Source organism: Pelodiscus sinensis, chromosome 7, assembly GCF_049634645.1.
Source record: "Pelodiscus sinensis isolate JC-2024 chromosome 7, ASM4963464v1, whole genome shotgun sequence".
Taxonomy (NCBI): domain Eukaryota; kingdom Metazoa; phylum Chordata; order Testudines; family Trionychidae; genus Pelodiscus; species Pelodiscus sinensis.
The window spans coordinates 34,120,845-34,242,740 of record NC_134717.1 but is presented as its reverse complement, the minus strand read 5'-3'; the positions used below and the strand labels follow the sequence as shown (position 1 = coordinate 34,242,740).

At 40.4% G+C, this 121,896-nt stretch overlaps 2 protein-coding genes across 5 annotated transcripts; both read right to left on the bottom strand.

The window, feature by feature from the left end:
* Window positions 1-4,618: 4,618 nt before the first annotated feature.
* On the bottom strand, window positions 4,619-13,511 carry TBR1 (T-box brain transcription factor 1). 2 transcript variants are annotated; one of them, XM_014569433.3, is made up of 7 exons: window positions 12,579-13,509; window positions 12,015-12,169; window positions 11,580-11,701; window positions 10,956-11,114; window positions 9,874-9,935; window positions 6,885-7,002; window positions 4,619-6,779 (listed from the first exon to the last, which is right to left on the bottom strand). In XM_014569433.3, exons 1-7 carry the CDS (start codon window positions 13,268-13,270, stop codon window positions 6,159-6,161), a joined length of 1,929 nt encoding a protein of 642 aa, XP_014424919.1. In that variant the 5' UTR covers window positions 13,271-13,509; the 3' UTR covers window positions 4,619-6,158. The 2 variants fall into 2 exon arrangements, with proteins under 2 accessions (XP_014424919.1, XP_006114900.1); XM_006114838.4 differs by having other exon boundaries at window positions 4,619-7,002; window positions 12,579-13,511.
* Window positions 13,512-19,110: 5,599 nt separating this feature from the next.
* Window positions 19,111-91,513, bottom strand: PSMD14 (proteasome 26S subunit, non-ATPase 14). 3 transcript variants are annotated; one of them, XM_006114835.4, is made up of 12 exons: window positions 91,374-91,508; window positions 80,084-80,196; window positions 77,521-77,572; window positions 56,831-56,902; window positions 56,352-56,471; window positions 54,603-54,673; window positions 53,444-53,594; window positions 37,102-37,209; window positions 32,918-32,992; window positions 28,680-28,805; window positions 24,824-24,886; window positions 19,111-19,530 (listed from the first exon to the last, which is right to left on the bottom strand). In XM_006114835.4, the coding sequence occupies exons 3-12, from the start codon at window positions 77,566-77,568 to the stop codon at window positions 19,432-19,434; spliced, it is 933 nt and encodes a 310-aa protein (XP_006114897.1). In that variant the 5' UTR covers window positions 77,569-77,572; window positions 80,084-80,196; window positions 91,374-91,508; the 3' UTR covers window positions 19,111-19,431. The 3 variants fall into 3 exon arrangements, with proteins under 3 accessions (XP_006114897.1, XP_006114898.1, XP_006114899.1); XM_006114836.4 differs by having other exon boundaries at window positions 80,140-80,196; XM_006114837.4 differs by lacking the exon at window positions 80,084-80,196 and having other exon boundaries at window positions 91,374-91,513.
* Between the last annotated feature and the right edge of the window lie 30,383 nt (window positions 91,514-121,896).

Below are 121,896 nucleotides of genomic sequence, written 5' to 3'. Positions count from 1 at the left end.
CCACATGTATAATGAGTTTCTTCTTTTAAAATGAAAGTTTCCCTCAACTGAACATAAAAAAAACTTAATGCAAAATAATTTCTCCATGCACATGCTCTCTGATTTTTCCCAGACCCTACTCATTCAAAACCAGTCAAACATTATTGGAGAAACGTGCCAAATAACTACCTTTGGGTCAGTAACAAACAAGATAAATTCCAGCTTGTAAAGGAAATTGTGGGATAAATGTAAAAGCATCTAACAGTTCGAAGGGAAAACAAAAGACTTTTTTAACCACAATTTTAGCAGCACTATAATCAAAGTTATGCAAGCTAGGTCTCTCATCCTCACACTTATTGAAACTCAGGTCTGCCAGTTTGGGGATGGAAGAATCATTGGTCAGGAGGGCTCCCCTTCAGGGTGTAGGGAATTTAGCCGTAAAACATGTCCAGGGTCCCTTCAGTTATTCCAACCTATTGTTCTTCTAATTACTTTTTGGGCAAGTAATAAAAGGTATGTGTCTTCTTAGGACCTTTCAGTCTAGTTTAGACATAACCCATCAAGTGGCGACTAAAGAAGGTGAGAGCAGGTTTTTTGACGAGCATTAGGACTGCAGTAGCAAACAATGAAGAGGCATGGACTTGGTTAAGAACATAACTCTTGCTTGATTCATTGGACGGAAATGGCCAGAGAAACTTTCCAAGGATGTCTTTTACCTCTGAGTAACCTCGTTATCCATCTACTTCTTTGTGCCAAGTAAAAATCCTCCTATCCGTATCACTATTCTATTACTCACATTATCCACAATCATCTCTCTCCTTCAGCATTCAAAAATGACATAAGCAAACATTTCAATCAGTAATTAAAGCCTTGTTTAAAATATGCAATATGTCATCAAATTTGCATAGCATAATTTTGCAGAATATGCTACATCGTAAATCATTGTCTTATATATGATATGGTATTAATGTGAAATGTTAGGGAATACAAGAAATATTACCAGTAAAAGAATTTTACATAGCCTTGTATATTTCATTCTACTTGTTCTCTATTTCTGAGAAAGTTTTGTTCTGTCATTTAGATAAAGGAGGGCAACTATATTTCGTATTACTGTATTATTCATTATTATACAGTACAATTAAAATAAAATTCCTCTTGTTATGCCTGGAATATTAACACAAATTAAATTTAATATTAAATTCATGCAATTAGATGCTGATCTAACAAATTCAGTCACGAGGTTTTGCTACAGGTAAACTGAAAAACACAGCAAATACATCGTTATATGCATACACTAGGTCAGAAACTGAATACTTGATTTTTTTATCTGAACACATACTTTATTGTCAATTAGTCTATGCTCGATATATATACACTTGTAATATTGCTAAAACATTGTTTTACCTACCTACTGAACGTAGTAAGCCTTTTCTACTTCAGTGGACCTTTTCAAACCTCCTGTAGAAATAATTATGGAATTGCAATATTAACTAGCTATGTACAGTAAAGCCTGTTTATGCAAACTCTCTAACCCAAGAACGATCCCCAGATGTTATTCATTTGCCCAATAACCCGCTAGATTATCGGAATATGTTAATACCCCTCAGATCATTTTAGCGATCTGGGGCTGTGTACAAAATTATTTCTCTATTTTTTTAGACAGAAGCTCCCTTTCATATTTCTGGTTAAGCAAAAAGGAGAGCAGTTTCAGGGATTTCCCTCCAAGTGTGATCTTCAATGTGTTTATGGCGTAATAAAAGCCGTTTGTATTTTAATTCGATTTTGTTTCGTGCAGCTGTAGGACAATTACGTTAAAATTAACCAAATATAATAAGTGGCTTGGCTGAGGGACAACGCCTAGAGTTACTTCCGACTGTACTGTTTAAAAACTAGCAGTGTTGTTGTCGGGTCAGTACATTGAGGGGGAGCATGAAATTGCACCATTTCCAAGAGTAACATAATCAGAGACCGGTTTCTGTCAAATGTTTTGGTGCTGGTTGCCCCCACAAATATTCAAAGGCTGGTGCTCATTGTAGTCTGAGCCATGACCGGGAATCTGGTATGGGCGCAGCAGGCAAGTGTCCCGGCAGGCACCTTACTGGTGACGGGCACAAGAAACACTGATGTCCTGAACAAATGTGGGTGCACAGGAATCAAGTGCTTCCAAGCGTGCGGGGCTGCGTGCACCTGCTTTAGCAACCCTGGCCATAGGAATGCAGTCGGGGTGGCTCTGAGACTCTGTCAATGCAGTTCAGAGAGGCACGAGTTACCCCTGGGGGGGTGGTGGGACCGAGGGCTTGTTTGAGCAAGCTGCCTGCTCCTAGGGAGCGTCCTCTGGGCTGCTGCTTTTGCCACATTTTTCATTTTTAAACGCATCCTCGCTAGTTTCAATAATGCTGAGATAGAGAGGGGGTTAAGACAAAATCCATACAAACAACCCTATTTAACGCCTATGCTGTTGTTCAGCAATTGTGTTCCAAGTCTGCTTCGCGTTTACAGTTTGTTCAACACTTGCCTTGAATCCTAGAGGCTGGATTAATATTTAGGAAATAAACGCCGTTCTCCAGGGGCTGTGCCTGCAATAGCTCGCCTTTGATAACCTGAGCGAGACTCTGCTCTCCTCTCAGAAGATCAGTGGCTGGGTTTCAGGTTACAGTCAGGAGAGCCGTTGCATTTGATATTCGGCTGCAGTTTGAGAGGAGCACAGGTAGCCAGAGCCTTCCTGGACATTTACCTCACAGCCAAACAAAGTGAGAGATTAAAAGAAATTAAGCATCCCATTGCCTCAGATCTGCATGGAGCTTGGCAACATTTCAGCAACAGCAGCGAAAACCAAACAATAATGCGACTCATCTGCACCCCACCTTCCCGCCTCTCTCTCCCACAATTTTTCCACCAGCACCAGAATGAGGTCCCCTGAAAACCCCAGCGCCCTGCGTGCGCGACGGAGCAGGCTGCTCGGGGGCATTTAGACGCCTTGGCTTGACGATAATTGAAGTCCGACTTTTTCACCCTGAAGCGGGATCCAGACCTGTTCGCAGCCTCCTCTGAGCCCGCAGCTCCCTCGGGGCTCGGGTGCTGCTGGCACTAACCGCTTCGGTAGCTTCCCCCCGCCCCTTCTCAGCCCCAGCCCGGCCGGCTCCTGCACACGCATTGCCAATGCGACTCCAGCCCTTTGACCCGCCGCTTTTTGCAAGGCTGCTGGGGTTGGGCGGTGGAAGCGCAGCGAGGGACAAGGGGGAGCCACCTCCCCAGCCCTGCACGGATCCCTTGAGCCTAGGGGAGAGAGAGGGACAAGGGCAGCCTAGTGCCTACGCTGCAGCCCTGGCTGCGCACGCTCGAGTTCCTCGGGGCAGCGGCCGCTTTGCCCCTGGCCGGGGAGGGCAGGCGCGGGGAGCGGCCCGGCGGGGGCTGGGCAGGGGCTGTGCCGCGGCTGTGCCGCAGGGCCAGCGCTGGAGACTTGAGCTGTGGGGCACACGGAGTTCCCGGGAAAGGCGCTCGGAGCGCGCGCTGCGCACACGGGCTACCAGCACCTGCCATTTGGAAGCGCGCACTTGTGTTGTTTAACGTCCCTTCTTCTTAATACAAAAACAGGACAAAATACTGTCGCTTGTGGTAGACACAATAAGGCTCCGCACAGAGCCGCCTAGCGGGGGCTGGCGGAAGGCGCCGCAGCCGCCGGGTGCTGCGCTAGCGGGGGCTCTAGCTATTCTTGCCCATTTCTCTCTGCAGTGCTCAAACTTTCCGTGTGGCCCTTCCACAGCGCTCCCGCGCTTCTCGGGTGGCTAAAGAGCGCGCCTCTTCGTCCGACGTGTCCTGGCAGCTCCCTGCAGCAGGCTAGCGCGATTTTCAGCGCCGTCCCGGGGCTAGAAAGATGCTGGTTCTCGCGGTGACGAAAGGGGGGGGACATGTTTACGTTTGTTCCTCGGGGTGCAGCCCCTCCGGCCTCGACGGAGAAAGCCACCCCGGCGTGGAGCTCACACAGCTCACGTGCCGCGCAAAAAGCCACCGAAGGATACAAAGCGACTTGCGTCCAACTCCCCTCGCTACCAGGAAAGGAGCCACCGGAGCGGATCGGAGCCTAACCCGGCACACAGCGCGTCTGGCATCCTGTTCAAAAGCTCAAGCAAATGCCAAAGAACTCAGCCTCTAAATCCTGGGCTCGCCTTTCCAATAACCTCACCTCAGGGGACACTGTGTCAAAACATCTCCCTAGCCTGAGCTCCTGTCCTGTAAGCACCCAGCACCGACTCTGCACAGAAACATAAGACAAAGCCGCGTTTCCCGACATGCTTTTTACATCGTTGGGTATAAACCGCTCAACTCCGATTAGACTTCAACCCTCTTTCCCTTTTCCTAGGGCAGACATCAATGCACTGGCCAGGCTATAGGAAAGGAGAGAGCCTCCCTCTCCCACGTCTCCTCTGTGTCCATGGGAAAGCCAAAATGCAAACCTGGAACTACACAACACACTAGGACAGGAAACCAAAATGCACGTTTTTAACTCAAAAAAACCATGAAACGGTTATAAAGAGAACTGCCCTTAGCATCCACGGGATTTCTTCTCCCTAGTTCACTTAAATATTTTCAATTTCCCCTTTGTAAAACGTAAACTGCTTTCAAACACCACGTTAACGTTTTGCCAGGTTTATTTTACTTGTTATACACAGACAATACAAACGGGCAAAAAACAAAACATCTCAATGGAGCTTGCACTTGTATAAATCATTCAGTTCCACAGACATAACAGAACAAATATAAAAATCACAACATTAGATTTACAGAAGAGCCAAAAATATACACACGTTTATGACCCTGAATTTCTATTAGGAGAATTTCCCCATCGGCTGGAATCTTGGCTGACTATTTTGCCTGATGCATATTTCACTTGGTATTTTTTCCATATAAAATGCTTATATTGTATAGATTTGCTACTCAGAATTTAAAGACTTACTATTCTACTTCCACGGGGGAGAGCCTGGGGGTTAATGCTCCTTCTCAAACGTAACAAGAGACGTAGAGGATGGATCACTCTGACTCGCAATGCTTAGTGCACCCCCTAGAAAGTTAGATTCAGTTATCTACTTTATGAAAAAGTCAGTTCCAAAACTAAATGCAGTAAAATATACAACTCACAATTCATCTTCACTGGACTACACTATGATTACCAACAATTCAGTCGTCTATATCGTTTGTAGGTTATTCATTACAACGATTTACAGCAATATAAATAAAGGGGGAGAAACTGTAAAGACATTTGGAAACTGTTTGTCAGCATTTTTGGCACCCGCACAAACCGGTAATGGATTTGGCACTTGGAGGGGTGAGATGAACAAAAAGGGAAAAAATAATGTTGCTGTAGAGCTACTCCTCTTTAAGATTAAAAAAAAATACAGATGCAGTTACTTGGCAGTTTGAAGGCGTCCCGCTACTTAATCGACTTTCAGACTAGATAGATTTCTATTCTTTTGAGGGTCAAGCACAGACACCCCTTAGCGGTGTCAACCCAGGGCACAGAGTAGTTTATTCCATGCCAGGAATTTCAAGAAAGTGAGAAACCCATTATTACGTGTTAGCTATTTCTATGGGATATCTTGCTTTTCCAGAGGCATTTAGAACAGAGATTGAACTTTGGGGGTCGAGAGAGGAGAAACTGAAAAAAATTAAACATGATCTAGTTTGAGACTTCACAATGGGAACAAAAGAAGTATAATCATTCGTTACAATAAATTAAACACTATGTACAGGCATTTCCACAGGCTTTGTTCCACTAACATCACTAACGTCCCCAACTATCCATCCATGGAAAAGGAAGGAAGCGCTACAGTATATGGTTTTAAGAGTCAAGCATCCTGCTCATCAATGGGATTTGGAGAATTAGTGGGAAGAGTTTACGGCGGAATTGCTGCTTTCTTATATATCAGCGCCAGCACCGGGTGCCAATGAATGTCAAGATCTCCTGAAGGGTTTGTAGGGTTTCTTTACACGCCAGAAAGGGAAACGGGGAGCGAGAATTACAGCTAAAACTCTTTCGGGGGGGGACATAAAAAGAAACAGCTAAAGTTGGGATCAGTGCGCTAACTGCTGAGAAGTTGCTGTGCAAAAGGACTGTTGTATTCACTCGAGAGCGTGGCGGTGGGCGACCGAATGCAAAGGGACGGGAAGGGACGGGGCAGAGTCTAGCTGTGGGAGTAGAAGCCATAGTAGCCGATGTCCTTGGCGCAGTTCTTTTCACAGTCCCTTTGGGTCAGCACTTCGCTCTTGAGGGGAGAGGAGCTCTCCGACACCGGGGTGTCCGAGGGCGAGATCCGCCTCCTCTTGGCCTGCTCGTAAATCCCAGAATCAGTGGAGTCGATGGATTTAATGGACGAGGGGGTCTCGATCCAGCTGGAGTCAGACAAGTCTTTGGGCTTGGAGTCCTCAGCGCCCGGCAAGGGGGATCTCTCGGTGACCAGGCTATCCGCCTCCTCCCCTAGGTACGGGTTGCTGGTGGCCATCCGGGCCGCCGCTGCGCTGTTGGGCCAGCAGGAGAGCATGGAGCTGGATTTGCTGCAGTACTGCGGGGGGCTACGCGCGCCCCATCCCGAGGGGTCGGTGTAGTAGCCCAGCGGCCGCCCCGTGCACCCAGCCGCCTGCAGGGGCAGCGCCTTGACCCCGGCCGCTGCGTAGGACAGCAGGGTGGCGGCATTGCCAGCAAAGTCAGTGGCCGTGTCGTAAGCGGAGGCGGCGAAATCTAAGCGGTTGTTGGCCGGGGTGACAAACCAGCGCTGCGGGGACGGGGCCCCGGGGTCCTCGGCTTGCTGGGGAGAGAGCAGCCCGTTGGTGTGGGGCACGCTGCGGTCGCTGCCCGGCCCCGGGCCAGCGCCAGCACCGGGGTGGAAGCGGGACTTAGCGTAGTTACTCACGAACTGGTCCTGCAGGAAGGAGCCGGCCATGGCGTAGCGGGCCCCGGGCACGATCTGCGAGCGGGGGGAGTCATTGGGGGAAGGCGTGAGCCGGTCCATGTCGCAGCCCGTGTAGATCCTGCCAAAGAGAAGGGCAGAGGTCTGGGTGTCCCTGGGTCCGCTGGAGCCAACGGGACTTTTGTCATTGACTTCAGCGGGACCAGGGCTCTCCCGGCGCTTGCTCCCTGGCTCAAGAAGCCAAGGCAGGGGAAGAACGGCTCGGGACGGAGCGGCGGCGACCCGGGTCACCCTTAGAGACACCCCTAAAATGCAATGCCCAGAAACACCGGGGCAGAAGCGGGGCCGGTCAGGGATGTAAAGAAACCAATTGACCAGGTGGACATCCCTCCACTTCTGGCTCCTCGTGATACTGAATACTGGGGAGGCTATTTGAGGACAGAAGAGTTACAAAATCAGGTGATTTTACACCTGCCATTCGCAAAGCGGATCTCACATTTTACATGTGTCTTAAAAAAATAGGCCAACACAAACTGAAAACGAGTTTGCTCTCACGTTTATATTTAGTAGGGTCGTGACTTCAAGACTGACGTTTCTTGTTTGTATTCATTTAATATCTACAGGTCAGCTAACATCCCACCTTCGTGGATGTTGCCACCTTTTCTGGGACCTTGGGAAATCCTACATTGTTGAAAATTGACCAGTCCCATAATATGCGCAACAGGTAACCTTGTCCATTTCTAGCAAAACAGCATGAATGGCAGACTGAAAATTTATCTCTGCGGTTTGACATTTCTGTTCAAGTCATAAACCAACTAACAGGATTTTACTGAATTTAAATTCAGCTAATCTTCAAACACCTACTTAAGGAATTTTAAAAGCAGATGCGCCCATTTTTTTCCCAATATAGCCTAATGGATGAACAGTTAGTGTGTGCATTTCATTCAGGCTAAAACTGTGCTTTAATTAACCCTCCACGCCTCCTGAAATTACTTACCCAGAACACAGTTGGCCCTTAAACAAATGCCATGTGCTAGACAGCATTTAAGCTCTTTTTAAAGTGACATACATGTGAAATTTATAATGTAAAAGAAAAGAAAGCAGAGACATTTTGTGGTTGGAGAAGTCCAGACGGGTTTTCATCTATGGCCTATCCTATATGTAGAAAAATCTTATTTAAATTACACAGACCACGTCCTCTCTTCTGCATTGCATCAATGACCTATTTTGTATGCTCAGATAGTGAGGTTACTTCTCCTTTGAGGCTCTTATCCAAATCACCAGAACCCCGGTGTTTTCCCTCCGGTCACTTGTTGCACATTGCCTTACATTTGGGGAAAAGGGTGTGAATGAGCTACAATTATATTTCCCAAATAAGAATAAATCTGAGCAACAATCAGCTACTTTACATTTAAGCAAAGCGATCGCTCTGGGGCTTGATCCCAGTTTTAGGCCCGGGTTAAGAAAAGCATTTAAGCACTTGCCTAGTTTTATGTATGTGTATACATCTCGTTATTTTAATGGGGTTTAACTGGTTTGCTGAATAGGGATGGACTTAAGCAACTGCTTAAAATTAAGCACATATTGTAGTGCATTTTTCAGTGTGGGCCTTACTAGACGGCAAATTTACAAACTCCATTGGGATCCGGAGATGGCTTTATCTGTGGGGGCTGTTTCCATCTCCTTAAAACACAAATACGCTTCTCTTACTCAGAAAGAAAAAAAGAAAAAAATCCCCTAAACAGAGAGCCCAACCCTGGCAGGTGGTCATCCCACTCTGTTCCCATTTAATAGGCGCTCAGGCAAAATCAGGGGCGCAAAACCCGTGCGCTTTCCCGAGATGTTTGAGTTCCCCATCTCCCACCAGGTCTTCGAGTAGCATTGGGTTACGGGCCCTTCCCACTCACTCTCTGGATGTTTCTCACTTATAGACGCAAGTGCTAGAGCAGTTTGTTGATTTTATTGCTCTATAGTCACAATAATGGGAGGGGAGTGTGGGATGGCATTAGCCTCATTTTTGCTTTTGCTTTCACTCCACTGTGTTGGGAGGTAGAGGGAAGTACTCAGAAGTAGCACTTCAGCGGGGGTACTCTTAAATAGTCTATCTATTCCAAACCTTCCTAACAGGGACCATTGAGCAGAGTACAATATTTTGGGATGTTCTATTAAATTCCCGAAAAGGAGCAGGAGGGGGCAAACCCCTAAAGTCAAGTGACAAGTTACAAAACATCCCATCATTCGCTCAAAGATTAGACCAATATGCATGTCCGATATGTTTAGGATGATTTTGGATACATTAATAACATATCCTATGGATTTTTTTTCTTTCTACGAAAACATTTCCCATTATATATAACTATCGATATATAGGAGTAGCAAAATAAAAACCAAAAGAAAAGCGAGATAGTGAGAAATAGAAGAATTTTTCTTTAAAACTTTCGGTATAGGATCCTGAATGATTTCAAGAGTCGGTTATATTCAGTAATTTAGCTCCCATAAGTGGTCCTTATTTCCTAGCCTACATACACAGCCTGAATAAACGGGAACTCGAGAACGGGCACAAAGTCATATGCCAGAAAGAACATCACAACTGCCAAAGTCACACGTAGCCTCAGATGCAGGCAGAGGGGGTGAGAAGAGCATCTGGCCCCAGAATGCACAAGGCTGTATTGAATGTGCTAGCCAGCCTCTTCCAGCTTTGCCTCTTAGTAACACATGCGTTCAAATTAATTCGAAAGTTTTTCAAGAAAAATTCTAGCGACAAAAATGAATTTCATTTTTAGTAAGTTACCGAAATCCAGTCCCGACTTTAGAAGCCTGCGTTTGCTTTCTCTTATCTGGGAGAACTTTTTAAAGCTTAATACCTAATATTTCAATGTTTAAATAATTAGGGAGATTTTTAATCCAACCCCAAATACTAAACCAAATAGAGTCTCTACCACTCTACGTGGGCGCATCCGATAAGATGGATAATAAAATACAATTTACTTACGTATCATAATTGTCTCGAAAGCCTTTTGCAAAAGGGTTGTGATCTATTTTCAATTGTGTAATCTGGGAAAGAAAACAGAGGATCAATTACTATTTTTTTCGCACCAATAAATGATGAAAGCATGACAATTGACAAAGTACTTCAGGCACATTTTTAAAGTGGGACTGGTCAATCTTTTTTCATTAGTTACTTCAATTGCCGCTCTTCAAAATATAAAAATTAAGCTTAGCCTATTCATAAAGGTTTTGGTTAATATGATCGATCTTCCAGTTACTGACAAAAAGGTGAAATAATTTTGATTCAGTCTGTTTTTAAATGTAATTGTTCTCAATTAAAGTTTAAATGTAGGATAAGAAATAATGAATATTTTAAGTTGTTTATATTATATTTAAGAGATTATTGTATCTACACTTGTCTTATTCAAAAACAGAACACAACGACTTTTAATGCATGCCATTTAAAGAGAGAGAGAAAAATATCTGACTACACATTAACAGGATTTTATTCAGATTAAAACGTTCCATCACCCCCAACACAGTCAGCAGCATCAGTGGCTCTTTACAAACTTGCTAAAAATCCCATCAAATTAAATGTGCGCTTTTCAATGAAAACAACTATTGGCAAATACACTCTAGTGTTAATATAATACATGCCGACCCGGTTTCCGCTCGGCTTCCTAAGATGTTCACAGTGGAAACTGATGGCTATTGCGCCCCTATGAAATATTCACTCTGTAGTCCTCACGCCAGACTTGTGCGTATTCGTGAGACTAGCCAGGTTCAGTGAAAAGATACAGCAATGTGAGCCACACGTTTGCTCGTGCTCCGATTGGGGCTCACAATTCTTGACAGTTTTAGCCAAAGGTACAGAATTACAACTTCAGGGGTACACATCTAGGTCCTGGCCACATGGATTCTGCCGGGGGACAAAAAGGAACCGGCCTGATTCAATCATATGCCGGCCAGCTCTCTGCACGGCGTCTAGCTGCCTCTCGTTTTGCGGGCACCTGCACAGAGCAAAGCGCTGCTGGCCGGTTGTGGGTGAGGATGGCCGCGAGTGAAATACAGCGCCAAGCTCTTTACATCGGTGTTCTGGTAGGCGGTGACAGCTATGAACTGAGTCTCCGGGAAGGTGAAAGTCTGCACTCGGCCCGGCTGGTTAGTATCCTCCGTCCCGTCTTCGTTCACCTCCACCACATGCAAACGGGGCTGGTACTTGTGTAAGGACTGCAAGACCACCATCTGTCAGGCATAGAAAGGGAGGGGGACAAAGGGGCTCAGAAGCTACACTGGAGCGAGGAGAGGGAGAAAAAGGCGGATATTTCCCGGTATTTTTCCTTGGGAAAGCGTTTGAATAACAAGCCGTGGCCGAGCTGTCAGAGAGGTTGCACTGACTCAACAACGAAGGCAAAATGCATCCCCTAAGACCTCACCTAGTCCCTTTTTAGCAGCATAGCTACAGATTCACCTCACTTCAGAACGCCTGTATTCATGCCCTCACCTCCCATATACATAAACCCCACTCCTGAGCCTGGTCTGGGTTTTGTTGCAGGATTTTGTTTTCTTCCTCGGAAATCATGTACAATTCTAAGGAACAGAAACTAGTATGTTTCACACCAGCAGTCTGATTTAACTTAAGGGTCTGATTTGAATTTTCAGGGTTTTATTGGAAGCAACAAATAAAGAGCGTGTGTGAGTTTCACTGACCTGCCCGTTGTTGTTTGAGGCTCCTTTATTGTTTGTAAGTTTTAATTTCCCAAAAGAGATTTCCTGACGCATCCAGTGGGCTCCAGTGTTGGGGGAATCGGGGTGCATGTACACTCGGTTTCCTAAAGAAACAAATAAATGCGCCACGATTATTACACACACCCGGCTTCCTGCAACTGTAGCAGCACGCACAAGGTTTCCATGATTCGCATTAAACTTAGCAGCGCTTTACCGGCGATGCTCCCTTCGTTTTAACCGGGGAGGATTAAAATAGCATTTTCTGAACACCCTTCACTCCCCCTCCCTCTTCTTATTTTTTTAAGCATCGTTGGCCCATTCTCGTTTAAGAAGTCGCCCGAGCCAGTCCACAAAGGCTTTAATTAACCATTCTCACCTAAATATGTGTCGGGAAAAGTGTTAATTGGAATAACTTGCCTTGTACATTGGTGTCCGCCTTGCCGCAAGGAACCCATTTGCCTCCTTGAAATCTCCAGTGGTTGGGATCGGCCAGAATTACATCCACAAAAATATTGTAATGAGCCGTGGGATCCAGACCAGAAATATTAAAACTTAGGAAAGGGAACATGCGCCTGTGAAAAGAAAACACACACAAACCCCACCAGCACCGCGTTAAGCCGAGAACCACAAGTCACATAAGAGAACATAAGGGCTGCCTGAAAAAGGGATGAGGACAAAAGGAGACGGGAGCCGCTTTGGGGGCTTTCCCTGCAGGGACTGCTGGCCAGGTGGGCACCTGCACCCCATCTCCAGACACCTTGTGCAAGCACATCACGAGCCATCCTAGCAGGCGCCCCCTGTGACCTACCCCGTCCAGCTCCCCATTTTCACGATGGGCTTGGGGGGCTCGATCGTCAGTCACCCCGAATATCTAGCGCAGGTCGCCCCCCTCAAAAGTCTCCGCAGGGTAGAGTTCGGAGTCCCAGCCCCACCACCCGAGTCCAAGCGCTCCGGGCAGCCGCAGCAGCGTGTGCCGCTTACCTCCCTTGTTTGGTGATGATCATCTCTGTCTGGTGCCGGTGAAATTTCAGCCAGAGTGGCCTGTTGCACAGGTAGACCTGAGCTTTGCCGGGCACCAGCCCCGGCTGGGTGGAGGAGAACTGGTAGAAAGGCGCCCCTTGGTAGGAATGGCCGTACTGCTGGGGGTAAGGGTAGCCTGCCGTAGGGTAACCTTGTGGAGAAGAGTTGGACAGGAGGCTGTTGTAAGCTCCATTGGTGATCACAGGATGGTGAGCCATGTAGCGGCTTGGACTGGCGATGGAAAAGGCTGGGTGAGCGGGTCCATGCTGGCTGGGGTAAGGGAACATGGTACTGGGAGCAGCGGCAGCGGACTGGGGCTGGCTGGACTGAGAGAGCAGATAGCGATCTGCAGCAGATCCATCGAAACTGTGACGAAGCTCCGAGACCCCGTCCAAGACGGGAGAGAGTTTATTTCTCTGGACGTCCCCTGGTGTGTCCTTGGAGTCAGGAAAATTGTCTGTATCTGACTGATTCGTCATCCCCCTGGTAATTTTTTTCAGAGGTGAACTTCTCTCCAGGTTGTCAGTGGTCGAGATAATGGGATGATCATGCAAGGCAAGCTCAGATCCGCCTGCATGTGGATAACTGCTGCTCACATTGAGAAATTTCTTGGAGAGCATGATAGAGGGAGAAAGACAATGCTCCAGCTGCATAGCTCTAGCACCAATACAATAACCCTTCAGTCTCTGGTTCTAAAGGGCTCCTCTTAACATAAACTAGACATCCTGGGACCCTCCCGAGGCAGAAAGCATTTCTCCCACCAAACGCTTCCCCAACGTTTGATTTACTTTTTTTTTTCCCTGGGAGAAGAGATTGGCCAATTGACACTATGCAGCAATAAGGAAAGACTCACTTTTGATCTTGCTGCTTGTGGAGCGGATGAAACGGCTCCTGCCATTGGTTAACCGCTGACAGTAATTTAATTAGATAGACATTAATTAGGATAATCACCTGGCTCCTGGTCGCGACGATCATGGCAAATTGAAGGAGATGATTTTATTGTGGGATAGAAGGGAATGGTGGGGGGAGACAGTGTGTTTGCTGTGAGTGCTCATTACCGTGTGACCTTTCGAGCTTTCTGACTAAGGATAGAAAAAAAAACCCAAGGACCTACGATTTCCTAATTTTTTTCCTTTTTGTGAAGAAGGGAAGAGAGGAGATGCTGGGGAGTTTAGGGGTCAGAATGAGCCCAGGTGTCAGCATTCGCTCTGAATGTAACGATTTCATCGTACAAACTGGAGGCCTGATTTCACCTTGGAAGTTCCAGAATGTGGCTTCCCCGTCTAATATGCAGTGCCCAATAACGGGCCGAAATCCTTCATAAAGATAGTCCCCCTCCCCCACCCTCTCCATGTAACTCCCTCCCTCCAAAGGGAACTGCTGCGCTGGAAAAACAAAACGCCCCTGAAACTCCATTCAGGCAGCATATGTACACAGCGGCAATGCATCGTCTCCTTTAAGTTGTGAAATAATGATAAGCCGCACAGCTGAAGAGCCCTAATGCATTTGCAGGCATGTGTACTGCTTCTCCGGTCACTGCATATTTGATCGGCGGGCTGGCGTGCGGGAGACGCTCGGCAAGGCAGGGCGCGGGGACTGGAGCGAGGGCTCCTTTGTGAGAGATTTGTCACAAGCGCTGCGCTCGATTCACAGAAGCACATTGCAGTGTCGCGAGGGCTCCTGTCGATTCAGGGCGGCGCGAGGGGCTGCGTCCCAGACCCCGCTGTTATTACACGAGGCTGACACCTACTGGGAGAGGCGCGCGGTGGCCCAGGCCCGGGCCACTCCACCTATCCGGCGGAGAGCGCTGCAGGGCCGCGGCTTCCGCAGCTGGAACAGCGCCGCTCGGCCCGGCGAATAGGGAGGCCCCATTGCCCCGAGCTCGCTTAAGCCGCTTCCCTCCTCTGGTGGCAGAGCGGGGCTCTCCTGCTAGCGCTCTGCAGATCCAGGGACACGCACCTTCTATCTGGGGAGTGGCTGCAACGCTCCAGGGCTCCTTTCTGTGGACAGGGATGTGGATGGAGACACAAGTTTTGGATCTAGAACCATGCAAATGTGCAGATGTCCATTGAGAGCCAGCCAGCACAGCCCCCTTTATGCAGAGGTGGACACAGATACCCGTTGTGTATCCCCACAGACTCCACAGTTGTGGGCTGGTGTGTGAAGACGCACAAGCAGAGGTGTGACCCACACACCTACTGGATGTGAGTCACTGTCCCATGTAATGGCACTTACACCACATACAGAGAGAAAGGGAGTTTGTCCCAGGGCTGTAGCTGAGAGCCAGCTGGCTTTTAGCTCAAGCTGTAGTGGTTCCTGCACTAAGCTCCAGGGCCCCCAGATTCAGTTCCACCTGTTGGTGTTATAGAGGCAGGGGGCAGAGAGGGAATGAGGGGGCCATCACTGGCATGTCACATGGCTCCTGGTAGGAACTATGGGCTTGGTTTCCCCACCAGATGTCTCTAGCAGGAACCCCTGGGGGAGGGGTGGAGAGGGATGCTGGGCCACAGCCCACCCCAGTTGGTGGGATTGAGCCAGCTGCTCTGTCCAGGCCATGCACTCAGGAGGCAATAACTACAGAGAAGCAAGGGGGTGTCTGTTGCTTGTATAGTTGGTCTCCGCTTTCCTGTTTAACTAGATGTGGTTTGTTGGCGGGGATAAGCTCAGCAAACCCAGGTGTTTGCAGCTCAGGTGTCAGCCACAGGCTGCACTGCAATGTTGGGCAGGGGCCTTGTTTGTCCCCTCCCCCCCATGAAGATAACAGGAGACCATGATCAAGCAATTTGTCTTCTGCCATCCATTTACGCTCTAAGAGGTACCTCTAAGATGGAATATTCCCACAGGGAGCAGGTAGGTGATCAGATAGCAGGTGTGAAATGTCAGGAAACTTTTTTTGGTGTGGGTGGAGGGAGAGATGGACAAGAGGTATATAGTTACATATAGAAGACAAAGCCTTTAATATAAGGAATGGTCCCAATAATTTTAGGACATCTTATCACCCTAGGAGAGAGACAAGCAGGGAGGGAGATTTCTTCTCCCAAGCACTAAGCCTTAGTCTTCTGGGTATGTGGTGCTAACCTGACTGCAGAACTTCTAGCTTAAGGTAATCACACCACTAAGCTTGACAGAGCTTCTTGTAGCCCAGGAGTGATTGAAGCTCAAGTTGGTGATGTTTACACCAAGATCTTTATTCTGAGTGTGGTTTTTCATGGATACACACTGCAGACTAGATCACAATGCAAGCCTGCATTGCTTTCCTCCATTTGAAACTGAGCTGAATCTTCATGAAAATGAATTAAATTTATATTGGGATTGGAACCAAGAGGCCCTTAGACAAAGTACTGGGGAATAGTTTTTGCACCTAGACCACAAAAGGTGTACTTTTAAACCAGAAAAAGGTGATCTCATAATTCCTCTCGGAGGAACTTATGGGTATTCAGCAAATCTGTTTTACTTTGTAAAGTGAAAAGTGAATCTTTAAATCTAGACCAAATGTTTTCCTGAAATATACTCTACAAATTATTTGGTGGAAATTCTATACCCATGAAGGAGGCCAGACTAGATGAGCACAGTGGTGTCTTCTGGCTTTGGACTATATGAATCTAATAAAGATTCTTTAAAGATCTATTTTAATATTTCCTTTTAAAAGGGCACCAACTTGAAAATCTTTTCATCTGAAAGCATACATAATATTGTTGCAAATAGGCTGGAGAAGCAACAAGTGTTTTTTCTGTGAACTTAATAGTTCTTTATATAATCAGCTTCAGCATCTTGCATTTTGTCTCAAGCCACATGATTGCTGTTTTCCAGGTCTACCACTATTGGTGAATCTCTTTCCCCACACTTCACAAGAGTATATTTAATAGTAACATCAGAGAGAGGGGAGGGAAGCTGAAATTAGAAGCACCAGGTAAGTTTAGGCAGAGGAAGACAGTAAAAGAGGAAGAGTGGGGTGGGGGAAGTATTTAGGTATTTCTCTCTCTCCCTCCCCCCCCCCCCCAGGAAAAAATATACGACAGTCATCATGTATCAAGAGTTTTTAACACTAGAGAAACCAAGCCAACAGCTACATTAGTTAGTAGACAGATAGAAATGAAGCATTCAGTAATGAGTTTCAATTTTTGGTTCCCTAACTTAAGTACAAAATTGTGAGCAGAGACAGTTGAGGTAGTCTATTGGGATCTAGTTTATTCAATAAAACCATGTTTTAGAATGGAAGCTGTCATATCATATCTTTAAGTAAATACTTCTAATGAAGTCATTCATGACTTACTCATGTATTACTAAACCAATAGAATTTAGGTATCTGCCATACAGACTCATTGTTAGCATAATATAGATCTAATTCTGTGAGAAGCAATATTTCATGCCAACCAGCTGTAGTTGCTAGGGATGTAAAGGTGTAGTCAATTAACTGATGAGCAAAAGCTTATAGGTTAATGCTATAGACTACATGCATTTCCTCCCACCCCTCCGCCCTGCCCACCCAGTAAATTTTTTAGCAGGCTGGCCAGCAGCCCAGCTCAGTCCTGGCTGGCAATGGGTCCAGGACCTATGCTCACTATGGCTCTGCATTTAAAGCATATTAGGAGCCAGCCCCACTCCCAGGGACTATACAATAGTCAACTAACCGATAAGAACTCATGAGGTTACTAGACTATTCAATTAACCAGTATTTAACACCCTAATAGTTTCTGGTGCTTACTTGTTTTACTAGTACCATGTGCTCCACTATGAAATTGTATTACTGGAAGATCAGGAGATGGGATAAAGACTAGATGAAACAGTGGGAAGGGTTGTACAATTTAGCACATTGAAGCTAATTTATTCAGTAGAGTACATCATTTTACATGGCAACTGCATTTCATTTTGTTGCAAATTGGGAATCATTCAGAAATGGTAACATTTCACTTTGTTAACCCACATAGTTCCTAAATTGGGATAATCAGTGCAGATATGCAGTGGCAGGTGCTGAGGAACTGTCTTTGGGAGGCAGTAGGGGACGTGAATGCATGTGAGAGAGAATCAAACTACCCATCTAGCTCAGCTCCTAATGAAGCTGTGCTCTGCTGGGGTTTAAGAGGCTACCTCAAAATCTTCCCTTACTCCCTCCAAGATAATACTTTGGTCCCTTATCACCATGCGCACCAGCTCCCCCAAACTGCCACACATTCCCTTTCCCATGAAGCTCCTAAATTGCAGGAAAAGTAAAAACTAGAAAATGACAGATGCCTTTTGGGAGTTTGTAAAAGAAAAATTGAGTCAAGCTGATTACAAGCTTGAGAGGTTCCTGCACTAAGCTCCAGAGTCCCCAGATTCAGTTCCACCTGTTGGGTGTTACAAAGCAGGATGCTAGGGACAAATACAGGCTACAGCGGACATGCGACACTCATCATGTCTGTTCCCTTTCAGCTATCCTCATTTTCCCACTGCAAGATAGATCTTCATTCCCACATACCCTCTCAACTTTATACACCAATCCATGGTTCTTTGTAGCAAGAATTATGGTAGAAAATTCTAGTTGCCTTGAATGGTAGTCCTCTATGCAAATAATTTTAAGTTAAAGACCTAAATATAAGAGTTGCCTAATCAAAAAAGTCTGGATGATAATGGAACAAGCTGATTACCACAAGTACTTCTTGCCCTGTATAGAATATTTACTGCATAAAGAAAGTGGCACAGTGAGGCAGAACCTTATGGGGTTATTTCTTTGATACAAGAAGTCACATGAATCACTTCTGAAGCTTTGTATTTAAGATCTGCATTTAACAGGACTTAAACGGCATCATCTGCCTGAACCTATGAATTTTCATTTACATTTCTTAAAACATGATTTCACTAGTTAAAAAGAATACCATGTGCGAACAAAGATGTAAGAGGGATACATTATTATGCTAAAGAACTGAGAAGCTTTTGCAGCTGTGTCTTACTGAAAGCCACCAGCTTGGCTTTATTAACTAGGAAACTCACACATCTTTGAGTGAGTGCTCCCATCTTTACTCAGATTGAAGTGGGAGGAGGAGAGACTCTGACCTCACTATTGTGACACTCAATAGAAATTGATCTCATATTTCATCACTATTTGCAAGGAGAGTTTTTCCTCTGTATTCTACTCTTCAAGCAATGCAATCCTTTCAGAAAATATTCTCAGGTTGTTTGCTATCAGCTATTTGGAGATGGACTTGCCTAAGTTAAGGAGGCTGGAGGTGTGATGAGCATCAGTGCATCAGCTTGTCATTTTCATAAGCATTTGCTTTGAATGGAGTTCTGACATCTATATGGCAATAGTGTTTGAACTTTGACATGAAAAATGTATGTTTTTCTAGAATACCTCAGTGATTAATGGAAGTCATATTTCATTTGTTGTTTTCTTAGCTCAATGTTTCACTTTAAATTTAAAAATGCAAAGCAAATCAGCTTTACCTGCATGAGTACTCTACAATGGTTGTCCATTCTGTGTACAATATTGACAAAAAAAATCGTAAACCAGATAGACTGTAAATGTATTTTTATTATGTAGCAACAATCAAAATATATATGTACTACTGATTTTCCCCCAAATATTAAATGAAAACGTAATACATTTTGCCCACTCTCTGTTCTTGAACTGCTTTGGAATCTGCAAAGACCCTGACAAAGAAACAGAAGTAATTGCACAACAGAGACTGAAAGGTGTTATAGTGCTGCTCTTAGACTGCAAATGATGCCAGATGTCTTCCATTTAACCAAATATACCTTCAGCAGTCTCTAGTTTCCACGTGTTAGAAACAATAGAAGAATATACACAGAAAGCACCACACTAACAGTAAATTTATTATTTAAATACAACTGTATCCAACATAGCTGCTAAACACTGAACAATATTTGAGGTCATCAGCACATCCACATGTTCTTCTAAATGACGTTTGGGGTCCTGAAAATAAATAAATATTAATGTAGGTTAGAGGAATCACTAAAACACGAACACTTCAGAGAAGATTTCAACTATTTGAGAAAACAGTGAGTTAATGGACACTGACAGCCTATTTAAGCCCCCAAGTTTTCCTTCCTTCAAGATACATGTAGTTTTGACTCTGAATTTCTAAAAACCCTGTAGCTCTCAATACTACTCAGAAATGTGTACACGTTAATAAATAAGTGTTCTTCATATTCTGGAAGGATATATAATAGCACGTGTTTTTATACAATTCCATACATAAACGCTACATCTACACTGGCGCGTTCTCACGCAAAAACTCTTTTGCGGAAGAGTTCTTCTGCAAAAACTCTTCCAGAAAAGAGCATCTACATTGGCATGTGCTTTTCCGCAAGATGTGCTTTTGCACAAGAGCATCCATGCCAGTGTAGATGCTCTCTTGCTCAAGAAAGCTCTGATGGCCATTTTAACCATAGGGCTTTCTTGTGCAAGAAATTCATGGTGCCTGTCTACACTGGCCTCTTGCGCAAGAACAGTTGCTCAAAAGGGCTTATTCCTGAGCAGGAACATCAGAGTTCTGGCATAAGAAGCCCTGATTTCATACATTAGAACGTCACTTTACTTGCTCAAGAACACGCGGCCAGTGTAGACAGGCAGCAGGTTTTTGCACAAGAGCAGCCGCTTTTGCGCAAGGGTGCACCAGTGTAGACACAGCCAAGTGAAATCCTGTCTTCAATGAAGTCAATGATAGAACTCTTCCTTGACTTCAGTGGGGCCAGAATATCACATTCAGTATTTTAGCTGCTTTACATTTTAGAAGCTAGGTCAATAAAAAAACTAAACTAATCAAACACTGCTGTAGATCTGACTGCAAAACCTGCAGATTGCTCTGTGTGTGTTAAATTTATCATCAGAGATTACACTTAACTGTTCATAGTAGGGGGACACATTTTAAAGTTTCTGGTGGCATGCACAATGGTTCAGGGGAGGGCATGTGTGTCACGCTAAAAATCCCTCTCCCCCACCGCGGCATTACCTCTGACTATTATTCCATAAACTCAACCAGAGCTAAACAGAACATGCTGCGGGGACCTACCCGGCAGCGCCCCAGCTGCTCCGTCCCAGGCATCCAGATTCAGCTGCTGTTGAAACTGATCAGCGGCTGATTCCAGGAAGCCCGGGGCAGAGAAACTCTGCCTCGGGCTTCCTGTAGTCAGCCGCTGGTCAGTTTCAGCAGCGACTGAATCTGGATGCCAGTTCCGACTTAAGTACAAATTCAACTTAAGAACAAACCTACAGTCCCTATCTTGTACGTAACCCAGGGACTGCCTGTACCCCACATCCGAGTATACCCTGCAGCAGGGGGGAGGCGGGGTTGTAAAAACGAATAAAACCTGTGGGTTATATTAGCTAAATTACGGTAATTGGATAAGAGGGAAGGTCTGCTCGTGGATTGATAACAGGTTAAAAAAGACAGGAAACAAAGGGTAGGAATAAATGGTTAGTTTTCAGAATGGAGAGAGGTAACTAGTGGTGTTCCCAAAGGGTCCATACTGGGACCAATCTTATTTAACTATTTATAAGTGAACTGGAGAAAGGGATAAACAGTGAGGTGGCAAAAGTTGCAGATGATACTAAACTGCTCAATATAGTTAAGACCAAAGCAGACTGGAGAGCTTAAAGCATCTTACAAAACTAGGTGATTGGGCATCAAAATGGCAAATGAAATGTAATGTTGATAAATGTAAGGTAATGCACATTGGAAAAAAAAATCCCAACTATATATCCCAGTGTTTCTTAAACTGTGTTACGTGGCACACCAGTGTGCCGCAGAGAACAAAAGAATTCAAAATGGCTGCCTTTACAGGGGTAGGCGACTTTTTTTCCCCCCCTCAACTTCCCCTTGACCCTTTTCCCCAGATTTTTTTTGTGTTGTTTTGCTCAACCAAAAATCCTTGGTGTTCCTCATATAAAAATTTATTTGGGGTTCCTCGGTCTTAAAAAGTTTAAGAAACACTGATATAAACAGAATGATAGGGACTAATTTAGTTATAACCACTCAAGAGAGATCTTGGAGTCATTGTGGATAGTTCTCTGAAAACATCCACTCAGTGTGCAGCAGCAGTCAAAAAAAGGAAACAATGTTAGGACTCTTTAAAAAAGGGATAGATAATACGCAGAAAATATCATATTGCCTATATATAAATCCATCTTGAATACAGGCAGTCCCCGGGTTATGTGGATCCGACTTATGTCGGATCCCCCCCCAGCAGACCAGGGAGACACGGAGCGGCTTTTCTCGCCGCGGAGGACGCAGGCGGCGGGACCACCGTGGTGCATATTGGCAGTCTGCTGGGGGGAGGGGGCCACAGCTAGTTGGGGTTCCCTTACCCCGTTCTTAAGACCAGGGAGACGCGGAGCAGCTTTTCTCACCGTGGAGGACGCGGGCAGTGGAACCGCCGAGATGTGCCGCGGTCCCGCCGCCCCCGTCCTCTGCGGTGAGAAAAGCCTGGTCTGCTGGGGGGGGGGGGGGGGGGGGAGGGCGAGGCTAGTGCCCCCCCCCCCCCCCAGCAGACCAGGCTTTTCTCACTGCTGGTCAGTTTCAGCAGCGACTGAATCTGGACGCCTGGGACAGAGCAGCTGGGGCGCTGCCTGGTTGGTCCCCGCAGCGTCACACCTCGGCGCTGCGGGGACCAACCTGGCAGCACCCCAGCTGCTCTACCCCAGGCGTCCCCAAGTCAGCTGCTGCTGAAACTGACCAGCGGCTGATTCCAGGAAGCCCAGGGCAAAGCAGCTCTGCCTCGGGCTTCCGGTAGTCAGCTGCTGGTCAGTTTCAGCAGTGGCTGAATCGGGGATACCTGGGGTACAATATGTACCAGTTCCGACTTACATACAAATTCAACTTAAGAACAAACCTACAGTCCCTATCTTGTATGTAACCCGGGGACTGCCTGTACTGCATACAGATGTGGTCACCTCATCTCAAGATAGATATCTTGGCACTGGGAAAAAAGATTCAGAAAAGGGCAACAAAAATTATTAAGGGTTTGGAATGGGTACCATATGAAGAGAGATTAAAAAAGACTGGGACTTTTCAGTTTAGAAAAAAGGGGAGAATAAGGGGGATATGAGAGAAGTCTATAAAATCATGACAGGTATAGAGAAAGTGAATAAGTAAATTTGTTTACTTGTTCCCATAACATAAGAACTAGGGGGTCACCAAATGAAATTAATAGGTAGGAAGTTTAAAAGAAACAAAAGGAAGTTTTTCTTCACACAGCACAGAGTCAACCTGTGGAACTCCTTGCAAGAGGCTACTGTGAAGACTAGGACTTTAACAGGGTTAAAAAAAGAACTAGATAAATTCAGGGAGGGATAGGTCCATCAATACTTATTAGCCAAGATGGACAGGAATGGTGTCCCTAGACTCTGCCAGGGGCTGGAAATGGATGACAGGAGAGAGATCACTTGATGATTTCCTGTTCTGCTCACTCCCTTTGGGGCATCTAGCATAGAACACTGTCAAATGACAGAATACTGGGCTAGATGGACTTTTGGTCTGACTTGGTATGGCAGTTCTTATGTTTTTTGTTTTTTTTAAGGACCTATTTAAATTATGTATTGAACCTATTCCACATTGTACCATAGATGCTGCAAGTTTAAACTCTTCTTTTTTATAATCCATTTACGAAGTCCTGTAGTTTTTTAAAATTTCTCCATTCAAACTAATCACAAATATCCACATCAGCAGCAACTGTGTGTCTACAAAATTTGGTGTTTAAAATGACAGTTTCCTTTTGTATGTGTTTTCTCCTCTATTTTTGCATGATACTTTGACCATTTAGAAAAAAGTTTGATGTCTGAAGGAAAAAAATCTGACTAAGTTAATACAGAGTAAACAATTGTTTAGATTCTAGATTACACCTGGGCTAAGGCTCACAAGAAGGAATATTTATAATGGTGATAGAATTTTGAAAAAGATTGTTCTTATGCATTTTTTTATTGTTTTCTTCCACAGATCTGAATGCTAAAAAAAAAGTATTGTAAGAAAAATATAGGTAAGTTAAAACATCCGTTTATTCAAGTTTACACAAAAAATATTCCATAATCCTCTTAAATACAGTTAATGTTCTACTACAGCATGCCATGTAAATAAATCCTACCTCTCCTTTAAGGGAAAATAGTTTGAAGCGTTTTTTTAAAAACTATCTATTGTAGCTATTTCCCTCTGAGTCTTACTGAACTCTGAGAATATGTTTTCTTAACAATTTTAATCTTTTTCCATTTTAGATTTCTTTGCTTGGCTTTGAGGCTAAAATCAAACATATCACTAATTTAATATCTTCTAAGTCCTCGGTCAGGAAATTACATCTTGTCATGATGGAAGGATGGACTTAACAGTTTTCCTCATACTTGCGGTCCAAATCTCAATTACGGTCCTTATTTTTTTAACGAACACAAGGTAACACAAAGGTGTTTATTGCACAGGTTGAACCTCTCAAATCTGGAACTCTTTGGTCCAGTAGGTCAAGGATGTAGCTGGACCAAAGAGCCCCAGAGGCTGTGAGTGGGAGCTATCTGGGAGTCCTGCGCCAGCTAGGGAGCCCTGGTGTCAAGGAGCCCTAATAGGGAGCTCAGGTTCTAGGGAGCCTCTGCCAGGGCAGCAGCAGCAGGGCCACCAGCAGGGCAGGGAGCCCCACAGGGGTGAGGCCTGAAACCAGCAGGGAGACATTGACTTCTCCTGGTCTGGTAAACACTCTGATTCATACCACTTAGGTACCAAGGGTGCTGAACTAGGGAGGTCCAACCTGTATTTGCTTGCGTGTGTACTGGCATCAATCAATGTATCTGAATAATGAGTGAACTTACTCTTCTACTGGCTTTTCAGCCATAGCGTAATATACCAGACAACTGATTTGCCTTGTTAAAAATAAAAACTAAAATACACTATTCCATTCTGGAGAAGACATGCTATTTTTTAAAAAGCAGATGTAGAAAATACACAATATTCCCCAGCGGGTTGTAATGATTTATTTTGAATATACCTTTACACTTCATTAAAAGAAATTTTGTGGCGGGCATATGACCTTGCAACCAAAGGACAATTTTGCAATCGCTTTGCAAATTATCTCTAGCCAGAGGCCTAAATAATATCATTCATCAGGCCTGAAATTCAAGACCTGTAGGGACTTGAGGACAGACAGAACAGAAATCACCTGTAATTCAGGCAACTAAAATTAAATATATATTAAAATTGGGTTATTTCACCTCACAAATCATTATACCTCACCTGCTTGCCAACATTTTTTATTGCCAGCTGTTCAGGTGTCATCTTATCTTCTTCTTCCACAGCCTGTGAAAAATTAAAAAAAGGTCAGTGTTTCAGATTTAGTTTTTTTTCCTAGATGCACAAGATTATAAAAATATAAACCCTTCTGAAAACAAATTCAAAAAAGGAAAGCAGCATTTCAGAAGCATAAACCGAGTAAAAAAGAAAGGCGCTTAAATTGCTCAGCGAAAGTGGTACAAATCTGTTAAAATGTCAGTGCAAAAAAGATTAAGATTAAGGGAAGTATTCATGAACAGATTAAGATTTTAGATTTACTTAAAACTATATTAAAATACACTTACAACTTATAAAATGTTCTACAAGGGTGGAAGTTTGCACCTAATAATCACACCAATAGCTAGAAAGACAGGTTAAAATAGAATATTCAAAGTACAGAATTAACTTCATTGTTCTAAGAGAAGCTTGATTTTTTACTAGGATGTTTTATTTTAGTTTAAGAGGCATTTAAATATATTTCTTTTAATAGGTTTATTTGTATGTGAAGTTCTTCATTTGCGTTTAATGGTTTACATCAGGGTTTCCTCTAAGCTGTGTGCTTGCGTGGCAGCACAAGAAATGTTAGGCCTGTTCACCTCATGTGTGTCCGAGACAGAACATCAGAAATAGCTGCCCGTCGCAGGGAGCCATAGCCTGTAATACCTCTGAGGCTGGTATAGGGGGCTCTGTCTGTGAGGTGGAGTGTTTTCCAAATAGGGGCATGTAAATTAATAATCTTCCCCTGCTCGCTCCACCCATTGCAGTAAAAGATCAGCCAATGGGCTGACTGGTGCTCAGGCCTGCTACTCCACCCACTGCAGCAAAAACCAACCTATGGGGTGATAAGTTCACAGGCAATAAAACAGGCAGGCAGCCCCTCTCTCACTGGGGATTTGCATCGAGTGAACGCCTGGCCTGATCACCCAGACGCCTTGCACCCCCCCGCTCTCGAGTCTTACTGAGCGTACTCCGAGTTGGTCGACCCGAGTGGAGACAGTTTATGAGCATGCGACTGGTACTTGTGTTCCTGCTGTCTCCAGAACTGGTATAACCCCCCCCCCCCCCCAAATCATCCCTATCCTAATTGGTTTTTTAGTTGTCCTTATTGCTTGTCAAGTGACAGTGGCTAAAAAGTTACTAAGTTAGTTTATAAATAGTTGTGGTTTAGGTTTTTTACTGTTTCCTTGTATAAAGTTGTGTAAATAATCAGCCCTATGGACAATACCAGTGTTAATTCAACTGTTCCTAACCCCTGGGCAGTTATTGGAAATTATTGTGATTTAGAAAAGCCTCAGGGAATTGTTTTGTGTTGTCTGGCAATCTGTTTAATTTTTGTTCTGATGATTGTCTGGCGTCATCAAAATAAAATCAGTTTGTACTTTTTGAAACCCCCAGTTGTGGTCTCATCCTTTCCGGCATCCCTTCGAACCTCGTGTATTACGGGGACTGACAATGTGCAGTGCTGCTCAGCAGCACTCATCACCACTCACTTTCCAGCAAAAACAAAGTGAGCTGTAGTGGTGGTGGTAGCCCACCCATCCCCCCCGCTCTGGCTGGAATCGGGATGTGGTGAGGTTGTCGCTGCTGGATCAGCCTCGGCGGATGGAACACTGCAGTGGCTGACCAGGCTGCATGGCAGGGGGCAGCTGCCCCTCCTTTGCTCCTGCTGGTGCAGCTTCACCAGGCCCCAGTTCCAGTTCTGGGGGGCGGAATGCTGCAGCTGGCTGGGCTGCATGGCAGCGGGCAGCTGCCCCCTTTTGTGGGTTTAATTGCAGGGCACAGCCAGGCTCCCTCACATATATCACACATCTACAGAGTGACTTTCCTTCAAGCTTAGACCACACTGCATTGCCCAAGACTTCCAGTGAGGGAGGTATTGTGTGTAGAAAAATCCCATTGAATGATTCGCTGCCAACTGTCAAGTGATAACTGTGGTCAAACAATAGGTGAGGAGCAATGTCATTCAGTGCAAGTAGAAATGAGTACAGTATGTGTATGGTTATCTGGTGGTGAGTTGCAGAAAGGTAAATTAATTTTGAGGTAGTTTCATTTCCTGGTTAGAGCTTGGGACTCTTAGACAGGAAATACAAAATGAATAAAAGTATCATTACATGCTTTCTGAATGCTTGTCTAAAATGTATCTGAAATCTCTCCCTGATGATCTGTGTTAAACAAATATTTTCCTTTAGCTTTCCGAAAGGGAAATACACTTAGAGGTCTAAAAAAAGCTGCCATTCACTACTTCAGAAGTTAACTATATCTTATTTTTGGTGAAAGTAAAGATTTGTTTTGGGTGCTCACATTTTTACTTGGTCTATGTACTTATGACCAGCATATTGATGCTCTCCTTACCAGTCATCAATTTTACAAAAATTAGTTTGAGAATATTAAAATTGTCTACAAAAGCTAAGATTAAATGTATTTTCAATCTTCCCCCTTTTTTGAAATTCAAATTTTGAAATCTTTACCTGCTCCAGTTGCATTAACCACTTAGAAGCCAGAAAACATGCACTGGGGGTTGGTGGCACAGCTGGGAGGAAAGAGTAGGGTTTGGGACGAAAAGGGCACTGTTCAGAAGTTAGGGGAAAGAAGGGGCACAGGATGAGGGGCATAAGGGTTGGGGAGCCCATGGATGCAGGAACAATGGGAGCAAGGCTGGGTGGGAGTGAGACTGGGATTCCAAACTGAGTGATTTTCAGAGTGGGTGGGTGCAGGGTTATGCACCTTGTTAATTATCCCTTGTTTTAGCATTTTTTCTTAAATATAATTGTTTATATATATATATAGATATAGATATAGATATACACACACACACACACACACACACACACACACACTTCTGTTAGTAACTGGTGGGTGCCACAGTGACACATCCGAACAAGCGTGCATGACATCAATATTGGTGCACAAGATAAAACTCACTCCACTCATGGATGGAAAATCTTAGATCCTTGATTAATTACTAAATAAAATAGTCAAGTTTAATATTTTGCAACTTCCAATAAGCAAGTTAAGCTAATTTTTAATATATACATTTCCCCAGTAAGTACCCACAGAAGTACGGCAAGTCTCAGTCATTTACTCAGGAATGTCATTATTACATGTAACAAATAACTGGATGTGATACTCCAGTTTTATGCCAGTGTAATGGAGTGAAGAATCAAGCTGTATAGACTTTAAAAAGAGGTCCAAATACATACTATAATGGAAGTATATATTATCTGAAGTCAAGTAGCAGTCTAACAGAAATGAGCAATCAAATTAAATGCAAAATATTCTGAATTAAAGCTCGACTATAGGAGCCCGTGACTCATCCTCTTCAAAGGGGTCAATATAGTCAGACATGCAGATTCCACACATCCTTAAAACTATTATTTTTTAAATATATAAAAGTGCTTTACTTAACTGGGGACAAACTCAGATGCTGGAGAACAAAACAACATTCAGTATTAACAATGGTTAAATCTTTAGTTGGTTAACAATAAGGAACTCAGTGCTCACAAAGTTTTGGTCTACAAATTATAGCCAAAGTTATATCTTATTTGAAAAATCCACTGAAATCCCTTAAAAGTTACTCTAATATATTTTACAAAACATGTACATTCCCATCCTGCCTGTCCAAGAGTGTGTGTGTATATTAGAGAGCACTGAAGTCTCAGAAAAGTTATTTGCTTGCAATTACTCAGTGTTCTGTTAGTATTTATTTTCTAGGCCATTACAACGAGCTTATGCAGACAGCTCTAATCAACTTCTTATACAATGATATTTGCTACGGTAAATCAGTTATTTAAAAGAAGAGTGATTTGTTGGATGTGAATACCTTATTATAATTCTTAGCTAACTCCAGCATCTCTTTCACTACTGATTCATTGAGTTTGCAATGTTCACTATAGTCCTGAAGCGTTAAACCTTCCATCCAACTCTTCTTGTGCAAATTTAGCAACATCTGCAAAATAAAGTCATACAGTTAACATCTACAGCAGAAAAGAAGTTCTCAGCTCTGTAAAGATCCAATAGATATAGAAAGTTAATTTGCTATATGTACTTGTGGAGGTATGTGAATGAATTCAATAAAATAAAAAATGCTTTTGGACATTTCTAACCTCGAATGTGTTTGTGCAGTAGCAGCTTATAAGTGGTATCTATACTCAGCATTACTGGATTTTGCAGTATTCTGGTGCAGCAGACAGTCCTTTTAAAATGGAAAGCTTTTTCAGGGAAGTATATAAAAAAGTAAACATTCAGTGCAATAGCTTTTCTCTGTTTATTTTTTTATAACAATTAACATTGTCCCCATATTTTCAGATTATTGTAAATTTTGGTATTGATTATGCATTATAGTAGTAGTCAGGAAAAAGGCGGCAGTTTTAGTAGCTAGCCAGATGACACAAGAAGCTTTTGGCCACTGGGTACATGGAGGAGGCAGTTTGATGTTGTGAACTCAGCACCATTAGCTATGTCTTCTGCATTCATGATCCCTGTAGTGGAAAACAGTAGGCTGTTGTAGAAGTGAAGAGCTTTAACAGCAATCAAACCAAGTGAAACAAATCGTTCCAAAAATAAATGGTTGGAAGACATGAAGATTTTTGCATTTTCCCACACCTTAGGAGGACAGCTACATGGAGGTTTGCTAAGTTGCAAGATAACTTATGAACCTTAAATGAGCATTCAAGTTTCATATCTAATTAGGGTACCAAGGTCCATGCTGCAAGACTAAGTGAATTTGGGTATGATTTTGATTAAGTTCCCAGATATCCTGGGCATTGCAACTGACAAATCTAAGTGGATGCTATGAGAATTCTGAGTTTTACTTGACTTGGTTCCCACTTCTTCAATATGGGGCTTACTGCTGAAGTCTTCAAGAACCCTTTATTTTGTCTTTGATGCCTAGAATTCATATCTGCAAAGGATGTGTTTTTCCAGGCCAAGTGGCCACTAGAAAGAAATGATGAGTCATGAATCATTACCACAGAACCCTTATTTTGCAACACAGCTAAAGGTAAGAGTCCCCCTTAAAATGACTGAGGTCTTCGGCTGTGATGTTAGTCAGGATTTGTACTGTTAAGATGTTAGTCAGGATTTGTACTGTTAAGATGTTAGTGACCAGAAAGTTTTTTTTAATAGTAGCCAAATTATTTTGAAGACTATGATATTGCTGTGAAGTCAAGATTAATGGTTCCACTGAGATTGTGTGGATATGTTCCCCAACCCAGGCTTGAAGCATTTGCACCTTTCACTACAAAAGGAGATGATGAATTGATAAGAGGCAAAAACTGACTTTACAGACAACCATATGCAGGATTCTGGAGTCTGTGCCTACCTTATCAGATATTTATAAAGATTAAATAAAGCACTATACTATTTACTTGCTCAGAACAAGTTCAGGTGTGCTTGTAGACTGATAGTTTCTAGTATGTAATCGATTCCTAATCAAGGCTGCAGAGATCTCATTTGCAGCCTATCAAAGTAATTTATATACAGGAAGCTCTTAGATCAAACGTATTTGAACTTTAGGAGCAGATTAATCATAATTGTATTGTAAAAAGCCTTTTGAACATTTGTAAACATGTTGCAAAGCTAAAAAAGTTAATCATCCCCAAAGAATTTAGGATTGCTTTTATTGAAGTATTTGTTTCCATCAGGATGAAAGGGAGAGACCTACTGTGGAAATCTGGTTGTGTTGGACCAGTCATCCAAATACAGATAAACACAGAGCCCTTGAAATGTGATTTTGCTCTGAAAAGGGATGAGCCCAGATATGAATAGTTTTAGGCATCACTGCAAACCACCAAACCTCCACAAGGCTGACATCTAATTCTATAGGTATCTAAACTCACTCAGTACCTTTTGCTGTAAAAGTACCCCTGGTGCCTAAGTTTCTCTCTCTATTGGCAAGTGCACTGTTGTCTCACTGTAGGTGCCCAAATAACTTTCTCCCACATAACAAATAAAGCTATGGGATATCTGAGATGAAGCTCCTTTACTCTCTCGTTGAATCTGTTCCACTTTGGATAAACACTTAGTCAATGGGTAGGTGAGGGAGATATACTCATAACAACTTGGTGTTGTTGCACTCACTGGAAGGAGAGAGAATTAGTCTAGTCACCCTATTCCAGAAGGATTCGTTATGTATACACATTGAATACTTCAACAGGAGAAGCCAAGGGAGGCCCACCTCAGAAAAGGGATGTTAGCGTGTACTCGTTTACATGATTAACGAGAAGCCTGGGCTCATCAGTTAATCCTAAAGGTTACACCAGAGAAAGCAGCGAGGGTTGGGGGGGAGGGGAGCGGGAGCAGTGGTTGGAAGGGAGCCACCTCCCCACATGTACCAGCTCCCACAGAGCCATCTGCCCTCCATGTTGCTGCCTGCCCTCTGTGTGTAAACATGTAACTACTATAAATTTCAGTGGTTACACGTTTACACATATGCACATTTTTAAACATCCCTATCCTAGAATATGCCATAGCTCAGCAATTACAGCACTCTCCAGAGGTGGAAGACATCCATTCAAAGTCTTTCTCCCTTTCCAGAAGAAGGGGGTGCAGGGGAAGGAGACAATAGAACCTATCTCCCCCATATCCTGGGTGAGTGGTTCACTCATTGAGCTAAAAGGTATAATAAGGATGTTACCCCCTTTCTTTGGTGGAATGAGGCAGGTGTTTTGCTCATTCTTGCAGGAAACTACTTATGTACCTAAGACGACATCTTCCAGGAGCTAAGTTCCTGGCTGTGGAGAGCTAGCAGATATAAGAGCCTAAGTCCAGGTTGCAGCCAGACTTAGGACAGACCTCTTTTATCAGCATTTCACATTGACTACCTTAGGCAGCTCCCTGCATAGTATGCTTCCTTTTGTGGACTGAATTCTCAGGCACCTCTCTCATCCCACTCATTGTACAGGGAGGCTGGGTGCCTAACTCAGGCTCTGTGGACCACACTGTTGTTCTTGTGATTTTTTTAAGGGCCTAATTTCCTTTGTGGATCTAGGCCTATATGAATTTAACAGCCTCTACCTCAACAGATACACTTCCTGATCTGCATGTTTCATTCACGTACAGGTGTAAATGAGACAGGAACCTGGCCTTGAGAATCTTGTTTATGAATAAGCCAGGAGAAGTCCATTTCAATTTTCAGATTTGAGACTGAGTTGGGACTCCAGGTTGAAAAAAAAAAAAAATTAAGCAAATCTGACACAAGTCACACTCAATGGACATGCAGCAGAGACATTGTGCAGTCCCAGACCAAAACAATTTAAGCAGGCCACCACTATTACTGCATATTTGGAGAAGACCCGAGGAGCTCTATCCTGACCAAATGAAAGCATGTTATATTGGAAGTGAATACAGCCCGTGCACATTTGAGATACGTTGGATATATTGCTCTGAGTTCAAAGTAGGTTTCTTCAAATTCAAGAGCCTCAACTTACGCCTTCAAACCTATAGAAGGTGTATGGTGACCCTGGCAGCCATTATAAGACTCAAACCTTGTGGTAATCCTGTTCATTTTTCCTCAAGCACAACACAATGAAATTTTTTGATGAAAATACTATAGAAAAAACCCACAATTGCTGTATAAGATAGACTTTTCCTAGTTACTTTTCATGTGGCTTCTAAAAGGGAGGGAGGTTGCTCAAGAGAGTTCAGCCTAGGCCAGAAGTGGGCAATAAGAAGCCTGCAGGCCAGACACAGTTCACCAGGCTTATTTCCTGGCAGGCTCACAGACACTGTCCCATTTGCCAGGAACAGCCATCCATGGCCAATGGGAATTGTGAGCGATCGTACCCACAGATGTGCAGGTAAAGAAAGAGTGGGACGGCCCATCGGGGCTAACCCTATCAAACCGCATCCACACCGTGGGCCGCTTATTGCCCACCCTGGCCTAGGCTCACTTCGTACTTTAACATATCCACAACATGACATGGAGAAAAGAGTGATAGGGAATCATAACTAAAGATATTAGTTGTTAAAATTCAAAATTACAATACTGCAACGTGCCACGTGTCAGTTTGAACACACTCTTTTTACTTAAAATAGATATATAAATACAAACCCTCTTACCTTTTGTTCTAGTTCATTTTTCCTATAGTTGATAGTAATGGAATAGTAATGTCTGTTCAGTCCATGAATAAGAGCCTATAAAAGTTTGTGGAAAGATATGTACACTAAAATTACTCAGATATGAAAAATATTAGAAAGAAAATGATTTAAAACAGTCAACTTAAAATAGTTTTTGAAAGAATATTATAGGTAGTGTCAACAATGTCCTAACAATTACTTTCCTATTTTTAATAAATGTTGTTCACTCTTTTGTTGTCACATGAAAGGTTCATACAAATAGGGGAAATAGGACAATTAGTAGTAAACTGCTGATAAATACAGTAAATAAAACAAAACACAAAAAAGATTTATTTTGTCTCCTTTCTGACGACAAACTTATGTCATACCTAAAACAAGAGACAAGCATTTCAGACACAAGTGTGAATTTTATGTTGACATTATCACTTAAAAATCTTTACCATACAGTATAGATTTATATTTTTAATCTTTAATAATTTGAGCTGTAGTCCTGTGGTTACAGCTGAAACAGTAATTAACATTTCAGGTGCTAGTTAGTCAGGATATTTAAAGAATAGATCTTCAATATTACGGCTGTTTTAAATTTCCAACATTAAATACAAGAATTTGTCAGTTACTGGCATATACAGGCAGTCCCTGGGTTACATGGATCCGACTTGCATCGGATCCCTACTTACAAACGGGGTGAGGCAACCCCGCACTAGCTGCTTTCCCCCAGCAGACCAGGGAGACACGAAGCTAGTGCCCCCCTCACCCCCCAGCAGACCAGGGAGACGCGGAACGGCTTTTCTCAGCAGACACCTCAGCTTGAGAATAAAGGACTGAGGGAAGTGAGGTGTGGGAGAATAAAACTGAGCTCTGGAGAAATGTTTGGCTAGAGTTTCCCCTACAATATGTACCAGTTCCGACTTGCATACAAATTCAACTTAAGAACAAACCTGTCCCTATCTTGTACGTAACCCGGGGACTGCCTGTACTTAGTATAAAACCCTTGCATCCACAATCACCTCACCAACTATAAGAGGTTTACAATAAAGACATTAGGTTATGTGTATGCTTCAAGTCTTGCTGTTTTGTTTTAGTATCTAAAAATAATAGGCACACTTTTAAAAGGTATATCTTTATGCACGGATTGGATTAAGATGAACTTTCTAAAAACAATGTGCATATGAAAATCCTTGTCAGTTTTGTCCTCACAATGTAAAAAATTACTGTGCAACATACATGAAAATTAGAGAAACACGTGATATTCCAAATTCTATTTTCATCATTTCACCTATTTATTGATGTCCATGTCTATTCCTTAAAGCAACCCTGGCTAGCACCTGATACACAAAATACAAGTATAGTTTTTCATTACAGTACTTCAAAATCCTAATGCAATGAATACTTAAAGAGTTTCCATAAAGTTGAAAACAGATTTTTGCACGTATTTGTATGCTATATCAAGAAATACTTAAACATTTGCATTTTAGGTGAACCAACAACTGTATGTTAATTATAGTAAACTGCTGATTGTCAGAGAAAATATGTTTACTTTTATTATAGAATCGCAAAAACAAAGTTACTTTGTCTATTTATTGTTATAGTAATTTCAGCCTTAAGTTCCTGAAAAGTTCTGTACTTTGACATTTCCCCCCCCCCCCCCCATCTCTCTCAACTGCACACTCATTTTAACTCAACTGTAGATAAGGGGAGGCTTTTAAGAGCCCCTAAGGGATTTAGGACTACATGTGCTAAATATACTGTCTCCCCTGAAATCGCTGCTCTTCTAAAGGTAACAGTTAATTCTTCTTAGGTGTTATCTGAGTATAAGTGCTAACACTTAAAAAAAAAAAAAACCTCCTCCACCACTCCTCGCAACTATCTTGAAACTGTACCAATGGTCACTGCAATAGGTTAATGGGAAACCTCTAAAATGTACACCTTTTTGCTGTCTGTATTTTAAAATACATTGTTCCTTAAGGCTATGTCTACACTACAGGGTTTTTGCGCAAAAACAGTTGTTTTTGTGCAAAAATCCGCGGAGTGTCCACACCTCAAGCACATTTTTGTGCTAGTAAATCTACAGTCAATCGACAGAACAGAGGGCTTTTTGCAGTGTAGGTATACCTCCTTCTATGAAGCATAACTCCTTTTTGCGCAGGAGTTCTTGCAGAAAAAGGTGTGTGTGGATGCTCCACAGGGGTCTTTCGCACAAAAAGAGCCTATCACAAAAAGTACAGGTACTCTAATGGCCATTCTGTGAATGGCAATCAGAACTTTCTTGCACAAGAGTGTCCATGCAGTGTGGACTCTCTCGAGATGTGGATGCACTTTTGTGCAAGATCTCTTCCGCAAAAAGCTTCTTGTGCAAAAATCCTGCAGTGTAGACAAAGCCTTAAATATTTTGTTTCACTGTAAAAAAATAATGTGCATCATGCAATACTCAAGTCCTATAGTAAGTCTTAAGTAAGCTTGTCTTAGGAGTCACAAAATTACTTTAGTAAATTTTGGGAGAAGTGGCACATGAAATTCAACAGGAGTTTTGCCATCAACTTCAATAAGGTTAACATATCACTGAACCTTAGAATGTGTGTGTATATATATATTTGCTCTCTGTGGAAAGAATAAGTCTTAATAACGTATATTTATAGACTTAATTTCAAACTACAATAATGAAATATGTAACTGGTTGTTCCTGACTTGCAATTAATGAAAAAAAACCTATGTCCGAAATATGCCAAGCTCCAATGACAATGATCTTAGACTGAGAGATATTACTTAACCTTTTGCAAAAAATAATGAAGCAGTATGATACTATGGGGGTTTACAAGAGAGGTCATTACATACAGCCTAAAAAAGCCCAGTAATATATTCTCTTGAAACAGGCAAGCGTGGGCTTGCCTGTACCCAATCAAAAATATTAGTAGGTTATTTCATACTCATTATACTTCAGTTTTCACTGAGTCAAAAATCTAAAGCAAAAATACTTCAGCCTTTTGAAACTATTTTACTAGTATGAATAGTTTTGGTATTTTTAAATAAAGTGTTTTAATTCATAAAATAATAAAAGCTACCAATATGTTCAAGGCCAAGGTTTAACAATGGCGAGCAGGCAACTCCCCAAAGACTGCTATCTGATAGTAAAAGTTGAAGCATCTAATTTCTGTTCTACTGTGGCTACTATATTGTTTTTCAATATGACGTATTTAGCAACATATTACCATTCATATAATCATCACAGAAAATAGTTATGCTTCCTTTTTAACTATTCATGCCTTCTACATTCAAAAATAAAACATTTTTCTTTGGGGGAGAAAAAACTAAAAGTCAAGGTACTAGAGCACAGATAAGACATCAATCAGGAGGATATGCTTGTTTTAAAATAGAAGAATCTTCTTGCAAAGATGGTTGAGCTTCACTGAAGACCAGCATATTGGCCTTAGTAGTCAATACTGGTAACCAATTAAAGTAAATATTCAAAGGAGAAATTTAATGTTTTAAATTCTATGCATCCTTACAAAGATATATCAAACAATACACTTTACTAAAAAGAACTAGGCTTTAAATGGTCAATTATACATTCTAATAATCTATTGTATTCCCCTCCCCCACTTCATCAAATTACTAGGTCACCAACATAATAACCAGAGTTGGAGATGGAATATTTGTTTAGGACATATTAAAAAGTTGAAAGCAGTAAAGCAAGTGGAAAGAGATCATAATGATTAATCGATAAAGCAATCATTGAAAAATGCCCTAAGAGTAATTTATTCTTTTATCACATGATTGGGAAGCTTACAGCAGAGAACACCATTTTCTCATCCTGGCTATTGGAAAGCTCAAGCATATGTTAACAGGAGCAGTTTTAAAACTGCAATACTGAAAAAAGGATACCATTTGCCTTCTCTTGTATAACTGATATAAAGCCAAAAAGATGAAGAGCATTGTGCTCTCAAATTCATTCAAAAAAGTTGAGTTTTTTCATTTTATAAATCTGTATTAATATTGACAGTTATAAAAACAGAATTTAAGAGGATATCTGACTAATTTTATATGCACATTAACTACTGCAAGGAGAAATAATATACAAATTATATTAGCATTTTAAACTACCTGCCACATCACTTTGACTAAACATTGCTCAATACAAAACAGAATTTATCCGCAAATACTGACTTTACCTGTATAGATGGCTTATTTAAGTGACCCAGATTTGAAGTTGTTTGCCTTGGTTCATGTCCCAAGACCATCATATTAGCATTGATCAATCTGAAGGCATCAATAACAACCTGTAAAAACAAGATGTCAAGTCGATTCTTTTTAGAAAATGCAAGTAATGGTGCCAAGCAACAGTGGACAAGGCATGAGCAACTCTCCTGTGTTTTTGGCCTTTATCCAGAAAATCTTTTAATTATAATATTAATAAAAAAGAACCTCCTGCTGACTGTGCCATCAACACACACTTCTTTACCTTGAATTATAAAGTAACACCAAATTCTACATTCTTCATGGAACTATGAAGTTTTATGTACTTTAATTATACAGCATTGAAAAGATCATAAGATATACATACTATAACCCTTCAAAAGGTATGTATGTTTGTCACCTAAATCTTACTTAATCAAAATGAATGACAGAGAGAGACTAAAACTGAAAGTGAGCACAAGCTAAGGGACTGTGTCTAAAGCCCAGTCCTGTCACATCAATTACACCACCACAATACTTGAAATGACAACAAAATTATAGCCAGCAAGGAACTTGCCCCGTGTATTCCCTTCTAGTCAGATGCTTTTTGCTTCTTGTGACTAAGAAAGGGTCTATAAACTGTCTGATGGATTAAAAAGTCCTTGTCAGTGTCATGCTCAGGAGTAAGAAATAGAGTAAAAAACAACCAAGGTCATTTATGATTTAAGGAACACGGAAAGTAGCATCCAGTGTTATTTCATTACCAATGGGGGGAATAAAATAAGTAAAGCTTCCATCTAGCCAATTTCTATAGTTTGCTGAAATTGTTTAAAAAAAACCTTTGCAAAAAATATTTTTGGGCTTCATTCAATAAAATAATTATCTAACCTGCTGCTTGGTGAGATGAGATCTATTTTAGAACACACTCAGCCATACAACTAAACTGTCCTTGTCACCTCTGCCCTTTATAGATTCATAACGACGAGCTAAGATTTTGACTTATTTAGCTCCTAATTTTATAATCATATTTGTGCACCTAGACCTTCGCACCTATGTGGACTCTATTAAAGTCAATGGGATAGGCACATGAATGTAGGCATCTGCCTGCATGGTTTTGATTGAAGTGGTAGGGCCTTACTTTTAAAGATTCTAATTTTGTCATGTTTTTAAAATCTACGAAGGATAAATCCAGTTTAAGATCTTACATTAAAATGTCTGAGACTTACACCGTAGTCATACTGTAATCTGTATTTCACACAGTACCCCAAACCACTTAGACACCAAGGTTCAATACAATGACAAGCTCCATATCCCATTCTTGTGTCGTCTTATTCCAGAGCAAGCAAGAACACAATAATTGTATTTTAAAATTAAAGAACTTTTTAAATATTTCTTACCGATCCAGGACTTCCCTTTAAATTAAACAAACTAGGTTACTATCCATTAACCTTCTCAAGTGAGATTGTAATGCAATTATAATAAATTAAAGGACACAGGAAGTAACTAACTGGAGGGAATTAATGTAGAAATTTTAAAATGTAATGTTTATTCTATTTTACACTGAAACGCAGCCTATTAGCTATCACACACACTGTACATGTAAGTGAAGTTGTATAAGTAAAACACTGACATTTGTATTAACCACGACAAAAACAGATGATATACAAAATTGTGGAGGATATTTGCACCAATAGACAGACCATATTTTTTCAACTTGTGCCCGTGTCTTCTGCTAAATGTGTATAGCACCAGTTCAGTTTTAAAAAAGATTCTAATCTACCTCTAATATTAAATTTGCCACACGATCAATCACTAAGCAGTTGTAAATTAGTGACGTAAACAGTCCTGGACTCTCAGCTGACCGGTCAGATCCTTCTCCATCTTGTCTCCTAAATATGCCTTCAGCAAATGTGTCACGGTTCTGCTCCTCTTATTAGAATGTCAGTGACCCAATTTACGCAAGACAGCATGGTGACAGATAACCTTATGCATTCTTGTTAAAGGCAAAAAACTCCCAATATTCTCCTCTCCCTTGTGACACACACATTCCTCCTCTCAAATAGATTGACTGATTTAACGCAATTAGCTTAGCATATGGAATTTTAATCTAAAGTTTAATTCCTTTAATGATTTTTAAAACCATTAAACTTAATGTACCTATAAGACATCAGTCCCTCTAAAACAGTTCAACATATCTACTGTTTCACCTTTGAAATACAAAGATCAATTATTTGTAATGTTCTCAGCATACTTTGCTTTTACTCAAGACAGTTTTTGTAAATATCAAAGTATATTTCATTTTTTATACATCAAAAGTACATCTTATCTGTTTTCCAACTCCTGAATTTCTATTTTTACTTGATGTTCTAAACTGGAAACATCAGCAAATGCCCAACTATAGTAAGGAAGGAGTACAAATAAAGCAAAGCAAGTATGTGTGGTGGGGGACTGGCAGGGGGACACAGTGTAGTCCTCCAGAGACTTCTAGATATGAAAATCAAGCAAATAAGAATTTACTTTGAGGAGCAAGATGCATTAATTTGGCCGGATACCACCACTTAGTGCTTCACCATAATTTAACTTTCTAATGGCTACATTGGTAGAATGAAATTTAAATGACTACTCCACTAGAACTCATGGAGCTTAATAAAAAAATGCAATGGTGTTTTTGACTAATCATTGTTCCAATATTTGGAATCTATGTATACTTTCCAAGGTATATTTCTGAAAGAAAAATAATCTCCTGACAAATTAGGCATTATAACACTATATTGATAATACAACAAATATTTTAACTACTATTCACAATGCCGTATTTGTATAACTGTCAAAGCAAAATATAATATTTAAGAACTACTTAAGTTTGCAGTCATTATTCATGCAAGTAAATGCCATCATTTCAATGGCACTACTGACATTAGTAAGGGCTGGTTACAGGCTCTGTGTGCACAACTCTGGAGAAAGGAAACCAAAATAGCATCTTGTGTGTTCAAACTCCAATGTGAAATCCTAAACTCACAAATCTTACCCTTGTTTTTTGAACATGTATCCTATCTAAACAGAATACACAAAGTATGAATTGAATAATATTTTGCTTGTTAGTAGAATTATGACAACCAATAAGAACTACATACTTTAGCTACACCAAGATTAAAAGGAATTCATTGCCATCACTATAGCAACTGTCTTAAGGAAACCAACATGCTCAACAACCTGCAATCTAAATTTAGATCTAGTACGCAATAAAAGCATAAATACAGCAATATACTCTACATTTACATTTCTGTGAAATCTTCTAATTGCTTTTGCACAGTGAGAATAAATCGGTTCCTCCTTTAGAGCATCATATCAAAATAAATAGACTCATTAATGTCCAGAGCACTAATGAGCAATGGGTGAACTAGGTGCTAATTATGCCACAGTAAGATTCAAGGAAAAAGCCCTGGTGAACACTTGAAGGTGTGTACAAGCTAAAGTCTTTTTTCTGTGTTTATTTTGAAGTACAGCATGATGCAATCAAATGACAGCAACATGGTCACCTCATATTTAACAATGGAACTTTAGAGACAGTAATCTGAACAGAGAACCTCCCAGGATTAATTAAAGCAGAGGAAAAATCCACTTTTTGGAGTTAAAGAATTTCAGGGATTTACAGTAGTTCCAAATTTATAGTTTTTATTGTACTTATTAATACAGTTCATGATTTAGGGAAGTAACAAAAATAGTAACAGCTTTTCATGAGGCTTTTAGATTACCTCTCTGTGTAAGGGGTGGAGGGCCGGGAGGAAAGGTGGGAGGCCAACACACGCCTATAGTATTAGGATGTTTTCCAGATTAGCATGGTAGCACTTATAAATATGCTTTTCCACGCTGCAACTCTTTCACCATCCTGACCATTTAATTTCTCCCGGTACAAAGTGTCTCAAGACTTTTCAGAGGTCATTTCAACAGTAGACAGCTTATAACAAAACCATTAGCAGTTTGGCTAGTTTAAGAAAACCTCTTACTTTCCTTTTTTGTTTATTATCACTGCATGAATCTGCAGCATATGATAGTTTATAATTTCTCAGGCTTGTTAAATTCATGTTAAAGGTCTGTTTTCTTGTTGAATAAATTTTGTTCATATAATGCTGCCTATTTCATACACTGAGTCTTTAATAGCACCTTTGGTCTATGCACAACTCGCAGATCAAAACAGAGGACTAAAATAGGGGTTGATGATGCTATTTACATGTGTGATTCCTGCTGTCTTCTTGTTAGTAGCTTTAATATAATAGAAGACCTTGTCTGTTTTGTAATTAACACATCTTTACTGGAGAGATATTTGGAAGTGATTGCTGTGAATATACTGGTTAGTAAAATAAACACAATCACACACCACTTTCTGTTATCAGACAAATTTGTGAATTGTACACATTATACTCCAGATCAACAAACTGTGATATAACAGCCAAGTGGAAGACACATTTATATAACCCTTTATTTTTCTGAAAATATGTATTCAATCTGACCTTGCAAATATAATTAGCTTGTGGGATGTGTGGATTTCAGTACCATAGATGCTTTACTAATTGCAATTCTTGGAAATAGATACTAAATATTTGGAAGCTGCCAATACAAAATAAAAACTGTATCTTTTTGTACATCTGTCTTAGCTACAAGAACCATAATCATCTGAAAAACAATAACTGACATTTTTTGCAAACATGTCCCTGGGTCAGTGACCCACAACAGTTTGAGTAATGTACTTTGCATAGTCAAATTTCAAATAATCTCCAAATACAATGTCATCTATAATCTTAGCTGTTTGTAGGTAGCTATGCTCAATATGATCCAATATGTTATTTATGCTTTTATTCAGTGCTAGGCTGAAGAATTACAGAGGGCAATTTTTTAGACTGCCCATTAAAAAAAAAATCTTGTTTACTTCTTTACACTTATTTGAAAAGAAAGTATAAAAATGAGATCAAGATATGATGTTTAATTTATAGAGCCAGAATTGATTAACATACCAGAGTCACACAACAGATTTTTTTTTTTTATTTTAAAGGAAAAGATTTTTTTGCATTGCCAATGAAAATTAATGTAGTTTACATAGTGGGACCCATTTGAGCACAGCTTCGGGAGGGGGTTTGTTTTTGCAGTGGAAATTTTAGGTCCAAAGTTCCATAGAAATGTTTAAAATATTTCAATTCTACAAATTTTTGCAATAGCAAATCTAGAAACTCATTTTACAAAAGCATACTTGTATTTGGCATGTTGTTCTACACAAAGTGACAAACTTCAGACAGAAATAAGTCATCTTGTTATTCCAACTTAAGCTTTCCTGACATTATTATTTGTGCAGAAATGAAAAAGTTACAGATGCAATATGAAAGCGGTCTTGAAAAAAAATGCATTTTTACCCTGAAATTCAAGAATTTGTTTACGTACAAGTCTATCAGTGCATAAGACAAAAAACCTCTGCAAGAGATACAATATGGTTATTCCAGGTGTGGAAAAAGAAGTAATGTCCCATCTAAAATATCTTTTATCACCTGCAACTGACCTGTTATCAACTGCTTAGTTTGTTTCTAGATTCTTTAAAAATTAAATGGAACATGTGACCTTAGAAGTGCAGCTGAGGTTTATGACCATTTCGTTATTTATGCTGCCATGCACTGTTAGACAACCACAAGTGAAGAACATCTTCTGTCCCTTGTAAGCCCACAGCATAAAAAATTCAGAGAAATCTTACTTTTTATGCCATTTCCAATGAAAAGCACTAAGAACTGAAACTGACTCATGCCAAATTCATATAGCTGAATTGCTGTGATTGTGTGTTTGAAGTTTGCAACATGGAAATTATTTATAAAATGTCAATTTTATTTCTGGGAAAGAGATTCCTAGGAGTATGTACATTTTCTTTCTTTATCCTTGGAGAATTGCTTACTGTGGTCAAATCAGCTGCACAACTTGAATACCCTTACTGGGAGGGGAAGCAACTACAGTATAATACATTTATCTTGACAAGTGAGGGCATGCATCCATAACTCACAAGTAGCAAAGCCACAAGTTTTAAAGCTATATGCCTTAATGAAGATAAATGGACTATTCTACATCCACCATGGTAAAAGGTATTTAAACATTTAATAGTTTTCAATGAAAAGTCTACTTTGAACTTTTATTTCAGGAAAGAGAATGAACTGAAATAACCTATGAAAACAGTTTACCAAGCAAGCATTTATCACCTGATTTAGAGCACAGCATATAAAAAAAATCAGAATATTAATATTTACTTTAACAATGATGTATTTAAATGCAAGTTCTCTAATTTTATCATAGTTTCTGAATATAACGTTCTGTATGCAGAGTACACAATGCACTAATGCACAAAAGTGTTGAGAATGTAAATTTCAACTTTTTAATGACTTGTCAAAGGACAAGAAAAACCAGTGAAAAGTAATATAGTTTGTACATGGTATATTCTGAAGTACAAATATGAACCTGATACCTATAACAATCAAATGTGTAGGATCTTCTATTTACAAAAATGTGATGCTTCAAAAACCTTAATTCTCTAATGATTCAACAGCTATCAGCTGGCTGGTTTTTGTTTTTACAAATCAAAACCAATACAAATTTCTATTTTTCTCTTCTACAAGTCAGAACTAAAGGCTGAATTTTTACTGTGCTTAGATTAGGATGCCTCAGCCTTTCACTTGTCACTGCACTGAACCCACCTTTCACTCAATAGGGATTGAGCTGCTACCATTAGACAGATCTGTGTAGGTTATTTGGGCTATCTGTAAAATCAACTGGTGATCCCATTCTAGCTCATAGTGGACAGGTGTCCACATCCCCAAAAAAGTACAGTATTACAATTGGCATTCTTCCTGAATGTCACTGAATTGGTCAATAGTTGATCAGGCATGCAGAATTAACTACTTTGACCTCCAGGGACATCACTCTAGATCTGATTTGAAGCACAACTGGAGTGATCATGTAGGGGAAACTACTATCAGGAGTAAATGGAGGACTTCATTTTTCAAGTTCTCCTAATCTGGCCATTTAAGGAACTAAACATCACAATTAAAAAGCAGCCAAAATCTTGTGTTCTGTTAATCTACTACAGGATTTAAAATAGTAATTAAAAAAATCACCCAATAAGCAATGCAAAGGTAACTCAAGGGATATCAAGTTTGCTTTATGTGGCTGGTTACTTTATTAACCTTTGGAGGGCCACAGGCGGGGGGGGGGGGGGGGGGGGGGGGAGAGGGGGGGGAAGAATATCAGGATGTGAGATTAATACTTCCAGATTTTAATGACTCATAAGGGGACATAGAACATAACATGGATGTATTCTTTATAATATATACACATCTAGAAAAGAATAAAATTGACTACCAAAAAATTATCAGATGGCATAAAAATACTCTGAAGTGATTTTCAAGGGCCAATCTCAATGTCAAGTCTCAGGTACTACATTTGTCCCTCCAATTCTAATTTATAGAAATTATTTTGACTACTTAAATATTCTCTCTTCAATTGCTATTTGTCCAGTCCAAACAAAGGGGAAAGACACTGATATATACATAGCAGGGGAAATGCTACTCCTTACATCAGTGGTCCCCAACCTTTTGGGGCTGCCGGGCGCCCGGGGGCAGGGCCGCGCATGCACCACGCACCCAGGGCACAAGAATGGCTTGGGCTGGCCCTGGTCACTCGGCAGGTGCACATACATGCCCCGGCGGGCACCATAGCACGCATAGGCACCGCATTGGGGACCACTGTCTTGAATACAATAGTGACAAGCCCATTGAAATCAATGACAGACAGCTATGGCTAAAAGGATGAAGCCTCTCAAGAAACTAACTGAGCCTTTACACTCAGCAGAAGAACTCTGTTGGAATGGTCTTCGGTGTCCTTATTTTAGGTACGACATAACTGATAATTGTTTGACTAGCCTTCATTTGACCCCATTAGATCACTAGATAATTTTCCCAAGTCAGTAAGACTATGGCTATGGATGATTTAGATGGCATGCTGTGTAGTTATAGCATAAAGGAATGTGTTGGCGATCAGTCCAGCTTTCTTCTTGTTTGGGAAATTATGTGTTAATGAAATCTAGTCTTAATATATGGCATCTGAAAATAGCAAATAAAGTTATGCAATTTAACGGAATGTTCAGTGCTAAAAACTAAACAAAGGAAGACAGGCCTGTGCTCCAAAGATCTTAACATTTAAGTCAGAAACAGACAACATATAGTTCAGATACATAACAAAGGCTCAAATCAAGATCTAGAAATGATGTACATATCTTAGGCAGAATCAGACTTCTAGAACTTGATGCAAGAAATGGTTTTTAGGAGAGATCTCCATTAAGAAAAGGAGGTCACCTGGCACACAAGCAGATGAAAGAGATTATATCAGTTTCTGTGTAGCATTTTAGTTCAAGAATGGTCATGGTTAATTTGAACTAAATTAAGAGATTATATTTAATTTATGCAGGATAAAGGAAGTCAACAAAAAATTCTAAGGGACACAATTTGATCCAATGTTTTCTCATGGTAGCTACAGTATTCTTTGTCATTCTAAATTAAAACTTGAATTCACATAAACCAGTGACCAAGGGAAATATGATGCTTATGATGATGTGGTTAACACTTTGCATTAAGAGTCAGGAAATCCGGGTCAATTTCCATTCTCCCATAGACCTCCAGTGGCAAGTCACTTACAGATGAGAAACTGATGCACAGAATGTAAAATGAGAATTCTTTCTTCCTCCCAACTTTTCTCTATTAAGACTGAAGGCTTTTCAGGGCAGGGACCATGTATTTATTCAGCATCTAGCACAATGGGGTCCTAGTATTGGTTTAAACTTCTAGGTGCTACTGTAAAATAAATAATAATGCATGTCACATTTCAAAACTCTTCTTTGAAAAGAATATGTATCTGGCCTGTTTCATAGCTACAGAATATCTCTTTTCTAGAAAAAGAAGCCAAAAACACAAAAGGACTATGTAATTTAAAGTTCTCATTGGAAACAAACTGAAATTATGAAAATGGCAAGCTACCCATCTAGGACACAATTTCTGTATCAGTCCACAAACCAGATGCCCTCTCCCAATGAGATAAACAACAACATTTCAGTATCTTTCAAGCTCTCAAAGTATCTCAGGTAAATGACAGAATTTGGCTCAAAAACAAAATACGTGATAATGTTTGCTTTATCTGACAAGTTGCGTAATAGTTTTGTGTGATAAATGTAATTTTTTTATAACAGAAGTGTTTTCTCAAACAAAAATTGATGTCTTCAGAAAATGCAGATAGAGAAAATATCTATAATTTGTAATAGAAAAGCTAAGTTATTTTGACACTGTTCTTACTAAAAGTGCTGACTACAATGACCTGGGCATTTAAAACCACTGTTTTCAGAGAGATTTTTTCCTATGTACTCTAATGCAGAAAGAGTGCAAACAAAACCAAATCCTATTTTGATGTAAAAACAGATTCTTAGATCAAATAGACCCCTAATAGCTGAAATTCTTGGTAAAATACCCTGGAATAACTTTTTAAAATCTTAATAATGAAAAACCAGTAAAGTGCTTTTTTGGGGAAAAAACCTCACCAGAACAGTTTTTAATGGTGCCATGGCTTTTAGATGGTCATATACAAATGCTCTGCAAGGCCTGTCTATCACACTTTGGAGGAAAGAGGGACCTGATCAAGACTGCTGTTTTGGAGAGGAAAAAGGTACTGATTATATTGGATTTATTGTAGTATTTTTTTGATTTAGAGATGAGAAATAGTTGCAAATTGCGCTTTTTAAAAATCTGACAATTTTGGGCAAAGACATGGTGAACTCTGGTGAGAATGTGAGAAACTGAAATAAAAATGTTAATATTTAGCAATTCAACAGAGCTTTTAATCCATGTAGTATAGAATGCTCTACAAAGGTTGTTAATCACTGTTAGCCTTATTTTACAGATTGGTAAACTGGGGCAAAAAGAAGTTAAGTGACAGGTATACAATCAGACAAGCAAATGAGTAGCTACAATTAGGACGAAACCTGCCTGCCATCATTTCTCCCATATCCTAGTGCCTATGTGGCCAAAAATGAATTTTAAAATGAGTCAACCCCTGGTAACAGTAGCCAACCAACTTAAATCAGAACAACTCAAGTTTCACTCTTGTGACTTGTGTTATGATAAACCTGCTGGGAATTATTGTTTTATAGACAGCTGGAATACCATTAGACAATGTATTAGAATTGCTGGTATCACAGCTATGGAGAAAGTTGGGATAAACATTTAAGGATATAGACTTAAATTAATAAAAAAAAATAAAGATCAATAAGTATTTAGACTATTAATTATCTGTAACTTTGCCAACTATATCTTGGCACAGTATCCCATGCAGCAAACAGCTGAAGTGAAGCAAAAAAAGGCAAGGGCATGGAAAACATACAGCACACCACTGGAAAGAGTGCTCCTTGACCAGTGAGGAACTCAAGGCATCCATTTCTTCAGAATGTAACTTTCATTTTGAAAATAATGTTTCTGCATTTATGGATGTGAAGACAGCTTTAGTGTAGAAAAATACAGTACTGTCTTTCCGAGTCTGCAAAACAGACAACCCCAATCAATACCTCTGCTGCTATTCCAAGACAGCAAGTCATTGAAACATCTATATTATTTGGGACCACTGAATAGAAGAGGTTCTATTAATATAGTAGAAACTAGAAGATTTACCTAGTGTTACTTGGATCTTTAACTCAAATGCATTTTTGTTTTTCTTCACTTAAATCATTGTTCTGGAGTGGAATTGGGGGTGAGGGGTTCAGTTTGCAAGCTGCCCCGGGGAGAGGACTACTCCAGCTCTCTTACCGCAGCAGCTCAGGGCCAGGTGAGAAGCGCATCTCCAAGGCTGCTACAGCTCCAGCAGCTGAGGGAAGGGTGCATGTCCCCCGGATGGGGCAGGTCCAGGTTCATCTGCTTCCTAAGCTACTCAGGGAGAGTGAGGAATGCAGCAAACTATATACTTTCTCCTGGCTCCCTGATGAAAGGGAACAGCCAGCAACATACCATTATGAATTGGGGAAAGGGAAGGTGCTTCGGCCCGCCACCCCTGAAGGATGCCTGGTGGTTGGGGGTAGGGGAGGGCTGTGAGGGGGAGTGGAGCACCACCAGCCAGCCCTTTTCACCTGCCTAGCAATTCTCTCTTCTGTATGATTTTATGAGAAGCAGTCCCATTCTGCATATATCCTGTGAACCTGGCACAGCCAAACCCTTACCTTGCTTTAAGTTATGATAACAGCAAGCTGTTTGGTGGCCCTAGCTCTTATTGTTCAGGAGTTCTTGAACAAAAACAGACTCACACAGACAAATTCTCTCAAATATATTGTCGATAAGAAAACAACAATGGAAGATGTAGGTCCATTACCTAGGAGAGCTAATAATGGATGACAAGTGTTTAATTCCTTTTCTTACTTCAATGCAAAGGTTAATTGTAACACAATATTAACAAAGGAGCAGGCTCTCAGGCAAGATTAGGAAAAGAACAAAGTTAAAGTATACTTAGGTAAGTTAAATGGATTCAAGTAGACAGGGCCTGAAGAAATTCAGCACAGAATATTTAAGGAGCTAGCCAAGGCAAATGCTGAACTATTAGCAATTTTCTTTCAAAACACATGAAGGATGGATGAAGTCCTAGATGATCAGAGAAGGAAAGCATAGCAGCTATCTTTTCAAAGGAGAAGAGGAAGACCAGAAGAATTAGAGTGCTTCAGTCCAACTTTGATACCTGGAAAGTTACTGGAACAAATTACTAAATCAATTTATCCTAAAGGATAGTTTCTCTCTTTGAAATAGTTATTGGCCAACTGGATGAGGGTGAACTTGTACTTGTGATATATTTTGATATTAGTAAGTCTTTTGATGCAGTTACACGTGATCGTCTCTTAAGCAAACTAGGGCATTATGGTGAATATAAGTACATAACTGGTTGAAAGACCATATTCAGAGAATAGTTTTCAATGGTTCTGGTCTCCAAGGGTGCGTCTACACAGCACCCTTACCTTGAAATAAACTACGCAAGTTGCACTAAACGAATGGCGTAGCTTATTTCAAGGTAATTTTGAAATAACTTAGGGTATGTCTACACTGCCACCCTAGTTCGAACTAGGGTGGCTAATGTAGGCATTCGAACTTGCAAATGAAGCCCGGGATTTAAATAGCCCTGGCTTTATTTGCATGTTCCTGGGAGCCGCCATTTTTAAATGCCCCGTAGTTCGAACTCATGCCGCATTTAGCCGCGGGCAGGAAGTTCGAACTACGGGGCATTTAAAAATGGCGGCGCCCAGGAACATGCAAATAAAGCCCGGGATATTTAAATCCCGGGCTTCATTTGCAAGTTCGAATGCCTACATTAACCATCCTAGTTTGAACTAGGGTGGCAGTGTAGACATACCCTTATTAGAAATTTGGTGCTGTGTCTAAAGCGCTATTCCAACAAGTCCCTCAACACTTCTGAAACAAAGGTTACAGGGATGCCGGAATAGCGTGCCTGTTATTTCGAAATACATTTCAAAATAAAAGGTGCATTTAAAGACACAGAATTGCTCTGCTATTTAGACACAGGCAAACAGGGCAGATACACTTAGTGGGGAGCTTGCACAGATCTCTTTAGGCAATCTGGGAATATTCAGCGTTGTCATTAATGAACAACAGGGATGTGATTACATATTGGTTACACTTTAAACAGGTAACCAATGAGTCTGGGCTCATAGGTTAACCTTCACTGTTCCACACAAACTTCCTGCCCCCCTCCTGCTACTGTCCCTGTCTCAGAGGCAGCAGTGTGGGGAGAGGAGCAGGCAGGAGCTGGTGCTTATGGGGAGCTGCCTCTCTTCCCCATGTGGAAATGTTTAATTGCTGAAAATTTCAGCAGTTGCCAGTTTACAAAAAAACCCAAACACACAAAACCCAAACACACAACACAAACCACGCATTTTAACATCCCTAATGGATAATGGAATGAAAAATAACCTTGACAACATGAAATTTAATATATACAAGCCATTTAGAAAGGAAAAAAAAAAATCAGATGTACAACTACAATATGGAGAACAAAAGTATAGGTACTAGTACCATTGAAAAGGATATGGGGCTGACAATGGATCACAAACTAAATATGAGCAAAAAATATGATGCAGGTTGCATAAAAGGCAAACATTCTGTGTTGTTTGAACACCGGTGCCATATGTAAGACACATAAGATTGTTTTGCTCTACTGGGTACTGGTGAGGCCTCATCTGGAGCATGGAAACCACACTTTATGAAAGATGTGGACAATTTGAAGAGAGTAAAGAGGAAAAGCAACAATGATAAAAAGGTTTTAAAAAAATGGGCACATTTAATCAAAGGAAAAGAAGTCTGAGGCTTCAAACATAAAAATTTGTTTTAAAAGATGACAGTGATCAACTGTTTTCCCAAGTCCAAGTTCCAGGATCAGAGAGTCCTGGTGCACCATGTGGGGTGGCTTGGGGTCAGTAGCCAGGCACTATGCGGGAGAAAGGGGCACCAAGAGCCTGTGCGTGGCTCAGCTGGGCTGGGGGGGGGGGCAAGAAGCCTGGAAACTTAGAGCAAGGGAGGCCAACAGTAGGCAGGCCAGAAATTACCTGCCCTTGGAGGTCCCTCATCTGGGACCAGTCAGGACCGAAGGGTGCCAGACCAGAGAGGTACAACCTGTACATCCCCAAAAGACCCATCTAAATAGAATACTTGGAATTTTTTCAAGGGACTAGAGGAATGTTATATTTAAAAGATGCTGTATTAGACAGTCACAAAAATTATCTTCATTAATGAAGCTATATAAATCACAGAAGCTGGTAACAAGGCAAATTAAACAATGGGGCTTGTTGACTGGCTTTAGGAAAAGGAGTCCCCCCTTCAAAGGCTAAACTCCTCAAGAGTGATTTGCTGTAGCAGTTTCAGAGTAGATCAGCATGGGGACACTGACCCATACCCCACCCAAGGGGCCAGAAGAGAGCAGAGACAATTTAGGTCCATGCCAGTGCAGGAAAAGCTCTCATCATACACTTGAAACAGGCATAGTAGCAGCTACACCCCCACCCATAGAAGTAGTTATTAAATATCAGGTTGTGTCATGATCCGCTATGGGCATTACACTTGTCACACTCCTTTCTCAGAGATCTGGGGTAGATTTTTTCCCTAACCAACAGATTGGTAGTTTAGCTGGTGTGAACATGAAACAAGTTAGGCTATGTCATCACAACTCATTATGTAAGTGTGGGGGCAGAAGTCCAGTGCAGATACTCTGTAGGGAAAGAATGCCATAATCAGATAAAGAGGATTGGTAAAGGAGTTATTCTATGAGAGAGAGGAATTTGGGAATGGAATGTTCATGTTACTATAACTGAAATAGCAGGTAGCCAACCCCCTATATCCTTTTTCAAAGGGGGAGGAAGTGAAGCCCCAGTAGCTGGTTGGCTGGAAACAAGTTCCCGGGTGCTGCCCAGATTTGGCTCACCCCCTAAGGTATATGTAAATTATTATGGAATTACACCTGCATTCTACACTTTTACCTGCCAGATACGCCTTGACATTTACAAATGAACTTGCAGTTAATAAACCACATCCAGTGACACTTCTCCTCCTTCTGGCATAGCTAGACAATGTCATAAGAGAAGTTGGGAACTATTTTTATATTTACAAAAAATACCAGACTATATCTGTACTTGCTAATAATCAATATTAGGAAATATAAAAAGACAGAAGTCAAAAAGTCTGGTTTCTTCCCCAAAGATGATATTCACAGTAGCAAAGAGCAGGTAATACACTTGATCTTAAGTACTGTAGATCAGAACTATTATGTGAAGAGAACATTACATTTTAAAGTAATTTAATATGAACTCTAATTTTAAAACACAGTAATATAATGCACATTATTCGAGTTTGATAAAATATAAATCAACTTGTCCTGATTTTTATTACATCAGAACAAAGGGAAAACTGATGAGTAAGGAAATCTAGTACATATTTTAATCAAAATATTTCCCTTTCCCCTTTCGTACATTATGTATTCAGGAATTTAAGATATTTAAGTCAATTTAATTCCTTTACAGTATTTTCCAGAGTTTTAAAAAACTAGTTTCTGGTAATCACTCATATTTTGGTTTGATGAATGCTTATATAGGCAAGGTTTCTGCTTTGGGAAAACAAACAAACAAACAACCAACCACCTAAGAACAGACCCCAAATTTAAAATGGATCTCAGTTTTGCTTTGTCATAATGAGGTGATGTCAAAGAGTTCATATATAATTTTATAACAGATGAGCACTCTGAGGTAATGGCAATATTTAGAAGAACTGGTTGGTAGCTTTAATGTAATCTTGTTATATAAACGGCTGTATTTCATACGCAGTAAAGAGTTTCAAACTATTTATAAAATATTAATATAGATATGAAATTATGATTTATTTTAAATTGGCCTACAGTACAATGCAAGTGCATGCTCAAACAAAACACCTCAGCAGTATTTTAAAGCAGTAACCAACTAGCCAATTTCTGTATGTTCTGTAGTTTTTCTAATCCACTCTCCCTGTGGTTGAGCAAAATCGAATTGCCTCTCACATTTGCAGACAGCTCTGTGAAGGTGATAATAGAGCTGCTCCCTGCTGTCATGAGGCAGGAAATAGGAAAATGGCATATGGGGCTAGAAAGAAATAAAAAAAGAACTAAACAAGAACAAAAGAGATTTCAACAAAGGACAACTACAACCCAATGTGCTTTGCAAGTTAATCTTTTCATAATCATTCAACATACTTAATCATTCATCTACATCTTTACTCAAAAATCTAAAAGGCTAGGACCACGTCTTTAGGGAAGTTTTTAATCGTCTAAAACATTTGTAATGCAGATACCACCAGAAACAGTTATGTGCAATGTTTATAAAATAAGGCACTATTTCTTCTCATGTTCAGGGAATGAATTCATCCCAATTTGCTATTAAATTCTGGACAGATAGTTAAAGCTTACAGTATATTAAATTTGAGCTAGTAGACCTGGATTATCTGTTTATTAAAAAAAAAAAAAAAGACAAGTGGTAGAAGTGTTGAACAGCTGACTAGGGCTAATTATTCCAAGTATACAACATGGATTAAGGCTACAAGCTTGCTCAGGGACTTTTGATGTACGTGTTGGAGTAAATGAAAATAGTACACTTTTAGTAAACTTTAGAAAGGTGGGTCTAACGTTCAAGAACTAATGCATTTTACATTGTTTTTATTTTAAATTTTAATTAAGTAGTTTCACAAAATTTAAAACCTACTGTACCTTTCCTTTTACGCTCTGGATAGGATCCACCACCACAGCTACGGCTCTTTCTGATAGAGCTTCAAAGCTCTGCTGAGTATTGATATCCACACCAGACAGCCAACAGCCAAAGCCAGGATGACTGTGATACCAACCAACCACCATCTCAGGCCTGAAACAAAGAGGGCATTAAGAAATTCCTAGCAATAAAAACGTATGATATGAAAAGAAACACTGAAGTACCAGGGTATCAATTAGGATAAGAGAAGAGACACAGGTGTGAAAAAGCACCATTAGAAACATTTAAATTACTCACTATAGTATGGTGAAAACATGGAAATGAATGTGCGCGACAAAGGAGTGTTATCATTAAGGGACGCACATTAGCAGTGGTAGATCAAGCTTTCAGTTTTTCACCCTGTTACCACACCTTCCCTGAATCAGTTTTTACCCTTTCAGCTCAAGTAAATATCTATTCTTTAACTCCTTGGAGTCAAAGAGTTGAATTTTCGTGGCAGAAAGTCCATTTCAGACATGGATGATGGGAACAAACGGCGGGAAAGGATTAAATATATCAATTAAACCAGCAGTAGAACTAGAGACTCAGTGAAAAAGCAATTTGCACTGTTCTGCTCAGCTGCTGAGCTTTTTGCTAACATTAATTTTGAAGTTTTTTCCACAGTAAAAGAATTTGAGCAAGCAGATGACAACTGTTGAGAGATACAAAGAGAAATAAAAATGTTTTAAACATACATATGCTTTTATCAATTTTTTTCCTTTTATATATAAAAATGTAACTTTAGCCCTATAAATAAAGCTAAAATATCCAAACTGATAACACTTTCCTATTTTATGAAGTACTAACAGGTCCTTTAAATTGAGTTATTTTCCAGCAAGTCCATATACTAAATAGAGGGGCATTCAAACCAAAGTTTACTACTCTAGTCAGAGATGGAAGTTTATAACACTCACTTGGATCCGAAATCTATCTCCTGAAAGCATGGGGAGAAGTGGGCTGCATAACACGTGATATTCATCATAATACTGGGTCAATTATTACTTCTTTAACATTAACAAACACCCCACAAATCAAAGCTCTTGCATGAAGTATAAAGGAATGTGCAGCTAAACCCATGCAGTGTACCACTTTAACTTCCAGACGTTGCTGTGAAACAGTTACCTTCCTGTCTGCTTCAGCATATCCAACATTTTGGCTTGAAATACAGGATCAACTGCCTCTACACTGACACCCTGATTTTGGAAGAGACACAGCATTAGTTAATTACATATAAAGTAACTTAAAAAAATAAACATACATGTAAACAATCTGACAAAATTATTTAATAGCTTAATTAAATAAGAGAATTTTTTTGAAGTTCTAACACAGCATCTTTCAAATAGAACATATTCCTCGCATTCCTTGAAAAAATGCCACGCTTTCTGTGTAGAAGGGTCTCTTCGGCAAGTACAGGTTGGACCTCCCTGGTCTGGCACCCTCTGGACCTGACCAGTCCCAGATAAGGGATTTTGACAGACCCGGGGAGGTCATATGTGGCCCCTCTGCCCTGCCAGTCCCGCCCCCCCTCCCCCAACCCATGCCTGCCATGCCAGGTAACCCAGCTCGCAGGACACCAGGTTCCTGCCCCACTGAGCAGCTTAGCTGGGGCATGTCGGGCAGCCTAGCTGAGTAACCCCATTGTGGCTCACCACTCCAGGCAGCTCTGCTGCAGCACACTGGCCTCCCAAGCCCCTCCAGGCAGCCCAGGTGGGGCACGCTGAGCAGCCCCGCTGTGGCATGCTGGGCTCCCAACCATACCGAGCAGACCCGCTGGGGCACTTCCAGATTCTCAGCTTTGGGGATTTAGGCTTCAGGTCCTGCTGGCAGCTTGTTGCCAGCAACCTGCAACCCTGCCATCTCCAGGGCTCCTAGGCACCAGCACTCCCCAGGGATTCTCTGGCCCTGGAACATTCACGGTCATGCTGGACCACAGATGTTGCCAGACCAGAGAGACCCAGTTTACAGAGGTTCAACCTGTACCACCAACAAAACATTCAAAAGAACATTCGTCCATCCATCCGTCCTCCCCTCCATTCCTGTTTGTGCACACCCTTGTCCCCTGCTTACTGCCAGTTCACATTTGCTTTTGTTGCCATTTTTAGGGAGATTAAAAAAAAAAAAAGCTTTTTGCAGACCCTGGAAAAGGACATACACCATCAACAAAGGTAGTGAAGTGACTATGTAAAATAAACCAAGACAAAATTCTCTAATATTTCAGTTACATGCAATTTTGATGGCAATTAAGGAAACTGTGCCTCTAAGACTACTATTTCATTTCAGCTACACACAGCACCAGTATAAATTCTAATTCCAGCTCCTAGTTCACTGCCCTCTTTTCATAAAATTCAATTTCTTAACCTCAAGTAAAACCAATCACCTTTCCACACTAAGGAAATATCTCTAACAGTCCGGCCACTAGAGTACAAATTCTGCCCCAGAGAAGTGATTCAAATTCACAGTTTCAGCAGTGCCACTACAGTAAAGGGCATGAGATCATTTCCATCCAACTCTTACTTTCCAGAATTTGCAACATGGTCTTCATACTTTTTTTCATACTGGATATACAAGGTCTTAAAGTCACCAGTTTACAAACTTTAAGCACTGTGGTACTATACATATGGACTATTTCAAAGCTTTAGTTAAGGACTTAGAGAGATCTATAGGTTTGACTTAAACCACTAACCAATTTCAAAAAACATTATTTGAATAGATTTTAGACATTTAATATGAATATGGGTATAAACCAGACATTGATATCATTAGAACTTTCTTATACCTTATTTGTTTTGGGATGACGGGAAGGAAAACATGATGTACAGTTATTTAATGTGAGAGAAAACATTTACTTAAGTTTCTACTGAAAGTACTCACTGTTCCTGACTGTGGCATAGCGAACACATCAATCACTCTGACTGTATAATCATCAACAAATTCTCCAAGCATCAGACCCATAACTTCCATGGGAACACCGGCACGACCATGTTTCAACATCTATAAGCGAAAACAAAATTCCAATCACATACTATGGTATGATTTAGAAGAGAATCAGGATATGATTCGGGATAGTTCAACTTCAGCCAAAATACCATCACCCTTATTTTTATTTTACTCCGTGAAGTAAATGTGTGTTTTGAAAATATAAAGGACTGGAATATTACTAAGAATCATACAATCAACAAAAACTGGCAGAAATATAATAAATGGAACATTTTCAGTAAGATTCTATGCAATCGGGTCAAAAAAGTTGCAAACACCACAAGTCTATAAGCTTTTCTCTTTATGGAATACTGGACAAATACAATGTTGTGTCTCTTAAATGCTACGTATAGCAAAGAGCATGGAAGACTTACTTTCAGCAGTGCAAGGGAAGAGATATACACCTGTTCTGCTGTATCCACTGCAGGAGCATCTGTAGGTGGCCCCTACAAAAACAGAATAAATTATCTATTTATTCCACGTTTCATCATTTTCCAATTATTTCTATTTTATTTTGCACAACATTATAAGACTAAATGTGTAGATTGTGCTTTTATGTACAGTAAATCCATTGGTTGCAGTGTTTTAAGTGAAAAAATACATAAAGCACTTTTTTATACTAATCTTTGTTTGCAACTTAGCGGAAGTTCCCTATGATATCTAGTTAAACGTAAAAGTCAATTTAGATATCTAGCCAGAAATCAACCCAAATAAACTGGTAAATACTGCACTAGGTGCAAACCTGTTACAAAACATACAGGACCAGTGATGAGTTTCCATTAGTGAGAGTTAAGTCTTCCAGCAATGCTAACCTTGCTCAGCTGTAAAATATCTCCAATTCACCAATTAACTACGTGTTTCTTACAGTGGTGTGAATGTAAATGCTGCTGGGCTAGCATGATTAACTGGCACCAACACAAACAGCAATTTCCCTTTGCTTCATCTGTTTTCAGTTAACGAAGACTTGCAGATAAAGGCAACAGGAGCACTTTTCAGATACACTGGTACAGTAAGCATAAAATGGACCTCCAATCCCTAGGTGGAAAAGCTGTGAACAAAACATTTTCTCTTTGTTTTATGAGTTATTCAAAAATTAGCACAATTGTCCCAGGTGTGAATGATTGGTTGAGGAAGGTACTATGTGCTACTGAAATGTAAAAAAGTACAGCAGGCTGTTTAAAGTAAAACTATGTAGTTCTTGAGAAGTGAGGGCTTTCTCTCAGCAATCACATCTGATTTTATCCCTTCACAACCCAAAGCATATCATTAGTCAAGTGTGTATGTACTATAGTCTTAGTGAAAAGGAGACAACAGGGCACATCTGCTTTTAGTAATGCTGTGTAAACATGGAATAATTCCAGAAAAAAATCCAGTTGGAAGGAAAAAGAGCGCAATCCATGATAGATGAAGGGAAAAATTATATAAGAATGTACGTTATAATTTTTGAAAACATTCCAATGCCACAGTGTATAAGACTAGACATAGATAACTTCATTAAACAACTCTTCGTGAAGTACAGTAGAATTTGGAACATGCTCCCAACACAGATCCAAGTGAGATCTATTGACCAATCTTATGTGGCATAAAATCTGGAAATAAAAATCAAGAGTTAAAACTATTAGTAAATTCAGTTTGTATAAAAGCCATTTAACTATTGTATCTACTTTCATTTATGTATGCACACTTGTCTCTCCCCATCTCATATATCCACACCCACTCACAAACCAGACATGGAATAATTCCAGGTGACTTCCTCTGCTACAAATTAATGTTCCCCTTTTTTACCTCAATCAGCAGTAGCCCTAACCTCTCAGACTCTAGCAGCCACAATCCTATATGCCTATTTGCTACCTTGTACTCTGGGCTGCTTTGCTTCTGTCCCCCTGGTCTGCTGGGGGGGTCCAGCCGCCCAGGCGGCGGCTTTGCTCAGGTGTCCCTGGTCTGCTGGGAGGCAGGGGGTCCAGCGGCTTTGCTGGACCCCCCAGCAGACCAGGGAGACCGGGAGAAGCTTTTCTCGCCCTGTTCGTAAGTGCGGATCCGACATAAGTCGGATCCGCGTAAGTCGGGGACTGCCTGTACTACATACAGCCAGCTAATGTCATTATTTTATCTTAAAGCCATGCCAAAAAAACCAGCTAAAGTGAAGACACCTCTTTTCTGAAATAGCTGAGCTTCTCAGGAACCACTTTTTCTAAAGGATAGCGGCAGAAGGGGATTCAGGACTTCATTTTAGATTGCTAGTGCATTTCTTGAGAGAGACAGACAACTCGCTTGTGCTCCCCACTCTCTCTAGTTCACCTCTCACATGCTCCTTAGAATAATTAAAGGAACACAAAGATCCTTCTTCATTACAACAGGATACATAGCAATTTAACTTACTTGGACTTCCTGAGCTCCTTTTCTTGTCCCTTTTGGAGCTCAAGAATAAACAGTATGACATTTGGTAATGGACAGCCACCTTTATTATCTTGATGGTGGATAAATATCTCTGGATTATGTTGCCATGATAGAATGGTTTCATCACTTACCCAACAACAAACTCACTATACCATCAGAAGCCACCAGAAGAAGTCTCCTCTTAAAACTCTCAACCCACCCTCTTGACTTCTACCCTATTAGAGGCTAAAGTCAACAGTATCATTCTTGAAATTGCCTCCCTCGCTTTTCACAACTCTATTTCTTCCCTTTTTTCCTGTTACCTCTTTGGCCATTCCATCATCTTTCAATGGGTTCTCTCATGGCCACACAGTGAATCTTTAGTCTAAAAATTACAACGGAAATTATGTGAATGGGTGGCTTCAAGAGAGGGATGCTGAGGGAGAGAAGGAGTTAAGACAGGACCTTGTGGGACCTCCATAGAAAGTGAGAGAATAGGTATGGTTGGAATTAGCGGGATGAAATTTGAGAAAGGGGAAACATCGCTTGAGTAAATCTTTTGCACTTTGATTTATTAGACTCTGGAATAATAAATATCTAGCTCTTCTTGCTTTTTTCAATCAGCAGATCTTGAAGTATTTTACAATAGTAATGCTCCCTCTAATCTTTTCCATCCATGTGCAGAATAGTTATGTGCACAAAGGCATGTGTACCACCAGTAAAGGAAAAAAAAAACCCCAACAACTAGCTGTTGGTGCGCTGCTTATCAGATGGGTGGCATTTGAATCTATCCTTGAGTGGCCACACAAGTGCATGGCTTACAGGGAACTTGAGTCATTAGTATTATACACATTTTATAGAAACTGAAGCATAGAGAGATTAAGTGACTTGCCCAACCCTCTCATAAAACAAGCCTCAATAATCCCCTCATTCCAGGTACAAACTCATAATCATTGCATGGCCAAGCAGCATATTAAAATTCAATCTTTCCCCAGGAAGGTCCAGAATCACAAAGCATATGCTTAACTTTAAATTAAGAAGTCTCAGAGCGGTAACTGTATGCTCATCCTCTGATGAAGTAGGTTTACCCATGAAAGCTCATGATACTGTATATTTGTTAGTCTAAGGTGCCACAGACTACTTGTTTTTAAAGCACATGAAAAAGTCACATTGACTTGAAACAGATGCTTAAGTGTTGCTCTGAGTATGCATGCTTTCTTGAATTAGAGACACAAACAAACAAAAAATCATTCTGCAAGCCCCCTTTCCATTTTTGCCGATGTCTCTCCAATTAGTCTAAAACTTTTTGGAAAGGAATTGGCCAAAAATAAGCATAAGATTCCAAATGTAGGTACATCAGAACCACATAGGGAAGGATTTTTACATCTTTGCTCTGTAAAGAACTCAAATCTGTATTTTTTCTAAAGTATTTCATTGCAAAGGCCAACTCATGCCACATATTACTACAGATGGCTCTTTAATTTTGAGAGCTGAAGTTAGTAATAAAAAGTATCAAATACTTTATCAAATCACATATATGTATCATCTACTTTTCTTTCATCCACTAATCTTGTAATTCTATCAGTTTGTCGTAAGAATTCTTAAATCCTACTACTTTTCCACATAATTCTTTTGTTCAGTAGATGTTCTTGGAGGTTGGATACTGACACTCAGCTACTGTATCAATAAGAAAAAGACTTATTCTAGTATAACTGAATGGAATACTTTTAAAAAAACATGGGAATAAACTAATGAGATACCATTCCTCTTAAATAATTATCTAGTTCACTGACTTTTGAAAAACAGACTTTATGGTTTACAATGCTGGTTTGTCAATTCTCTTAACTTTCAACATATGGAAACATTAAGTTCATTTGGAGCCACAGTGTCATCCACAAGCAGCTGCCATTACAACCTATACACTGGAATAGTGGTCACAAGTCTAATGCATCTGGTATCTAGGGGCTATTGGTTCAATAGCCCAGATTGCAAAGCACCTTTTTTAGCCCATTCCCACTACAGCCTTCAACGGGCTTGTGTAGCTCTTCAGTGAGCTCCAAGAAGAGAAAGAGAGCCTTCAATGACCCTTCATACCAAGTGTTAGTAAACATCTGCCTCCCAACTTGAGCAAAGGGGCACAGTATTGATAAACCTTAATACTAAATTACGGTAAATGGAGTATTAAACCTTAACTTTTAGATATTTACATTTTATATATAACTTGATTTATCTGCTTATTTATCAGCAAAAGAAAAAAGTGTGCTTTTGTTCCTTTCTGCTTCATTTTGATGTTTAGAGATAGCTGAAAAAGTCCTTTCCAAAATCCTAAATGTTTTTTAGTGTATTTCACACGAGATACAGGAAATATTGCTTTTTCCTCATTCTTATTAGATAATTTCTTGGGGAAAAAACAGGAGAGTAAATGGGGATTATGAACAACACAGGAGGAAAATCTGAGAAATTTCTTCATTTGTTCTTTTTTGAATAAGGACAATACAATAACTATACAAAGTCAAAGGAAAACTGTTTTTTAGCAACCAACACATATAGCAAGCACAAAGCATACAGCCACATTAAAATCAATCCAGGATCTGGGGGGGAGGAGGGAGAGCAGGGGAGGGAGAAAATAATAGATGCTGCTACCTCTAAACTGATAATTAGTGAACTGACTTGTCTTCAAGCTGATCATCTCATCCATACGCATGAGGGGCTTTTTTTTTTTTTAATAAAAGCTATCACTTAGAAAAATAATCCCTCATTTAGTTTATTCTGACATTCTGTTCATGGACCCTTACTGCTTAGAAGACTTACTGAAAACTTAATTTTATTTCACTTAAATAAGAAATAAATAGTACAAATTTACCAAGAGTCTTCATTTCTCTTTCACATGTTTAAAATATTATCCAGTATAAGAAGCTGTGACTTTTACTTGGGCAGCCCTTGTTGATTAAGTGTTACAAAAGGCATTTGCCATTATAACAGCAAGAAAACTAATGCCTTAAAGTGTTATCTATTCAGGCCTTTTAGCAAATTTGTTAACACTTTAGGTATATTACCCCACCTTTCTCTTAGTGTGAACTGGTATCAATTTAGCCAATTTTTTTATGTTATTAAAATACCTGCTGATTAAATGTGAACTAAAGTGTCATTTTCAAGCACTGCCTGTCACCTGTACTATTTGTTTTATATTTCTTCAAAATACATATATAAAAGTGGACTTGAGATTGACAGTAAGTCAGAATTAAACAATAGAAAATATCTGAAATATTTCTATTAATATTACTCATCACAGCTGTACGAAAGATGGATTTTAAAATGTCTCATTTCAACAAAACAGGGATTTCAACAAAGAAGGGACATTTGACCAAATGGGCACAGCTGTATAAAGAAGCAATACGAGAATATCATGATGTACAAATATATTTCTTTGTGGTAATATCCAACAACTCTATATTCTTATATGTTAAGAACCATCCACTGCATCCAAGACCTCCAATTTGTACAACTTAGACTATTTAAAATACAAAAACAAGACAAAGATAAGCAAACGTACTAATACCCAAATCTATCATGTTTATCTCTTAACCAGCAAGGCAAGAAAACCTTTTAATACTTTAATTTTGTGAGTATTAAACTACTAGTGTGAAAAACAAGCCGCATGTAAACTATTTCTACTGCCTCTGCTTCAATGACTAGCCGAGGACACCTGTTATAGGAGGTGTTAATTGGCAATAGGAGTACAAGTCAGAAGCATGTTCCCCATCGTCCTAACCCAGCAAGGCTAGGTCATTAAAGTGGAAATGAATTCTTTCATGCTGACTTAACCCTTTGAGTACATAATTTCAGCTGTTACACCTAAAGACAATTGAGGAAGATTAATTTAAAACTTACATTACTTCTGAGTATGGAGAAAAGCACTTCCCCCACTCGATCCAGAAGAAATCCTCTGGACAAAAGTCACTATGTAGAAGGGTAAGTCATCAGGACATAAATAGAAAACCTACTACTGTGGAGTAAGAATTATTTTGTTTTACATATTGAAGAGACTCTTATAGAATAAGCATTTTAAATTATGGGAACTATTATATTTTCTAAATATTAAACCAAAGAGAACAAAGTTTACAAACAGTGAGTAACAGGTAACACACTGTAGACTATTACATGCCTAAAGTTCATAAGAATATGACAATCTACAGAGACAGGTACTAGTAATAACACAAAAGCTACGTATAATTGGTTTGTTGGACTTCATACATTCCTTTTAGTTCTGCTAACGTATACTGTATACTCTGATCAATTGACAAAAAACCTAAGACTCCTTTAAAGGTGTGATCTCACTTGCACAGTAATTCCTAGAATTAAAATATACATCCATGAAACACAAAAATGGAGCTTGAACCCACAGGTACAATTTCTGCTGTAAAATAATCAGGATATTTATCATATAAAAAGATAATAAAATATAGTTGAATTAAAAATAGACGTTTTATTCAGTCCCTTTGACAAAAAAAAAAGCTTCTTCAGACTTAAAAAGTTCTTTTTATATAATGTAATGGAACAAGAAACCATATATTGCTGATCCCACAGTATAGCAAATTAATAAATGGCCCTCCAACACCAACAAAAATTTGGGATGAACAACAAATCAAGAAACGGAGGAATTTTCAGAGGGAAAACGAATTTTAGAGTAAAATTAAAATATTCAGTCTGAATCTGGCTCTCTCAGGTTTTTTTAAAATACTTAATCTCCCAGATTTACTTCTGCAAATAAGCAGTAGCCTTAGAACTGTTTGTAAGATTAGGTCCGTATGTCTACCAAAGTAACAAACATGCTATAGCTATACAATGGCTTATATTTCTACAAACATTGTGTATGTATAAACTAACCATGGCCCCTCTGGTTGATTCACATACTATCAAAGAAAAAAACTGGAGCACTAATCTTGGACAAACATCAAGACCTCTGCTAATTTTTTAAAGCATGTACTGTGATGAACCCCAAACTAGCTAGAATAAGATCAAACTTCACACAAAAAAATTCAATGTCTCAGTACACTTGCCAATTGCTCATTTCCTCTGCAAAAAGAAATTCAATAGTTCAGGTATACCCCAGAGCAAAATGAAGAACCCAAATTAATAGCAACTCTATCTGCATTAGGAATAAAAAAAAAAAGTCTAGCACCACAAATCATGCAGGTAAGGATTGTGAAATGTGGAACACAACATTATGTCAGGAAGCTTTTGATAGGCTTCAGAACATGAGTGTTTAAAATTGGCCTGCGACAGTAACTCAAACTCAGAAAAGCTTTGGGTTGAAAACAACAGCTTTAAGAACATTAAGTAAAATAATTTTTTTTAAATATGTAGCATATGCCTCTTCTGAGGCAACCACATAGCCAGAGACAGGTCAGGCCTTGTTCATAATAAAATTATCAACAACAAAAAATCCATGCAAATTATTTGGTATCAGTTTCTGGATGATCTATCCCAAAATTTTAATTTTGATTAGTTTGCACAAAAATTCTTTGCCTCTGTTAATAACTTCTAAAAGAGTTTTAAGGAATTGGGTGAGCTGCCCATTCAGAAAAGCCTAAGTATAGTTTCTATAAACTTATAAAACAATTGAAATATGCTTTGTTCAACTGGTGACCATGAATTTTTCTTTTTAAATAAATGTCAAAAATTTCTTACAAAAAAAGTGTTAATATTTTCTGAAGCTGCTAGTCAGGCTAGATCTATAAAACTGAAGTTTATACTCCAGAAAAAATGATTTTACTCATGTGCTTTCTATTCTTCATCACAGTTTAAATTACTGCCTCATGCCTTTTCCACTATAAACTAAACACTTGGGGATCCAAGGATCCAATCAGATTAAGCAATGCCTTTGTGCCCATGGGATCAAAGTTAGGCTTGAAATTTGATCTCAGTACAATTTATTTTAAAGATGACCAGCCAGAATCCTAATTAGCATGTTTTGTTACAAACAGCTTATTTTTCATCATTAAAAATATGCCTTATATTGCAGAGTAAAATATATATGTATAGCTAAAGGGAGCCTATAATCAAAAGGTATTTTATAATGTTTCTAACAAATGTATTAAAATAAAGTGTCCACTTGAACACAGCTATTTCCAGTACTCTTGCTTTATTTAAATAAAAAACTCCTTCAGTCATTAAAACTTTGTAAGGAACCTAAGGCCAGACAGCAGCACTTGCAGTTGACACAGACTCCTACTCATTTTTGAAAATGTAAAACAAATTTTGAGGATATATAAAAATTTATTAAGACTGCATTAAGTTTGAAGATATCAGGAGGGTGGAGGTAGAAAGTACCCTTGAAAATGCTGTAAATTCTCACACAAAAAAAAAATCATACTTCTCATCCCCAAAATGCTAAAAAGCCTGAAAAATTCGGTTAAAGTTCTGCTTAAGGAAAATATAAACCATCTAGAAGTTCATTTTGCAAAGTTCCAGTATTTCTGCCTTCAAGATTCCTTCCCCACTGTCCAAAGGGATTTTGGGGTTATTTCTTGGCTAGAAATAACATCGCCTGGTTATGGACAAGAGGAAGCCTCAAGGAAGATGATAGAATTTAGTTTGTATAAACTTATATTCATGTAGAAATTCAATAGGTAAACACAAGTTTCCTTCTACCCTATCCGGACATCACATCTTAATTAGGGGAACCTCATGCTTTGTGGATATGCAGTGGCATATAAGCTATGAGGGAAGGCTGAAGGAAGTGGACTTGTTTAGTTTGGAAAAGAGAAGATGAGAGGGGACATGATAGCGGTTTTCAGGTATCTAAAAGGGTGTCACAGGGAGGAAGGGGGAAAATTGCTTTCCTTGGCCTCTGATGATAAGACAAGCTATGGACCTAAATTGCAGCAAGGGAGGTTTAAGTTGGACATTAGGAAGAACTTCCTAAGAGTGCATCTACACAGCACCCTAAAGTTGAAATAAGATACACAATCTGCGTAGCACAAATAGCGTATCTTATTTCGATTCTATTTCAAAATAGCTTATTTGGCATGTCTGCACAGCACCAAATTTTGAAATAATGCACTATTTAGAGACATCCCTTAATCATTGTGGAACAAGGGTTAAAATAGCACACCCATTATTTCGAAAATATTTTGAAAAAATGAGCAGCTTGTTAAGACGCAGGGTAGCTATTCCAGGATACCTCTGGTATCCCGAAGTAGCTGTGCTGTGTAGATATACCCTAACTGTCAGGGTGGTTAAACACTGGAATAAATTGGCTAGGGAGGTTGTGGAAACTCCATCACTGGAGATATTTAACAGCAGATTAGACAGACATCTATCAGGGATGATTTAGACCAGCGGTGCACAACCCATGATGATCTTTTGAGGTCCTTTCCAGTTCTAGTATTTTATATGTAAATACAGCATTCCCTGCTCCAATGAGTTTATACAGTGTGAAAGAATAGGATGCTCTAGGAGGCTCTGAAAACAGATAGTAAGATTTGTCATATTTTTGTTTGTTTTCATTTTGTTATGACAATGTATTATGAAAAAAGGGCATCTTTAGGAAGAATGTGAATGAAAAGATTTTTCAGGTAGGAAATCAAAGGCACGGAATAGGTGCATCACATCTCAGTCCAACCACTAAACAAAAGAAATTTGGCAATAACTATTTGTGAGGGATGTACAGCAATGAAGAAGTAGGATAACATTAAAATAACTGTTTTCTCAAGCACTTGTGATGGGTCCCAACCACCTCTGCTGCCAACACATTAGATGGTTTGTATTTTCCAGGCTTTTTAGCTTTTTATCTGGAGACACAGCAATGATCTGAAAACTCAATAGGGCTAAAACAAATGTTAATCATGAAATAAGGATATTTAATCCAATGAGTGGATGCAAATTACTATGGGAAGCAGCAATTACATGACTATTCCAGGCCCACCTCTTACAAGCTGGATCAGGTATATACAACCTGGATCAGGTATATACAACCTGGATATTTATTCTTGGTCTGAAGACTTCAAAGCATAGAAGACTAAACTTAGCAATGGGATAGCTGCATTGTTGGCAATATTTCTGGAAATGAATTAGTATGAATAGTTTCCAACCAAATCGATTTAAGCAGTGGGGAAAAAAATTAAGTTCTATTCCACTCAAATAAAATAATCTGTTGAAGTTTGAAATCTAGGGCGGTGTCTAAACTACACCCCTTTTCTTGAAAAGGGGATGTAAATTAGACACTGATATTGCAAATGAAGCTGGGACTTAAATTTCCCACGCTTCATTTGCATAATGGCAGCCATGGAGGGGGTTTCGAAATGGGGCTTGTCGAAAGAAAAACGGACGTTTAGATGGGGATCAATCCAAAATAAAACCCTTTTTCGAAAGATCCTGTACTCCATCTTTTGGAGTACAGGATCTTCCGGAAAGAGGGAATACAGGTTCTTTCAAAAAAGGGTTTTATTTTCGAACGATCCCCGTCTAAACGGCCATTTTTCTTTAGAAAAGCCCCATTTCAGGAAAAAAACGTGGCCGCCATTATGCAAATCAAGCGTGGGAAATTTAAATCCCGGCTTCATTTGCAATATCAAAGAGTCTAATTTACATCCCTTTTTCGAGGAAAAAATGTAGTTTAGACACAGCCTAGGGAAATAGGTTTCAATGACAGTTCTGCAATAGATAAATCATGTAAGCAATGTTCCTTAGTTTCCTCATCTTTAATACAGATATAAAGGATTTTGAGAGAAATAATGTTTTTAAGATATAGATGTGCCTTTTTTATCCAAAGTTTATAACTATTAATGAACTAGTAATAAACAGATCTTATGAAATACAGGTACAATTAACCCTACTCCAGTGTATGTGGTATTCCCTAGCAGAACTGTCCAAAACTTGGAGCTTGGAGGGGAGGGAGAGAAAGGCCACAGAGTAGCACAACCCTTGCCACGAGAAGCATACAGGCCCAGGTAGACAGTGGTTGAAAAAAGATGAATCTGCTTAAGTGCCTATGGATACTAAATCCGCAGGGTTTAGTCTTCCTCACTTTTAAAAGTGGAATGAGCAGATGGACATCTAAACATTTTAGAAATGTGCATCTGTCTAAGTCCATTTCCTCAAGAACTCCTCCTAAATGGTATGAGTAAGATCACCAAATTTGGTACACAGCTTCCTCTTCTAACTTAAAACAAAGTCAGGGTTTGGTTGTGCCAGGAAAATGGGATGGTTTTCCAAAAGGAGGCTGATCAGAGGAGAGCCATATGCCGCACTACAACGGGTGACAGCCGCACCACCAAGAGAATAGACAGCTGGCAATGGAGCTCCACATGGTCTGCCACCAAGCTGGGTAAGTGGTTCCCTGTCCCTCTCCCATGTCCTTGGCCATAGCACCAGAGCAGGGAGGGAGGAGAGAACAGGGAGAAAACCCCACGCTGACTCCCTCCCCAGGCTCAGGGAAGGGGGAGGGAGAAAGCCTCCACCCACCCCCCAAGCCTCTCCTCAACTCCCCACCATGACTCCTGCATCTCCCATACTCCCAGCCTCCTGCCCTAAGTTCCCCACAAACCAAAGGCCCTGCATTGACTCCTCCATCCCTCACACTGCCGCTCTCCCATTCTGAAGGACCCAAGCACCACCAGGTAAGTCTTCTAGTTAATCTAATTAGGCAGTGGTGCTCAAAGTTGCAGACTTCCTCCCATGTAATTGAAATGTGTTGTATCCACAAAGTGTGCTATTAACCAACAAAAATGTCTACAACTGTTTAATTACATATGCATAAATATCCATTAGTGTATAGACAGGCCAAAGCCAATGCACCATTTACTTAAAGGCAGGAATAAAACAGTTGCTCTTCTTAATATAAAGGAAACTTGCATTTTATTTGCAAATTGGAAAGGATCTACATTGAATCTCACCCACCTGTGCCTGCCAGATCACTAACCCTCACTCTGAAGCTCATAAAACTGGTAACATCTTGTTTAATCCTTGCACTGATTTGATCAGCAGATATGCAGAATTTTAGATCAGTGGCAGGCAGGTCTTCCAGGTTCCCCCTTGCACCACAAATTTTATAAATGGGATCATTGTGTTCTTTAAAAAAAAAAAAAAAAAAGAATAACAACGAAAGAAGGTTCCACTGCATCAAGCAATGCAATGCATGAAACCTCATAATCAAAAGTGACAGTTTTCAAGTGCCATTTACAATGCCCTAATCTGGAAAGATCCCAGCTAACCCATCTGATCAACAATTTCACAGATGGAAGCACTTGATGGCTAATTGGCAAGTCCATTATTCAAATAAACTAGCTAACTACATTTCTATTTTCTTTATTTCAAGTCAAGGTGCAAACACTCTGCATAAGATACAGGTCACTCCCTCAAAAACTGGATTACTCTCTACTCTGCATCAAATGGGTTACTTTAAAGCATCACATCAGAACAACAATTATTTGGTTTAACTGCAAAGAAGCAATTACATATATGAAAAAATAATGGAGCAAAGTTTTAAAAAATATTGAACTAATGAAAATTGGTTGTGTAAGAACAATAAGTTATATTTGGAAATGATCTCATTGCTCTCTACATCAGAGCTTTGTTAACTAACACATGTACAGAAGAAACATACGCCTTTCTTACGTGTTACTCTGATCACATTTAGGTGAAAAAATAACTAGGTTGGATGTGTTAGCTTGGGTAAAAATCACATGGCTTTGTTACTATTTTGCAAGCCTCACGGAAGACAGCTCCAACAAATGCTCTTATTAAATTAATCTCTTGTATCCTTTGGGATAACAAAAAGAATAGTGGAGTAAACAACAAGACTAACTAAACATGCATATGCAGAAATGACTTCACTACACATTCTGTAGCATGGAGGACAAGGACTAGTAAAGATGAGTATAATGGATTCAACTAGTACTTCATTAAATTGTGTGCAAAATGAAAGGGATGTTCCTCCACATCCCAGGGATATCAATTATCTTGCTGCCCTAATAGAACTTAAAGTTTGAGCTACACCCCCTAATTTGTCTTTTGCAAACACCTAGGCAGAACAGAGACGTGAGGTACAAGTCAGCTATGCAGCAGGCATAGCTTTCCAACACTACAAAGGAAGGAAAAATAATATAGGTGGAAGGCAATGAAATAAGGAAAGAAAATAGTAGTGAGGGTATAAGAAAAACATTAAGACAGACTTTTATTTTTAATTTATAAATATTTGTACCTCTTGAACACAGAAAGGTAGCCCCACAAAGGTGGTTTTGCTTCTCATTAGGTCCAATGCCACTTTGACTGAAATCAGGCTTCCAAAAAAATACATGCAATATTAGCTTTACACTAATCATAGGTTCCTTGACCATACCTGAAGTTAGGAATGTCTTCAAATTCTAAATAATCACTTTGGTACTCTAACAATTAATTGTCATTAACATGAACTAAATTCTTCAGGGTGGTTCTTTTGCTCTCACAGGAAAATGATGGGAAAAATGAGATTTAAATACATAAATGATTTACAGGAATCCAAGCCGCTGGTCTCATTTTAGGTTTCAATTTATTATTAACTGATAGAGAGTGTCACTCATTCCAGACCTTCTGTTTGCACAAAGACCCAATATTGGGAAGATTATTTAATTGCAGTAATTTGTATTATGTGGCACCCAAAGGTGCTGGGTGCTGTACAAACAAAAAAGAACCACTTCCATGAACAGTTTACAATCTAAAAATCAGACATGGAAGAGAATGGAGATACAACATATATGCACATATACTGAACAGCAATTTTGTTATTTACACAACCATGGTTTGCTTTAAATTAGGGCAGAAAGGAAAGAGTAGGAAGAGTCACAGCTAGTTGCCTACCTACCCATGATCAGCAGAGGTGATTCTAAGGACGAATATGACAAATTATTCATTTTTAAGGGAATTCTTCCCCTGCAAAAGGTGCAATGTGGAAGAGAGCCCAGAGATGTTTGAAACAGAAGCTGACTAGGGAATGTAGGCAGCATGATGGCAGGGGTTGACACTGCAACATGTTACTAGATAAATGAGGTAGGAGAGGTAGAGATAATGTGTAGGGAGGGAAAAGGAGGGGGCTGAAGACAAAACCTTGAGAGAGAACCACAGAAAGGAGAAGAGCGAAGAAGGATGGCTCTCCAGATCGGACACAAAAAGAACAATACAGGAGGCCATGGGACAAGCAGGAAAGGACAAAAACCACAAAAACCAATGGAGAACAATATTTTAAAAAAGGTATCAAAAGCCACCATAAAGACAGATGAGGATAGTGGAGTACAGATTAAGAGACTAAGCCAGAAAAAAAAGGTTAATAGGGATTTGAATGAATGCATTTGCAGTAAAGTATGAATACCAGACTGGAGACAGTTAAGAATGGAATTGTAAACAAAAACTCAAAACAGTTGTATGCAGCACATTTAATGAGATACTGAATGACAGTAGAAATGGAAGATTGGGTTGAATTTTGTACTGGTGCTGTTTGTTTTCTGAAGCTGTGGAGACCAATACCTGCTCATACAGATAAATCTGATGAGAGCATAAGGCAAAGAAGAGTGAAAGATGGGGTAAGCAGAACAACAAGAGAAGTTAAAAGATGATAGAAGTTATTTGATCGTGAAAGGCTGGAGTTGGACAACAAGCAGCAAGTCTCACTGTCAGCGATGGGAGGAAGAGGGAGGTAATGCCAAATCTTAATAATTTTTCTTTGAAGAAACCACCAAGATCCCACATGGAGAAAACAGGTAGAGGAAGGGCTGAGGAGAAAGTCAAAGGTGGTACAAGAAGCAACTGTAGCCAAGTGTAAGATTTGATAAGTGACGAGAAGTACAGTTGTTTGTCTCAAAAGACGACAAAGTCAAAAGGAGGAAAGACGGAACTTGTAGTTTTGATGGCTTGAAGGTTATGGAAGGATCTGGTAGCAATGCAGGTGGAGATGAGGGAGTGTCAGAGAGGGAAATTTGTGATGGAGACACCAAAGACATTACAGTGCTTGGTTGGTAAAGGTTAACTGAGTAGCTGTTTTGTTAAATAAGAACTGATCCATTGTTAGATATCAAATGAGGTGGGCTATTGTCCTAGAGCAGCAGTTCTCAAACTTCTGGGCTCCGGAGCCCTCTACATGCGCAAACATTTATGTGGAGCCCCAGCAGTCCATGGTTGTATGTGTTTTAACTATCGATGTTTCCAGTTTGTCAACTTCACGGAGCCCCTGGAGATGTCTCGCATAGCCCTGGGGCTCCGTGGAGCACAGTTTGAAAAACACTGCCCTAGAGTAATCCATTTCAACTGCTAAGCAAGCATCTTCAAAGAATGGTTCAAAAAACAAGTTACAGTTTTCTGAGGGCAGTATTATATAGCTATAGGTATTAAGTTTACACTCTCTCATAAAATTCTCCACATATTCATACTAGCAGAGGAACAAACAGAAGTAGCTGACCTAGATAGGCTTTTATACTATGAGGTTTAATTTATAAAATAAAATCAACAAAACCAGAAGTCATCTGTAAGAAAATGATCAGATGAAGAAATTCACAATAGTTTCAAGATTACTTCAATTTAGGGTCATAATGAAAGTGATCTCACTAGTTCTGTAGAAGGACTAAAAGTCTCACAGGGGTAGTAGCAGTGTCAGTCTATAACTTTAAAAACAATAAGTAGTCCTGTGGCACCTTAGGGGTACATCTACACACCAGGTCTAAACTCGAAAAAAGCTATGCAATTTAACCTATGCAATTAGCATAGCTCAAGTCAAAATAGCTTATTTCAAATTTGGCTACGTCTACAGAGCACTTATTTCAAAATAGAGCATTTTTCTTCCGATTTCACTTAATGCTCATAAAATGAAGGTTACATGAGAGAGGGTATGTCTACACTACCCCGCTAGTTCAAACTAGCGGGGGTAATGTAGTCATCCGCAGTTGCAAATGAAGCCTGGGATTTGAATTTCCCGGGCTTCATTTGCATGAAGCCGGCCGGCGCCATTTTTAAATGCCGGCTAGTTCGGACCCCGTGCCGCGCGGCTACACGCGGCACGGGGTCCGAACTAGCCGGCATTTAAAAATGGCGCCGGCCGGCTTCATGCAAATGAAGCCCGGGAAATTCAAATCCCAGGCTTCATTTGCAACTGCGGATGACTACATTACCCCCGCTAGTTCGAACTAGCGGGGTAGTGTAGACATACCCACAGAGTAATAAGTCTTCCTGCAGGACATTATTTCGACATTATGTCAAAATAACTGCTTGTGCGTAGATACGGACTATATTATTTCGGAATAATGTCAGTTATTCTGAAATAACACTGTTGTGTAAACATTGCCTTAGAGACTAACAAAAATATATATCTATATACAGTAAAACTCCATTGGTCCGGCATCTGATGGTCTGGCACTCCTGATGGTCCAGCACCATCAGGAACCCGGAAGTGCTCTGGGCAGCTGGACCATTGGAGCTGCTCTGCCCCCAGCTTCCCCGATTTAGCCGCTGATGAAACTGACCAGCGGCTGCCTCCAGGAAGCCCGCGGCAGAGCAGCTCTGCCTTGGACTTCCTGGAGTCAGCCGCTGGTCAGTTTCAGCGGCGGCTGACTTGGGGATGCCTGGGGCAGAGCAGCTGGGGTGCTGCCAGGTTGGTCCGGTAGCGCTGCCCCTTGGCACTGTGGGACCAACCCGGCAGCACCCCAGCTGCTCTGCCGCAGGTGTCCTGGTTCAGCTGCTGCTGAAACTGACCAGAAGTGGCTCAATCGAGGACGCCTGGGGCGGAGCCGGACTATCAGAAGGGGGGGGCTATGACGGGTCTGGGGTGGCATCCCCCCCACACCACCCTAGACCCCTCTTAGCCCCCCCTTCCGATAGCCCGGCATATCTGATAATCCGGCACCCGCTGGGTCCTAAAGGTGCCGGATTATCGGAAGTTTACTGTAGTAGTATGAGCTTTTACCCACAAAGCTCATGATACTATACATATATATTTTTGTTAGTCTCTAAGGGTACGTCTATACAGCAGCGTCATTTTGGAATACAAAGAGAATACGTACACAGCAAGCCATTATTTTGAAATAATGGTGAGCTGGCTGACTTCTTACTCCAACTCCAGTAACCCTCATTTCACAAGGAGTAAGGAAAGTCAAAGGAAGAGTGTTCTTCCTTCAGCTTCCTGCTGTGTAGACAGCATCAAAAGCCAAACAGATATTTTGACTGACATAGATGAAGTTGCGTAGCTTAATTTGACTTTTACCCTGCTGTGTAGACATGCACTAAGGTGCCACACGACTATTTTTTGTTTAACACAACTAAGTATTTCTGGGGAATACCTTCCTTTGTTCTCAGTTTAACAGCCACCTGATTCAGTCTGGAGTTTCTTTGCTACCAGCAAAAATATTCAAGATACAAACTGATAACTTTGTCTATATCCAATTCAATTTAGACATATGCCAATACATTAACTATGGGCATAAATGATCTTCTGCACATCTCTCCTATTTATTTAATAAGCCACAGAACTGCTAAAGTAACTATGACATTGCTCATATGAAGCTGCAACCTGCAATAGCAGCAATATAGTTCCTCTTCAATACCCAGAATTTTTTTTTTAATCCCCTCACTCTCCCACAAGTTGTTCAGGAGACATTTCCATGTTTAAATATGATAAAAGCTCTGAAGGCCCAGTGCTGAAGAAGTCTGTATGACTTACTTTGAATATCATTTTATTGTCTTCTATATTTTATATTTGTCTTCAGATTAAAATTGGGAAATTCTAGAGAGTTAGCCTAGAGAGTTAACTGTAAATCTGAAGAACAGCTTTGATATGCATCAAGTTCAGAGAGGATTAAGAAGTGAAAGCTTGAGTGATTAGACTACGCATATGTTAGAAAAATGAAGAGTCATAAAGCAGACTGGCAGCACAGAGGAACAAGAAAAATCTCAGAACTGCTTAAGAAAGCGAAACTAAAAATAACTTAGTACTGCTTGAAGATGCATTAAAGGAGCGTGAAGAACATTTTAGCTCAAAAAGAGAAAATGGAACAATCACATATTAAAAAAAATTAAGGAGACCTGGCCACCCAGCTAGTGGATGTAGTTGTATATATGTTGCATAAAACACATTACTGAGTGCTTTAACTTGATGCATACCCATGGTAGCGATATAAAATCCAATTTAATTGGTTAATTGGTTAAATGTGATATTTCACCAGTTAAGGGGAGGTGGGCTGCCCGCAACGTGCCAGAGCTCATCATGGAGAGGGGCTGCTCCAGCTATAGCACCCTGTCCATGGATGGGAAGCTGCTCCAGCCACCTTCCCCACCCACCCAGTACATCTGAACCCAGTAAGCATCACCCGTTACTGGGATCACAGATGTATATCTTTCTGTTTACAGGTAGACACTTAGGAACACATTATATACAGGTAAGAAACTATGAATCTGAAAGATTCGTTCACAACTATCCCATGATCTACATCAATGAACCAAGGACTTAAACGCGTTACTGGGAAGACTGAGGAGCCAAATATAAATGGGAAATACAGAGTAAGCTAATGTTTGTAAACTATGAAAGGGCATTAAGGGGCAGTAAACCCAGGCCACCATGCCAAAATGAGTTCCTGGGCACAGCCCAGGGAAACTCCACTGGAGTCATGAGAAAAGAAATCCTTCTAGTAAACATAGAGACAATGACATTGCTCACAAAGCTTTACTTACCCATGCTATTTGGGAAGAAGATTGATATACAGTATTTGAATAGCAATGGTTCCACCAACATGGCCCCAGATACATTCCTCTTAAACTCCAGGTCCTATCCACCCTCCTATGGCAGACCCTAACTAGTTCCATTACATCCAGAGTGCTACACCCCAGGACAAAGCTGCCCTCACCTCTCTGAAGAGAGATGTACGTACACAAACAACATTAAGACCTCTGGGCAAATCATCTGGAAAAAAACCACAACAGATGGTATCATCTAGTGAGACAATGGAGGAGGCCACACATTAGTTGAAATTTTTTCTGACAGGAACTAAAAGGCTACCAGAGAGGCCTTGACCCCACAGCAGGCCGGTTACTAAAGACAACAACATTACTGTGTTTAAGAACGATATATACGTAAGCAAATGTTACTTGCACGTGAGTCTTTTAGAAACAATTCTAATAGCTTCAACAAACTAGGGATGTAAAATCCCATTTAATAAAGTTAATTGATAAACATAATGTTTAACCAGTTAACTACTTAAATGGGGGTGGGCACAATGTAGGGGACTAATAGACTAGTCGCTTCTCCCACCCACTTTCTGCCTCTATCAGAAGCACCAACGGGGGAGGTTGGGGAGCTGGAGGAGGGAAGAGGAGAGAAGAGGGTTAGGGTTTGTTTAATTCGTTAATGTTTAATTTCGCAGTCCCCATTGAGGCTCTTGTACATTTCAAAGTGGAAGTGCTGCATGGAGCCTGGGGCCAGAGGGGTACTCAGGGATTCCTCTACTGGCCCAGGGCTCCACCCAGCGTTTCAGTCTTTGAAACATACAAGAGTCCCCACCGTACTCTTGTACATTTCTAAGGCAGAATGCCATGAGGCACTTCCCCTCTGAAATATAGTAAGCGCCCACCTGGCTGTTGCTACATTTCAAAGCAGAAGCGCCTTTATCGGGTAATCGAGTAGTTGATGGAAATTCTATTGACTATTTGACGAGTTGATTAATTTTAACATCCCTAGTGGGATGCCCCCATAACCACCGAGACAGCGCTAAAGCACACACTTCCCTGCCTGTGACTTGCAAGGTCAAGCCAGCAGTGGACAGGGCGCCCCTGCTGGTTAACCAAAACCAGTAAGCATCAGTAAGGGTGGTGCTAACTGGTTAACTATTCACATCCCTACCACAAACAGATAGAACACATCACCATGTTATCTCAAGTGTTATGAAATCTACTTCCTTACACCACATGAATGGTACTTAAAAGGTATTTTTACTGACAAAAACAAAGATTACAAAATCAATTTTATTGACAATAGTTTAATTTGCAATTTCTATATTAGTCAATGTTTAATTTTGCAGATAAATCTGAATTCTATGGACTATATTAGTGAAGGGCAATCCACACTCGTGAGTGGGCCACATGAGGGGCTCTACATCTCAATGGGCCACAAGTTTGTCATAACAAAGACAGTATCCTAGGATAAGGGTAAGTTTTGCTAGCTGTGCTTGAATACCTAGAATTTGCAGGATGTGCCGACTGAACCGTAGCAGTGCTCTGAGTGGATGCAGAGGGAGCACACAGCTCACAGTCTATATTATGTGCAATCAGCATGCACCTCATTTCATGTGCATGACACTTTAACACTGGTAGGAAAAAACCTACGCAGATAGAAACCCGTGGAATATGGCAACCCTGCACGTGAACAATGGTAAACAAAATGTTGTGGGGGCCACACACAGAACCCCAAGGAGCCTCAGGTTGCCCACCACTGGACTACATCTTATACTTTTATGCACGGCATGCTTACAAACATTATACATTTTTGAAAGTTCATACTCAGTGTCAATGTATTTCACATAATCAACATTATGCACAGACTATACAGCATGCTTTCTATATACCTACATTATTACAAAATTGAAGTCAGTTGTTTGATGCTAAAAGGTTGAGTGTTTTTGTAATTATAAGCTATGATTAATGTAAAAAAGAAAAAATATACAAGTGATATACTAACCTGTCCCAGCCCAGGCATGCCTCCTCCAAGTCGTAGAAGTCTGTCCATATTTCTAGAGAACAGAAACAAAGGAAAATGTTCCCAAGCTCTGAAGTATTTACTAAATTGTTATCTATGTAATTCACCTTCAGTCACTCAGTATGTCAAAAATATTGGTGGTAATTACAACACAACATCAGACTTCCTGTTAATTAACACCACATATTAATTCAAGAAGCTGTCTTCCTCGCTAATTAACAGACCTTATTTTATTGCTTTGGTTTTGGGTTATCCCAATATCTAAAGATAAGCATTTTTGTCATACTTTTCAGAACTTGGTTATCATACAATAATGTTTTGCTGTTACCTAGTAAGGGACCTGCACAGGGGAAATGCCTGAAACTTATTAAAAGTATAACTGACTTTCCTTCAATTTTGTCCAGTGTACATCAATAAATCTTAATTTAAAAAGTAAAGCTTTTTTACTTCCTCATTAGTAAGTTCTGTGCTAATTAACTTACAGCTTGTCAGTTATCATAAAAACTGCATGTGAAAGACACTGAGCAGATTATGGATCTTTGAATTAGCATGCAAAGCTTTTTTTTTTTTAAATGAACTCATTATACTAAAAGAAACACTGTAAAGTAAACATCAAATGCATTTAGCTTGAATACATGGGGGCAATACAGTCATTTCATGAATTTAAAGTGTTGCACATAGAATACCTTGGAATGAGACTATTCCAGCAACAGAACTTAGCAGCTCTTTCCATTAAAGTATTACATTCCTAATTGCACTCCCCCTCTTTTCTGATCTCTATGACAAGACAAATCTTTGATATAGTTTTATACTGTGTCAACTGACCATTAAACCATGTCACTGTTAAAATACCTGAATGACAATTCATTTCAAAGTTCAAATCAATTTTTATTCAGAAATTACATATTTTTAGATTTAATACACACACACACACACACACACACACACACACACACACACACACACACTATAAGTGTACTGTTCCATTTATAACAATCAGGAATCTTTTGTGGCTTGCTTGGTTTACCGTACATTGCTTAGTTGCATGCACTAAAACCCAGTTGTGTGTTGGCATTAACAGCTCACTCTTCAATAAGTTCTAAACCTTACATTTTAACATAAAACTATAAAATTAAAACCATGTTTCAAGAAACAAATTCTGAGCATTCACTGCTTTATCACACTTACTTGGAAATGAAAGACATACAGTACAAGGCCAAAAACTGATTCCTTAATACCATACGACTTCTGAGCAAACCCCATCTTGCACAACTTTGGCTCAAGACTATAAAGCCTGTTCAAGCTTATCATCATACCCCCACATTATAAAAACAGAACGAAAACAGCAAGTGACCATATTTCCACAGCAAATGAGTTTGTTCCCACCACATGGAAAATACCATCAGCAATCACATAAACAAAACGAATTCCAGAATTTTCTTTATGCAGCCAAAAGTACAAAGAAAATGGGATACAATCAAAGGTATACTTGGGAACTGGAAAAAAGAAAAGTGTGAAGGGTCTTAAAGTCCTGAGAAATAATTTTAGTCTGCAAAAACCGTAACAAATTTGACCGTGAAGTTGAAGGCATGTTAGAGAACATACCATTCATTATTTATTAACTAGCTACCTGTGGATATCTGCACATTTGATTTATTCTCTATAACACAGTTTTAACTAGAATTATTTTTCTTCCAACTTAAGGCACAGATTCAATTGTCTTTTCCTGTGTTATTAGTACCATGAAATTATTAAAATAAACACTTAAGCTTACTAGTTTTTACCATTTATATCATTTACTTTTTGTACTTCAAACATCTTAAATAAAAATAGTCTGGCCAGAATCTCTTTTTTAATGTAGTCAGTTTCACTTACTAGTTCTAGTGCACTAGCAGAGTAGTATTGTGTTTGGATTTCTTTTGGTGTTTTTAAAAGTATTCTTTGAAATAACATATTTTTGGGATCTACATGGCTAGAAAACATCACTTTTCAGGTATCTAGAATAAAAATTACATCATCTTAAGACCAAGGAAATAAAAAAGCCACAAGTTAATGCCTTCATTTTCAGGTGAGTTCAGTGCTCACTTGGGGGGGGGGGGGGGGGAGGAAGGGGAAGAGACCTCAAACCTGACCGGGGGAAGCAATCTCAAAGTGGATGTGGAAAGGATAATTCACCATGCATAATCATTCATTGTCTGCTGCTTCTGATAAAACAGAAAAGCCTACCAATGAATGCCAACTATGCTTTTTCTGTGATGAAAATACCACTTGTCCAATGGAACCTAGAATGACCCCATAACTCATTTCAGGTAGACCAGGCAGGTATCAAGGATAATTTTTATTCACTGCTAATCTGGGCTGGATAGTAACTTTTGATTAAGTTGAGGAAGGCCCCACTCCATGAGTTATGTAGCTGTAAGTCTCCTGGGTAATGCTTTTACAAAATTAAAAAAGTGAACCTGTATTGTTTTGAAATTATTGATTAAGAATCAGGTAATGAAGTTTGAGATGAGTATATGAAGAGGAACAAATTTTAGTTGCTCACCTGGCACTGTACTAGAGATTGCCTGCTCTTGTCAAGAGTCAAATAGTAATTCTTACCCCAACCGAAGCTCCCACTTTTTTGATGTGTATAAAGAAGTTGCTTATGCCTTCTTCCTAAAAAAGAATGCAGTTGTAATTTAGAAAAAGAAAGTAGTTTCATTGCTACGATTTTCAAGTAAGCAAGCCACTGGAAAGGCTCAAATACAAAAATGAGTTACCCCCAGCATTGTACTCTGAACTTTTCTGAGTTTTAACTACATAACCTCTATTTCAGATTTTTAATATGCCATCTGGAACCTCTAAGCAAGAGAACTCCATGTACTGCATAAAGCCTACACAATTATCACATGGGTAGAAATTTCCCAGAGCCTCACTGTAATATGGAAAGGTAAAATTCAAGTTAGCATTTTAATAGCCTCTCTTCTCCCCAGAAAGCTAAACAGATTAAACCTTGACTGGTAACTCCACAGGTAAGTGCTACGCAATCTTTAAAAGGAAAATATTTGTCCCTAATTGGTTAGCTTAAACTTGGAAAGATTACCAGAGGCATCAGCAGCTAACCTTATGAGTTTCTCAAATTTATAGAGGAACTAAACCTTTCACTAATTACATGTAATCCGCAGGTCTAACAAAGTTGTTCAAGATAGAGTTTATTACATCGTCTGCTTAGACATTTGCTACCCTTTCTGAAGGGTTTCAAATCCTCCAACTTTAAAATTTAGTCTCTTTTCTGCACACCAGAAGCTATCACAAGCTTCAACAGCTATGCTTTTCCACATTAATTTTATTTTGCCAAGAACAATACAAACACAGGGTATTGATTTAAATCAACAAACATACATCCATTTAATCTTGTTTTGCATTTGAAAGTGTTTTCCTAACCAACAAAAAAGGTTCTCTCATTGTTTGCCAATCAAAATGTGTTTATGGTTATATCAACTATCACCCTTACACTAAAAATTGATTCCTTTTGTTAACCTAGAGGACACACTATAACTACACACAATTAGCCAATTACATACCTTCACATACATGCAGTAAGATTATTAATTAGAAAGTGAACAATTTACAACATTTTTTGTTACCTGGGATTTGTATCAAACTGTGTTTGCACAGAAACTGAAATTCAACTGAAAATTTTAAAAACATCATTTTAAAGGGTTTTTTTTTTTACATGAGAGGATGTTAAGTTCATCAAAACATGTTTTGTATTTAAAACTGATTTATTAAACAAAAGGAAGCATTAACTGTCATTAGTAACAGATTGTGTCTGGTTACCAGGGGCCAAATCTGCCAAAGATGTTTAGCCATCTAAAGATGCAGACAAGCACTTTTGAAACACCCTCCGCCCCCGTCAACTACATGTGTCTTTAATAGGGAGGTTAACTGTCTTTTATTGGTGTAAAAGTTTAATGGCTAGAATTTCTAGCCATTACATGTTTGGGGGGGGAGGGGGGGGGAAGAAGGCAGAAGCCAGTGTTTGGAAGAGCCAGCTCCTCACGAGCATGGGCTCCCACCTGCCCACCCCCCGCTGTCTTTGTAATAGAGGCAACACTGGGAGGGGGGAAGCAGTGGGAGCCGGTGTTTTTAAGACAGCTCCCAGTACAAGGTAGATCCCACAGAGCTGTTTCTCTCCTCTCCACTCCGCCCTCAGCTGCCTCCCACAGAAGCAACAGTGGGGGGGAAGCGAGGCAGGAGCCAACAAGAGCAGAAAGCTGGCTTCTGTGAAGCCACCTGCTCCCCCTGCCTCCCAGAGGCAAAAGCATGGTGGGGGAGGAAGGCATGTTTCCCCCCCTCCCAATTCCTTAAAAGCTAGACCCCCGCGCATGTCAGTGCCTGCCCCCTTTACTCCTGTTGCATCTTTGGGGTATGGGGGGGAGGAGATGGCTCTGGGTAGGGTTGCCAGATAGTTGAAACAAAAATACTGACCTCCCTCCCAAAAAAGGGAAAAAATTCTGTTGAAGGGAGGGGGGAAGAGGTGGGGGGGGGGGGAGGCCAAAGTTGTTGAGCAAAAATTAAATAAAACAACAGCATGTCCCCTTTAAGAGTGAGTGCAGGGATAGGAACAGGGGAGCAGATGAGCAGTAAGACCCAGAGGTCGGCAGCCATTTTGTGCCGGCAGCCTTGCGAAACCAGGTAAGCATGGGGGCTGGGGTCAGGGGGCTGGGGGTGTTGGGAGCTGGAGGGGACTCGGGGGAGGGGGGGAAGAGGAGGGAGGCCTGGGCGCTGACTGTAGGGTTGCCAGGTGCCCAGCATTTCGTCTCCTGGGCCGTGGGGGGCGGGGGGGGACGGGACCAGAAAAATACAGGACATTTTAGGTGTCTGGTATTCTCTGAATTTTTTTTTTTTTTAAACCGGACAGGAGGTGAAGATACCAGACTGTCCAGGTGAATACTGGACACCTGGCAACCCTAGCTCTGGGAGAGCCTGCTTAAGCTAGCTCCCCATGGGCATCAGTTCCCACCTCAGCCCCACAACTTCACTTCCTCTATATCAGGAGGGATCAAGGAAAGAGGTGAGTATAGTTGATATGATTAACTGAGAAGCCCAGGCTTATAGGTTAATCATTTGATTGGCTATACACTAACAACCCTAGTCTACAGTATGGTTTGCCACCTTTCTAATGTCTGGGAACTGGATCCCCACGACTGCCCTACCTCTTCACCCCAAGGATCCCTCCTCACATGCAGGACTTGCCCTAGATCAAATGCACCACTCGTTCATTTGTTAAACTTTTGAATACTTGATTTTTATTGCATTTATAATCCATTAAAAAAAAAAACTTTGACATTATTTCAATGAATGAGTTATACCTATCATGTAAGACAGACTTGAATTCTAGGATCTGTAAATCTGTATTTATTCATGCCATATACATGTATAATTTGTATATGTAAACAATAAATTGTTTCCTCTAAGTTTCTATTAACTTTTTAACTTTAATAACTGAAATGTATTCACATCAAGAAATTGAACTATACACCAACAATGGGTGTACCAGTATTAAATAGTGTAGCAGTAGGAGACAGCCTTAGAATGTTAACTCTAGCCCATTAGTTTAAAAAATAAATTGCTTTTCTTTGCCCCCCCAAACTGAAGTACACTGTCATAGCCGATGACTGGCCAATTGTATTTTCAAGCAATAAAACAGCGATGTCACTCCCATTGGTCAAAGACATGTTTTAATTAGCCTGAGCTTTGAAAAAGTGTGCTTGCCACTCACAATTGACCAGCCATATGAACAGAATTTTGAAAGTTATCCACACATTAGGGGAAAAAAAAAAAAAAAAAAAAAAAAAAGAGTCCTTCAACTGTGCATCATAAATGAACAGGAGCACTTGGAGTAGAGTGCACTTCCCATGTGGCAAAATGCTACAGACATTGTCCAATTCGACATAGAGGTCTTTATCACCGATAGCCAAACATTCCCCATGATGTAGCTAGGGATCTTAAATATTGCTTAATTGAATAGTTGGTTAACCTCATGAATTCTTATCAGTTACTCGACTATTCTATAGTCTCTGGAGGCAGGGCTGACAGCCATTAAGCTCCAGCCCCACTCCCGAAGAGCACCTTGCCACACCGTGTTGCTGCCTCTGTATCAGAGACACCAGTGTGGTGTGCTGGGGGAGCTGGTCTGAGAGGAGAGCCAGTTTAAAACCAGTCCCCTCATGGACCACCTGCCTGTCGCCCCACGTTGTTGCCTCCAAAACAGAGGCAGCAGTGTGGGGTGGGGCTCCCAGGCTGCCTGCCTGCCTGGCTCCTAATACAAGTTAAATTCAGAGCTGCAGTGGGGGTAGGTCCTGGACCTGACACAAGCCAGGACTGAGCCAGGCTGCTAGCCAGCCTGCTAAAAAATTTGCTGGCAAGAGAGGGAGGCGGGAAGAGGGCGGAGGTGGAGAAAACGCATGTAGTCTGTAGCATTAACCTATAAGCTTTTGCTTATTGATTAATCGACTACATTATTACATTCCTACTTGTAGCATCCTATGAAGAGTCTGTACAATTACTTGAGAGTGATTTTGCTATCCACCAGTAACTTACAAAGGCCAGGGGGGAAAAAAAACAATACAGGTGTCTTCATAGTGCTTCATTTGTCCAAACCTTTCTTTAATGGACTTTCAAGAAGCATCAACAGGCAAAGGTCCACACCTTTATGAACTACTTTATACAGGTGCTCACAGATGACATATTTCCCAAGAAGTCCTACCAAACCAAGCAAATTACTGTTATGTTCAGTGAATTTACCTGATGAGTCTTGGAAAGCCAAATAGTTCTTTTCAAAAAAGAGGGTAATGGAGATCAAATGCTCAAGCGTGTTCCTCCATTGCTGGGTTTCTACATTAATAATGCACTGATTTTCTGCAACTATGTATTTATTCAGGTTGAATAGTGATAGAGATGTAGCCGTGTTAGTCTGGTGTAGCTGAAACAAAATACAGGACTATGTAGCACTTTAAAGACTAACAAGATGGTTTATTAGATGATGAGCTTTCGTGGGCCAGACTCACTTCCTCAGATCAAATAATGGAAGAAAATAGTCACAACCATATATACCAAAGGATACAATTTAAAAAAAATGAACACACATGAAAAGGACAAATCACATTACAGAACAGAAGGAGGATGTGGGGGGGGGAGGGGGAAGGAAGGTGAATGCCAGTGAGTTAATGATATTAGAGGTGGGGAAGGGGAAATGTCTGTGAGTTAATAGTATTAGAGGTGATAATTGGGGAAGCTATCTTTGTAATGGGTAAGATAGTTGGAGTCTTTGTTAATTCCCCTGCGGAGAGTGCCAGGGGGAGTGAACATTTCAACCAGAAAGGACACTGTCTGAATGACCTGCTAACCTGCATCCTACTTCAGAAGACATTCAAATCTGCACTTGAAAGGGAATCCTCTGAACTGGCATTCATGCTAAAATTCGACACTCTCCGCAGGGGAATGTATCGAGGACCGTGAAATCTGGTCTCCCCCATAAAACCTGTTCTCTTGTATGTTCTTTTACTCTATACTACACAGATTTTATAGGAGAGACCAGCATCTCTCAAACTGAGGGTCCTGACCCAAAATAGAGTTGCAGGGCTGGACAACAAGGTTAATTTACTAAGTAGCTTGTAGTAGTGCCTCCTTTACTTCTGTGCTGCCTTCAGAACTGTGTGGCTGGAGAGTGGCGGCTGCTGACTAAAGACCCAGCTCTAAAACCAGCAGGACCCCTAGTTACAACATTTATTATTTTAAAAATCTGATGACCGTGAAGTTTGGAATATCTACAACATTTAGGAAATAAGTACATATTCAAAAAACATAACTAAAGAATACACCTGTAGTCCCTACACTTATCCCCTCATACTCTCTCCTTACCAGTAATAAAATGTATCCTCTTCCCTCCAACACCACAGACCAGGAGACAAGTTGTGACTGGGCTGGCGGCTGTGGCTGGGATGCAACAGCCAAGAACTGGCTTCAAAAATAATATCAAGCAAGCACTATATTCTGTGTTGTAACTGAAATAAGTATTTTTGATACTGTAGAAAAACAGGTGGAAGCATATAGAATACCAATTTAAATGTATTGTATTAACAACAGTGTGATTAAAACTTCAATTGTGACTTCTCTCAATTGTGATTTTTTTGACAACTCAACAAGAAGTATTCTATGCTAGTAGTTTATATTCTATGATGTAGTTTCTATGAAAGATTAAAACCTAGCGTTAACAAATACAGATCGTGTTTTGATCTTCTACTGAACAGTGCCTCCTAACTGATTACTTCAAAATATTTACAAACCGGTGTCTAATTTCCATGCAATTGTTTTAAAGTGATAACTCATAGTAGTATCAGCATGCAAGAGTAGCAAGGATCGACCACAACAGTACATAAATGATTATGTTTGTCATGAACACCTAATAAAGTGATTTATATACAAAGATTACCCATTTGAGGCCCCATCCATTCCAAACGATTCAGAAAGTTATAGCTGTTAAATATGTTTGCCAACCAACTTCTGGACTGCTTTATGAATCTCACAAAAGAATATCTTCCCATATTACATGGATCAAAAACAATGCTGTTGTCAGTAGTATCTTCTGTCCAGTCAAAGTTTAGAAGCTTCAGAGGGTTAACCAACTTAGTCTGTACAGGATAAACTTAAAAAAAACAACAAATCGTTTGGTAGCACTTTAAAAACTAACAAAACATGTAGATGGTATCATGAGCTTTCATGGGCACAATCCACTTCTTCAGATGACCAGAGTGAAGATTATCAGAACCAAAAATAAGGGACATTATCAAACAATGAAGGTGCCAATGTTTCTTTGTGTACAACAGTGGTTCTCAACTCATTTCAGTCCATGGACCACCAAGCCAATCAAATTTTCATGGACTACCTCCTTTTTGAGACATAAGAAAGAGCAGACTACAAACATTTTGGTTTGAAATTTATTTCTTACTAACAGATTTTTGGATTCGCTTCTCACTGACAAGTTTTCAGTGTTTGGAGCGGTACTTGATAATGCACAACGAATATGGCTTTCCACTGCAAGCCAATTCCTCTGTTTGGACTTAATGTGCAACAAACATGAAAAATCCAGTCTCACACAAGTTCATGCAAATGGCAAAAGAAATCTGACCGTGTGCACTGACAGAATTGGGTAACTCTCAGTCACGCTGGCCCAAAATTTCTCTATGGTAGACTGCTGGTACACGTCTTGAGACGCAAAATCATTTTTCAGATCCAAGAATTCCTCCTGCAGATCCTCTGGAACACTATTAACATCTGTTATAAATGGATTCCTGATGAAAGATAATCCATCCCTTGTCCTGTCCACCTCCGGAAAGTATCATTGGAATTCATCTCGTAGCTTCCACAAATGATCGAGAATTTGCGTCTGAATGGCTTCCTTTTCCCCAAACATGGCATCCACATATGGAAATGGAACCAAATTATTGCCTTCGACTTTTACGATACAGAGTTCTAATTTGTCAAGAAAAGCCTCGATGATGCTTTGGTGAGAGAACAGATTTGCACCTTTCCCTTGCAGCTGAAAATTCAGTTTGTTCAAGATTCCAAAACTATCGACAAGATGCAGTCAAATTTAGAATTTGTGTGTCAGCACAGTTTGGAATTCCTCTTTCCCTTGAGCCTGGAGAAATAAATCCAACTCCTCTCTCAATTGAAAAACTCTGTTGAGTACGTTCCCTGCTGACAACCACCATACAGAAGTGTAGAACAGCAACACATCAAAGTCAGAACCCACGTCCAGGCAAAATTTTTTGAACAGCCTGGTGTTCAGAGCCGATGATTTGATGTGATTCACCACTTTCACCAACCCTTTGAAAACGGCATTCAGTTCATCAGGCAATGTTTTTTATGCCAAAGCTTCCCTGAATGAATGAATGAATGAATGAATGAATGAATGAATGAATGAATGAATGAATGAAGCAATAAACTCCTGTTACCATCGGAGCGCACTGCTTCACCAGCAGTGGTGACACGCACAAGATTTACCCCATCCAGACCATGTATTTCAAAGAAATTGTTAACAATTTCCATCATATCCTGAGCCTTTGTGGTGGTATCAAGAATCTTACAAAAAAGAAACTCGTTTTTGAAATCTCCCTCAACCATGTATTGTGCGAACACCAATAGCTGAGAGCACAATGCAACATCGGTCAATTCATCCAACTGTACGGCAAACAATGGAGACTTCTTTATTTCATCCACAACTTGTTCACTGATGTTCCTGTGATATCTCATTTATCTGTCTCGATACTGTGTCATTAGAGACAGATATATCATTCAGCTTCCTTGCTGCTTCCTCGCCAAGAACAAGCCACACCATCTCTTTTGCACAGGAGAGCACAAGTTGCTCTACAATGGTACGAGGCTTTTTGGCCTGTGCAACTCTGTATGCAACAATGTACGGAGCGTGCACTGCATTGCTTGCCTTATTGTAGAATGCACTTTGAGTCGAGGCGCTGCCGTTTCAGACCTGATAATTGCCACTCAAAATAATCTTCATCCTTTTGCAACCAAGTTGGGGTGATACTTTTTGAGATGAAGTTTCAGCTTAGCCGGCTTCATTGAGTCATGAAGACTTTGAAACAAATAACACATTGTGGCAAATCCACACCTTCTTTTTCTTGACAAGTGAAGCCGAATTTGATATAGTCCTCCAAATGCTTGCACTTGACATTTCTTCCTGTCGTTGCCATTATAAACAAACTACAACACACCTGTAAAATAGCACATGTAACACAGGACGAATGACAGCAACCACTCAGCATGACAGCGGCAGCTACACTGACGCTCAGAGCCTCAGACGGAAGTTACTGGCAACACAATGCGGTTGCGTCCTACGTGACGCTATGGATGACACGCCACATGCTTGTGAACACGGTGTAAAACAGCCTAATGGCGGCACCTGCTCACACCATGTGACTTTGGACAATGTTCTCGTGGACCACCGAAAAAGTCACCATGGACCACCAGTTGAGAACCACAGGTGTTTGTACTCTTCCTCTGTAATTGCTAACTAATGGTTCTTATCTGCTTCTTTTAACTATCAGTTTTGCCTGTTACATACTGCTCCGCTTTCCCTTTGATATTTATATACCCACTGCCTCTCCCCACCCCATTTTTTTCCTCTCCCCTCTCTCTCCCTCCTTCCCTTATTTTTGGTTCTGAACATTCTACTCTGGTCATCTGAAGAAGTGAGCTGTGCCCACAAAAGCTCATACCACCATCTACATGTTTTGTTAAACTTAAAACACAACAAATAGTCTGGTAGCATTTTAAAGACTAACAAGCTTTAGAGTTAGAAAAGTGATTCACAGCTCAGACTAGGAATGTAAAATCCCATTTAATTGGTTAACTAGTTTAACAGTGTTTAACCGATTAAAAGAGAGGCAGGTGGGGGGCCACTACAGCCCAGTTGGGCTGAAGCAAGCTCCCTGCCCACAGTGGGCAGGGTGCTGCTACAGCTTCCACTGGTTAACCATTCATATTCTTAGTTCAGACATGCAGCAGCACAGACCACCCAAGAGGGACGAGACCATTTTCAAAATGCTAACAAAACTAAGGCAGATTCGCAATAGTTCACCACATTGATTTAAATTATTTCTGTTTGAAAAGCTATCTAAAAAAAATTATGCCTCACCCAATGTTTCTATTCACTATAAATATATTTGATACATGTTGAACAAAAAGCCAAAGATTCATATTTATCAGATATACTTTATTTGTTTTACCAGTATCCAATTATTCCTAAAGTAATTCAACCTACAAAAACTAGTGAAACCTGCTGTATAATATTAGCTGAATACTATTCTATACTAATATTTTTGTTCACTATATTTTCTTTGCTAGCTTTATTCCATTTTCTTTCCTATACAGATGGTCTTCTTCCCTTCTATCCCCCCACCTTCCTGTTACCTTAAGTGTCTTTTTCCTGCTTTTTCATCCTCTTCCTTAGCCCATTCTCTACATTGAATTCTGCTTATTTCCTTGTCTTCTGCATCTTGCTTATCTAGTACTACATAAATAGCTGCACTGAAAGCTGCCAAGACAAGTCAGTTTTCACTCACTACTGCTGCTGTTTGACAAAGCAGAGAGCAAGTGTAAAATCACTGGGGATATCGGCAGACTTTGCAAGACAACACATGACCAGTTTATGCTCCACTTTATTTGGAGGGTTCAACAAAAAGGATAAGGGCACTTTCAGAAGTGTTTTCTTTAGAATCAAGACAGACAAAACACATAGGAGTATGATCAAGTATATTTGTTAAACGTAAGTAGGGACCTACTAATTTCAGAGTAGTGACAAACATTTCATAGACCTCCCCCCCCCCCCCGTCCCCATGAAATGGGATGTCTCCTTGTTCTTAGAAGTGCCCCCATCAAAGAGGGCTTTTTACCTCCCACTGGACAGGGAAAGATCAGGACCTGTCCCTCCCCTGCAAACTGTTCTGGAAGGGAGAGGGAGGACCAGACTAGACCCACCTCTACCTCCTGCAGCTGCAGGAAGCTCGGCAGTTACTGCCTTCAGGGTCCAAGTCTGAAGATAGCACAGAAGTGATGGTGGAAATACCATGACCCCCCACCAACAGGATTGTAAACCGTCCCCTCTCCCCCCCCCCATCTCCTTTTGGGTCTAAACCTTACAGTTACAACACTGTGTAGTTTCAGTTTTAAACAGCTGAAAACATGACATTTACCAATTTTCAAATCCATGAAATTGGCGATAGTGATTGAACTGGCCATTAAGTAGGTCCCTAAACATAACACAAGAGTGCTGTTGCACATCATTGCAGCTGCCAGGAGAGTAACCTTTACACAGATAATGAGCAGTCCTGTAGCACCTTAGAGAACAACAGAATTATTAGGGCATGAGCTTTCATGAATAAAATCTTGCCTTAATAAAGTTGTTAGTCTCTAAGGTGTTGCAGTATTCTTTATTGTTTTTGCAGATACAGACTAACATGGGTACCCCTCTGAGACCTTACATAGATAACTTTGCTAGGGAACCAGAAAGATCACTGCTGCCAGTGGCATGAACGTGCAAACAGAGCAGTCTCTGATTATTTATTATGGTACTAGGATCCATTATTAGCACTGAAAACCATACAGCCAGTGTGCTCCCAGAACAGAATACTAATAGTATTACCAGCACATTTGAGCATCTTGCAGCACTCAGGTTTTCCTTACACCAAAGCTAATAAAGTGCCATGAAATTAAAAACAAGCTTTACAATAACCATCAAGCTGTGTACATGCTTTACTGATTAACCACATGAACTATTGTAGCCCCCCGCTCCTGTTCACAACAAAGTAATCAGGGCCGGCTAAGCGCAGACTACCAGCTCGCTCAGGCGGCGGCAACGCACAGGCTTGTTTCTGCCAGTTACCCAAGGCACGTTCGGGTGTTTGGAAATAGCACCGATCAGCGCAGACGATCAGCCATTAGCGACTGCCAAGAAGAAGCAAAACACGCTGCCACCTAGGCCCTTGTAACTGGCTACGGCACGTCGAGGGTAGCAGCCTGGCGCAGGGAAGGGTTAACACTCTCCACATAAAAGGCAAAAACGGCGACACTTCCCTAGCGGGCCGCGTCTCTAACCCTTGTCCCCCGGCCCCCCAGCCCTTCCCGCGGCCCCGCTCAACCCCTCCTCGCCCAGTGCCGCGCGGGCCCGGGCCCTACACCTCGCAGACGAGGCCGCGGGAAGGCCCAGGCGCCAAACCAAGCCGCGGGAAGGCCTGTGGCCTTCGCCTCCGAGCGGCCTCTAACTCTACCTGGGGCTGAGACCCTTCTGAGGCCGCTCCACCTGCGCTCCGGGCCGCGATGAATCAGCCGAATTTCATTCAAACCTAGTCCGCCCAGGCCTTCCGAAAACACTTCCGGGTTCAGAGGGCACCTCTCAGTTTCCGTTCCCATACCAACAGCCAATAGCTTGGTGGGGTCACAGCCATGGCAACGTTGCCCCGCCCCCAGCTCCGGGAACAACCTCCGACGCGGGCGGGCGGGGCGGAGAGCGCTAGGCGACTGGCTCGCGGGGCACGTAGCCGCTCGCGCCCCTGCCCGTGGAGTGGCCTCCTCCCTCTGCCGAGAGGTGGAGCGAGGAGGTTGGTCCATGCAGCGCTAGGCGGGCTGCCCGCTTGGTGGCACAGGCGGTGGCTGAGACCCTCTCGTGCTGCTCTGCAGGCCCCGCGCCGTTCGTCCTGGGCGCCCCTGCTTGTTCCCTCCATGCCCTTCCCCAAGCAGAGACGGCCTGTGACACAGGCTGGCGGGGGGCATCCGGCACTCCCGAGCCCATGGCAGCAATAGTGCCGGCCGGGTATCTGGAAACACCTGACAGCGGCCGTGTCCAGACTCAGGGGTTTTTTCGGGAAAAGTAGCCTTTTCCTGAAAAAACTTCCCCTGCGTCCAGACTCAAGCCGCGTTCTTTCGAAATTATTTCGAAAGAACGCGGCTTTTCTTTCGATGGCGGTAAACCTCGTTTCACGAGGAAGAACGCCTTCCTTCGAAAGTTCCTCTTTCGAAGGAAGGCGTTCTTCAATGTAAAGAGGCCGTCTTCGAAAGAGAGCATCCAGACTCGCTGGGTGCTCTCTTTCGAAAAAGCGGATTTTTCTTTCGAAAGATCCGCGTGCAGTCTAGACGCGATCTTTCGAAAGATGCTCTTTCGAAAGATGCTTTCGAAAGAGCATCTTTCGAAAGAAGCCTGAAGTCTAGACATAGCCAGCGAGAGGATGGAGTCGATTCCAGCCCCAGGCGCATTTCACCAGCACCACGTCTCCGCTAAAATGTGTGCATGGCCCCAAATCATTTAGATTAGTCAGAACGGGAGAGGGGGGAAAAATTCATAAATTAGGTGAATGGGCAACATATTCAAAGTGCAATTCCATGTCCACCTATGAAAAGTGATACGCGCTGGAGGGAAACAAGTACTCAGACACTTTGTTCTCAATCAGTGTTCTGTGTTAGAGGGAGAAATGGGCATAGGCATCACTGTGTACAGTTCTGTGAAAACATATTAATATGCACCTGTAGTTAACAAAAAACTAATGTTAGGAATCAAAATGGGATAGTGAATAATACAGAGAATATTCTAGTGTCTATATAAATCGGGTGCAGGTTCATCTGGAATACTATTTACAGTAATGGCCATTTCATCTAAAAAAGATGAGTGCAGAACTGGCAGAGGTTCAGAGAAGAGCATGGAAATGATTAAATACTTGGAAAAACTCTCAAATGAAGAGATGATGAAGAGATTGGCAGGGCCTGCCTTTGGCCGATTTCTCCAATTCCTCTGAATCAGGCCCCGTGCCTACAGGGGCCCTGCACCCTGAACCCAGAAGTGTGCCAGGTGTGCTGCGGGAGGGGGCGTTGGCCCAGGAGGAGGTTTGAGTTTCCCTGCGCCACAGGAGGGGGAGGTTTTAGCTACCTCCGGGGCTCTGCGGGGGAGGTAGCTGGGGATCTTTTGTGTGCTGTTATTTTTATTGTATTTTATTGCTCAACCAAAATTGCTGCGAGGCCCCGTTGAAATTGTTTGAATTGGTCCCCGCACTTCCTAAAGCCAGCCCTGGAGATTGGGATTGTTTACCTTTAAAAAAGAGACAAATAAGAGGGGACATGATACATTAAATAAAATAATGAATAGTCTGGACAAGGTAAATAGGCAGCTTCTGTTCTCCTTATCTCATAACATCTGAAGAAGTGGGTTGTGCCCATGAGAGCTCATGGTTCTCTCTCTCTCTCTCTCTCTCTCTAATTTGCTTGTCTCTAAGGTGCTACAGGACTGCTCAGGTTTTTTTACAAGAACAATGGGACAGTTAATGATATTAAAAGATGGGAAATTCAGAACTGATAAAAGGATTTATTTCACACAACATCTAATTAACCTGGAACTTGCTGCAACAGGAAGCTGTTGAGGACAAGAATAAAAAAAAGGCATTGGATATTTTCCTGGATATCAAGAATATCTGGAGCTATAATTATTTGCAACAAAATTTGAAAGGGATATTAAACTTTGCACTTTCCTCTGAAGCATTTGGTACTGGCCAGCAGGCCCACTGACAACAGGGACAAAGGGGACAGTTGCCCCGGGGCCTGGTGATTCAAAGGCCCAGAGCTTCTGGCTGCTGCAGCTACTACTAAGAAGGGCTGGTTGCCCAGGCTCGGCCCCTTCCAGGAGCACAGAGCCCCACCCCACCCCTATTCCACTGTGCCCAAAGCCCTGCAGAGGCTGTCGGCTTCCCTGCTGGCCAGTGTCAGAGACTGGATAATGTACTAGATCAATCTTGAACCTGATCCAGTATGGCAATTTTGTTTTGCTATGACAGTCCCTGAGATCTCTGCAGTGCTTACATGCAAAGCTAATATTATGATTTGTGAGGTCCCAGGCTATCTCAGAGCCTGAAGCAACAATAGCTGAAGATGTCAGCAGCTCAGAAGATGGGGAATTAAAGGGAAGAAGCAAGAGATAACATGCTATAAACTGGTGATATAGCTTCAGCAACCCAGATTCTTATTCTCTCCTTTAAATAACCTGTAACTTAACTGATGTCTTGTACTGTCATGGGAACACAGTAGCTCTGATACTAAGTGTGCAAAGGATGGGAATGAGCATGGTATAGATCAGAAGTGGGGAACCTTTTTTGGGTTGGGGACTGCTGACTCACAGAAAAATCTGTCAGGAGCCGCACACAAGTGAGAAGCAACATAAAACCTCAAACAAACAACAACAAAACCCTCACTGAGCCCTGCCCCCACCGAGAAGGAGTAAGACATTCTCCATATTGCCCTTGCAAATCAGAGTCTTGGGAGTCCAGGCTAGTAGATTTTGTGTGCTCCAGATCCATGGAGGACAGAGAGAGGACTGGAGCACCAGCACGGGCAGCCCTCCGGGCCTTAGGTTCCTCACCCCTGGTATAGATGAACAGAGAAATGAATTAGATAGATAAATGCTAATTAGCAAGACTATCATTGGTTTTAAAGCAATATTCTTATAATTTTACATTTTATGCCCTTCCAGATCTTTCCCACTCCAAAGTATTTCAGTAAATTAAATAAAATGTGTCCTTATTTTTTCCAGATGTTCTCATATATAGATTTCAAATGCTGATTGATACCCTGAAGTGATCACTTATATTTCTTGTGTCTGAAGCCAGTTCCCTGAAGTGATCACTTATATTTCTTGTGTCTGAAGCCAGTTCTATCAATCACTGTAAACAGGCACAAAGAAGTTGGGGAGATTACCTATTATAACTAAAAGGAGAAAGTGTGTCCTTGTACACTCTCCTGAAGAGCAGACTATAGCTATTCAAGCCTCACTGAAGTTTAAGATTTCAAGGTTTCTTTTAGTTTTATTTCTTACAGTTCCTTAGCTTTAAACATACAGGAGAGGAGCATCAAATAAGATTTCTAGCCCTTGGATGATTCTCTGAAAAACTGGTCTGATTTCATTTAGCTGAGAAATATTGCAAAACTAGTTTTTCATATTTGCTTGGTATTTCTACCTCCAAACCCAGCAAAATTCAGGAAGCTCAGATATAAGAAAAAAATATAAATGATTTTTTCCAAACTCTATAAAGGGATTGGTTTGAATTTTCAGCAAAAATTGAAACAATGTGTTATTTAATCTGAACTAGTGCCCCCATGTTGTGTATTTTAGGTTTTCTCAAGTAGTTTCTGAATGCCTTCAGTGTTGCACTTTCAATCTCCCAGGCTCTTTAACATGTATAACTAAAACCCTAAATAAGGATATGCCCAAAATCAGAAGCATTACAAGGGAATTTAACACACTATACAGATATATATGACTTTCCGCTAAAATATTTAGTATTTCTGATGTCAATTTGTGCTAATAAATAGCCAGATAATAGCAGGTAACAGCAGGTACATATGACAGAGATAAATTTGTGCCTAATATCAGTATCTTATCTCTACAGAAAACTCCATTAAAATGCATTGTTTCCACCCTGCAGGTTTTTACAGAACTTGCATGACATTTTAACACTTTTTAGCTGTCTTCACTGTATCTCATAATGAGATACATTTCAGAGGTATGTCTGACTATCACATGTAGACAATAAGAGAATTTGCACCATGTTTCAATTAGATTATTAAAATTTCACTCATTTAACCTGGCAAAGCTTGGCCACTGCTTCTGCCTGAGAATCTTCCAAGTTTTGACATGGTCAAAAGCCCATTTAAATAAAATATAAAAGGTTCATTTTTTGCCTGTAAAATTACAAGAGTCAAGAATGCTTTGAATTCAATTAAACCTGATTCTTATATACTTTTTCTTGATTTTTCTGGAGCTTTTGATATTAACCCTTATAACACCATGGCTGTGTCTACACTGGCATGAATTTCCGGAACTGCTTAAAACGGAATGCTCTTCCGTTTTCAGTTTTTCCAGAAAAGGAGCATCTACATTGGCAGGCTGCTTTTCCGGAAAAGCCCTTTTTCCGGAAAAGCGTCTGTGGCCAATGTAGACGTGCTTTTCCGGAAAAGAGCCCCGATCACCATTTTCGCGATCGGGGCTTTTTTCCGGAAAAGACTACTGGGCTGTCTACACTGGCCCTTTTCCGGAACAGTGTTCCGGAATAAGGACTTATGCCCGAGCGGGAGCAGAATAGTTTTTCCGGAATAGCAGCTGATTTTGTACAGTAGAGCGTCGTTACTTTTCCGGAAATTCAAGGGCCAGTGTAGACAGCTCGCAGCTTATTCCGGAAAAGTGGCTGATTTTCCGGAATAAGTGGCCCAGTGTAGATACAGCCCATGAGTTTATTCACATTCAGGCAACGTACATCCCTAACTAGCCATGAATGTCTTATATAAACTCAAAGGAATACTACATTTTTGGAGAAAGACCTGTGAAACTCTGCATTAATGGGTACACCTGGTTTTTTAAAGGGAAAAAGTAATGTGCTGGGTTAGATCCTTAGCTGATGTAAATCCATATAAATCCAATGATACCAAGGGAGCTGATTTACACCAATGGCAGATTTGGCCCTTGATCTTTAAAATACAAAATGAAAACAGACTTTCATTGTTATTCTTAATTACATTCCGAGTCATAGTATTGACTTTTTTTAGATATACATTTATTGAAATTTTATAAATAAATATAGATACTGAACAAGAAAAAAGAGAAAACAGGAGAAATATTTACATTAGAAAGTACAGTGAATTAATTGGCTATATAAAGCCAATATCATAGTTGTTACTTATGACAGATGGTATTTTATATTTTGATATACAAAAGATATATTCTTAATCATATATGTCAAGGAGAAGAGACCATATGTTGTTAAACACTTCCAAATTGTCATTTAATATGAAGGGCACTCTCCGTAGTGCCACCAAATTCCTCACTGTTGTAGTCCAAATACATAAGAGAAGACCTCCATTTTAATATACCTATTGTTTAGGCTTTCACTGAAGCTTAGAGTAAAAATTCTCAAAATAACATTGCTAACATGAATTTTACCTCTGAAGAGATGTTTATCAGCAAGTTGTCTATAAGTTGTTACAACGTTGTTGATTATATACACTTTTAAGGGGGTGGTGGTGCTAGGTTCCTGAGTATTCTTCTAGGCTTAGCCATCCCAAACTCTTTCAGACCCTTCATTACAGTAATTCATCTTCTGAAGAGAGCTGCGTGGGGCCTATACTAAAGGGATGACAAATAGGTGCTGGTCATTATTTTCTGGAATCATTAAATAACTGCCTCCTGCCAGTCACTGAGTATAATTTCTTGTACCCCTTGCCCATATTATTTGACTGAGGCCAAGAAATAAGGAGGTAATTGCATACTTATCAGAATTGTGTGTGTCATGAGGGGTTTTTTTGTTTTTGTTTTATACAGGGTCTGAATATGTAAAAAAAACCTAGCCAATAAAGTCGACTGAATGGATCTGGAAAGGAATCTGCCCAAAAACTGGAGAGGTAAATGGAATAGGCAAGGATGAAGTCCTCCACACTGCAGGACCAAAGGCACTGGAGATATACATACATTCATGAGGGGACTGCAAACTGCTAGATGGAGCCATTCAAAACAATACTATTTTTATCCACACAAGGATGTCACTTGTGGGAAAGGTACATTTTTACAATAAACCAGCTGCCAGAGGAGACCGCTGTTACAGATCTTCAGAAATAAAGCCAAGTCAATGTGAATTTGACCAGTTAACAGATGGACAAGTTATTTGAGATATAAGTGATAACCAAGTCAAAACAAGGTTATGGTGAGAAAAGAGCAGTGGATATTTGTAGAGCTAATGAAAACTGTTTCCCAACTGAAAGTGTTAGAAAGCAGTGAAAGAGCTGAAGTCTATCTAATTAAAAATGCATACTAAGGCATAAAGATAAAATACAAGAGTAAACAAATGGCAGTGACTAGATTTGTTTTCAGTAAGCATAGATGCAATCACCCATGGCAAAAAGGTCCAGTATAAAGGGTGCAATGTTATGCGCACAATAAAAGCAACCATTTTGCAGAAGTGTGTTGCTCTGTTCTCAGCACAAATTGACAATATATACAAAAGCAAAATATGTTTATGAACTTACAGAAGAACAAAGCAATGATGATAAAGATGACTGATAAAGAGAAAGATGTCTGTGCAGATTCTCTTAATAAATTTACAAAATAAGGTTCTACAACTAATCAGTTGTGACTTTAGAAATAAATTAATCAACATGCCATTTAAAAAATGACACTGGAGCTAACTGCAACATAATTCACAGTCAGCATCTGCAAAAAAATTAATGACTGCCTACTGTTAAAATCAAAAGCCAGGATTGTTTCATGTTGTAAGCACACAATGAAACTCATGGGCAAAGCCAAACTGGCCTATATCTGCACAAGCACAGATATCACAGTAGAGTTGCACTACCCCACAAGAACAGATAAGGAGCATATGAATGTACTCCAAAACTATTTTCAGTTTTCACAAGGGTTATGTCAGTTCTGATTTGATTCAAATATGTTTGATCAACTTATCTTCAATATGGTCTTAGCAACTGATGTATAACAGTACAGGAAGTCATTTGAAGATCTTTGAGGGTGTATAAGAATAGAAATTCATGATCTGCAGATTTGAAGTAAAAATGATCAACAACACAATGAGAGACTGATTGTTCTACAGTCTACTGGAGGCTATGTCTACACTACCACTTATATTGGCACAATATATGTCACTCAGGGGTGTGAAAAAACACCCACCTGGGTGATCTAAGTTACATAGACGTAAGTGCAGGTGTGGACAATGCTACATCGGCAAAAGCGTCTCTTGCCAACTTAGCTACAGCCACTTGAAGGCAAGTTTCAGGTGCCTCCTGACCTGCATGGATGTTGGGGAGCAGAACATCCCCCAGGTGATATCCACATGCTGTGTGCTCCGCAACATCGTGGAGAAGAAGGGGGAAGCCTTCCTTCCAGGATAGGGGGCAGAGGCCGGCCAGAAGGGAAGGGCCTTTGAGCAGCCATGCACAGCTGCCATCTGGCAGGCCCATCAGTTGGGAGTGCGCATCCAGGAGACCCTGAGGGAGAGTTTCACTCAAGGACCATAGTAACTTTCCCCAAGGCCTCCCCACTAGAGGCCTGTGCTTTGCCCTCTCCACCTTTCCTCCAACAGCCCTCCCTTCCCCCCTACATCCTCTTCCCTGCAGGTGCAATGAAAAAAATTTTGGTTGTTAAAAACTTTGTCGTGATTTATTTGAGGTAGAAGTAACTGGGAAGGAGGGGGGATAAGAACCTAGACATGGGGAAGGGGGCTGAGAACCTTGGAGGGGGAGGAGAGGCTCGAGGCTGGGGCTGAGAATGGCGCATGGCTTGGGTGCCTCCCCCACTTTGTGTGTGGGAACCTCAGTGACCTCGGGGGTGGGATCTAGGAAGGACAGGGAGATAGGCAGGAGGGGGGGCTGGAGAGGGATTAGGCATGGGAGGAGGAATGGAGTTAGGAAGGGGAGAGGGAGCAGGAGCAGGAGCTGGCTCCAGGTGGGTCAGGAGATCTTGGATGGTCACACACATGTTTAGTCCCTGTTGCTGCAGCTCATTCCACATCTGTGTCTGCCACTGCACATTGTACTGGACTTTCTGGGCCAGTGTTTGCTGCATGTCCCACAGGATGGAAAGGTGCTCCCTCATAAGGTCCTCCTGGATCCTCCGGTGCCTGTGACTCCCCCAGGGTCAGGTGCGCCACTCAGTCACAGATGGTTTGACTGTGGAGAATAAAGAGAGATGGTCAGTCATCTCTGGAGACAGTGTCTCTGAAGCCTTGCCCTCATCTGTGAGCTGAGAGCAACAGGAGCAAGGTCACGTGTGGCCTGGACAGCAGGCCCTATTTTATAGGGGCCCAGATGTCCCCTTGGGGACCATGCTTCCTGCCTCCCCCCCCATCCCCTATCCCCCATCCCATGGTCACGATGCTGTCCACTTCCTCGTCTTCATAGGCTGGGACCCCTGGGCAGGCAACGACAGGTGTTTCCATCCCTGAGTCCACCACCAGGGGTGGGAAAGGGGCTGCACCGCCCCCCAGGATGTGGTGCAGGTCCTCATAATAGGGGCAGTAGTGGGGTTCTGCCCTGGAGCATGAGCTGCACTCCCTTGCCCAGGCATAGGCCTGCCCGAGCTCTTTAACTTTGCTTGGGAATGTCTATACTACAGTGCTATTTTGAATTAACTTAATTTGAAATAGTTAATTCGAATTAAGCTAAATTGAAATAATGCATCTATACACAAAATCTATTTCGAAATAGTGTTTTGCTATTTCGAAATAGCACGTTCACACTGAGTGGACCCTTAACCAAAGCTAAGGCTGGCCGGAACAAGTGCCAGCAGGGCATCAGGTTAGGACTTAGTGTGTCGGGCTGCTGCCTGAGGCTAACTGAGCTCCGTGCTTAAAGGGACCCTACCCTTACCCCGGACAGACAGTTGTCAGGGTTCCCTGCTTGCTTGTCTACCTCGATGAGGGACAGCAAAGCAGTCCTGTCCTGGAGTGCCCTGAGTACCTGCATTCGGGACACCACAGCACCCGGCCACATGGAGCCAGAGCTGCCCCTGGGCACACTGGTGTGTCTCATGGGGTCGTTGCCATCAGCCTGGCTGCACTTGCTGAAGGTTGCCATCCGGGGAGTCTATCGAGGGGCTGTCAGGATCCAGGAGGCCCTGAGGGAGAGTGTCCACCCCGAGGAGCCCTCAGAGCCTCCCCGATCCTCCCCACCAGGGGCTTGTGCCCGATTCCTCCCTCATGTCCTTCCACTTACCCCACCCTAGCCCCCCTTCCTGATGTCAAATAAAAGACACATATGTTCAAAAACAGAAACTGGGTTTATTGAACAAAACAGGGGGGGATGAACCTCTGGGGAGAGTGAGAAAAGGAGGTGGGAGAGGGGAAGAGAGAGGGTGCAAGAGGGGAGGAGGAAACCTGGGAGGAGGGAGTTGGAAGGGGGAAGCAAGGGTAAGAAGGGGGAGGGGAAGCTCAGGGCTTAGGAGTGGGGGTCTCGCCAGACCAACTTGACTTTCATACTAACCTGCTCCTGGGTTCGCATGTCGCCTTTGGTGGCCAGGCTGGCAGCTATCCTGCCATAGACGGCCACATTCCTCTGTCTAGTGCGTAGATCATGGACTTGGGGGCATCCCCCCCAAACCTGAATAAGGTCCATGATCTCCACCCTGGACCAGGAAGGCGCCCACCTTCTCCAGCTCCTGTCAGACTCCTGGGAGCTGGCAGACTGCTCCTGGGAAGCGGTGGAGGACTGGCTGCCAGTAGTTTGCTGGCTCATGTTTTGGGGCCACTGGGTCAGGGGCCCCGATGGCCACTGCTGGCTCTGGGCTGGCAGACTTGGAGCTGGCACAGGCACTGTGGCAAGGGTCTACCCCTTTAATGGCTCCGGAGCTGGAGGAGAGGAGAGTAAGTTTTCCTGGTTGTGCCCAGAGTGGCCACCATGGCTCCCTGGGAAGGGCTGGAGGCCTCCTATTTCGAATTAAGTGTCTACACAGCACTTAATTCGAAATAGCTATTTCTAATTTGATGTTACTCCTCATAGAATAAGGTTTACCAAATTCGAAATAAAGGCTCCACTATTTTGAATTTATTTCGAAATAGCTGTTTATTTCGAAACTACTGTTATTTTGAATTAACTTTGTAGTGTAGACATACCGGTCCAGAACTGCTCCAGGTTCCTTGTGTAGCCATTTGTGGCCAGACTCTTGGCCATCCAGCTGTAGATGTCGGCACTACACCATCTGGAGCAGAGATCCTGGAAGTTCTCCTCGTCACCCCATACCTCCAAGATGGCTAGGATCTCTGCCCCAGAGCACGACTGTGCACACCTCTTTCAGCCCCTGGCAGACTCCTGGGAGCCCTGGGAGTGCTCCCAGGGATGTGCAGGGTACTCTTGTGGGGTTTGGGGCTGGGATTTGCTGTCCAGATGTGAGACACTAGTAGCTGCATTGTGGCTGGAAGCTGTGAGTGCTGTCTTCCTGCCGCAAACCTTGTCCCCTGTATCTGCAGCTTTAAGAGTAGCTATAGAGTACTGATGAGTGTGGACAGAGTGGCCAGCAAATAGCATATCTTATTTTGAGTTTAGGGTGCTGTGTAGACACACCTATAGTGAACAGTTTGCTACATAAAGGTAGACATCACTTTTTCTCAATATTCCAAATAGGAAGGACCATACTTTTTGAAAATAGCTATTTAACTTAGTGATACAAACAAATATTCAGTACTTCAATAAAGTCAGTTGTGAACTGAGAGACCACTAGAAGAAATATGCAAGTAAAATTTGCCTGCCTGTGAATAAAAAAAAATTGTGTTCCTTAACCAGATATATTTTACTTACATATATCTATACCAGTTTGTATAATTATTATATGACATATTTAGTTTCATTTTTTCCATGTTGCTCACAATAAAAGTTGTAGTAAATGTTTAAAAGAAGATTAATTCATGTTCTTGATTACACCCACAAGACTTTTCTTATAAGAACTTTCTTAAAAAATAAATGTGATGCTTCCAGAGTGGGGTTCTCACCATACAAATAAATAACCCAGTACTGTTAATGGGAAATATTGGGTGTATAGGTCAAGTGAGGTATTTTAATAATATTGGCTGTCTTCCATAAATCAAGACAGTAGCAATTTACCCCTTTCACTAGTTAGATTGATTTGGTTGATTAATGCTTGCAAACTGATTTTAATTATATGTAGTAACAGTTGGTATTTGAAGACCTAAATATTTGGGACCATGTGGTGACAGTTTGAAGCTCCATTGTATGAAAGATCTAAAGAAACCCTCTTAAAATTGGCTAGATTTCTAATTTCAACCAATTTTATAAATTCATATGCTTCCAAATTTCTCTCTGCATTTAAGGAACTCTCTTTTTGTGGTTTGTATGACAGTCTGCAGTCCCTTATTTTATGGTCACTCTTCCATGGGGTTGAAGGTATGTGTGGCCCATGGACTAAGTGAGGCTCAGGAAGGCCACGCTCTCCCTATAGATGCAGGCTGTCAAAAATTTGATCTGCTACAGATTTTTATTGCTAAGATAATCACACAAAACATGTTTCTTAATCTTCTTGGAATATAGATGCAAATATTTTAGTTGTGCATATTTATTTTTGATAAAAGATTTGCAAATCTTACTTTTGATAAAAGATTTGCAAATGTAGTTTCCTCAATAGGATAACACAACCTTCAATGTCAAAGGGTATGTCTACACTACCGCCCTAGTTTGAACTAGGGTGGTAATGTAGGCAACCAGAGTTGCAAATGAAGCCCGGTATTTGAATTTCCCGGGCTTCATTTGCATCTTGCCGGGCGCCGCCATTTTTAAATGTCCGCTAGTGCGGACTCCGTGCCGCGCGGCTACACGCGGCACGGACTAGGTAGTTCGGACTAGGCTTCCTATTCCGAACTACCGTTACTCCTCGAGGAGTAACAGTAGTTCGGAATAGGAAGCCTAGTCCGAACTACCTAGTCCGTGCCATGTGTAGCCGCGAGGCACGGAGTCCGCACTAGCGGACATTTAAAAATGGCAGCGCATGGCAAGATGCAAATGAAGCCCGGGAAATTCAAATCCCGGGCTTCATTTGCAACTCTGGTTGCCTACATTACCACCCAAGTTCGAACTAGGGTGGTAGTGTAGACATACCCATATAGTTTAAGAAACTCTATTTCTTGCATGAGTTTGTGTTAAAAGTACATTTTATATTCTTTCTGTTACATACTCAATTACACTGACCAATGGAGAAAAATGGGCTTCTTTTTTCAGTCTTTTGCATAAATGAAAAATACTGAAGATTAAAGAGTGGTCACAACATCTTCTGAACCAAGGGTGGACAATAAGAGGGCAGGGTTAGCCCATGACTGATAAAGCCTTTTACATTTACTTTCAATTAAGTAAATGATATTTAACTCATCTGGATTTAACCTCATTTTTGTAAATGGAACCAGGTTCTGCATAATAGTTTAGAATAGCGCTGGGCAAATACTGGCCTGCAGGCTGGATCCAGTTTGCCAGAGTTAGCTTTGTGGATCACCATTTGCAGCCAATGGGAGCTGTGGGAAGTGGTGCGGACTGGGACATCTCTTTCAGTGGCTCCCATTGGCCAGGAACAGTGATCTGCATCCAACAGGAGCTGCAAGCACCCATCCCTGTAGAGATGGAGGTAAATATAGTGATTGTGGCCCAGAGCAATACAGCTGGGAGCCAGCAGAGCAAGCTTAAGCCAGGTTGCTGCACTTCCAGCCTCTGACACCAGTGAGTGTGGGGGAGGGCCCCTCTTTGCTGTCTTCTAGTTCCCCGGGTCACTCAAGGTAGAGGCTTGGGGGAATAGATAGGGTGAGGATGGAGCAGGGGTGGAAAGAAGCAGGGTGGGAGTAGGACCCAGAGTAAAGTGCCAGAGGGAGTGTTTCTGGGCCCCACATCCTCCAAGAGACTTCCTCACTCTGGAGGCAGGTAGTAACAAGGTAACTCACAATGCTGGGCACCCTGAGATGTATCCCAGTGGTGTACCTGGTAGGATTGATATCCCACTTCTAGACAGCCACTCTTCAAAAGCTGGGAGATTCAAAAATAAAAAATCTGGAAAACAATCCAGAAAAGATCAGTTTGTTATTTTCTCTATGTTTTGGGTAAAGGTGAGGAAACAAAGGAAAGTACAAGTGTCAGGGCTGTTCCCCACTCTGGCACTCTGAGTGTAGAAGGTGAAGACCTGCAAAAGACCTTGAATACCTTGACTCTACAGGCTTCTGCTTACAAAAACTCCCCAGAGTTACAGATTCACTGTCCCTGGGAAATAAGCTGCCACCATCATCTGAATTAAAATCCTGAAAACCAGGAAGAAATATTTGAACTTCTTCCCAAGGTTTACCCCAAGAGAGCTTGAAAAAAGAAAAAAAAAACCCTCAGAAAACAAACTGTAGTCTTTAATAGGTGACCTCTTAGTCTTAGTCAGGCACACACATAGACCTGTTAGTTTTCACGACACAAGAATCAAATCATCACCCTAAAAAGGTGACTTTTATTAACAAAACAAAAAGATATACTTAATAAAGCATACTTGTTTGCTAGGTGTTACAAAGCAACTGAGAAAAGAGCAGATTAAAACACTAAGAAAAAAATGGTATCTCTGGCACAGCTTAGGTATAGTGAATGGGGGAAGGGAGGTACATGGATTTCACACAGAGAAGTTTAACCAAACAACACAACAAAGAAAAATACCCTAATTGTGACTAAACATACATTTCTCTATCTACTCACGATCCATACTGATCCTTACTTCAAGACCCATTCCATTTCCATTCCCAATATTCCCTGTAAACATGGTAATTCTGTCTGATTACTTCATCTTGCTTCCTATAGCTCCTAACTTAAAATTCTCGCACAGAGAAATGGCAGTAGGTATATTTTTTAGAATTCAGATCTCAGCACTGTATTGCATTGGTTCTTTTGGCTCCCTGCCAACCCCTTAGCTACCTGAGTTTAACCTTTTAGTCACCAAGAGTTGGCCAACACTCCTCCTATCCATCACAACACGTAACCAGGATCAACAGTAAAGAAATCAGATTGATCCACCAAAGGGAGTTGAGTGCAATGGTGGAACATTCTCAAAGGACCAACATGACTCAGTTTTCAGTGTGTGGCAACCATGGAAACCAGACTGGCAGAAATAGAGGTCCAGAAGATGGTATTCATGGAGTGGACCAAAGGACTGGAAATGGAAGCTAAAAAGTGAAAGCAAGAAATAGAAATGGGCAGCAGAGACAGAGGCACAACAGAGAGCACTGAATATGGTCCATGTTGCAGTTCAGTGAGCCAAGGAACTGAAGGAGTGAAAGCATGAGGCAAGAGATCCTGGGAGCAAGATGCTGGAAATACAGAACCTTCGGATGGCAAGCAATTCTCTCCAGAAATCCCATTGCTAGGACAAAATGTGCCTTATTTAGAGGAAGAATGGTTGTACTAATGATTGAAATAACTGGAGAAAGACTGTTTTGCTCTCTAGACAGTCTGGCAGAGCTTTGAAAGAGTTTAATATGACGTAAATGAAGCTACGAAGTATGATATTTTAAGTGTTGCTGTTAAAATGGTTTCAAATGGCACCAGTCATATTGACTCAAATTCAGAAATCTTAAGATGGTTGTTAAGTTAAATCACTGGTATTATGTACAGAAAATGGTAGATTGTGTGAGAAAAAGGGTTAAAGACTAAAGGGGCAGATACCCAGGGCAAGCTGGTAGATCTGCTCTAACTCAACTTCTGACTATTATGACAGTTAAGCACTAGAATAGGCTTCCAAGAGAGCTTGTGGAATCCCCATCACTGGAGATTTTTACAAGCAGATTGGGCAAACAGTTGTCAGCGATGGTTTAGGTTTACCTAGTCCTACCTCAGCACAAGGGACTGCATTTCATGACTTCTTATGATACCTTCCAGTCATACATTTCTATGAGTCTATGTGCTCCTAGTGCAATTCTGTGGCCAAAAGGGCTAAAATGTGATCCTTGGATGTATAAACAGAGGAATATTGAATAGGAATAGAGAGCTTAGATTACTTCTATATTCTAGTCACTGATGTGTCTGCTACTAAAATACAGTGTCAAGTTGAGCTGGTGTTCCCACTTCAAAAAGGCTGTTGAAAAATTGGAGAGGATTCACCAAAGAGTCACAGGATTGATCAAAGAATTGGATAACATGCCTTATAGTGACAGATTCGAGGAACACAATCTGTTCAGCAAAGCAAAGAGAAGGTTAAGGGATGATTTGATCACAGTCTATAAGTACCTGTTAAGGGAACAGAAATTTGATAGAGGGCAAAAAATTAACAAGAAACTAAATCTGGAAGTTGAAGTTAGACAAATTCAGTCTAGAAACAAGGTGCACGTTTTAAAAATTAAGGGTAATTAACCGTTAAAACAATTATGGAGCATTATAGTGGATTCTCCATCATTCTATCCATCTAACTGGATGTTTTGTTAGAAGATATACTCTAGTCCAAGCACGGCTATTAGACTGGAAGCAAAAATTTATTCAGGGAAGTCTTATGGCTTGTTATGCAGGAGGTCAGAATAGATGATCACAATGGTTCCTTCCGGCCTTATAAATCTATGGAAACCAAAGAGGCCAGGCAGCATAGAACTACTTAGTTGTCCATTGCCAGTGTCTCTTTCTTTCCATGAGTATACTCACCTGGGGCAGCCTTAGGCCATCAGAACCTCATAGCAACGCTGTTCTATTTTTCCAGTGACCTGGCATTCATTTATGTTTATATCTTTAAAACTTTCCCTATACATTTGCTCCATTTAAAGAAATTGTTTAGTAAGTTTTTAACAGATTTTACAAAATCTTGCCATGTGTATATCAGAGACAAAACAATAATCATGACAGCAGTGAGCTTTTGTTTGGAGAAACATTATGCAGTAATTTAATCATCAGAGCTCTCTATTTAACAAGGTGCTGCCATATGAGAGAGTGTCTTAACACTATCCCATGACATGTCGATTCTCGTAATTATTAAAATGAGTGACATCTCAGATTACACATATTTAACAAAGCAAAGTATCAAATGTTTGTATTCAAAAAAATTGGATGAGTATGCTTGTGTTTTTGAAGGCAGAATGCACTTAGTCTTAGTATTGAATAATGGTACCCAAATAGTTAAGTGTCTATTTGTCTTCTGTTTTGCAACCTGTGTAATTAGTGTTAATTTTTCCATTTCAACACTCTCCCTTTTCTTTTTCTTTTTTTTAACTTCAACCCTTTTTTTAATATTATTTTTATTATCACTTATCCTACTAAACTAATATGTTTTCTTGGTCATTTGTATTTTTGTTATATATTCATTAATTGGAAAAAGTCTTATGCAGCCTTCTAGTTCATAAGACTTTAATGCGGTAGTAGATTATTTTGCATATTTAACAAATGATTTGAAAATTACATGTGACCAAGATTGCTAAACTTGCCTAACTAACAATTACATTTTGTATTCAATATTTTCTTATGATTGTTGTCACCAACAGCAGGTAACCAATAACCAAATAAATCTCCAGTTCTGCAGTCATTTGTTGAATGTTTTTATTGCTACAGAAGCTTGTGATTGGATGTCAATCACATAATTGTTAACTTTAAATATGCCGCCGTAGAACTACTTGCTCACCTTACCTTCATCTTTCAGGTAGCTTCTGATGCTAATTACTTTAAAAAATCCATGTCAAATGTTCACTGTGTGAATTCATTATCGATGCAACAAAATTGCTTCGATTATGGCTGTTACTGTAAAATCATGAAAACTTTAAGAGTGTTTTTAAAAGTCAAATTCCATGTTCAGCTGCACCCATTTACTTTATTTGTACTCAGTAATGGATCTATGTTTTTGCAACTATCTGAAAATAATAATATACAAATGGGTGTTCAGTAAACCCGTAGTTTGATTTGGCTTTGTGAAATACAATGAATTGTCGGGTAACTAATGGTTTACAAAAAGAATTAGCTTTAGCCCATCTAGCAAAGTAGCCACTGTAGAAATGTCCAAGACAACCTATTTAAATTGTCCTTAGTCACAATAGTGCATTGTTAGTTTTTAAACTAAGCAAGAGTGGAAGAAGAAATATTGCCCAATAGCTGTAGTCAAATGTGGAGTAGCAAGTCAGTGGCACAGCAGGGAATAGACTCTAGGTTTCAAGTCCTATGTTCTCTCCACTGGATCACAATGCCTAGAAAATCAAGTTTTCTGTTTTAGTACAATTTTATACTTTGGGGAAAGTTACTTCAAGTCAGCAGAGCACTTCATACGGAGAATTCAAATGGTAGCCATACTTCATCCTTTTGCACTACATGAGAAAAAAATGACCACCTTATACGCATATACACGTCCTTGAAAGATAGTAGGATCAATTTTAACAGTAAAATTGAAGCTTCTTTTGAAAATATAAAACTATGTAATTTTTGTCTTACAACACAGAACATATTGCTTACTATCTGATATACATACACACAGTGTTCTCATTATTTTGAATGTTCCTTGGATAGAATTTAGATTTTAAATGAATAGGCTGGTTTGCCTACTGTTTAGACCTTTTTATTTATCATTTATTTCAACTCTTCCTTTATATTCATTTGAGGAACATTTGTTACATTTTATTTACACTTTTTTCTACTGAAGAATTTAACTAGCTTTGATACTTTCACAGCTACCTGCAAATTAGTTAACACAAACATTTCAGATATAATATTACTTTATGTATTTTGAATGAAGAAATAAGGGTAAATAAGTTGCTCTATTTGATGTTGGGCATACAGAAACTTCCATGTTTGGAAGTCTCTGATATTTTTACCAGTGCAACAAGCAGTTCTTTGTATGACTGCTAAGCATCCCAGTAGGTACAAAAGTATTCAAAAGGCTCATTGGAGAATGCTGTTTTTAATTTGTTTTTACATTGATTGATGCCAGAAAAAAAAGGAAGGCATGCATTATCAGCACTGGTATTGCATACAAATGTATTTAATCTGTCATTAATTATCTTCATGTTTATGGCCAAGATAAGTCCTCAAGAGCAAATTAACAGAATAAGTGGCATTGTCCTTTCTGTGAAATGAAGAATTGGCATTACAGCTTATTTTATAAGCTTGAAGCCATCCCATAATAAACTGTGATCTTGCCAAAAGGCACAAAGAAATTAGTGCAGACCAATGCTTTAAGTGAATAAACCCGAGTTCCAGAGTGACACTGCTGTATCAGTAGACAGCCCTCTTTATTTTGAAGACAACCAATTGCCCAATATGTTTGTCTTTAAGGCAAGACATTAAAACAGAGGTTCTGATTTGACATGGTCATCAAAATTCCCATATTACTCTAAAAGTTGAGTAATATCCTGGTCAAATTCTGTCTAGGCCCATGTAGGTCCTGATCCTGCACCATAGATGTCAACGGGAATATTTTGCCACTAACTTCAACGGGAGAAGAATCAGGTCTGTAGTTTCAATGGAACACAGTATACTTCTCTTTTACTAAACTATTGTGTAGCATGGCTGTCGAACAGTTGCACTTCAGTGATAGTCAAGCATGATCCCATATAATCTGTATTATTAATAGAGCTTGCAAAGCATATAAAGCTCTGCTCTTTGGAATCTAACTGGATGAAAAGACCTCCACAATAAAAAGATCTTTACCATTTATTACTAATGGTATTAAATATCTGTGCAAGTTGCATGCATTTGTTCTGAAAATGTTAGTGGAAAATAAGGCCAGGCATATTCCTACAACAAAGCTGTTCATTGTATAATTTAGATTTCAGCTGAGTGAACTTACTGCAGGTGAAAATAAGATGATCCAGATCTGTCAGCACTGATACACATGTAGGTGGTTCCATTATTATAATTTGTGAAATGCTCACAAGCTGTCTTTGTGAGGGTTCTTATATAGAATAATGTATTAAAAAGAAGCAAGATGTTCTACCTTATGACGACAGTTGCAGTTGTGCAGTTTGTATAAACTGATCAAACGTGTCTCAAATACATAAGAAAAGTTTTCTACCTGAAAGACATGTTGTTATTGTGGGATATATTTTTTGTATAGGATATTCAATGTTTTAAGACAAATTTTCCTTCTGCTTTTATGATGAATTCCCTTCAATCAAAAGTGACTAGTAATATTTGTAAATCACCTGCTCTTTTCATGAGTAAGGTGAGTTATACAGTAATTATAGCACAACTGTTCTCCATACCAAAAATTGTAGTATAGAGCAAAATTTTGCATATCTCTTGAATATGTCAGGTGATTGTATTAGTACCTTCAGAGTAGGAGGGGCTGTTGCCACTTTAAGTACATCACTTCATTTTTGAAAGCTGCTTATTTCTAAAGGCAACTATTGCCTAAATTAAGGAGTTGGGGGTGACTGAAGCTTCAGTAAGTGTTAGAACCAATTTGTAACTTCTGTTGACACACAACTTTATTTGACAATCTAGAATGTCCATTTTTAATTTGAAGACTGTTCTTGGAGTTCCACAGTAGAGCCAGTTGTGAAAAAAAAAGTTTTGTTTCCTGTGTTACAACATAACCTGATATGATCCTACACATAGTAATTTTTCTACTTTTATTCTCCCACAGTGTTCAGAAAAGTGAAACAATCTCTAGTTTAAAAAAAAAGAGAGAGATGGGGAAAAACTTGATGTAAAGCATGCTCCTTTTTAATTTCTCAATCACGCAATTGTAGCCTCATAGGCAGATTCCAGCCACTTTGGAGCTCTGCTTGGTGGGTGTGGCTCTGTCTATGCAGAAGTTGATTCAAGAGAAGATAAAATGGAATCCAACACAAACAGAAGAGCTAGTTCCATGAAACAATAATTTAAATACAGTTATGAAGACCGTGAATTCTCACTAGTGGCCTGACCCTGCAAACAGACACATGAACAATTATTTTCACATGAGTAAGGTCCCAACAGACTCACTGTTCTGCTTTAGTGATTGCAGGATGTGGGCTTGTATTAGCATGGTGCTTGCAAACATGTGAAACAAAAAGCAAAATATTCATGTTCTATACTTGAAAACAAAACTTGCATTCAAGTGTAGTGAACTAAAGGGCAGAGTTCGGTGGGGTAGGGTGTCTTTTGTTCTACCTGAAGTGTATATGTGGGAATTACAGGCGCCACTGAAGTTCCACATTGATAGCAGCAGCATGTGTTTTTTGCCTCTACTTCTGGCCAGTGTTCCCATTTTTGAAGTATTCAAACAAAGAACCACAAACCGCTAGTCACACCATCATACCAGCTTGTGTTTATATTTTCAGCTCTCCAGATCATGAACCTTTTGAGTGCACGTAGAGCGAGTGCTCATGTGCACACGCCCGTACGCCATCAGGAGAAATGAAACTGTAAACACAAGCTGGTATTTTGGTGGGAGCACACTAATATGGCGGTTGGTGGGGTCAGAGGGTGGAAGGTGAATGATGGAGTCAGAATTTCCTTGCTTTTTACAGTTTAAGTCAGGCTGCTTACGCAGTAGCTGCTTTTCAAACTGAAAATTCATCTGCTTTAAAGTGATAGGGCCTTGACTAGATTTTAAATTGGGCATCTAGACTTTCAAGAAAATTGATGGAAACCTTAACACTTAAAGTATTTAAAGCTAGCCTTTCACAAAGAATTATAGACTATACTATGGGGAACTACTCTGCACAGAGAGCAGGATGGGCTAGATGACCACACAAGTCTTTTCCATTTCCTACTTCTACAATATACCAACTGTCTGACACATTTTATTGTTCAAAATTAAGTGAAACATAATAAAAATAATAATTTAAAATGATGTTTTGAAGAAAGGAATCATCACATTTAAAACTCCAAGAAAACTAAATCTAGGCTAATATTTGTATATGAATGGAAACAATCAAGGCATAAACCAGTTGGTTAGTAAATTGAAGAGCAGAGGAATACCTAACTATAGCTGTATTACCCAGACATATGTAAGAAGCTTTCTAATTGTTTTTCTCTTTTCGTTTAGTTAATATTGTAATGAAATGGCATTGTTCACTCATAAGTGATCAGATATACTTTAACCTATTAATGAGAAGGACAATTAAGGAGTAGCAAAGTCATGAGTAATGGTAATGTTTCTTATCAGATGTCACTGCAGCAATGCATGCATCTTTTATATGGCACATAAAAACAAAATATTGTCATAAAAAACTGTTAATGTAGGTGTAAGGATCCATTGGGTCATTATTTTCACAATGGAGCATGGAAAATATGTGTATAAATTTAAGTGTCTCTCCTCTGTCATATAATATAACTAAGCCATGCCTATGTTACCACTTGTATTGGCAAAACTTATGTCACTCGGGAGTGTGAAAAACACCCCCCTCAATAACTTAAGTTTCACTGCCATAATTGGTAATGTATACAGAGCTATGTCAGCAGGGGAGCTTCTCCCACTAACCTACCTTCCTCCATTCTTTGGGGGTGGTTTAATTGTATCTTTGGGAGAGCTCTTTCCTATCAGCACAGAGTAGCTGCATGACAGATCTTACATATATGATACTGTAAGCTCTCTAGTGTAGACATAGCTCAAACCTTTAAAACGTTCTCAGGAGAACTACTTATTTGTGATGCTATATAAGAACTCCTTTCCATACCAGTGTTTTTCCAAATTCCGTAAATTGTAATTTCTGCTAAATAAAAATGTCAATATTACTCAAACCCTGAATTCTGAAATGAAAATAAAACAAAAAGTTATCTTATTCATACATGAAATATGATATTTTAAGTTTATATTCAATACATTTTAGAAAAAGAGATTAAGAGAGCTCCACAGGGCTAAATTTTATCTAGAGAAAGCAAAAATTTGACAGCCTCTGTACAAATCTTCTGTTGCCAGTGGTTTGTATGCAAAATTGATCCTGTACAACAAAGCCACTTTTCCCACCTGTAAGATGACAGGATGAGATGCAGGTGCCTGGTTTCCCTCACTTATCAAAAGCAAAATATTGTCGGTGACCTATTCTGTCTTTCAGAAAGAGCAAGAATATGATGCAGAAATAGGCTCAGGACCCTATAAATAAATAACTAAATAAATAAATAAATAAATAAAGATGTATGTCAAGAAGAGGAATGCTGGACTCCCCCAGGATCTATGTCATGAACTCTGTATAGTTTACAACTAGTCATATAACTTCCTGTACCTCAGTATGTTAATTTTTAGGAGTTTAATATTTACCTATTTCACTGGGGTTGTGAAACTTAATACATAAATGTTTCCTTGGGCTTATTGGGTTAAAGATACTATGTGTGGTAAGTGTCACATACCATTGTTTATGCTTATTAGTTCTAGAATTGTAATAGAATTCAAAAGAACCTAATTCTGTAAGTAAATCTGCGACAGTATTGTCAAGTCAAGCAATAATCATGAATCAGGTCCTCAAAATCACGAAATTAACTTAAAAGTCATGAGATTTTAAAATTAATTAAACTCTTTGAGCCTTTAGATTCATGTTTTAAAGCTTTTCTCTGCAAACAAATGGCCAAAAACTTACTTTAAAAATTGAAATATGAGTTTCTCATATAATCCCATCACTCCAGGGGCAAATCGATGTTGTGAGATTCTCAATAAAATCATGAGAGTTGGCAACATTTTAAGAGTTTAATGTACAAGAATTCCAGAGGGGTATGCTGGCATCAAAATCCCATCCCCAATTATCATTCTCATCAGAGTGACTGCAGTTGGGAGTCTTTGGTTTGTGTCCTGCCTCTTTTCCCAACCCTCCCTGTGCCTAAATTCCCCTCTTCTTCCACTGTGATAGGCAGTACAAGGTTCCTGGATGTGGGAGGATGCAAAAACATGCTCTTTCTAGGCCTGCTATCTATCTTTGTGAGTCTCTACTTCGCATTCAGCACTCCCTGTTCATGTTCCAGATGTAGAAAAAGAAACCCTCAAAGGGACCAAAAGAGTGGGAGAAACTGAGGGGATTCCCTAGCCCCAGAGATAAGACAACTTCTAAAGAGGGAGAGTGGTAGGAAGTCAGCAAAAAGCCACCCAACAATCCCTCATGTTTAATCATGGCTGCGAAAAGAAGAAGAGAGACCTACTCAACAATTCTCCCTGGTCCAGTCAGAAAAGCAGCTAACAGGAGCTTGGGAAAAGTGGAGAACTACTCAACAGCCTCTAGCTTCACAACGGACAGTGAGTTCTGGTAATATTTCTCCCGCTTCCATATTATTTATTATTAGTTGTAATGCTGTGTTGTTTTATTATTTGATATTTCCATGAGTTCTTTTATTATCCACTGGAAGTCATAAACCTCTGTTTAGTGATATCACAGCTGTGGACATGATTGTGATATTGCACAGAGGATTATGACTTCAGGCTAAGAATAAGCAGTAGAAATAGCTCAATCCATAAAAACCACAGATTCCATTTTTATGGTAATGTCCTTATTAATAACGAGCCAGAAATCAGGAAATATTAGCTAGTGTGATGGAACCCCTTCTAAATAGACTGTTATCCATAGTGATGGTTTAGAGTGGTTCCTCCCTGTCAACCTCAGAGAGAGGCTGCTCCACCTCACTATGCCATCTAGCAGCTGAGTGACAGGGAGTTAGTGCAAGGCCCCTTAGGCCAGAGCAGAGCAATTGACAGTAGCCTAGCTCTCACTATAGCTGGTAGGCTGCCACATCAGGGGCAGTGTTGACAGCAGGGCATTATATCTACATCAGCTAAACTCCCCTGTGATGTTTGTAAGTATCGAAGCTATAGATGAGCACCTTTTAAAATGCAAACTATTCCATTTCAATTAGATTTTAAAATGGTTTTCCAAATGTAAGGCTTTATGTTCCACATCTTATACTGATTTAGGACCCAATCTAACATCCACTAAAGTTAATAAATAATAAAAATACCTATCCTTACACATATGCCGCCTAACTACAGATATGTTTGGTGAAATACATTACTATTGATAACCTTGTAATTACTAGAATCATGAGCTTTTGTGGGTAAAACCCACTTCATCTGATGAATCATGATTCATCAAAAGCTCGTGATTCTATATATTTTTGTTAGTCCTTAAGGTGCCACAGGACTATCTATTTCGGTTTTTTTAAGTTACAGTCTAACATGGCTACCCATCTGAGCAGGGGCAGATGACCATTTGGTGGGGCCCAGTGCCGCACAATTTCACGGGGCCCCCCTTTACCATGGCGCATGCGCGGGGCTTCTTGAAGCGCAGGGCCCGGGGTGGCCGCCCCACTCTCCCTGCCCTATATCCACCCCTGCATCTGAGACTTGTAATGACTGTAGCTGATATGTTTGGTTCCTCTTGTTTTTGTGCTTATTTTTCCTTCAGTAATAGGTCTTACTTATAGTGAATCCTAGGCAGTGACATTAAGTTATTTTGTGCTTTTAGTTGTTAGAACAATTGTTTGTACTTTAAAATAATTTGATACATGCGACTTGTAAAATAAAGTGATATCAATGTGTGTTTAAAAACAAATACTATTATAATAGGCTAAGTAACTAATCTGAATATTGTTGTAAAATGGGACACTAGTACAGCTGGTAATAAGTTAGACAACAGTAAACATAAGAAAAATGTTAATTATTAAATATTGTCTTAATATACAAATTAGGGCTTTGCACATGCTCCCACTGAAGTCCATGAACAGACGTTTCCATTATACTATATTAAAATGTGGATATCACAAAAGGTTTTTTTATTTTTATTTTTTTTACACTGATTTTTCAAAATTTTAACCCAATTTCATACTGGTTTTAATGTCTGGAAAATAATCATTGAAAAAATCCCAGATTTTGGATTTTTTTTAACAAATAAAAACTGAAAACACAGAACACTGAGGCTGTGTCTAGACTGGCAAGTTTTTCCGCAAAAGCAGCTGCCTACACTGGCCGCTTGAATTTCCGCAAGAACAACTGACGATCTCATGTAAGAAATCAGTGCTTCTTGCGGAAATACTATGCTGCACCTGTTCGGGCAAAAGTCCTTTTGTGCAAAAGCTTTTGCATAAAAGGGCCAGTGTAGACAGCTCAGATTTGTTTTGCGCAAAAAAGCCCCGATCGTGAAAATGGCGGTCAGGACATTTTTGCGCAAAAGTGCGTCTAGATTGGCACGGGCGCTTTTCCGCAAAAAGTGCTTTTGCGGAAAAGTGTCCGTGCCAATCTAGATGCTCTTTTCTGCAAATGCTTTTAATGGAAAACTTTTCCGCTAAAAGAATTTGCGGAAAATCATGCCAGTCAAGACGTAGCCTGAGGATATTATAAACAGACTGTTAAATGGGGACTGAAGTCGTATTGATGGAGGGAACTCAAATAAATGGCACCGTTAATGCACTACCAGTAGAGTGTACATTTTCTATAGGGCAAGAAAACAAGAGTAGAAATGTGCCCTTTTACATGTGGGGTATTGTCCAAGATCATGATTTTCCCCATCTGTGGAGGACCCTAAGTGAGAAGTTGGTGCAAGGAGTTGATATTCAGGCTATGTAACAGAGTCTACAATGGTTGGTGGAACAACAGTAAAAGAAGACCATGCATTTGTTCCAGCAGTCCCACTGGATGGAACAGCAGTCTCTCCTGGCCTGGCAGACTGAACATCAGATGAGCCTTCAAAAGTTCAAAAAATTAGGGCTTTGCACATGCTCCCACTGAAGTCCATGAAAAGAAGCAGGATTAGACACATTCTGTATTTTTTAGACGTCTCACACGCCAGCACCTTAGCAGTGATTGATCCCTCAACTCTCTATGCAGAATTTGAGTAGACTTTAGCAGATTTTAGAAATTTAGGTCTATAAAGTATATCAGGTTCTACTCAATGCAAGTAGACCTTGCTAAGACATTAATTGTTTCAATTTATCTAACATTTCAGAAATAGCAGACAATATATTTGGGACTATAATAGCTAGAGCTTTATTGCAAAATTATTTACAAAACAGAACAAATTCAGCTTATATTAAATATATGCTAACAGTGTTAACATTATCTTAACATTCTCAAGGAAGGTTCAAAATGGAGAGTTGTTTCTCAGAATTATTATCTGACAACAGACAGACTCTGCAAAGTTGTAAGGCTCCTGCAGCAAGGATTCTTTAGTAGGATCAGGAACTTACTTGGTACCATGATACAAATGAATCTATCTGTAAGAAGATGGATTAACAATCCCATTGCTAATATTAATAAATTGATCATGATTAATATACCTCTTTGTTTTTTAAAACTGTTTGTGAACAACACGTGCTTTTTTCACATTGATTCATTATTTATAATTATTCACCAAATAATTACTGTGAATAATTATTGGCTTCAGTTTGTTCATAAGCAGTATACTGTGAACATCTGCTATTCAAAGGTGATCTGTCTTAACCAAACACAGAGATACAATAATGGAACAGACAACACAATAGCACTCTCATCTGCAGAAGCAGAAGATGATGACCAAGTAATAGCTCTTTGTAAGGACTATTTTCCCAGAAGGCCATCTTGGGAGCTGACCCTTTAAATCTGGCAGAGACAGCCAGCTTAATGCTAAAATGGTTTTTTTACAGCTGGCTTCTGCATCTCCTTTGCTTTCAGCTGGTAAATTCTCTGAATTCCTATTATGTTTTCCCCTCATTTTCCTTTTGTTATTCCTGAGGAGATGGCACATTCCCACAGATAAAAAGGCAATGTGTTGTGTTTCTATTCCTTGATAAGATGTATCAAGTTGTCAGTGTGAATACATATGATTACACATTCAAAATTCTCATTTGGTGAATATTTTGCAATAGTTGCTTAAAATTTGCTGCATCTGTATTTATACTTCTTCAAGCTAACCCAAAAGGATTGTGAACAGAACTAGAGCAAATTAATTTAAAATGTAAAATGAAAGTTTCCAAAGAAAGTTTTTGTAGCAGTATTTAGTTAGCGCTAACTAGTACATATGCCCACGTTTTTTCCTCCAAGATTCAGACATAGAAGGGTCACTCCACATGTGATCTTTCCACCATTGGCATGGAATTAGTGGTTAAACCATCTCTGTGACACGATTAATTCCCTCCACTTTACCTGAGCAATACCCTCTCCATGCAAACTGGTATTCAAAATTGACACAGATGGTGGTGATTGGGTGGGCCAGGGATAGAGGAGAAGTATATTTGTACATCCTCGAGCTCTGCAAACCTTCCTTGGAAAATGTAACGTCTTCAATGTGTATTTCCCCTCTGGATCCCTTGTTGTGGCCCTAGAACATTTTCTCCGGTCCCTGTTCATTCATTTGTTGTCTCCCATAATCAATTGCTAAAGGATTCAGTGACTCCTCCCCTTAACAGAGGGGGTGAATCTTTAGTTTTTGGGTGGGCTTAGCCCCACTTGTCCCAATACCTGCAATAGGGAACCTAAGAGGGCACAATCTGGCCCATAGAATAAAGTGAACTCAAAACTCTCTGTCTGAATGGCCTCATGGTAGAACTGACAACATGGATTAAAACTCCAATCCATTCATGGCAGGTAGATAGGAACATCAACTTACACCTCATCCACAAAAATTATGAAATACCCTAAAGAGAGTGAAAGGAGGAAGAGAAGAAGTCTGTTTTTATTTTCTTTTTCTCCCTCAAAATGGAGGGGATGGCAATAAACTTTTTCAGGGATGCTGTTCAGGGCAGTTACTATGCTATTTAACTGTGACTCAGTATTTCGTCTCTCCTCTAACCTTACTAATTACATGGAAACTTTTCTTACAAGCTAGGAGAATGGGGATAATGATTCTAACTGTGAATTCTGCTTTTTAACTTGCCTGACCCAAATGTATTGAGAGAGAAATTGGTGGAACTCCTTAATTGATGGGTAAAAGCCATCACTTTCCTCTGAGCAGGTTAGTTCTTAGCTCCTGGCCAATTCCTTAGGCAAATGTGTGAAATAAACAGTCCAGCATCGGGGACTCAAAAGTCAAAAAAGATAAAAAATACTCACTCCTCCTGTTCCTTAGAAGCAAAACTTATTTTGCAAAATCGATTTAAAATGTCTTTAGTTAGATTCTATCATCTAGAATTTTTAAAAACAGGATATTTATATCATTGGCAAAAGCACAGTCAAAAAAGTTGACTGTCATATAAAAGTTGTATTAAATTAACATCACTTTGTATATCACAATTAGAAGAAAGTTACCACTAAACATCACAAGCTTATTCTGTCCTTGGTCCCTCAGTACGCTAAACAATGAATACAATGAGACATGTGACAAAATGCAGGGAGTGAACAGGTGAGCCTGCATTCTGATCAATCCAAGATCCGTTAGTTCCTATTCCCTTCATTTCCTCCACCTATCCCAAAAGCTGATTGATGAAATCAGATAATCAGGCTGGCTAGGTGGGTGACATAAAGAGCCAATTAGCCTAAAAGGATAAAAGGACACAGGAAGGAAGTGCCAATGGAGGAAGGGACAAGACATGACGAGACGAGACGCGATGCCCAGCCTCACAGAGGTCTCACAGAAGAGAGACCTCTGGTGCTGAGGAGAAAGCCTGAAGCACAGAAGATATTTAGTGTTCCACATTTTCAGTTTTTACACATTTTTACTGATAAATTAGTAGGTGTTTTTATTAAAGATGTTTATTTTTTTGCAGATTTACACCAATTTATCAATCACTCAGTATTTTGTCAGGTACTTATTTTTGTTAAACACTAAAGTTTTATGTGACGGTTGTGTCCTCCACCTCTGAAACTGAAGCAATTCCATGGGGCAAAACATAGAACACACATGTGGTGGAGGTCAGAAAATCAAACATCAATATCTTACTATGACTGGCTCACAAGGAGATTCTGCCCACCTATTTCTTTGTGTCTAGTTAGTGCAGCACTGAACTTAAGCAATAATCCTCTACAGATAAAGAGAGGTAATGCCACCAGTCCACCTAGTTCCTTCCTTTAGTGCCAGTCTCCTTACAGGTTGGATGGACTGGCCTAGCTTCTTCTGAGTCCCCACACTCTCAGTCCTGCCCTTTCTGTGACAAGCTCCAGACCACTCCCCAAAGTTGCTTATCACTCTTTCAGGGCTTCTCTATTGGTCAGGCTAGCTCATCTTCCCAGGATTTCCTTGTAATCATTTGATTCTGCCCCTCCCTCTGGGCAGGTACATGTGCAATGCTTCCCAAAACCAGCAGGCTCTACACAGTGTCTGTCCTCCCTCTCTCAGCTACCTAGAAGATTGAGTCTGCCCTGGGCTCCCCCTTTCTACCTGGGACAGCGTACCTTGCCCTGAACTGCTAGCATACAGAGCCCCAGGAACCTAAGTAAAATCTTTGGGGGTTGCAAATATATAAGGTAAAAAGTAAACATGGAGCAAAAATACAAATGTATGCCTGAATACCAAAAAGAAAATCAATGCTTGGAAATTTTCAAGAAAAATAAAGATAGAAATGAAGAGGGCGCATTGCATGGCAAGTATTGAGATCAGCACTCACATTGACAGAATAAAGGAGCATGATGCAAGCAAGTGACACAAGAAGCTTGAAGAAGAAAATGAACTTCAAGATAAACAATCAATATTAGGAGCTTTCACCCGAGCTTTAAGAGGACACAGAATGATTGTGTCAATGATTTGTGCATGCTTTTTTGTTTCACAGGACACCAGTGTTTAATAGCAGAGGACTGTGGTGACTGTGGCAGTACTGCCCATCATCAAAAGCCCCTTCTTAATGCAGACAGCCTCACTCCTAAATATCTGAAAGAAAATGATGATGCTTTAGTATCTGAACTGATGGAAAAAATTGATGGAAATATGGTGTCTAATCTGATTTTATATGAGATTTCTGATGCTTTGGACCATCTGGTCTTGGCCTTTCATTTTCAGAGTGGGGGGTTATTTAAAAAAAAACCACATTGTTTTGTGCTGATACGATGTTCACCCCTCTGCTGAATGTTGTTTTGTCAATGCAGCAATAACTGACATGTTTGAGATGTACCAACTAACTTGAGAAAATATGAGCACAACTAAAACAGATTCTAACTGGAAGTATCCTTAAATCACTATTCCGTGTCTTTTGAGCATGCCAGTTATTTCAAAATATAATGGGCTCACTATTCCGATGTCTCTGTAAATCTCATTCTACAAGGGTTAAGGGATGTTTCGGAATAGCGTTTTATTTTGCAATTACCTCAAAATAAGCAATGCAATTTGCACAGCACAAATTGCGTAGCTTATTTCAAGCTAAGTGTGCAGTGTAGCTGCTACATATTACCTGTCCTGGTCACCTCCTTAATGTTGCACTGTCAGCAGTTACTAATACAGAAAAAATTAAAGATATGAAATCTTGCATCCCTGAATTTGG

Bases quoted from the DNA above. Each gene is read 5' to 3' on its own strand.
- PSMD14 (XM_006114837.4), bottom strand. From the start codon at position 77,568: ATGGACAGACTTCTACGACTTGGAGGAGGCATGCCTGGGCTGGGACAG. The intron at 56,472-56,830 runs GTAAGTCTTCCA...TTTCGCTTATAG, and splicing joins CTTCCCTTGCACTGCTGAAA to ATGTTGAAACATGGTCGTGC. The intron at 19,531-24,823 runs GTGAGGTATAAT...ATTTATTTTCAG, and splicing joins TAAAAAATGTTGGCAAGCAG to GACCCCAAACGTCATTTAGA.
- TBR1 (XM_006114838.4), bottom strand. From the start codon at position 13,270: ATGCAGCTGGAGCATTGTCTTTCTCCCTCTATCATGCTCTCCAAGAAA. The intron at 11,115-11,579 runs GTCAGTGAAACT...TATGCCTGACAG, and splicing joins CCTCAAACAACAACGGGCAG to ATGGTGGTCTTGCAGTCCTT. The intron at 7,003-9,873 runs GTAAGTAAATTG...TCTCTTTGGCAG, and splicing joins TTTCGAGACAATTATGATAC to GATCTACACGGGCTGCGACA.